The following is a 134,819-nucleotide window of genomic DNA, read 5'->3' on the forward strand; positions in this document are numbered from 1 at the left end:
AAAACCACCCTTTGAAGTAGGTACTATTCTTTCTTCCATTTTACAGATGGGGAAACTGAGTCTGAATCTTTCATTCTCTGCCACTGTACTGTCTCCTGTTTGAGAATATGCAACTTGGGGTGGAAAAATGACTAAGAAAGCAATGCAACACTTCTCAGCCGAATCCATTCATCATACGCCCTTTCTCAGTCACAAGAATATTCCATTGCTAGAACCACTTGCAGCAAGATGTCTGGGAACTGAGGTGGGAGTCAGGAAATGGATTATGTATTTGCAACCACTTCAAGCCATCTCAGGTCAAATTCTTGTAGTCTTCTGGTGAAGGGGGCTGGTGAGAGGAAAATGTCTGTCTGTCTCTCTTCCTCTCCCTGCCCCCAACTGTAAAAAAACACTAAGCAGTCTTCAGTACAGCAGACTGTGGCAACACCAGGCCTGATTAAGGAATGACAATATGGAAGGCAGATGGCAAATGCATGGATGCCACACTTTTGCGCTTCAGTTAAATATTGCTTGGTTTTTTTTTTTTTTTCCTTGTAAACCTCCCAAATAAAATCCTTTGCTTTCCCCAAGTTAGAAGTGTTAGCACGTCTTTTCTTTAAATATCTGTGCATGGCTGTTTTTTTCCCTGCCAATTTGTCACCATCTGTAACCCTCCCTTTATGAGATGATCTGATGACAGCAATTATCTTGGAGAGTAAAAGTGCAGTCTTGAAGCAACATGTAAGAATGGAGTCAGTGGGGGCTGCGTGTGGAGTGCATGCTGCCCTTGCAACTTGACTACGCGCGTGTCCTGTGTACCCAACAACAGCGTACTTTGACTCTGGGTGCCCCCTGCATGTGAGTATGTAGTGTGTAAGCATTCTGCCAATTTCGGTGTGTATGTGTGTGTGGGTGTGTGTGGGGACTGGGTGTTGGGCTCTGTGCCTGCCTGTGTACTTGGGGTCTGTGCTCTGTGTAAACATCCTGTGGACACCTGCATAGGAGCCAACTGCTTGTGTGCTTTGCACAAGCTGTGCAGACTATTGGGGAAAAGTCTTCTTCAGGAGGGCATGATTTCTCCAAGGTGCTAAGGCCTGAAACTTGGAGAACTGGACCATGGAATATTAACGGGGATTGGGCCTGGGTAAAAGGAAAGTAAATTATGGATGGTTTGCAGGAAGACGCTCCTGAGAGGTGGTAGATTATAAAGAGAGAGGGGGAACGGAGGAGGTCTTCTCCAGCGAGGCTGGAGCACAGCGCTGGCGGCCAGCGCGGGCTAAGCGCGGGGCTCAAGCGCCGGGCTCCGGGTGGCTGGCTGGGAGCCGCCGGCGCGCTCCGCCCCTCCCCTTCGCTCCCCACCCCCGGGCGCGGCGCCGCGGGGAAGGGGGGACTCGGGCAGGCGGGGGCCGCTGCGACTACGCGAGGGGCTGCGGCAGCGGCCGTGATGGCGGTCGGTAGCGGGACTAGGCGCGGGTCCTGGGCCGCGGCCCGGGAGAGGGTCAGAGGCCCCGAGCCCTAAAGCGCTGCCCGGCCCAACTCACCATGAACGTCGCGCTTCAGGAGCTGGGCAGCGGCGGCAACGTGAGTGGGGGCCTGGGGTTCCAGTGCAGAGGACCCGGGTGGAGGAAGGGACGAGGCAGAGGGGTCCGCCGCGAGGAAGCAGGCGGCGTCGGGCAATAGGCTCTGGCTGGCCGAGATGAGGCCTCGTGTGGGGGTTGGGGTGGGGGACAGTGTCAAAGGGGACCCCAGGCCCTAGAGCCTGGGTGGTGGGAAGGGGCCCTCACTGCAGGAGGGAAGGGGTCCGCTGGGCGACGGGTGCTGGGCCAGGGACGTGGGCATCAGCTCTCTCTGCCTGCCTGACCTCGTTGGCACCCCTGGACTGTCTGGCAGATGGTGGAGTACAAACGGGCCACTCTTCGGGATGAAGACGCACCGGAGACCCCCGTAGAGGGCGGGGCCTCCCCAGACGCCATGGAGGTGGGCAAGGGGGTTCCCCCTTTCTCACCAGGCCCCAGCTCTGGCATGACGCCTGGCACACCCAGGAGCTCTGGGCTGTTCTGGAGGGTCACCTGCCCCCACCTCCGCTCCATCTCTGGCCTCTGCGTTAGGACTATGGTGAGGTGATTCTAAGCCATGACGTTGCACAAAACAGACTCAGTGCTCCACTCGGCCTGCCTCATTGCCCCTGGGCTCAATGTTCAACCCCTTAGTGTTTTTGCTTCATGGTTCCGGAATTGCTTGTGACTTCACTCTCTGGGAGTACTTCTGTAATCTTGGATCCCTGCACTGCCTTTCATTCCCTTTCTGTCCCCATGTGTTCCCCAGGTGGGATTCCGGAAGGGGACAAAACAACTTTTAGGCTTGCACACCCAGTTGGAGCTGATCTTGGCAGGTGTCTCTTTACTGCTGGCTGCACTGCTTCTGGGCTGCTTGGTGGTCCTGGGGGTCCAGTACCACAGAGGTAGGTGGGCCCACACCTGTCACCAGCCCTCATAGTTGTGAGGGATCTGGAGGCTGAAGGGCCTCTAAGATTTCCTCTGTTTGGAGGCAGCCTTCCCATCCTTCCTATGATCATGGCCCTTGGAAAGAGTTTGCCTCTCCCAGATTATCTGAAAGTCTCCTACTCTCAAACTATGTCTCCTGCCACAGACCCATCCCACAGTACCTGCCTCACAGAGGCCTGCATTCGAGTGGCTGGAAAAATCTTGGAGTCCCTAGACCGTGGGGTGAATCCCTGTGAAGACTTTTACCAGTTCTCCTGTGGGGGCTGGATTCGGAGGAACCCTCTGCCAGATGGGCGTTCTCGCTGGAACACCTTCAATAGCCTCTGGGACCAGAACCAGGCCATACTGAAGCACCTGCTTGGTGAGTGGAGCTGTCAGTGAATTGATGTGCTAAGTATATTTTTAGGGGTGTCCAGCCCAGGGCCTGGCACTTAGTAGATACTCAATAGATGTCCACATGTGAAGAAGTAGATTGCTCTGTGAGGTAGAATGTGCTGAGAGTAGGGGGCTCCAGAGAGGTGGAGACAGGTTAGAGGGAGGCAAAACATTGAGTATAATAAAAGGGCTCCTTCCTGCATTGTTTCAAGATGTGGTAGACACCAGGGACCTTGTAGTGTTTGAATATCTTTGAGGGTCTCCACGAACAGGAGAGAGGAAGGCACCCACATTTGCTGTTTCAGACAGTCTTATTAGGTCCACATTAGGAAGACTCTCATTGGTAGGGCAAGGAGAAGCACAATCAAGGGCCAGGGACTCCCCCTCACCAGTTAACCTAATTGGCACCTGGACTCTGTCTTCACCCCACAGAGAACACCACCTTCAACTCCAGCAGTGAAGCTGAGCGGAAGACACAGCGCTTCTACCTGTCCTGCCTACAGGTGGAGCGCATTGAGGAGCTGGGAGCCCAGCCACTAAGAGACCTCATTGACAAGGCAGGGCTATTGAATGGACTGCGGGCAGCGGGAGCAAGAGGGCCTTGGAAGAGAATGTGCTCAAAGAAAGCTTTGGGGTCCCTGTGCAAGAGGTTCCACTTATGATCTCTATTCAGATCGGTGGTTGGAACATTACGGGGCCCTGGGACCAGGACAACTTCATGGAGGTGCTAAAGGCAGTAGCAGGGACCTACAGGGCCACCCCGTTCTTCACCGTCTACGTCAGTGCCGACTCCAAGAGTTCCAACAGCAATGTCATCCAGGTGCTGGACTTAGAAAGGGTGGGGAGAGACTCTTTGCTGAGCCCAGATTCCTCTACCTGGTGACAGGCAGGTGCACCCTGCACAGGAGTCCAGGTTCTAGGTGTGATAGGGACTCACCTTCTTTCCTTGCTGTTGCAGGTGGACCAGTCTGGGCTCTTTCTGCCCTCTCGAGATTACTACTTAAACAGAACCGCCAATGAGAAAGTAAGGAACATCCTCAGAACCCCCATCCTCACCCCTTGCTGAGCTGGGCTGATCCCTGAATACTTTTCTCTTTGTCCAGGGTCAGAGTGGGGAAGGTGAGCCCATTCTGTCACCTAGTGAGCTGACTGCCCTTCCTTCCTTTTCCTCCTTCCTTCTTTCCTTCCTTCATTTTGTTTTTCCAGAAAAGCATTGCTTTTCTTTTCCTTTCTTTTCTTTGTGATTCTAGGAATCAAACCAAGGGTCTGTGAGTGCTAGACAGGGCTATACCATGGAGCTATACCCTCAGCTCCAGGAAAACATTTTATAAGCACATACTGTGTGCCAGGTACAGTGGGGGAATTCTGAGATGTAAGTTGCAGAGCCATTATCACTGGAAATTTGCACTGTTGGTGTACCTAGATAGCTAAGAAAAGGGCTCAAAAGAGGATCTCTGGAACTCAGGAGAGACTTGGGTGTCCAGAGAAGGTTTCCTGAAGAGACTGTATTTGAGCCAGATCCTGTAGAACATGTAGAAGCATATGAAGGCATACTGGGTAGAGAAAAACAAGTTAAACAAAAGTGTTGAAGAAGGAAAGACAAGGTGTGTTCAGATCATGGGAATGGGTCTAGTTTGGTAAGATGTGGTGATCTAAGTAGAAGTGAGGTTGGAAAGGTAGTCAGGAACTAGTTATGGAGGGGATTGTGAATGTTTCACTAAGGAGTTATTCTATAGCCCCCAGAAAGCTATTGTATGCTCCAGAGCAGGGAGGAAGTGATGCAGTGAGCAGTGCTCTGGGAAGACAATTTGGCTAGGGTGTGAAAAGTAGATGTGAGCCAGGGAGCCTGGAGAGGAGGTAAGAGTCTCTGCTCTGAATTCCAGGCTGTGAGTCAGTAAGGGCCCAAGTGAGAGAGTATAGAGGGAATGTTAGGATGGTGATGGTGAAATGGAGGGGTCCTTAGGGAATCAGGAGAAACCAGCTTTGGGTACACTGGGGAAAAGGAGACAATGTGATGTCATCAGAGAGATTTTGGAGTCAGACCTGGATTTTAATCTCGTCTTTGCTACTTAGTGCAAGAAGATTGATCTTGCTAAGGTTATTTTCTCTTTTGTAAGTAGGGGACCCAGAGCCTCTAGCTCATGTGGGGTGTGGGGTGTGGGAGTGCAAGCTTCTGCTCCTGCTGTGGTAGACACTCAGTGGGTGAGAGCCTCTCCTTTTAGATGTCTGAATACAAGGGGCCTGGATTCCTTGTCTGTGAGAGGTCTGTAGCAGCTGTGAAAGTCAAGTGGAATCCCAGAGAGATGACAGTATGAAGGAAATGTGAGGCTTGAGGGGCATCTTCTTTGAGACCTACACAAAGATTTAGGGAAAGAAAGAGAAAGGAAAAGACTGGACATGGGAAAGGAGGAAATCCTAGTGTTTTAAGTGCAATGAGAAGAAGGAGCATCAGCAAAAGAGACTTATGTGGGGAATGACAACCTGGAGACGTTGTCATTCCTTCACAAACATTTCCTGAGCATTCCTGGGCCAGATTCTCCTCTAAGCACTGGTGAACAGGACATCACCATGGCCCTCTGAATGGAAGAGAAGACATGAAGTAGCTGGTTACACAGTGTCCTGTTCACAGTTGTTGGGACTGAAATAGAGGAGAAGCATGGTTCCTAGTGTGAGCAGGACCAGGAACCAGCCTAGTGCTGGGGTGAGGGTGGACCCCAGCGAGTGGAGAGGTTCTGCAGAGGGAGCAGCTTAGGTGAAAGCTCTGAGGTAGGAAGGCAGATGGCCTGTTGATATACTCAAGGAGAGAGGGACCAGGAGGGGAGAGTTGCTAAGTCCTCTTGGACAGGATATAGACCAGTTTTATGTATGAATATTGTTGGTCAAGTTTAGGATTTATTGCAAAATAAATGATGTGAATAGATGTGTGTTTTTAGCATCATCTAAGTTGTGAGGAGAGAACTTGGAGAATGAAGGAGTGAACCACATCATTCAGCATGTCTGATGGAGTGAGGGAAAGTCTTGGGTTTGATTCTCAGCGTGTCACTGGTTGCCTTGGGCAGAAGCTTCCTGCCAAGGTCTAGAGGAGGGTGCAGCACAAAAGGTTAAGATGGAGTAAAAAAAAAAAAAAAAAAAAAAAAGTAGGAGTTCAGAGGCTTTAGGGAAGTCTCCAAAGTAAGTCTTAAGCCACAGGTAAGGAGCTGGAGCCGTTATTTGGTTGAGCTGACCATCCCAGTTAGGATCCGCGATGATTGGGTTTTGGCACTCCTCTCTCTTCCTCTGGCACCAGCAGCAAGAAAAAGGAGAGTGAGAAAAAGAGACATTTTGTAGTACAGACATTGTGAATATTAAGGGATTGAAAACTTTTCAGTAAAATAGAAAAGGAAATGGACTTTCTTTGTCCATTAAGGGAGTCCAGGATAGGGCTGGGAGTGGTCTCTGGGAAGAAAACCACAGGGATTGGTGCCAAACAGTACTGAGATCTGTTTGTATATTTTCATCCCTTTCTTCAACAAATACATTTTGAGCATCTACTATGTGGCAGACACTGTGCCATGGTGGTGAACAAAGCAAACAGTCCCCACTCTCACAGAGCTTGTATGCCAGCAACATAAGTTTGTGCTGGACCCATGTAGTGCTCAGGCAATGGCATATTCTGATTCTTTTATAGAGTAATTTGAGATAGGAATCAAGTCATGTCACCTTACCAAACTTATTCCCTCTTCTCTGTGTAAAATGGATTAGTACCCACTTTATGAAGTTGCTGTGGGAGCGTGGGGGAATATATATTATATGCAAAGCCCCTAGCAGTCTGATGTGTGTATATAAAATCACTAAGGATTTATTTTCTGTGCTTTTCTCTCCCTTGGAGTTCAGGGGGGGATTGGAAAAAACAGCAAGTGTGAGGTGTGGTAGGATGAAAGAGAGAAAGAATTTGAAGGCTGCAGGGGGCCAGATTTCCAGTAGGGTCCAGTCAGCTGTTCAGTGAAGACCCACAGCCACTGATGGGCTAGGACAACTAGAAGAGCTTTAGGAAATGAGAAGGCAAAGTAGATTTGTCCAGACCATCCACTGGACAAATATTTGCAGAGCACCAATTCTGTGTTTGGTTGGTCCTGTTTGAGGCCCTTGGGATACAGGGGTAAACAGCTGCTGAAACTTGAACAGAGTTCTCCTTGGGGAAATTAGTTGACAAGTGCACAAATAAATAATCAAGATAGAGCAGACAGTGGTCAGGGCTGTGTTGGAAATGAAACAGGGTCAGCCAGAATGGCTTCCCTAAGGATGAGTTGAGCAGAAGAGAGAGTGGGCAGAGGTGGGGCCAGGACAGATCCTTGCCGCCTGAGCCAGCACTTGCTGACTCTGAGGATGTCTTGGTGCTTCACAGGTGCTCACAGCCTACCTGGACTACATGGAGGAGCTGGGGATGCTACTTGGTGGACAGCCAACTTCCACCCGGGAACAAATGAGGCAGGTGCTGGAGCTAGAGACACAACTGGCCAACATCACAGTGCCCCAGGACCAGCGGCGGGATGAGGAGAAGATCTATCACAAGATGAGCATCTCAGAGCTGCAGGTGGGATAGGCAGAGGACTAGAGACATCTGGGATGGGCCGGTCCCTGGTACAGAGCACCTAACTTTCCTTCATGCCATTTTCCTTGAGGCATCTGGTCCTTTCTTCATTTCCTCTCTTTTCTGAGCTTCCCAGCTGCACTGTTCCTATCCTGCAAAGACAAATGGTGACCATTTTAAGCCACCTCTCACAGGATCATCCATTTGTCTCTTTCTTGTGAATGAATGGAGAGATTGTGTTAAAAATTTATAACAACTTGGATGAGATGTTCACACAACAATCAGAATGGATATGGAAGTGTCTCTCGTAGGCTCCTTCTGTGTCAGACAGCAGTCCTTTTGGTGGTGAATTATGGGAAGGCTAGGAAAGGGGAGGTTCTGGAGTAGAGGCCAGGTGTGTGGGAGGTGTCAGGGGAATGGTATTGTATCAACAGTTATGAAAATATTTGACTATCTGTGCTCCAGCTGAATATTACACATTTCCTTGTATAGTAAGTGGTTGAGCTCCCAGACTGAGTGGTTCTTAGGCCTGGAAAAGGGAGGGAGGAAGTCACTAAGCAGCCAGTAGCTGTTGCCATGGCAATGGGAAGGCCTCCCAGGCTACAATGTATCAGTGGGGGAGGGGTCCATTGGAAGCATCAGCAGGCAGTCAACCAAGCCTGAGAATTTTTTTGCTCTCAGGCTCTGGCGCCCTCCATGGACTGGCTTGAGTTCCTGTCTTTCTTGCTGTCACCATTGGAGTTGGGTGACTCTGAGCCTGTGGTGGTGTATGGGACGGATTATTTGCAGCAGGTGTCAGAACTCATCAACCGCACCGAACCAAGGTGGGAGGGAGCCCAAGGTGCAGGGGGTGGGACTCGGGGCTCTGTGGAGATAGTAGGGACTAGACCCAGTGGATGCATACAACCACACAAAGCAGCATTTGATGAGTAAGGACCTGGGTCATTCCAGTCATGAGAATGTCTGTAGGTTCTTCCTCCAAACCAGGGTTTCAGGTTGCCCATTTGTGACCTCCATTCCCAAGTCAGCTTGGAGCTGACCTCTGCAGGCAGGTATGTGGTCTCACGGTGAGAGAGGGACTCTAGGACAGCTTCAACATGTGCTTCTCAGGACTCCTGCTGCCTGCATGTTCTTGGGGATTGGCTGGTGGGAAAGGAAAAAGGTACTCCACTTCCCCTTATTTCCTGGTATGAATGCCAGTGTCCTGAACAATTACCTGATCTGGAACCTGGTGCAAAAGACGACCTCGAGCCTAGATCGGCGCTTTGAGTCTGCACAAGAAAAGCTGCTGGAGACCCTCTATGGCACCAAGAAGGTGGGCTCTCTGACTCTGCCCCCACCTTCTGACTCATCCCAGCTGATGCTGCACACTCACAGTGCATCAGGCACCAGTTGCCTCATGGTGTAGAGTGTGGAGCACAAAATTTAGAATCAAGCTGACCTGGGTTCTAATTCCAACTCCTCCATTTTTTAGCCTGTGGTACTTTGGGCATGTCACCCAGCTTCCTTGATTCTCCATCTCCTAGTCTGTAAAGCAGGAATAACTTGCAGGGTTGTTATGAGGATTAATTGAGTTAATGTCCTAAGTACATGATGTGTACAGACATTGTAACTTTGATGATGAGGATGGGGAAGGCAAATAAATGCTGTCCCTTCATTTTACAATTCCCTTTTCGTGGGTGGGGGTTGGACTTATAAACAAATACATGTATTTTGTGGGGGATAAGAGCTCACACTGAGTGAAAGACTTTCTTTGTGATATAGGATAGAGGTGGAAACAATGGGGGAGGTATAAGGAAAGTTTTCCCTGAGAAGAATGGGTTCACCAAGAAATTAGGGAAGAAGGGCATTCCAGCCAGAAGGAATAGCATGTGAAAATCCCCAGAGAAAAAGGAGGAATTTGGTTCTGATAGGAGCTTGAGAACTAGACAACAGAGAGGATGAGCTTGGTGAGGTGTGCATGGGGCATCCATGAAGGGACCTGGCTCTTGTGTTAAGATGTTTTGCCTTGATTCTTTCATGGAAGACCACGGGAGTAACTGCAGGAGATCAGCACTACAGTTATGTTATGTATTAGATGATCTTTCTGATGTCTAAATGGATGATGGAGGAGAGTGATGAGGGAGGGGGATGAGAATGAAACCAGTGTCTAGTCAGGAGACAACTGCAATCTTCAGGCAAGAGACAATAGTGCCGAAAACAGAGTGGGTAGTCATGTGTTCCTACTGAAGCTTCATTCCTGGTGTTGGCACAATTTGAGATATTGCCTTTATATCCCCTGGAGTCTGGGGGAGAAATGGCACCCAAAATCCAGGGCTTTATTGTCCAGAGCTGAGAAGGGCTAGCTTCAGAGACAGAAAGGCCCTCTTGTTCATTTACAGTCCTGCACGCCACGATGGCAGACCTGCATCTCCAACACGGATGATGCCCTTGGCTTTGCTTTGGGATCCCTCTTTGTGAAGGCCACATTTGACCGACAAAGCAAGGAAATTGTGAGTCTTCAGGCTTCTTGACCCTACCTTAAAATTCACCATTATATGAGTATATATTAAAAAACTGGAGGGAAATTCTTAAATGAATAGTGATTACTTTGGACAGTGGAAACATAGTTTTTTTATTGTTGTTCTTTAAGGTTTTCTTTATTTTCCAAAAAAATTATAATGAGTTTATATTATCTATATAATTAGAAAAAGGTAATATTTTCTTGTTAGGTAGAATTAATGGGTGTGTTTAAAGTATTTTCCACAAGGATGTTTATGACAGTGTTGTTTATAATAGAGGGAATGAAAACAGCTTAAATGACCAACCATAGGAAAAATAAATTGGTTACAATAGATTAGATTATGATGCAACTTTAAATTCAAGATGTACTTTTAAGTGAAAAAAAAAGTTACAAAAAACATATGCCATACAACATAACTCCATATTTTATATTTATATCTGGACAGAGGAAAACACTAGAAATACATATCAAAATGTTAAAAGAAGTTATCTTAGAGTGATTGGATTATAAATACTGTGTTTTCTTCTTCAACTCTTCTCAACTTCCCAGAGTTTCCATTAATTCCTTTCTTTCAGAATTTGATAAAAACAATGTGCTAGATTAAATTATATTATTAATTTATTTAATTGACTTGTTAACATGTTAAAATTTTTGAATTAATTAGAAAAAGAAAGCCATCCTTAATGCCAGTACCTTCATAAATGATCCTTCCTTCTCATCCTTCCCAGATGCTAAACTTTAGGTGAACATTCCCATGGCTCACCTGGGGATGGGGATGGGGATGGGGCTGAAGGGCAAATAGGTGAGCAGGGATACATTAAGTGTGGATGGGAGACTAACTTGTGCCTCTCTTTCCCAGGCAGAGGGGATGATCAGTGAAATTCGTTCTGCTTTTGAGGAGGCTCTGGGACAGCTGGTTTGGATGGATGAGAAGACCCGTCAGGCAGCCAAGGAGAAAGTGAGTAATGGCTAGAGTTGGAGTGCCATCTTGAGGAAGGAATGGAGGATACAGTTTTACTGGGACCTGGGGAGGGAACCCTTTAACCTGTTCTCTTCAGGCAGACGCCATCTATGATATGATTGGTTTCCCGGACTTTATCCTGGAGCCCAAAGAGCTGGATGATGTTTATGATGGGGTGAGTACCCGTGCTCAGAGTACTGACCCACAGCCTCAGGCAGGGAGTGCACTATTCCCTTGCCTCAGTAACTGGGACTCAAGCACTGGGAGGGAAGGAGGTGCTTGTTGGTTTCTTTCAAAGGATACAGGCAACCCACATTGCTTAAGTGCTGGTTCTGTGCCAGGCTGCAGGCCAGATGATAGTAAATATTAGTGAGTGAGTAGGGATTTGGATCAAGACTGAGTCGAATCATGTTTCTACCCATAACTAACTGTATAACCTTGGACAAGACCTTTGTGGTCCTTAGTGTCTTCATTTGCAAAATGAGGGTCCTACTAATACTTCACAGGGTTGTTGTGAGAACAAAATTAGGAAGTATGTAAAAAACATAACAGCACCAGCAGCACAAGTCCATCCTCAATTCTTTTAATTTTTTATTTTGAGCCAGATTCTCCCTAAATAGCTGAGGCTAGTCTTGAACTTCCAGTCTACCTGTCTCAGCCTCCCAAGTTGCATATGCCATGATGCCTGGCAATAAGTTATTTTTTATATATTGGCAATTATTTACCAGATATTTTACTCCTTTTTTTTTAAAAAATGGAACCCAGAGCCTTATGCATACTAATCTAGTACTCTACCACTGAACTACATCCCCAACCTTGTACTCCCATTTTGCAGTTGAGGAAACTGAGGTTTGGAGAGAGGCTAATGAGTAGTCAATCTGGGACTCTTATCTTCTTTATGTTCTCCCCTTCCACCTCCCACCATGCCAATAGTATGAAGTCTCTGAAGATTCTTTCTTCCAAAACATGTTGAATTTGTACAACTTCTCTGCTAAGGTGATGGCTGACCAGCTCCGCAAGCCTCCCAGCCGAGACCAGTGAGAATGGGAGGCCACAGACACTGGGGACATCAGGGGAGGTGGGGGACAAGGGGTAGCACATGGCTCTTGCAGAAGGTAGGGCAGGGCTACTGGACTTGGGGGTGGGTATTTTGAGAGTAGAGAGCCTCAGCCTCTCCCTTTCCCCTCTAGGTGGAGTATGACCCCTCAGACGGTGAATGCTTATTACCTTCCAACCAAGAATGAAATTGTCTTCCCTGCTGGCATCCTGCAGGCCCCCTTCTATGCCCGCAACCACCCCAAGTATATCTGAAGCAGAAGGGGTTGGGTGCTGGGACCTGGGCCTGCATGTGAGCTTGGAGCAGAACTAGAGGAGGGGATTCACAAGTCCCCTATCATGTCCTCACTCAGCATTCCTCATCTACCAGGGCCCTGAACTTTGGAGGTATTGGCGTAGTCATGGGTCATGAGTTGACACATGCTTTTGATGACCAAGGTAGGGACCTGGGGAGTTGTCCCATAGAATTCCTAGTGGCTCCTGCAAGACCTTGGGGTTTGGGGGGCAGGTCCTAGGGGCCCTGGAATCTGTGGATCAGGGATGGCAGGGGTGTTTCTGTTCTCAAGGGGTGAGCTATCATCCTGTGGGGTGCAAAGGTGAGTTCTCCTCAGGTCGTGAGTACGACAAGGAAGGGAATCTGCGACCCTGGTGGCAGAATGAGTCACTGGCAGCCTTCCGCAATCACACGGCCTGCATGGAGGAACAGTATAACCAGTACCAAGTCAATGGGGAGAGGCTCAATGGCCGCCAGACACTGGGGGAGAACATCGCTGACAATGGGGGGCTTAAGGCTGCCTACAATGTGAGTAGTCTGGTGGGCCTCCCGTGGCTGAGGCCTATGGGCCTGGGTGGAAGGGTGCTGAAGGAAGCCTCAGGCCCAGGTGGACTTGCTGCCCACTCTTTCCCCCAGGCTTACAAAGCATGGCTCAGGAAGCATGGGGAGGAGCAGCAGCTGCCAGCCGTGGGGCTCACCAATCACCAGCTCTTCTTTGTGGGATTTGCCCAGGTACTGCCCCCCGGGAGACCTGGGGTTGCCCCCTCTTGATCTCCTCCAGAGAATGTCATTAGAAGAAATGGGGGGCATGCAGAAAAGGGACTGACAAATAGGGCCAAAGTTGAGCTTTGGGAGGTGGGTTGGGAAGGCCTTATGCCTGGAGCCTACAAAAACAACCTGAGGAGGGAAAGTCTCGGATAGGATTTTGCAGATCTCTAAGAGCAGGGCTGCCTTGCTTGAGGGGGTAAGAGGTGGGAGTAGGCATCCATCCTCTTGGTGTTCCTGTGGGGTAGGTATGAAGAAGAAGATTGAAATCTGGGGATATAAAGTAGCTTGTTCAGGGCTACTCAGGAATAAAGTAAGTGAGGCAGTGGGGGAGGATTCAGGTGGGGCCTCCCCCAGGTACTTTGCATCACAGTGGCCAGCCTTGAGGGGCTTTGTTTCCCCAATTCCACTGGGCCATGTCCACACTGGGCAAAACAATGTCCAGGGCAGCTTTAGAAGAGCTTCAAGGAATTGCGGGAGGAGTGGGGGTACATTCTCCTCCCTTGGAATTGAGATGTTGATGGAGACCCCGGCAGTGTTCCTGAGACCTTCTGAACTAAGGGACTGGGGCAATGGTGGTTTTGCCCTGAGATGGTTCTGCTGTGGCCAAGGATATGGCCTAGCCCCAAACTAGACACCATATGTCCCCGTGTCTGTCCTGGCCCGCAGGTGTGGTGCTCGGTCCGCACACCAGAGAGCTCTCACGAGGGGCTGGTGACCGACCCCCATAGCCCTGCCCGCTTCCGCGTGCTGGGCACTCTCTCCAACTCCCGTGACTTCCTGCGGCACTTCGGCTGCCCTGTCGGTTCCTCCATGAACCCAGGGCAGCTGTGTGAGGTGTGGTAGACCTGGGTTGGGGAAAAAGATGGCTGGCCATTGCCAAGGCCTGGGGCTCCCAGGTTAGGAGAAAGCAAATGCAAGCCGGGCTGAGTCCAGCCCCTCCACCCCACAGGTGACATAAGTCTAGTTCCCCTTTGACCACCACATCGTGCCTCTGCTTTGGAGGTGCCCTTTCCTCCAGCAGAGCCCCCACCATTCACTGTGACATTCTTCTGTGTCACCCTACCTTGAGGAGGTCTAGGCAGAGAATCCAGTTCCCACAGAAATGAGTCTTTGGCTCCAAGCTTATTCAGCTTGGGGGATATGGGGCCTGCTGTTTGCCCTATTGTGATCCACAGGGCCTGGGGCTGTGCCTCCCAGGCTTCTCTCCAGGCTTACTCAGTGCCCAGATGGAAGTGGGCTCAGCTCCCTTCCAATCTGCCCTCAGAGGCCACCCCCACCCCGTTCTCCTTGTGCTGCTGCTCCCTATACTGCTGCCCACCCTCACCGAGAGATCTACTATGCTCTCTTCTTAGTGGAAGCCGAGGGCCTTTAAAAGCCTCCCTGCTGCCTCATTTTCCCGGCTGAGAGGGGAAGTGTTCATGTGTAGCAGTGCCAATTTCTGTGTTTTAGGGAGCAAGTCTTAGCGGGTGACTGATTCTCCCTGGACCAAACAGGAAAGCAAGACAGAACAGGGAGAGGGAAGGACAGAGTTTATTTTTACAGGGAAGAGGGTGGGGAGGGTTTGGTGTTGACCCTGTAGGACCCTGTGCCAATAAATAGACTACATCAGTCAGCCTGTCTCTTCCTTAAGTCTTGTTTTCATTTATTCATTTACTCATTCCACCAGTATTTATTGAGAAACTGCTATGTCCCAGGCGTTCTTCAAGAAACTCATTGTACTAACTTTCCAGAGACAAGGGGCTAAGATAGAAGCCCTGAGAAGACAGAGAAAGAGAGGTGAGGTGGAGAAATGGAATGAATGCAGTTGAGTCTGGCCAGGCAGAACACATCCTCTGCTCGATAGCTGGAAAGATTTGCAACTTCTTTCTGCTGATATTTGAAGCTGGCCTGACACTCAGTAACATCTGGATCAGGTCAGCTTGGAAGATGGGTGGCCCTTACCTTGCAGAGGAGGAAAGCCCTGGCCAAGAGAATGTACCATTCCCTGGAATTCAACACACCAGCCTCTGCTTGTGGCTAAGAAGACAAGCATTTCCTCACAGCCTCAAGGGCTCAGAGCTCCTGAGAGTAAGTCATTCCACCTACCCACACTCATTAAGGCTACCAAGTGCCAGGCACAGAGACTGCAAATACGGCCTTAACCTTCCAGAGTGAGGGAGGGAAAGGAAATGTTTATCTAACACCTCTTGTGTTCCAGGCACCTGTACTAGGTGGCTCATTTCTTTATTCATTCATCCATTTATTAATTTATACATTTATAGATTTATTTTTAAAAATATATTGATCACCAACAATGTGTCAGGCACTGGGGATGCAAACATGAATAAGATGGTTTCTTCCCTTATGGGACTCTTGTGTCACTTCTACCTTCACCTAATCCTTATAGCAACTATATTCATTCAGTGCTCAAGTTTCCATTTTATAGATCTAACCCTAGCCACTTCACTGAAGTTAAAGAGATCAGGATTGAAATTGAGACTCTGACAATTGAATGAGCCCGGGCCTATTCCCTAACCTCTGTGAGCCTCAGTTTCTTCATCCATGAAGTGAAAACTATAGCAAAACAATAAAGTCCAATTTCACTTCTGTCTAAAACCAAGTGCTCCTCAAAGTATAAGAAGGGGGTGCATTTGTCAAGTTTGTAAGGGAAATAATAAGGGCTTATCAGTGATTGCTGCTGGGGTATCTGATCCCTTGGTGATGTCATTTGTATGGATCCCACAGTTTGTATCCTGCACCAGTTCTTCAGGGCATCAGACTGACCCTATGAAGAGCTGTATAAGGAGCCATTTCATGTTACCTATAAATACTGGCTACTCACGAAGGGAGAGAAATATTTGTTTTCAGAAAAGAATAAATTGCCCTCTGCTATTCCACCACCAGGGAAAAGCATGGCTTGAGCCTCTAAGGGCACAACTTCAGGGTAGATGGCAAGGTGTATTGGAAAAAGGAGAGCTGTCAGTCTGGAGACTCAAGTCTCAGTATCCTCAGCAGTCTGTAAAATAAGTGGATTGGATGAGATGATCTCTGAGGCCCATTTTATTTTATTTTGTTTTATTTTTTTTAGTTATCGGCGGGCACAACATCTTTGTTTGTATGTGGTGCTGAGGATCGAACCCGGGCCGCACGCATGCCAGGCGAGCGTGCTACCGCTTGAGCCACATCCCCAGCCCTCTGAGGCCCATTTTAGCTTTGATACTTTCAGAAGTGAATTCATGGTCTTAGCAAATCACAAAAACCCAAAGAGATATTAATCAATGACTTGTGAGGTTTAGGTGTTACACAGTGGATCAGACAGAATGTCAGAGAGCATAATGACTGAAGAAAAAGATTTGCCTAGATAAACCCTTGCCCTTCCTGACATCTAATTTCAGAGACCAGCTTAGGATCCTGAGCAGCTGGTCAGTATGGCATTTCATATTTGCAAAAATATCAAAGTGACAAGTAACAATAATAATTACCGGCTGTCATCTACTGAGTCCCTATTTTTCTTTGGTCTGTGCTAAGCACTTTTAAAATATCATCTGCTGGGCACGGTGCACACCTGTAATCCCAGAAACTCAGGAGGCTGAGGTAGGAGGATTATGAGTTCAAAACCAGCCTCAGCAACTCAGCAAGGCTCTAAGCAACTCAGCAAGACCCTGTCGCTCATAAAATATAAAAAAGTTGGCACAGTGGTTAAGTAGTGCTCTGGTACTACTATTACTACTATTACTACTACTAAAATATTATCTTGTTAAATATCCACAACAATTTATCAGGAGGCCTTATTGTTGTCTCTATTTTATAAGTGGGGAAGCTAAGGAAAAATATTACATTACTGCCAATGTCAGATAAGACAGATTTCATTCAAGTCAGGTTTAGAACTGATGCTCTTAATTACCACCAGTTGGTCTTCTAAGTCATGGCAGTTTAGATTCAAACACATCTATCTTCTGGACAAATCCATCATGCTTTTTAGTAGCAGATGCATTTCCATGCAAACAGCTCCCTAGGCCAGGCGTGTGTGACAGTCACGTAGCTGCAGGAAATTGAAGCACACATTGAGCTGAAGTTAAGCCAGGTAGCATGTTTGCTGAGCGCTCTGCGGGTGCTTTTTTCCAGAGGCAAGGTGAGTGAACATCAGATGACGGATGTAATCTTTACGGTCAATAGCCCTGTCAGGCTGATGACTATGCATCTATGATATTTTCTGGTGTACTAAGCCAGAAGGGGAAATAAAGGATTGTGCTCCTGGATAGACACATGATGGCAATTATTGGTAAAGTGTTGGGCCATTTCCTACATTGTCCCATTGGAAAGTCTAATTCACATCCTCAATAAGGTAACATGTCAAGAAATAAGATTGTACCCCTGGTAGCACTCTTGAAATGTCAGGCTAGAGGAGAAGGCATAAAAATAAATATAAACACAATTTCAGCAGGCCTATCATGGTTCATAAATGCAGAATCCTAACAGTTTTCCAATTCCCAGTTCTGGGCTCCAAAGAGAGCCCTGAAGAGTCATTATTATACTTAAAAGATGACCTGAAGATGAATGCACATTCTTTCATTCATTTCTTTGTCAAATATCTGTAAGGAACTTCCACAAGCCAAGCATTTGGTTGGGTTCAAAGGGCATGAAGATGAATAAGACAGTTAATTCCTTTTCCTCTAGGAGGTCAGAGCAGAGGGAGGGAGAGGTATGTGCCACCCATGGTGGGAGCACAGGGAAGAAATAAATAACCTGAAAGGTAGGGTAGGAAAAGAATCCTAGACAGGTAACATTGGGCTGGAGCTCAGAAGACCAGAGAGTCTACTAGCTGAAAACAGTAAAGGGCATTCCATACAGAAGGAATAGCAATATGAAAAGGCTAATCAGCTTGAAGGGGCAGGACATGCTCAGAAATATGAAATGTTTAGAATGATCATAAGAGAGTAAATGAGAGACATAATGGAGAATGAGAGTCTGGAGAAGGGTAGTAGGAATAGTAGGCATGGAAATAGGAAATTTTAACATCTGCTGTCAGTTTTGAGAGTTATCAGGAAGAAGGGCCGCAAAGCAATCTGGCTATTTGATATCACGCAGAGAAAGTGGCAACCTAGTGGAAACAGTGCAATGTTATAAACTTCTAGATGCACTTCTGGTGTATAAATGATGGTTTGAGGTTGAATGGTTCTCAGATAAACAGAGCTCAGTTCATGTTTAGAGGGCAGTATGGCAGGATTATGGGTGCAGTTTTAAGGAAGGAGGTAAGAAGGGGCAGGTAAATGAGTTGGCCTCTGATGGGACTGCAGTTTGGCCATGAAGCTGAGAGCTTTTGCAAAATGATAGGAAGGAATGCTTCTGGGAGAGCAGTTTGGCTGAAATGAAGCTTGAGGCAGGACATCAATGTTATCAAGGGGCTTTAAAAAAAAAAAACTGCCAGATATTCGCATTTGGCTAGAGATGTTTGGAAGCTTGAGTGCTTGAGGTGATAAGGGGAATACACATATTCACTGCAGCAGATTTAAGGTATTTGGAAAATAAGATAACTGCCTCCTTTCTAGTTGCCAGGCATCTAATCAGTCATTTTTAATCACTTTATATATTGTCTCATTTCATTCCAAAGAAATTTGCAAGGGAAATATTTTAATACTCACATTTTACACAGGCAGAAACCATGCTGAGAGGTTAGGTAGCTTCCCCAAGTCTTACAGCTGGTAAATTGCAGAATTCAGTTTTAAACACCAATTTTGTCTTGTCTATAAGTTTGCATTCTCCTATCCTCCCAATTTTTATTTTAAAACATTTTAAACCTACAAAATGTTGAAAAAGCTCAACTCTTCACATCTCTTTACCAGGAATAACCAGCTGATTAACAGGCTGTGCTTGATGCTACAACATCCACATCATCTCCTGCAGGGTTCTGGTTGGGTTGTGACTGGTACACACAAAAAATTCCAAGGGCTGATAGAAGAAAGTCATGGGGGAAAAAAAGAAATTTAGAAGAAATCCCTCTTCAGATGGCTGAAGAAAGCATGAAAATGTAAGGACATCTGGAAGGCAGAGAAAGAATAGGAACACTATGGGCGGTTCAACTTCTGTCCACAGACCAGGCCTGGGAGTCACTGGCAATGGAAATGGAAGGTTAGCTCTAGAATCCAAGCACTGAGAGGAAAAGAGTGACATATTTAAAATGAGCTTCAAAAAAATTTGGTGTGTTGCGGGGGTGGGTAGGAGTACTGGGGATTGAACCCAGAAGCACTTTATCACTGGGTTACATCTCCAGCCCTTCTCATTTTTTATTTTGAGACAGGGTCTCACTAAGTTTACTTAGGGCTTCACTAAGTTATTGAGGTTGACCTTTAATTTGTGATCCTACTGACTCAACCTCCGGAATCACTGGGATTACAGGAAAACTCCATCAGGCCTGGTGGGCTTCAGAATTTTATATCTACATCTGGTGGTGGTGGTACTAGGTCAACCCAGGAGTGCTTAATCATTGAGCCACATCTCCAGCCCTTTTTATTTTTTATTTTAATACAGGGTTTCCCTAAGTTGCTCAAGGCCTTGCTAGGTTGCTTAGTATCTTGCTAAATTGCTTAGGGCATTGCTAAATTTCGAAGGCTGGCCTTGAACTTGCCATCCTCCTACTTCAGACTCCAGAGTCTCTGGGATTACAGGCATGAGACACCACACATGGCTAGATGTTTTTTTTTTTTTTTTTTTTTTTTAACAAACACTTTATGAATTCTTTCCTGTGTCTGAACCCCTAAAATAAGACTTCAGGCCAAATGGTGGATGTTACATCCTTCTCTCTCATCTTCTACACACACACACACACACACACACACACACACCATGCCCAAGGAGAAACTGGTGTTTGCCTGAAAGAGTTAAGGGCTTGGCAGACTAAAAGACTCAGGTTCAAATCCTCAGCATGGTGGTGGTGGCGGGTGGGGCGGGAAGAAACAAACAAACAAAAAGCCCTGACATGAAATACATCAGTCACAACCCCTCCTAAGTCCTTAACAGGGCAAGGAAGATTAAAAGACAGGCTGAGGGTAGAGTTTGGTCTTGTTCTGCTTTTAGCTCCAGAACTTCGCACTGGAACATAGGACTTAATTTATCGATTCCCTTTGGCTCCACCAAAGATTTCGGGTAATAACACATCTCACGAGGGTGGTGGTAGGGGGATGTTAAAGTTAATTAACTATTTCTCAATGGTGAGGGGTTAGATCACACAGATACCACACAGACTACAATGAAGCGTCCCGGATCTCAAGAGTCTCGTGTGTTTGTCGCACCATCCCATGGGGTGTCTCTGTGGGCTCTATTCACAGTTAGGAAATCCACGGTCGGGGAAAACGTCTCGGCTCGAAGCCTCCTCCTCCCCTCCTACCAGCCGGAGCTCACCCAAAGCCCACACGGCTCGGGGGCGGTGCCTGGGGCGCGGAGGAGGCTGGGAATGGTAGTTCCCTTCCGTCCTCCGAGGGCCGGGACCGGGGGCCGGGCTGCCAGGCCGTGACAGAGGGGGACGCGCGCCCGGACTCGCTCGGACGTTTCCGGTCTGAAGGAGGAGGAGCGCCGGGGACGAAGCGCGCGAGGCCGTCTGGGAAAAGGGGCGGTGTAAGACGGTGCGCGCGCAGCGGGCCGGCAGTGGCGGTGGAGATGGAGGAAGGTGGTAGAGACAAGGCGCCGGTGCAACCCCAGCAGCCCCCTGCGACGGCCCCCGGCGGCGCGGACGAAAAGTCCAGCGGCAAAGAGCGGCGGGAGGCCGGGGACAAAGACAAAGAGCAGGAGCTGGTGAGGCACGGCACTGGGAGCCGGCAGAGGAGGCCGTGGGCTGAGTCACGGCAGCCCCGCAGGCCTCGGGCCCGACTTCCAACGGCCCCACCATTGCCCAGGAGAGGGCGGATGGGGCGACCCCCCGGGTTCCCAGCACCTTGCCTCTCTGTCCCCCATTCTCCATCCCGCGCTGTCACTTACGCGGACCCCATCAATCCTCACCAACGTTTCATGAGGTGGGCTTGGACGGGTCATTGTCATTCGCTTTTCCTAGAACGGCATTCAAGCAGAACCTGGCTCAGAAACTGCCTTCCCAACAGGGCTCCCCATTCTCATTCCCCTTCCTTGCCCATCTGGCCCCTCCTAAGGAGGCAGGCACACTCTGCACCTGTCCCAAGGTGGATGGGAGGAGGATGTGATTGAGATTCCTTCTCTTGATGAGCTTCTTCCCTCAACTCTCCAGTCTGAGGAGGACAAACAACTTCAGGATGAGCTGGAGATGCTCGTGGAACGACTGGGGGTGAGTCATGATGTTAACGTGAGCGGGTAAATACCTGCATTTTCCCCAACTTGTTTGTTTTATTCCACTTTGAGGCAATAACTCCTGTGTGAAATGAACTGTATTTTAGGGTCAGTGTAATGATAATGATGTGAAGGAGGAGAATTACAAAGAATATTTTAACTGGGTCATTTTGGTTTTGTGCCTGGTGGGGTGTTGGGGAATCACAGATAAATAAAACATAGTTACTCCTTGGGGGAAATTTTGGTGAAATGTCTCTTTGTTGACTTGGAGGAGTCGTGACTCCTTTGGTCTCAGTCCTTACATCTCCGTGATCAGGAGAAGGACACATCCCTGTATCGGCCAGCCCTGGAGGAACTGAGAAGGCAGATTCGTTCTTCTACAACTTCCATGACTTCAGTGCCCAAGCCTCTTAAATTTCTGCGACCACACTATGGCAAACTGAAGGAAATCTATGAGAATATGGCCCCTGGGGAAAATAAGGTAAAACTATTTCAGAAGCTGGTGGAAGGCTAGTTCATTGGAAACCTGGCAGACATAAGACCTAATTGAGTTGAAGTCCATTGCAGTGAAAAATACCTTGCAAAAGAACTTAAAGACAATCAACTCCTCAGAAAATGTATCTGTCATTTATGTTGGACCTTGGGATTTTTTTAGCATAATCTATTTCTAATTTACATTTATCTGTTTTTTTTTTTTTTGTCCCATGTGCATGCATTTTTCTCTAAAATATACCCCCAGTTCTGTCTCTTGGTATACCCTAATCTAGAAATCTTCATTTCTCACCTTCTTCAGTCAGCATCCTGATTGACCTTTTTGCTTTTGCCTGTGACCACTTATGTAATCTTTCATATAGTAGCTATAGTGATTTTGTTTTTCTAGATTGTGAGTTTTTGCATAAAACCTTTTAATAGCTTATTCCTACAATTAAAGTAAAATTTAAACTGAGTGTTGGTAGCATGCCTATAGTCCCAGTTTCTTAGGAGGCTGAGGCAAGAGAATCTGTTGAGTCTAAGAATTCAGGGCCAACCTGGGCAACATAACAAGATGCCTACCTCTGCCCTCCCTGCCTCTTTGCAGTGCAGTAGGAACACTCTCTTTGAGCTACATCCCAACCCCTTTTTATTTTTTATTTTGAGACAGGGTCTCACTAGGTTGCTGAGGCTGACTTCAAACCTGAAATCCAGATTACAGATGTGCACCACCATGCCCAGCTAAATCCCATATCTTTAAATATATAATAAACAAATAAAATTTAGAGTTTTTTTTCTTTGCTTTTTCTCTCTTGCTTATTACCCTTCAGCTCTGTTGGTTTAAGAGGGAGATAGCAACACCAGCCTTAGGTTATGAGGGTTAGCTTAAATAAGGTGGAAATTTTTAGTACAGAAACTAGGATGTAGTTAATGGTTAATTTTGAGGACAGTAGCAGTAATCTTGATTCCATAATATTACACTGCCCTTACCTTTGACTGTTGAATTTGACTTCAAATTTCTGGTTTCTTTATAGCGTTTTGCTGCTGACATCATCTCTGTTTTGGCCATGACCATGAGTGGGGAGCGTGAATGCCTCAAGTATCGGCTGGTGGGCTCCCAGGAGGAACTGGCATCATGGGGTCATGAGTATGTCAGGTAAGACCCTGGAGCTGGGGAAATAGCTCAGTTGGTAGAGTGCTTGCCTTGCATGCACAAGGCCCTAGGTTCAATTCTCAGCACTGAAAAACAACAACAACAAGACCTTTTGGGAATCTGAATGGGACTCAGGCATAATTCTAAGTTCTGTCTTAAGATATGTATTTTAGACTGTGTGCACATTGAATTTCCTGGGCACTAAATTCCTTGACCCACAGGGAACTGTTTTCCTTAAAACTGTGCTCCCTCAATGTTCTATGCCTATACATAGGCATTTGGCAGGAGAAGTGGCTAAGGAGTGGCAGGAGCTGGATGATGCAGAGAAAGTACAGCGGGAACCACTGCTTACCCTGGTGAAGGAGATTGTTCCGTACAACATGGCCCACAATGCAGAGCATGAGGCCTGTGACCTACTCATGGAAATTGAGCAGGTGGATATGCTGGAGAAAGACATCGATGAGAATGCATATGCAAAGGTCTGCCTCTATCTCACCAGGTAAGAGAGCATGGTAAAGATGGGTGGCAAGTGTGCCCTTTCTAGCATTTCTTTCTTGGTTGTGCCTGTTTTTTTTTTTTTCCTAAACTATATACCTCAAGGTTCTCATTAGGCTGTAGTTAGTTTGTTAATGTTCATGAATTTCTTGAGAACAGAGATTTGGTGTCTCTTCAGTAGTCTCCAGCATCTAGCATAGTGCTTGTATAGTAGGCATTTGGTCTTTATTTTGGGGTAAGTGAAATAAATGGGATAAATGAATGTCTGAGACTTTCTGAATTTTATTATTTTTAAACTTTGTAGTTGCGTGAATTATGTGCCAGAGCCTGAGAACTCTGCCCTACTGCGTTGTGCCTTGGGTGTGTTCCGAAAGTTTAGCCGTTTCCCTGAAGCCCTCCGATTGGCACTGATGCTCAATGACATGGAGCTGGTAGAAGACATCTTTACCTCCTGCAAGGATGTGTATGTAGAAAAGAAATTGGCACAGGAAGACATAAGCTTATGCAAGGGACATTTGCACAAGGAGCTGGGACTTATAGTTCTGGTTAGGGATAAGGGGCTTTCCTGTACCCTTAAGGAATGATAGTGAGCAGTAATGGTGGCTGTCTACCACAGGGTGGTACAGAAGCAAATGGCATTCATGTTAGGACGACATGGGGTATTCCTGGAACTGAGTGAAGATGTAGAGGAGTATGAAGACCTGACAGAGATCATGTCCAATGTACAGCTCAACAGCAACTTCTTGGCCTTAGCTCGGGAGGTGAGACACTTTGCCCTTTCTCATTCAGGCTTTTTGGTTGTAATTCTGTCTCTGCCATTTGATCTCCCTGACTATCCCTCTGACTTGGCTTTCTCTGATTTGAGTTGCCATTCAGTGGGATAACAAAGAGGACAACTGGGGGAAGCAGTTGTGACTCTTTAGCTTCTTTATCTTCAGCTGGACATCATGGAGCCCAAGGTGCCTGATGACATCTATAAAACCCATCTAGAGAATAACAGTGAGTAGCTCTCTCTGTGTGGGGATTAGGAGATTGTTAATGGTTCCCCTAGTATTGGGAGTGATGGCTTGGCCAATTTGCTTATCAAGGGCTTGGACTTCCATGAATCTTTTTTCTAGGTTGCTGTCTAGGGCATAGTTAGAAGATCCTAAGGGGCCAGCTTAGAACCAAAGACAGGTTGCTATGCTATGTTCTTTTTTTTTTTTTCCCCTACTCTAAACCTTTCCTTTCTTTCCTGTGCAGGGTTTGGGGGCAGTGGCTCTCAGGTGGACTCTGCCCGCATGAACCTGGCCTCTTCTTTTGTAAATGGCTTTGTGAATGCAGCTTTTGGCCAGGACAAACTGCTGACTGATGATGGCAATAAATGGCTTTACAAGAACAAAGACCATGGTATAATTCTGTTACTACTTTTATATGTGTGTTGTTTTGGTCACTCTTTTTGTCATGCTAGAGTCATGTTACTTGATATGGGATTCACGGTATAGTTCCTTGGGGAGCCCTTTATAATAGTTTCCTAAGGGCAGGATCCTTTTAAGGCTGCTTGATTCTTCCTTGGTATAGGAATGTTGAGTGCAGCTGCATCCCTTGGTATGATTCTACTGTGGGATGTGGATGGTGGCCTCACCCAGATTGACAAGTACCTGTACTCATCTGAGGATTACATTAAGGTTGGTCTGGGCATTGCCTGCTCACTGGGGACTTCTCCTTATTATGTTCTAGTGTCTTCCAGTTTTTTATTCCCAGTTAAATCAGGTGCTACACTGAGGCCTATGTTGCGTGTTTTTTGGTGAAGAAGATAGAGTAGCCTGAGTAAAGAATCTGTTTGTGCTTTGCAGTCAGGAGCTCTCCTGGCCTGTGGAATTGTGAACTCAGGGGTCCGGAATGAGTGTGACCCTGCCCTGGCATTGCTTTCAGACTATGTTCTCCACAACAGCAACACCATGAGACTTGGTTCCATCTTTGGGTGAGAATTCTCACTTCTGGTAGCGTTCATCTGGGGACAGGAACTGGGCCCATTTCACCTTTGTATTGCCAAGGATTGCCACCATGTCACTGAATATTTGGCTCTTGGTGGTTTTGTTTTGTTTTTGTTGGGGGAGGTGCTGGTGGTGGTTCTGGGGATGGGGATCTAACCCAGGGCCTCACACTAAGTTGGCACTCTTACACTGAGCTACATCCCTAGCCCAATATGGATGTTTGTTGACATGGTGAACGAATGACCAGTCCTCTCTGGTTCTTTATTGTCTTGTCGTTGGGGACTGCCTCTCCCTGGCTTTGCAGGCTAGGCTTGGCCTATGCTGGCTCAAATCGTGAAGATGTTCTAACATTGCTGCTTCCTGTGATGGGAGATTCCAAGTCCAGCATGGAGGTGAGTAGAAGCTGTTGGTCTTTTATAGTACCTAGGAAAGGTACTCTGATTACTCTCTATGATAACTACTGAAAAAGAGGTATGTGTGTGTGTTCATATATGAGCTTGCACATGTTGTGGGGGTGGTCAACCTCAGTGAAATCCCTTAGAACTGGGATTTCAAGCCCAGCTGAAGCTAAAGAGTTAACATTTTGGTATTGAGTTCTAGCCCTTGGGGATCCTTAAGGCTGGAGGATGGAGTAGCTTAATGCAGTTTAGGGTGATGATTGTATCAGTCAGCTTTCTGTTATAACAAGATATCTGAGATAGTCAATTTATAAATGGAAAAACTTGGCTCATAGTTTTGGAGTTGCAGTCCGTGATTGAGCAGACCCATTGCTTTTGGTGAAGTAGCATATCATGGTAGGAGCATGTAGCTGAGCAGAACTGTTCACCTCACCACAAGTCATGGGGCACAGACAGAGGGAAAGAAGAGCCCAGGGTTCCACAGTCCCTTTCACAGCACTCTTCAGTGACCTAAAGACCTCCCGTTAGATCCTGCCTATTAGTTTCTACCACTTGCCAATAGCGCCACCTTGGGGACCAAGCCTTTAATACATGGGCCTTTGAGGGACCTTCCAGATCTTAACTGCAGCAGTGACTGTCTTCAATGAGACAACCTTAAATTTTCTTATCAGTACAGTTGTTTTAGTGATGTGTAAATACAGTATGGTGGTTAAAAGTAGAGGTTTTAGAGTTAAAAAGTCATGAGTTCAAATTGTGCCATCTCTGCTTAGAAGCAGTATGATCGTGGACTCATAAGTTAATCTCTTTAGACCTCATTTTTTTCATCAGTGAAAGAGGGAATAACAACCTGTTTATGGAGTCATTATGAGGATTAAATGTTTAAAAAAAAAAACTGCAAAGCAGTTGGTACAGCGGCAAGCATGTAGTAAGTACTCAGTGAAGAGTCGCAGCTCTTATCTTTTTGACCTATCAGACACCAGTTATTATTTGGTTTGGTTAGGGAGGATGTCTTACAATGGACTGTGGGAGTCAGATATCTTGAATCAAGACAGATAAGTATTTTAAAAGCTTACTATGTGTAATATTGGCTTTCTTATTTCTAGGTGGCAGGAGTGACAGCTTTAGCTTGTGGAATGATAGCAGTGGGATCCTGCAATGGAGATGTCACTTCCACTATTCTTCAGACCATCATGGAGAAGTCGGAAACTGAGCTCAAGGATACTTATGCCCGTTGGCTTCCTCTTGGCCTGGGCCTCAATCACCTGGGTGAGGGGACATCTGTTTGGTCAGAGGGCTGACAGTAAATATGTCAGACTAAGCTGGATGGAAGCAAGTGTTCTCTGACCCCTTGATTTTGTCCTGTAGGGAAGGGTGAGGCCATTGAGGCGATCCTTGCTGCTTTGGAGGTTGTGTCAGAACCATTCCGCAGTTTTGCCAACACACTGGTAGATGTATGTGCCTATGCAGGTCAGTGTCTTTGATACCCTGTCTTATGGTCCACCCCCCCCCATTGTTTCTCCTTTGTTGTTCATTCTGATATGCTTTAGTTTTGTTAGGCTTCTCCCATTTACAAAGTAAGTTTTTCCTTGATGCCTTCTCATTTTTTCTCTTCTCACCCTACCACAGGCTCTGGGAATGTGCTGAAGGTGCAGCAGCTGCTTCACATTTGTAGTGAACACTTTGACTCCAAGGAAAAAGAGGAAGACAAAGACAAGAAGGAAAAGAAAGACAAGGACAAGAAGGAAGCCCCTGCTGATATGGGAGCACATCAGGTTAGGAGGGCAGCTGGGCACTCTCAGAGGGAGGCTTTGAGAAAAGATGAGCATGTAGGAGAACAGCTTTGGCTTTGTTTTAGAGTGTGTTTGGGTATTACCATGTTTTGAAATAGCAAGAGACTGGGTTCTGTCCTTGAGGGGCAAGGGTGTTTTGACTTTTCTTCTCAGATGGGTCTTGAGTCAAGGAAGTCAAGGATGATTATTATTTTTTCTTTCTTTCCTGGAGCTTAGTGGATTCTGCTGTCTCTTCAATTACAGGGAGTAGCTGTTCTGGGTATTGCCCTTATTGCTATGGGAGAGGAGATTGGTGCAGAGATGGCACTACGAACCTTTGGCCATTTGGTGAGTAAAGACAGAAGATTTTTTTTTTTTTTTTTTTTTTTTTTTGTGGTGCTGGGATTGAACCCCCAGGGTCTTGGGCAAGCAGGGCAGTTGCTCTACTACTCAGCTATACCTCCACCCCTAGAATATTACTAATTATGATGACTAGAGGAGACTCTTGAGGGATTTTCTAGGTAGAGATCTTTTGGTGGTGCCCTTTCTACAGAAGTGAAGTCTTCTTTTTACCCATCAGCCCATTCCTATAATTAAATTTCCCTCATTTCTGTCATTGTTTTCTTTAACACCAGCTGAGATATGGGGAGCCTACACTCCGTCGAGCTGTACCTTTAGCACTGGCCCTAATCTCTGTTTCGAATCCACGACTCAACATTCTGGATACTCTAAGCAAATTCTCTCATGATGCTGATCCAGAAGTTTCCTACAATTCCATCTTTGCCATGGGCATGGTGGGCAGTGGTGAGTACAAGGCAGAAAATGATGGTAAGCAGATTGGGAGAAGATTCGATATTCTTTAGCCTCTATCATTGTTAACACTTCCAGGTACCAATAATGCCCGGCTGGCTGCGATGCTGCGCCAGTTAGCTCAATATCATGCTAAGGACCCCAACAATCTCTTCATGGTGCGCTTGGCACAGGTAAAAAACAAACAAACAAAAAAAATAGAACTGTTCTCCTTGAAGTGTGCCAAGGGAAGTATCTGTGGTGGAGTATGGACTGGGAGGGAAGATGTGAGCAACTTGACCAGGTTAGGTGATGTCTCCTCTACTGCTTTTTTTTTTTTTTTTGTAGGGCCTGACACATTTAGGGAAGGGCACGCTTACCCTTTGCCCTTATCACAGTGACCGGCAGCTTATGAGTCAAGTGGCAGTGGCTGGTCTGCTCACAGTGCTTGTCTCTTTCCTGGATGTTCGCAACAGTGAGTTCCTGTCAGAAATATCGTATTGTGGCATGTGACACTCTGTTTCTACCTCTTCCAGGGCCACCTTGGCAATTTAGGATCAAGACCCTAAGTTAACTCTGTAGTATTCTAGGTTCTTTGGGCCTGTAATGGCTCTCATAAAACCTTTTCTCCCATACTTTTGATCTGGCCTAAAAAGGTTTAAGGATGATTAGCCCAGTGTCTGTTGCTAAATGACTAGGAAAAGTGATTCTCAAGTCTGAGGCTGTGGATAAAGGGAGGAAGGGCATCTTGGGTTAGTAGTAAGGAATATGAGGACAGTGTGGGTTCAGCTGAAGATGGCTTAAAGGGTCAAGGCTGGAGTGGGATACCAATGTTCAGGTCAAGTTTACTTTGTTGTCTATAACAGTTTTTCCTGTGTGCTTCCCTCAGTCATTCTAGGTAAATCGCACTATGTATTATATGGGCTGGTGGCTGCCATGCAGCCCCGAATGCTGGTTACCTTCGATGAGGAGCTGCGGCCATTGCCGGTGTCTGTTCGTGTGGGCCAGGTGAGGGGTTGAGGGGAGGGCTCAGTCTGTACTCTAGGACTTGGAGAATGCACATATAATCTTGCTTCTCTGAAACTGGTGTGGGAATTGGGGTGTTGCTTCTCTCCCATTGGCAATCCCGTCATTTTAGTTTTCTCATCCCACAGGCAGTGGATGTGGTGGGCCAGGCTGGCAAGCCTAAGACCATCACAGGGTTCCAGACACACACAACCCCAGTGTTGTTGGCACATGGGGAACGGGCAGAATTGGCCACTGAGGAGTTTCTTCCTGTTACCCCCATTCTGGAAGGTTTTGTTATCCTTCGGAAGAACCCCAACTATGACCTCTAAGTGGCCACCAGGGGTGGACACTGCTCCAGACCGTTGGGGGAATTGTTACCTCCTATTCTTTTGTTACTGAGTGAGATAATTTGTTCAATAAAGACCTTTATCCCCAAGGTCTCTCTCTGTCTATTTTCTGGGGTATCATGGCCCAGGGTTAGACTAGAGTGTGAAATTGATATGAGAGAGCATTGTTTGGAGCAACCCTGAGCCTAGAGTAGTAGGGAGGCTGTCCTGAATCAAAGGAACTAAGCTCTTCTTTTTCCCCACACTTTCTTGATCATCTTGTTTTTATTTTCTTAGAACCCTTGAAAAGCTGATAAATATAATGAATCTTCTTTATAGGAATTACACATGTAAAAGTTTTTTACATTAACTTTTTTTTTTTTTTTTTTGATATTGGAGATATAACCCTTGGTGGTTTATCACTGAGCTGTATCCCCAGCCCTTACTGTTTTTTATTTTGAGATGAGTTTCATGGGGAAGTTGCTTTGGGGCCTGCTAAATTGCTGAGGTTGACCTTGAACTTGTGATCCTTTTGTCTTGGCCTTCCAAGTTGCTGAGATTACAGGCATGTGCCACTTACCTAACTTCACATAAACTTAAGAATTTCTAAGGAACTTTTTGATCCTGTGTTCCCCACCCTATCACACACCCAAGCCTATTATCTCATAACTTGAGCCTAAGGATGCCCAAGAATGAACAGTTCTTCTCTTTACTTGTGCTGCTGAGAGGGACATCTTTATCTCTGTGACCTACCCTCTTTCACTTTAACATCTACTTTTTGGCTGTCCTTGTGTAAACTAGATAAAAAGCCTGACCCTGACCTTCCTCTTAGTGTAGAAATGGGAAAGAGGAGTGGCTTCCTTTCTGGAACATAATCATCCTTGATCTGCCATGCTGCTTTCTAGTGGGGATGGTACAATATTGCTATACCCCTGCTTAGGGCTTGAACCTCTGGAGATGCAGGGTGTATGGAGGGGATCATGTCCTGTAAGATAATCATAGCTAACATTTTATCCAATACTGTAAATTTAATCTTAAAACAGTAGCTAGTACTAAATAGGTTTTTTTATAAATATTAAAAGAATAACTGTTCTTCATGCTTCTGAGACTTTTATAACAATTTTTAGGTAGTTATATCTCCATGTTTTATTGAGAAGGGAAGTTTGGAGAAGTTTAATAAATCATATAAGTGATAGAGATCAGGACTGTTGAATCTTAAGTCCATTTGACTCTAAAGCCCATGCACTTTTTCACTATATTAATCTGTCTTTATTGGAGACTTGAGACACTCATTTTAACTCAAGGCCTTACCCAGAGAAGCAGCAACAACTTTGATTGAATGTCTCCATGTCTTGCTTTTGCTTGGAAGCCTGTAAAATGGTTGAAGTTCTGGGCACAGTGGTGCACGCCTGTAATCCCAGTGACTCAGGAGGCTGAGGCAGGAGGATTGTGCGTTTGAGGCCAGCCTCAGCAACTTAGTGAGACCCTATCTCAAAATTTAAACAACAACAACAACAAAAACCCCACCGGGATATAGCTCAATGGTAAAAGCACTGTTGGGTTCAATTCCAGTACTAAGAAATAGTTGAAACATTGGGCATCATCAGGCCTGTTGTCCCTCTTTAATGTGACTCCTGTTTTGACTCTTTCACATTCAGTCATTTATTCAGTAACATATCTGTAGGGCTTTACTCTGCATTGGACATTAGATGTTTGTGGGAATGCAAAGCTAGTGGGGGAAAAAAGCCTACCTTCAAAAAACTTATAATGGGGAAAAAACCCCATGAAAACAATTGTGATGTCTTATGATCAATACTGAAATGTGAAGTTTCCCTGAGATCATTAAAATAGGGCCCAAGTGCCTGGTTTGGTCAGGGGAAAGTTATTTGAGAAAATAGATTTGGAGAAAGGTGAATTTGTAAGAGGAATAAAAAAGGTTAGATATGGCTTAGGGAGTAGAAATTGCAAGGAGGGAGGAAAAGCTATTTTCAGAAATCATGTATAATTTGGTTTAACTAAGTATATAGATAGGGTCTGGCGGGTGGGGGAAGTATGGAAGGAGATTCTTCTGAGACCTGGATCAAGGCAGGTTTGAAAGAGCTTTGTTAAAAGAATTCAAGAGTATCTTTTAATGGAGACTACTGAGTAAGAGCAGGCAAATGACATGATCTACTGTCTGAGTGAAGAAGCTCACTCTGGAGCTGTGGAGATCAGACAACCAAATGAATGAATGCCTAAAATAGAGCAGTAAAAGTGGGAGATGGAAAAGGGGAGAAGAAAGTTGTTTTTTTTTTTTAATTTATTTTTTAGTTTTCGGTGGACACAACGTCTTTTATTTGTGATGCTGAGGATCAAACCCAGCACCCGGCACATGCCAGGCAAGTGCGCTACCGCTTGAGCCACATCCCCAGCCCCAAGATTTTTTAGTTGTAGTTGGACATAATAACTATTTTTTTATGTGGTGCTGAGGATCGAACCCACTAACTCACACATGGTAGGCAAACACTCTACCACTGAGCCACAACCCCAGCCCTGAGAAGAAAGTTTTTTTAAATAAAATCGATAGGATTTGATTTTGGTCCACAGGACCTGGGGTCTGATTAGATACAATACATTGAATGGGAAGGAATGTAGTATGATTCGTTTACGGCACTATTCATTGCAAGAAACAGCAAAAACGTTGAAGCTGGGGAGGGGGATTTTCATGTAGGGACCCTTGAGAAATTTTTATCTGGCCATTTGCAATCTGAGATGCCTGTAGGGGTGATTAGGTAAAGCTGCCTCAGTACCTTGTTCTGACGAGTTCAAGAAAGTGGTTTCTGATTTAGCAATGGATTGAGGGACGTGTGATGTCATGCCACTCATGTCATTTATTGGGTACACAGTAATTGATTTTTATTTAATAGTTTGCTTAGCAAAAAAAGTAGGGAGAAAAAGTAGAGAAAAAAAGTGGGCATTAGTGTAAGGTCTAGGTGCCCTTCATATACAGTGGAAAGAATAGTAGACTATTTTTTGTAGATCACACAGCTCACTTATATTAAGTGACCAGTTCACCATTGGTGCTGAAAACGGTGGGAAGGATACCCTTTGCTAACTAACTACCAAAGCGCTGTTTTAAGCACTTTCACATGAAATTACAACTCCTTTAATCCTCACAATCCAAGAGTGGATGTTACCATTGTGAGAAAAAGCACAGTGGTTAAAAAGCTTAGGACATGAGCCAGATTAGTTTCAAATCTTTCCATTTTACAACAGATAGTAAGTAGGCAGTAGGCATGCAGCTAGGTAATAAGTAATGGAGCTTGAATTAAAACCCAAGAAAGCTGACTCCCAGTACCGTTTTCCACTCTAGGACTGTCCCTTCTGATCTCCAAGATTTGGCTGTCTGGCAAAGGTCTCGCAGTTGCTGCTTCTGTCCTTATTCTGAATTTTTCATGACTGACTTCTGCCCCTCCGTAGGAGTGGCTGATTTTCGTAAACAACGAGGCTACTCAAGTTACTTCTTTGGTTAGAATGTTTCAATTCTTTTAGGGTAACATTTAATTTCTTTTGTGAAGCCTTTCAATGATCTAATGTACACCATTTTAAAAGCCTGCATAATAAGTATTGTACCATAATTTACTTACCCAGCACCAAGTTTAATTTTAGTATTCTCAACTCCGGGTTGACACCTCGCCTAGCACTTATATGCAGTGAATAAATGCTTGCGCAAAGTATGAATGAACTAAAGAACCGCCAAACAGCCAGAGAAAGGGGTCGGTCTGGGAGTTTCAGAGTTCGGAAGGGGACACGGGGGCGGGTAGTAGCTGTCACGTGATGGGGCGGGGCAAATCCCATGTGCTCCCCGGCGCTGGGCGCCCGGCGCGGCTCCGCCCTCGGCGCCGGTCACGTGGGGGCGCCGGCTGCGCCTGCGGAGAAGCGGTGGCCGCCGAGCGGGATCTGTGCGGGGAGCCGGAAATGGTTGTGGACTACGTCTGTGCGGCTGCGTGGGGCTCGGCCGCGCGGACTGAAGGAGACTGAAGGTAAAGCCGCCATGTCCGGGCTCGACCCGGCCCCCCCACCCCCTCCCCCCGCATCCGCCGCCATCCGGGCCGGGACCGGCCACCCTGCGCCACCGCCCCGGCGCCCTGGCCCCAAGGCCCAAACCCGGACCCCGGCCCGCCGGGGCCCCGATCCCCGGCCCACGTGTGCCCGGCCTGGCCCGGCCTGGCTGCGAGTGGGGGTGGGGGAGCGCGGGGCCGAATCGTGCGGGCCCTGCGGGCTGGGAGGGCGCCCGGCTCGCTGGAAGCGATATGCGGTCTCCACCCGACCCAAGGAGGCCCGGCAGCCTGCGGGCACAAGCACGGCGGCTCCTGGCCTGTCGCCCCCTCCCCCCTTCGCGGCCGGGCCGCCGGGAAGTGACACGTTGTTCTTTGGCACTGGCCGGCACTGCGCAAGGAGGGCGCAGGGGAGGGAGGCGGCGGCGGCGGGCAGGGAGGAGCCCCCAGCCCCGCCCGCCCTTCCAGGCCGACCCTCACTTGCCTGAAACCGGCTTCTCTGTGGCCACCGCCCGCCTGGGCTTTTAGGGCCTGACTCCCGCCCTTCCTGGCCTACACTCCTGGGCGGCGGCAGGCTTCGCCTCTGGCTCCGCGAGGGTGCCCCCGCGGCAGGGATACCTTGTGTGTCCCCGGGTGGTGGGGGGTGGGGACACCACGGCCGAAGCAGCCTGCTCCGTTTGTGATCCGGGAGCCTGGTGCCAGCGAGACCTGGAATTTCCGGTCTGGTTGGTCTTGGGCCCCGCGGAGCCAGGTTGATACCCCTCACCTCCCAACCCCAGGCCCTCGGATGCCCAGAACCTGTAGGCCGCACCGTGGACTTATTCTTTACCGAGGGGGTGAGTGTGGGGGCTGTTTCAGCAGGGCCCGGGTGTGGGGTTGGATGTGATGCGTGTTTGACAACATGTTGGTGGGGACACAGGCTGAATATTTTCTGCTCCTTCACTCCCTTGGCACCTCCTGGGCTCCGTGTTGAACCCAGCCCTTGCTTCAACCCTTACCCCACTCAGTTTGCTTTATGCTTGGGTCTCTTCCTTTTTCCAAGCTCCACTCTTTCCTAACAGGTGCTGGGGGGACCCTGATGTGGCACCAAATGAAATGAACAAAGCTCCACAGCCCACAGGCCCCCCACCCACCCCATCCCCTGGACTCCCACAGGTAATTAGGGAGGAATTAGCAGGACTGGGATGGGGGTGGGGGAGACCAGGCAGTCCGACAGGAGCAGGTTTCAACCTCTGGATTTTCCCAGCCCCATCAGTGTCAGGGCAAAGTGCAGCTGTCTGCTGCCAAACTGAGACAGGGCCCATGGCTGTCCCTGGGGGCTGTCACAGGGAGGGGGTATGTAGACTGCTGAGGCTCTTGCTGCAGATCTGCTCCCCTTATTTCACCAGCTTGGGTTTCAGCCCCAACGGGGCTTCCCCTCTTGCTGAACTCTGGTCTCCCCCCTTCAGCCAGCGTTTCCCCCGGGGCAGACAGCACCGGTGGTGTTCAGTACGCCACAAGCAACACAAATGAACACGCCTTCTCAGCCCCGCCAGGTGAGGGGCTTTGGGAGGGGAGTAGGGGGCCTGGGTGGAAACTGGAAAGCTTCTGCAAATTTGGGCCTAGGATGGAAACTGGAAGCTGTGTACCTGGCCCCAACTTCCTGACAGTTGCTTTGTGTTCTTTCATCTGGCTCTGCACTTTGTGCTATTGATTTTGGTGTCTGGTCCCTTGAGGAAGTATGTAGTCGGTGAGGGTGGCATTATTGGGGTCCTTATGCGTGAGATTGGGGACAGTGCTATGGGCCCTGCTGCCAACTCTTGCTTTCCTATTTCCTTTTCCTGGGAGGTTGCTATTGCTCTGTTCTCCTTTCCTATTTTTCTTTGGACTGTTGAGAAAAACTTTCCAGCTAGTTTTTGCCTTTATCTCTTCCCCAAGTTCTTCCTCACTAAGTAGGATTCTTTCCTACCTCCTTCATTTTGCCCCCATCACCTTGGGGATAATTCTCTTCTTTCCTATCCCCATGTGCTCTCAGGGAGGATTCAGGTCTCTGCAGGTAATACCCCTTTCCTAATCCTGGACTGTCTCCTGATCTCAACCCTGCCCTCTATCTAGTCAGGGGCTAGACACAGATTGGGGGGTCTTTAGGGTGGGGACTTAATTGCTGTTTAGGTCTTGAGTTTGACCTGAGTTATGCATGTAGGGGCTAAATATTGAAGAATGAGTATCTGGAAACTGGGAGACTTGCATGTTAGCAGTTAGCTGCTCAGTGCCTTAGGTGGAACAGTGCATGCTGGGGAGTGTGTTGCCTGAAAGGGCCTTACTTTAGGCATGATGCATCTGTTTGTTAGGAATCCTCTGCAGAGGGGTAGTCTGGAGGTGACATGAGTATGCATGGCAGTGAGTAATTAAATATACACATGGATGCAAGGTGTTCATCTGAATTTGAAGGGTATGAGTGAGTACAAGAGGCCGCTTAACCCTTAGCTGATCAAGTGGGTTTTGGAAGGATTGGTCTCCATGCTCTGAAGCCCACAGTACTTCTCTACAGAGACATTGTAGAGTGCTAATTTTGCTGTTCAAGTTCCTCCCCTTCCTGATGCTAACTGCTTTCTTCCCTCCTGACAGCACTTCTACCCTAGCCGGGCCCAGCCCCCAAGCAGTGCAGCCACCCGAGTGCAGAGTGCAGCCCCCGCCCGCCCTGGCCCAGCTGCCCATGTCTACCCCGCTGGATCCCAAGTAATGATGATCCCGTCCCAGATCTCCTACTCAGCCTCCCAGGGGGCCTACTACATCCCTGGACAGGTGAGGCTGGAATTTTGGTGTCTATAAGCCACAGACCTTGTACCCCAATCCTTACTTCTCCCACCCTGACCCTCTAGTCCCATCTCTTCTCCAGGGGTGGAACTGCTTGTTTTACTTTGTCATTATAGTCTGATATGGTGCTGGTAAGCTCCCCTCAATTCCTCTTCCCTCTTCCTCCCCATCCCCCACTAGGGGCGTTCCACATATGTTGTCCCGACACAGCAGTACCCTGTGCAGCCAGGAGCTCCAGGCTTCTATCCCGGTGCAAGCCCCACTGAGTTTGGGACTTACGGTAAGCGGGGGAAGGAGTCAGGTGAGAATGTCCTAGAAAGCATCCAAATTGATTTGTTGCTTTCTAAAGCATAAGATCCTTCCTAGGCATGGCTTTTGGTCTAAATATAATAGGGCTAATAGGTGGTAGGGATTGGTGCTCAATATTTAACTGGTGTTGGTGGGTGAGGGGAGATTTGATCCTCTGCCAACAGAATTGAAGTCTCCAGGTCAAGAAATGTAGGGTTTGGGGGCTGGGGCTGTAGCTCAGCAGCAGAGCGCTTGCCTAGCATGTGTGAGGCACTGGGTTCCATCCTCAGCACGACATTAAAAAGAAAAGAAAATTAAAGAAAGGCATTCTGTCCAACTACAACTACAAAAAGAAATTAAAAAAAAAAAAATGCAGGGTTTGGTTCCAGCTCCAGAACCTGTTAGTGGACTTTCCTTGTGATACTCCTTCTGTGGTCAGGGGTTGGCATATAGCATGATTTGGGGAGGTTTTTGTAGATGTGTTTTATTTATGTTCTAGGGAAGGATTAGTCTGTTCTTTATGCCAGTGGTTTCTCAAATTTTTTTCTACCAGGAAAAATTTTGAGTATGTATCTTTAGTGCATGTATAGTTGTGTTTGTGTGTATGTATGGCTAATTTAAGTAACACTGTGGCAGTCATTGAAAAAAAAGTGGAAATTATGGATGAGATTACAGATACATCTCATTTTGGAGACCATTGTTTTGAAGACCACTGCTTTGAGGAATTAACTTGTCTTTATCCTGAACCCAGTTCATACTGTTTTTGTGTGTGTTTGTTTCCTTTCCCCCTGCAAAGGGGCAGGATGCTAGAACTGGACTTAGGTTGAGTTGAACACAAGAGTTAGCAAATCTCTTATTTCTCATTCCCAGCCAAAGAGCTGATTCTTTTTCGGCTTCACAGTACATATGTGTGTATTGCTAGGGCTAGAGTGCTTACATGGAGTCCCTTGTGGAATAGAATAGAGACTTCCAGGTAGCTGGTGTGTGGTGGGGAAGGAGTGTCTGCCTACAAGGTTGTGTGTGCGTGCATGCGTGCGTGTTTGCGTGTATGTGTCAGTATCAGGAATTCTTGTAAACGCGGTTCAGACTGGTTCCCCAGCTTTGACAGACACCTAATTCCCTGGGGGAGGAGGGCGGGGCAGGGCAAGGGGCTGGCTTGGGTGATGAGAGGTTCTGGAGGTGGAAAGTCTTCAAGCAGGCATTAGTATATAGTTGGGCCTTGACGCCGCCACCATTCTTTCTTTCTGTCCCCCTCCCCCAAGCTGGCGCCTACTACCCAGCCCAAGGTGTGCAGCAGTTTCCTGCTGGCGTGGCCCCCGCCCCAGTTTTGATGAACCAGCCACCCCAGATTGCTCCAAAGAGGGAGCGTAAAACGGTGAGTAGCTGCAGGGGGCTCTGGGACAGGGAGAACTCTAGCACCACTGGGACATTGTGCCTGTGGGAGCAAGAACTTAGAAAAGGTCTTCAACTGATGGAATGCAGAGAGAGTGGGGGGGTCACAGAATGTTCAGGTTCTTTGTAAGGTACTAAGGTACTTTAGTGTAGACTCAACTCATGGGAAGACTGAAGTGGCTAGCAGGGAAATTCCCATGAGACTTGGGCTCTGGTAGGGGCTTCATAAGAACTATGCTTGGTTTTGGGTTTCTGATGGCTTGTCTTGGAAATGGTGTGTTTTCTGTGGCCCCACCCCCTAGTCCTGGAAGCTCTGGAGGCCTCCGCCTCTGCTTAGTCCTCAAGCCCTGGGCGTGGTGCCCAGAATAGGGTGCCAGGGCTGGGGAAGCCGCTGAGTCACCCTGGCTCCACCCACTGGATCTGGGCCCTGCCCCCAGAGATCAGGCCGACTAGCCACAAGTGAGCCATCTGGGTGCTAGATGGGGGTCCTAGGCCCCAGGGTGTGCAGCCACTGACTTGGGGACTGCTGGCCAGGGCAGAGGTGAGGGAGGGAGGGGCATTGTGATGTACAGGGCTGCTCTGTGAGGTCAAGGGTCTCTTAGGGGTGGGGGTTAGGGCAGGGACTGCAAGAGCAGCTGGATGGGTTGACAGTAGAACTCATGGGGTTTCTGGCACCCACCCACCTACTGCCCAGTAGGGGGTGGGGGGTTGGCCCAGAGTCTTAGGAGTAGGGCAGGGTGGAGAGGTGGGCTCCTCCTGCTTCCCCGCTCATTCCATAGCTTTCTTTTCCCCAGATTCGAATTCGAGATCCAAACCAAGGAGGGAAGGATATCACTGAGGAGATCATGTCAGGGGCCCGGACTGCCTCCACACCCACCCCTCCCCAGGTACTGCCTCCTTTTTTGAGTGATACCTTGACTGGAATGACTTTTCTATCTTGAGCTCCTAAGTACCTTGTGTATTTCCTGAAGGGTTTTGTTTCCCTGCTTTCCTGAATTTCTAGGCAGGGTTAAAGTAGAAATGGCCTAGTAAAGAAGGGTTGTAGGATTGTTCAGTGCAAACTTGGTAACCCTTTGTGTCCTGCAGACGGCGGGAGGTGGTCAGGAGCCTCAAGCTAATGGGGAGACGCCCCAGGTTGCTGTCATTGTCCGGCCAGGTAAGAAAGCCAGTGGGAAGGAGCTTTTATGGGAAATAGAATGTAGCAATTGGAAATTCCAGGAAGGTGGATTGACTTGAACTGGGTACTACAGAAGAATGAGGTTTTGGGTAGTAGATTCAAGGGTGGGTGATATTTTAGATGAGAAGGGGAAATAATTTCAATGTGAAGTTTGAAGGGTGAGATGGAAATGTTCAATTAGGAGTGTTCTGGGTAGGAGGAGAAGTAATAACAGTGAAGGACCTGGCTTCAGATACTCATTCTTCCTTCCTGTGGTGCAGATGACCGGTCGCAGGGAGCAGTCATTGGGGGCCGGTCAGGTCTGCCTGGCCCAGAGCACAGCCCTTCAGAATCCCAGCCTTCATCACCTTCTCCGACCCCATCACCCCCCCCAATCTTGGAACCGGGGTCTGAGCCTAATCTTGGAGTCCTTTCTATTTCTGGGGACACTATGACAACGGGGATGATACAAATGTCTGTAGAAGAATCTACTCCTATCTCCCGTGAAACTGGGGAGCCATACTGCCTCTCTCCAGAACCCACTCCTCTTGCTGAACCTATACTGGAAGTAGAAGTGACACTTAGCAAACCAGTTCCAGAATCTGAGTTCGCTTCCAGTCCTCTCCAGGTTCCCACTCCCCTGGCATCTCACAAGTTGGAAATTCATGAGCCTAATGGCATGGTCCCATCTGAGGATCTGGAACCAGAGGTGGAATCAAGTCCAGAGCTTGTTCCTCCCCCTCTTCCGGCTTGCCCTTCCGAATCTCCTGTGCTTGTTGCTCCAACTGCCCAACCTGAGGAACTGCTCAATGGAGCCCCCTCGCCACCAGCTGTGGACTTAAGCCCAGTTAGTGAGCCAGAAGAGCAGGCCAAGGAGGTTACCGTATCAGTGGCTTCCCCCACCATCCTCTCTGTTACTTCAGCTTCGCCAGCTTCGGCTCCTCCAGCTATTTCCTCTGCTCAGGAGGAGGAAATGGAGGAAGAAGAGGAAGAAGAAGAAGAAGTAGGAGAAGCTGAGAATGAGAAGGGAGGAGAGGAACTCCTCCCTCCAGAGAGTGCCCCTGTCCCAGCCCACTTGTCCCAGAATTTGGAGGCGCCAGCAGTCACTCAAGGTAAGGTGTTTGCTGGATGGTGGAGGTGGGGCAAGCTGCAGGGTGGAGCTCTTGTCTTCATTGATGACCTCCCATTTGGGCAGATTCTCTGGGTTATGGAAGCCCTGTGACTGAACCAACCTAAAAGCTTGAATAAGAACTTTTAAAACTTGTGAGCCTAGAGTGGATGGGTTGGGAAGAGAAAGGATTGTACTGTGATTACTTTGTATTTTTTCCATGGGTTTGGGGTACTCTTTAGTTATTCCCACTTTTTTTTTTTTTTTTAAGTGGCAGTATCCGTGCCAAAGAGGAGACGGAAAATTAAGGAGCTCAATAAGAAGGAGGCTGTGGGAGACCTTCTGGATGCCTTCAAGGAGGTAAGGAAAGCAGCTAATAGGGGAAGGGAGAGGATAGAGTTTGGGTATGAAACAGTGGTTATTTTGCAACCCAAACTGGGTGTTGTATGGTTACAGGTAAACCCAGCAGTACCAGAGGTGGAGAATCAGCCTCCCATAGGCAATAATCCAGGTCCAGAGTCTGAGGGTAGCAGTGTGCCCCCACGACCTGAGGAAACAGATGAGACTTGGGACTCAAAGGAGGACAAAATCCACAATGCTGAGAACATCCAACCTGGGGAACAGAAATATGAATACAGATCAGGTATGCTGAAGGAAGTGTTGAGAATGACTGATAGTTCTTGTCAGGGTCATAGGAGACAGAAATATGATTAATGCATCTTCTGTTGCAGATCAGTGGAAGCCTCTGAATCTTGAGGAGAAAAAGCGCTATGACCGTGAGTTCCTGCTTGGCTTTCAATTCATCTTTGCCAGTATGCAGAAGCCGGAGGGATTGCCCCATATTACTGATGTGGTGCTTGACAAGGTTGGTGGTTTGATGGGGAGGAGGGTAAGTTTGACATGGACTGAAGAGGAGCCTGAGGCTCAGAAAGACTAGTCAATAATCTCTGGTTGCTTTTGAGACCTTCTTTGTCTTCTTCGCAGGCCAATAAAACACCACTGCGGTCGCTGGATCCCTCCAGGCTACCTGGCATAAATTGTGGTCCAGACTTCACTCCATCCTTTGCCAACTTTGGCCGACCAGCCCTTAGCAATCGTGGGCCCCCAAGGGGTGGGCCAGGTGGGGAGCTTCCCCGAGGGCCGGTGAGTGGGGCTAGATAAAGAGGCAGATGGGCAAGGTGTCAGGGTCTCAGGTGTGTTTTGTTGCGGGATGGGGAGAAGTCTACCCTGGAGATGTGTGGTATCGGGGTCATGTGTTGTGCTGCCCTGGAGATGTGTGGTATCAGGGTCATGTGTTGTGCTTCTGGACTTTGTATCTTCACTTGTCCTAATCCCTTGCTTAGCAGGCTGGTCTGGGGCCCAGGCGTTCTCAGCAGGGTCCCCGAAAGGAACCACGCAAAATCATTGCCACCGTGTTGATGACTGAAGATATAAAACTGAACAAAGCAGAGAAGGCCTGGAAACCTAGCAGCAAGCGGACAGCGGCTGATAAGGATCGCGGTGAAGAAGATGCTGATGGCAGCAAAACCCAGGTACTGGCAAGTCCCGCTGTTGGTCTCTATTCCTGCTCAGAGATCTGAGCCCACTTTGCTCTCATACTGACCACTAGTACCAAACTCTGTTCCCCCCATCCTCTCATGTCCTTCCTAGCAGCCTTTGTCTCAGAACCTCACTGGATATGTGACTTCTCTGTCCCCTCTTCCCTATAGGACCTGTTCCGCAGGGTACGCTCCATCCTGAATAAGCTGACACCCCAGATGTTCCAACAGCTTATGAAGCAGGTGACACAGCTGGCCATTGACACGGAGGAACGCCTCAAAGGGGTCATTGACCTTATCTTTGAGAAGGCCATTTCAGAGCCCAACTTCTCTGTGGCCTATGCCAACATGTGCCGTTGCCTCATGGCGGTTAGTTTCCACTGTTTTCTAAATCTCATCATCTTCTAACTTCTTATCAAGGCTTCTAGAGTCTAGCTTCTGGGTTCCCCTCTTGTCTGTGCTGTTAATGGCAGCCAGGAAGGGGCAGAGTCAGGGTCAGAGGTCTTCCGGGTCAGGTGGTTAAAGACTCTTGGTCTTGGGGCTGGGGTTTTGTCTAAGTGGTACAGTGCTCGCGGGTTTGAGCCTCAGCACTACGTAAAAATAAATAAAGGTGTTGTATTCAATTACAACCAAAAAAATATATTAAGAAGAAGACGACTCTTGACCTTCCTTGCCCTGGACAGGTCTGAGTGTGACATTCTCTTTGACATAACAGCTGAAAGTGCCCACTACAGAAAAGCCAACGGTAACTGTGAACTTCCGAAAACTGCTGTTAAATCGATGTCAGAAAGAATTTGAGAAAGACAAAGATGATGACGAAGTGTTTGAAAAAAAACAAAAAGAGATGGATGAAGCTGCTTCGGTGAGAAAACCTACTTTTAAATTAATTACTACCCTCCAGGTGCTAGTAGGTTGTAGAATTTGGGTGGGTATAAGGGGGGTTATTGACATCCTTGGTAGGTGGATCTCTGCCTTTATTGGATATACATATAGTAGAGAAGAGTTTTAGCCAAGTATCTGGTATCTTTGAAATGGATTCCTGTGCTGTGACTGGCAGGCAGAGGAACGGGGACGCCTGAAGGAAGAGTTGGAAGAGGCTCGGGACATAGCACGGCGGCGCTCTTTAGGGAATATAAAGTTTATTGGGGAGTTGTTCAAGCTGAAGATGTTAACGGAGGCTATAATGCATGATTGTGTGGTCAAACTACTCAAGAACCATGATGAAGAGTCCCTGGAATGCCTCTGTCGTTTGCTTACCACCATTGGCAAAGACCTGGACTTTGCAAAAGCCAAGGTAGGGGCACTTCAGTGTGAAAGTGGAAGGTTGAAGCATGTGCGGCCCAGTCCACTTATGACATTCTTGTTAGTCTGGTGGATCTGTGCTGCTGAGCCACAGCATTGGAAGGGGAGGTATTTATTACAAGTTCCTGATCTGATCTCTTTGCTTCTTCCTAGCCCCGAATGGATCAATATTTCAACCAGATGGAAAAAATCATTAAAGAAAAGAAGACATCATCTCGCATCCGCTTCATGCTACAGGATGTGCTAGATCTGCGACAGGTATGAGTGTTCCCTCCTTGCTACCACCAGTCTGCTTCTCCCAGTTCTTAATACTATCATCTGGCCCTTCCTAATAAAATTACAACTGGCTTCCTCTTCACAGAGTAACTGGGTGCCACGCCGAGGGGATCAGGGTCCTAAGACAATTGATCAGATCCACAAGGAGGCTGAGATGGAAGAGCATCGGGAACACATCAAAGTGCAGCAGCTCATGGCCAAGGGCAGCGACAAGCGTCGGGGTGGCCCTCCAGGCCCACCCATTAGTGAGTTGGAGGCTAGGACGAAGGAATGGGCAGGAAGGGACTGAGGGGTTATTCTTTCCGCTGATGACTTCTTGTTAGTGCCACGTGTCTGGGCCACTGAGACCCCATGATGGAACTGAGGATCTGAGGAAGGGAGGCTTAAGGTGGCCCAAGGGGAAGGGGCTACTAGGATTTATTCATTATTCCAGTATGTCCCCCTTTTTGTCCCAGGCCGTGGCCTTCCACTTGTTGATGATGGTGGCTGGAACACAGTTCCTATCAGCAAAGGCAGCCGCCCCATTGACACTTCACGACTCACCAAGATCACAAAGGTATGGGTATGTGCTCGTGGGGTGGAGGGTAAAGAGGGATCAGGCAAGCATCAAGCTCAGGTTTGCATCTTTGTTTGATGGGAGAGGTAGCTGCTGAGTTTTTAGACTCACTATTTAGATTGTTAAAGACAGAACCACTAACTCCTAGGGATTTATTCACATTGGTCTGGGTAAACTGTTAACACATGCCAAATCTGGTCCATTACCTGCTTCTGTATATCCCATGAGACAAGAATAGTTTTTATGTTTTTAAATTGTTGAGAGAAAAAAAAAATAAGTAGTATTTCATGACAGGAATTACATAAAATTTTAATTTCAGTGTCTATAGTATAATTGTGCTGGGAATGGTGGTGCACTCCTGTAATTCCAACTGCTTGGGAGGTTGAGGCAGGAGGATCTCAAGATCAAGGCCAACCTCTGCAGTTTAGCAAGACCCCATCTTAAAAGAAAAAAAAATGAAAAAAAGGGCTGGAGATGTAGTTCAGGTAGAGTGTCCCTGGGTTCAGTCTCCATTTCCTGATGCATGTATAATGTGTATATATACACACACACAAGTTTTGCTGGAATACAGCTGCATTCATTCCTTTTAAATGTCATCCAGGACTGCTTTCATGCTATAGTGGCAGAGTTGAGTAGTTGCAATAGAGACTCTGACTTACAAAGCTAAATTACATAAGTAAATTTTTTTGCTTTCTGGCCTTTTACAGAAAGTTTGCCTGACCCCTGATCTGGGGTATTCACTACTGGTGTGGCTGTGTGTGGTGGTACTGGCCAAGAACTTTGGCCAGGTCAGACCCAAGATTCTCTACTCCCTTTTCTTCTGCAGCCTGGCTCCATTGATTCCAACAACCAGCTCTTTGCACCTGGAGGGCGACTGAGCTGGGGCAAGGGCAGCAGTGGGGGCTCAGGAGCCAAGCCCTCAGATGCAGGTATGGAAGGCCACTATAAGGAGCTGAGTGATTATTAATCTAAGCTCTCTTGATGACAGAGCCTTACCTATACCTATATGAGTGGTTAGGTATGCAGGAGGCATATAGGTGGTGCTAGATGTTTAATTGCTTTCTCAGCCTGGACTTGAGTGTTCTAAACTGGCAAGTTGGAGAGAAAATGCAAGAAAGTGGAGATTTTAATCCAGGTTTTCTGCCTCCCCAGCTTCAGAAGCTGCTCGCCCAGCTACTAGTACATTGAATCGCTTCTCAGCCCTTCAACAAGCAGTACCCACAGAGAGCACAGATAACAGACGTGTGGTGCAGAGGTGAGATTTTCTAGAGGTCTTTGTTCTTGACATTGAGAATACTATGTGTGGGTTTTTCTTGTTTTCCCCAACCTGGGAGTTTCTCACCTGTAATGCTCCAAGCCCTTGGTTAAGTTTAAGGCACATTCCTGATGCCATCAAAGAGGCCCAGCAGTTGCTCAGCATGTTGGGTAATTATATGAGTGAGTTCCTGGCAGTACAGGTAAGAGACAATGTGCCTATCTTTCTTCCAGGAGTAGCTTGAGCCGGGAACGAGGTGAGAAGACTGGGGACCGGGGAGACAGACTAGAGCGGAGTGAACGAGGAGGTGAACGTGGGGACCGACTTGATAGAGCACGGACACCTGCTACTAAGAGAAGTTTCAGCAAAGAAGTGGAGGAGCGGAGTAGAGAGCGGCCCTCCCAGCCTGAGGGACTTCGCAAGGCAGCTAGCCTCACAGAGGATCGGGACCGTGGGCGAGATGCTGGTGAGGGGCTGGGAGAATGGAGAAGAAAGGGTGTTGGCTAGTGTGGGTCTAGCTGGTCCCTATCTCTCAGGAGGTCCAGGCCCTGTTTGCTAAGAAGACTAGAACTAAAGAATCTGGGATCTGTGTTCTCCCCCCACCCTTCAGTGAAGCGGGAAACCACCCTACCACCGGTGAGCCCCCCGAAGGCCTCACTTTCTGAGGAGGAGCTGGAAAAGAAATCTAAGGCCATCATCGAGGAATATCTCCATCTCAATGACATGAAGGTCAGCAGTGGGGGATGGGCTTGAGCTATTGCCAGGTGGGTAGGGTAGGAGCATTTGGGGGTACAGGGTTTGGACCAGGCTTGACTGCTTTCTCCCTGTTCCCCTTAGGAGGCAGTGCAGTGTGTGCAGGAGCTGGCCTCACCCTCTCTGCTGTTCATCTTTGTGCGGCATGGCATTGAGTCCACGCTGGAGCGCAGCACCATTGCTCGTGAGCATATGGGGCGGCTGCTGCACCAGCTGCTCTGTGCTGGGCACCTTTCTACTGCCCAGTACTACCAAGGGTATGACCAACTTCTGTGGGCCTCCCATATTTCATATACCCATAAGTTATTTTCCCTTTGTTGGGACCCCTGGAACTTTGTGTTTAAGGGTGTAGGCCCATTTGGGCATGCATGGTGGTACATGCCTATAATCCCAGCTCCTCTGGAGTTTGAGGCAGGAGATGCAAGTTCGAGGCCAGTCTGGGCAACATAGTAAGACCTTGTCTCAAAACAATGTAGGTTCAACTATCTTGGTCAACATTGCCTAGAGGTTGGTGAGGCATCCAAGGACAAGAAAGTGACCTTAGCTTGAGATAAACTCTCTGTTCCTGGAGGGTACCATAAGTTGAACTTAAGTCATGCTATGTTAACCCAGAAGCAGAGTGGAGGTCTGGGCTATCTTATCCAGGATGGCCTGACTTTGAATTCCCTTTGCAGGCTGTATGAAATCCTGGAATTGGCTGAGGACATGGAAATTGACATCCCCCATGTGTGGCTTTACCTGGCAGAATTGGTAACACCCATTCTGCAGGACGGTGGGATACCTATGGGAGAGCTGTTCAGGTAAGTTCCCCCCTTGGAATTCAGGGACGGTAGAGACTGTAGGAAAGACGGAAGGGAGGGAGCTGTGATAGGTTGGATGGCTATATTTGGAGAGGGATGGAGTGGTGGTGAGAAGGCCATAGAAGCTGTCATCACTGGGGTTTTCTCTTTTTATAGGGAGATTACAAAGCCTCTGAGACCTTTAGGCAAAGCTACTTCCCTGTTGCTAGAGATCCTGGGCCTTCTATGCAAAAGCATGGTGAGTGGGCCTCTTACTGGGTGGTATGCATGATTTCTGTATGGTTTTTGCTACTCCCTGTGGCTGTGAATCCACATGGTCCTTTCTTGGGCTAGAGTTTTGGTGATGGCAGGACCATGTTGGTATCTGAGAGGAAATGCTGAGGTGGGCATTCTCCTTCATATACTTTCTATCATGAGTTCTGGAGAAGGCCAAAGAAAATAGCAGTGTAAGATTCTACACTGTTGTTGATTCATTCATTCATTCAACAAGCATTCCTTTGAATATTTACAACCTAGTGAACACTGGGGATACAGCATTGAGTGAAATGCAGTTATGAAACACTAGTTGGTAGAGAAAAGGTAAGAAATGACAGCTTATTAAAAGACACAGTGTATGGTGGAGAGTGAAACAGTAATTGAAAAAGGAGTATCTAAAGTATTGTGAGGTTGCTAAGTATTTGCCAGTGTTTACTACAGAAGGTTTTCTTTGAAAGGCGCTGAAGCTGCTTTTGAAAGTTAATTGGTGACTGACGAATATAAAGTCGAAAAGATGGAGAAAGGCAAGTTGGGTGTGGTACTTAGTGGTAGTGAGAAGCTGGGATACGCAATTGCAGAGGAGTTCAGCTACCTGGAAACTGGAGGAGTGCGACTAGATTGAAAAGGACTCAGATTGTTCATTTTGTGAGGACTTCTAACATTTTCTGAATTTAGGAAACAAGTAGGCATACTGTGTTACAAGTTATCTTTCTGTAAGCACACATTTGTTACTTGGGATAATGACAAGCTGTATCAAAAAAAAAAAGAAATGTAGGTAAGAATGGAAGACACTAGAGTGAGGCATTTGGATTTTTAAGATTCAGTAATGAGAATCCTGCAAAAGCTGGTTGATGTTTTTTCCTAGGGGCTTAAATCATTTCCCCCACCCTAGCATCATAGCACTGTAGTGATGCATGAGGTTGTTTTTTCTTTCTTTCTTTTTTTTTTTTTTTTTTAAAGTAACTTGCATATTTGAATGACAGTTGTGCTCTGCACTAGACTGAAGGCATCGAAGGACTCTGCCTAAGTGTTACCATTGTGGCATCCTTAGCTCCTGGTAGATACCTAGTGGGCTTTCAGTGAATATTTGTTGGATGTCTGTTTTGGAACTGTTGGATCTTTAAAGAGATACAAGGTTGCTTAGTTGTTCTTATGTTTTTCAGGGTCCCAAAAAGGTAGGGATGCTTTGGCGAGAGGCTGGACTCAGCTGGAAAGAATTTCTACCCGAAGGCCAGGACGTTGGTGCATTTGTCGCTGAACAGGTTTGGGGCTGTTAAAACATTAATTTTAGCATTTGAATTTAGCTAGTCATCTTCTTCCCTCATCTGACCTCTTGACTGGGCATATTTGATTGCAGAAGGTGGAGTATACCCTAGGAGAGGAGTCAGAAAGCCCTGGCCAGAGGGCACTCCCCTTCGAGGAGCTGAGCAGGCAGCTGGAGAAGCTGCTGAAGGAGGGTAGCAGTAACCAGCGGGTGTTCGACTGGATAGACGTATGTTTCTCCGGGATGTTGGGGGAGGGATAGAAGAAAGGCATTACTTGTGGTGGGGTGGAGGATGGCAAGCATGGAGACTGAGGGGCAACAAGTCAGAACTTATGGGCCATTTGTTTTTCCTGCACAGGCCAACCTGAGTGAGCAACAGATAGCATCCAACACATTAGTTCGAGCCCTTATGAAAACTGTCTGCTATTCTGCAATTATCTGTAAGAGAAGCCAGGGAGATGGCAGGGAAAGGGGTGGGCCTCATGGACAAAAGGGAGGGAAAAGGATTTCAGTCTGGCCTCCTGGGGCTGAACCACTCTAAGGCTGCATTGTTCCACTTATCCCTTCTTCTTCCCTATAGTTGAGACTCCTCTCCGAGTGGATGTTGCAGTGCTGAAAGCACGAGCAAGACTGCTACAGAAATACCTATGTGATGAGCAGAAGGAGCTGCAAGCGCTCTATGCCCTCCAAGCCCTTGTAGTGACCTTAGAGCAGCCCGCCAGTAAGAGCCAGACTGCAGGGACAGAGGTGGGGTGGAGGGATTGCCACATAGCAGGGGTGGTTGTGGAAGGGACTCAACCAAGAAAGGTGGGTAATTAAGCGGAGAGCAAAATGCCCTGATGATTTGATTACTTTCCCCTGCATAGTTTTTCCTTGCCTACAAATTTTTTTCAGTTAACCTTGAAGGTTAATTGATTTCTTGCTTTTATAAAGCCTAGCTATCTGTTAGATGCCAATAGTGCAGAGATGATAAATGATAGCATCTTTTGTCCCACTCTGCCTGACACAAGTCTGAAATGCTTTGCTTAACCTTGCCTCCTTTTCATCATCACAACTGTTGTTTAGGGTAGATGGTATTATCCCCATTTTCCAATAAGGAGACTGAGGCTTAGGTTAACATGTCTGAGATTGTGTATTCTGCGAATAGATATGTGTCAGGTTATTGGTAATCATAGGAAGTTTAGCATAGTTCCCGTGGTGGCGTGGAGTCAGTAACAAAAATAAGTTATTGAAAAGAGGGGTCTGAGGAATGGTAAGTGGGAATTAGCTAAGAGACAGATGGAGGGAGGACCTGCGTAACCAAAGGCACTGTGTATATAGATTCTCAAGTAGAAGGAATGTGACGTGAGACAGAGGAGCTGCTGAAGGGAAGGTCAGTGCAGGAGAGCACAGTGACCAATTGGTATGAGGCAGGAGGGGCTGGAGAGATGGACAGGGACTGGGTCCTGCAGGGCTGGGTGAATGGCAAGGTCTTTGGGATTTTACCTAAGGGCCAGGTAAGGCCCAAAGGGCCTGAAGCAAGGGAGAAAAGAATTTTTATTTTTTAGATCATTGACTATACTGGGAAATAATGGTTTGGAGTGGGATGAGAGTGTAGGAGAACCATTTGTGGTTCCATCTTCCTGGTGATAGTGGATAGTGAGGGAAAGGGTGAGCAGATTCAAGAGATACTTAGGAAATGGAGTTGACAGCTGTTAGTCACAGACCTGGGGTGGGGGACATAACTGATTGGAAGTCACAAGTGGCTCTCACAGTAGTTTGAGGTAGGGGAGGTGATAATGTGATGCCATCTGCCACTGGGGTGAGAAACATTGGGTCAAGTTGAGTTCATGGTATTCCGGGGTCAGGGCTCAGAGACGGTAGGTAGGTAGGCGGGAATTTGGATCCATTTGGGGAGAATGTAGCCAGGTTAGGAAGCACATCTGTCAGGTGCTAGCATAGGGTAATAAGTACCTGTGTAAGTCACAAGAAGATGTAGGATTGCCCAATGGGGTTGGGATGACAATGGGCCGGGACTAAAGGAGCACAATGACCTGTGGACAAAGATAATTTTGGATAGGGAAGTAGAAGAAAATGCTACCATGTTTCAGAGAGTTCAGTAAGAGCAGACTTGAAAGGATTTCTGAAATGTAAAAACATGTTATCACCCTGGCAAAAACAGTATTTGGTGGCGCAGGAATTAGGCCCTGGATTGGAAAGGACTGAAATAATGACTCAGATGGGAAAGGGAGATAGCAAGTATAGATAGAATCTTACATTGAGCTTGAATTAGTGGTTCTAAGGGGGCCCTTTGTGTACCTGGAAGAATACTCTGTCGTCCTGTTTTTTAGGAGTGTCATTTGGTTTGGAAAGATAGGCAATGTCATGTGGAAAGTGCTTAAGGAAGCCCTGAAGTGGCCAGTGCTGGAGAAGGGGTTAAAGCATTGGAGGGTACTTAAATCTTGTAGAGAATTTACTAGGAAATTGGTATGAGGCAGGAGGGGCAAAAAAGAAAGGGTCTTCTAGCAAAGGAGATAGCACCCCTCAAAAGTGTTAAAGGTTGGAGAGGGTTCAGGAGATGTATGGGATGTATGGGAAGGAAGAGGAAATGGGGATCGAAGGTCAGGATCTTTGGGGGGGACTGGTGGATGTTCTAGGCTATACCCTTAACATTTGTGGTACACTTGTGAGTCCCTAAATCCAGGAGTATGAATTCTGCATGTAGTTTTCCACATTAAATATATCACAAGTAGAGACCTTTGAAGCTGCAAAGGTGAGGCTGGGCAAGTTTGTAAAGCTTTTTTCGATGGCTGACTCACTTCTGCGCATTGGTCTCTTAGATCATGAGATTAGCATCCTGTCAGGCCTAGTCACTCTGGAATGCTCAAGATACAAATGTCAGGGTGGTAGGTCAGGGCCTTGTTTAACATAGAAATCCCTAGGGACAGAGGAATCCCTAGGGACAGGGTAGCATGGCTGTGGCCAGTCATTTCTAACTGCTGTCCTGATGGCTTGCAGACCTGCTTCGGATGTTCTTTGATGCCCTGTATGATGAGGATGTGGTGAAGGAGGACGCCTTCTACAGCTGGGAGAGCAGCAAGGATCCCGCTGAGCAGCAGGGCAAGGGAGTGGCCCTTAAATCTGTCACAGCTTTCTTCAATTGGCTTCGTGAGGCCGAGGAGGAGGAGTCCGACCACAACTGAGGGCGGGTGGGGCTGGGGACTTGGAGCCCCATGGACACGCGGATGGCCCGGCCAGCCGCCTGGACTGCAGGGGGGCGGCAGCGGCGGCGGCGGTGGCAGTGGGTGCCTGTAGTGCGATGTGTCTGAGCTAATAAAGTGGCTGAAGAGGCAGGATGGCTTGGGGCTGCCTGGGGCCCCCCTCCAGGATGCTGCCAGGTGTCCCTTTCCCCCTGGGGCACAGAGATATATTATATATAAAGTCTTGAAATTTGGTGTGTCTTGGGGGGAGGGCACCACCGCCTGCCCCTGGGGTCCTTTTTTATTTTCTGAAAATCACTCTTGGGACTGCCGTCCTCGCTGCTGGGGGCATATGCCCCAGCCCCTGCACCACCCCTGCTGCTGCCTGGGCAGGGGGAAGGGGGGGGCACGGTGCCTGTAATTATTAAACATGAATTCAATTAAGTTCACTGCCTCTGCTTTGTGGCCTGCTCCCTTTGGAGAAAGGGTATGGATAGGTGGGCGTCTTTCCAGAGCTGGCACCTCTCCTGACCCATGATTTTGGGGATCTGAGAAGCCACTGCCTTTTAGGATCTGGTGTGGATGTGAGGAGTTCACTCTTGGTTATGAGAGGAGAGGGAAGTCTGGTACCTGTGGAATACTTAATAGAAGATAATTGCCGGACTATTGCTCTTACCTGAATGTGATCCATTCCCCTGTATGCCAAGAAGTCTCTGGGTTTCGTCAGATGGCAGAGAAGCCCTTCTGACTTGAGGATGTCCTCTTTTACTGAGGGGACTGGGTTCAGCAAGATTTTCTGCCCTCGAGTAGTGTGGCAGCACTGCCCAGAGAGCACCTCCCCTGCCTTCAAGGTGGCGTGGCAGAGGCTGGCGAAGACAGGACCAGCGGTTTCCGAACTCGGTCCTAAGCTCCCTCAGCGCGGCTGTGACGTCAGCCTTGTCCCGCCCGCTCTAGGTGGAGACGCGGGCGGCCACGCCCCTATGTTTACGTCACCGGCCCGGTTCCCTCTCCCGGGAGCGGCGACGGACGCGCGGCTCCCACCCCCTCCCCTCACGGGCTGTCCCCTCCCTGGTGGCGGCCGCGGCCGTACCCTCTGCGAGGCGATGGCCCGGGCCCCGAGCACGGGCTAGCGTGCTTGGGTGCCCGGCCATGGGCTGTATCGGCTCCCGGAGCCCGGCGGGTCAGGGTAAGAGGCGGAGGACGGGCACCGTTGGGGAGTCGGGCTGCGGCCGCCGGATGCGCGGGCCGCGGGTGGGTGTGGGCCTTGAGGAGGGGGCTGGCGGCAGAAGGAGGAGCCTGCACCGGGGAGGCGGGCCAGGCCAGAGGAGGAAAATGGAATGAGCGAGGAGGGGGCTAGCCAGAGTCCGGTTCGCTCCGGTGGCCTGCCTGCTTCTTGGCTTTGCTAGGCAGACCATGGTTTCGCCGCCGTCCTGTATTCCCCGTACTCCTGAGGGTGGCCAGAGGCACACAGCTTTGGGATGGACTGGGGCAGCTGAGGTCCCCGCCTCTACCGCCCCTGGCGACTGGCCTTGCGTGCCCACACACTCCCCTTTGCCTACACCTCTCCTCTCACTGTCTTGGGAGTGGCCCTGCCGTTCCCAGCTAGGTCGTTATTCTCTTAAGGAGGCAGCCTGCAAACGCGGGCCAAGCACCTCATCACAGAGTTTTGGCCTAACACTGGCTCACCCTTCAGAGTAAGGCCCCATGTAGGGCACCTGTGAGCACCTGATCACCTCTCACCTCTTACAACTTTTAATTTCATTTCTGCACCACCACTAAAACCAAAAACAAGTCACTCTTACACTGTGGAGGAAGGGGATCAAGGCTTCCTTCTCACAACTGTTGACCCCTGCTTGGGCCTTAGTTTCCATGGATGGCTATGCATTCAGGGGCCTGGCCTTAGTCCTATGCATCTAAGGTCTGCCAGGTTACTTTACTTCAGTGTCATGGAATTCACCAAAGCTAAGGCCAGGCAGGGACTTGTGATGTCGAGGGCTGGATTTGGAATGGGTTCTGGGCTTTTAGGGCAGGTGGTCAGTCACACAGGCCTTAGTATGGTTGGTACTTGAGATTCTTCAGAGCTAAACTCTGGCTGAGATTTGTACTTTCCTGGAGGGATTCTGGGATTTGTAGTCCTAAATAAACCTCATGGCTTTTGAAGCTGAGAAGCAGCAGGCTGCTCTGATCCCTCTGGCCTGCTTGGAGTTCAGGAAATCATCCCCTCCTGTAGTCAGGGGAGAGTTTGGCTGACCTCAGGACTGGCCTTGAGAACCCTGATTGGGTACCAGCTGGGGGCCAGGGATGGCCTGTAACCTGTCTTCCTTCTGGTTGGTAGCATTTCTGGGGACCACCAGCTGGCTGAGGCTCAGGGACAGAGACGGCTGCTCCAGCTAAAGGTCAGTTGTGATGTACATGGCCTGTTGGCACTGTCTAGGGGATGGGCCTTAGTTCCCCAAGCCCCAGAGAGCTTGGCTAGGCCCCTGGCACACCCACCTCCTCAAAGCCATGAGGCAGGAGTGTTCTCCTTATGTGACTAGGCACAAGTTCCAAGTGGGGAGGGGACTGGCTCAGCATCCGGAGCCAAAACAGGAATAGAACTGGGAGCTGAGCCTGGAGCAGTTCTGGGCTTTTGGTTCTCTGCATCAACACAGCCAGCATGCCTATGATTTCTGTGCTGGGCAAAATGTTTCTGTGGCAGCGTGAAGGGCCTGGAGGACGATGGACTTGTCAGACAAGTCGCAGAGGTGAGACTGGAGACCCTTGATGTGATCTGGGAGGTGATAAGAAGCTGAGGAGTTAGGTGCTCAGATGGCAAGAGGAAAATTACTCTGGCTTAGATGTTGGGAACCAGGCTGAAGCAAGAACAGAGAATTAGGAAAAGGCTTTAGGATGGGGCAGAAATCAGGGGGAAAAAATCATGTAAAGAGCTGCTGACCAGATAAGGCCGGTGAGGGGAAAGAACCAAGGCAGCGGAGGAGAGAAGGAAGCACAGCCAGCCTGCAAAGGGTCTGGGTAGTGGTGGGGAGGGGGACAGTGATGGTGGGAGAATTCAGTGTGCTTTCCAAGAGGAATGGTTAGGCTGAGAAACTGGAAGATTTAGAAATTATCCATGTTTGGGTTTCACCGCTGACTTTTGATGGCAAAATATTTATAGAGGAGGAGGGTGGCTAGTGGGCTGCCACAAAGGAACCCTGGAGACCCAGCAGTGGGATAGGGGTTTTCGGAGTTGAGGAGACCCAGGTGGTGGCTGATGTTCTGGTTAGTGGGGGAGGGGATGCCAAGAAATGATATGGCAATACTGGATGAAAATCGTGATCTTGGCAAAAGTGGGGGCCCAGCTGAATAGTCTTTCCCAATCTCCTCAGTGTCCTCGGACCCCGCGTGGGCTGTCGAGTGGATTGAACTTCCTCGTGGCATTTCTCTATCCTCCTTGGGATCTGCTCGGACCCTCCGAGGCTGGAGCCGGTCCTCTCGTCCTTCCTCGGTGGACAGCCAGGACTTGCCAGAGGTGCTTGGCCCTGGTGTCGGTGTGTTGCGGGGGAGGGACCGCATTTACATCCAGGGGATCTGTGTTCCCCCACCCCCGCCTCGCCAGCCTGCTTCGGGCCCCCTTTTCCTGCAAGCGGAGGCGCTATCCGGCCGACGGGCAGCAAGGCCGCCCCCGCGCGGGTCTGCTCAGCTCGGCTTTGTGCCAGCGGGCGGGCTTGCTCGCGCCTTCGGCGCTGACGTCAGCGCATCCCGGGCCGTATCCCGGGAGACCCTGTTGCATGGTGATGGGTTGCCAGGGAGACATACACCTTTTCTCTGGGCCTGGGCCGCAGCTGCGCGGAGCGCTGGGCACGGATGGCGGCGGCGCCTAGGGGGAGCGAGAGGAGGGAGGGAGAGCGAGCCTGGAAACACCCCGTAAGTGCTCCTCCCCTTAGGCCTGCCCGAAGGCTACCGGCGCCACCCTGGGGGCCCTATCAGCCAGGTACTGAAGGGGAGGGGCAGAGGGTGGGCTTGAGGGGCAGGTGGAGGTTTCTTTCGTGCAGGGTGGGAATATAGTAGAGGAGAGCGAGGCAACGCTGGGAAGCGGGGGTGTGCCTCCATTCATTGAGGAAAACATTTGTTGGGTTTGCTAAGGAGCACTGAGCCAGGTGCAGAGTGGAGGTAGGAACTCAGATGGGTCAGAATCAGGCCTTGCCATTCAGGGCTCCCCAGGAGCCATACAAGGGCAACGCTGGGGGAAGGGTGTCAAAGAAAAGTCAGTCAGTCTGGACTGAAAGCACCACTAGGAAGTGGCACTTGAGGCAGACCTTACATGGTAGGAAGCATTCTGTCAGTCAAGAAAGGCCTTTCTGGCCCAGAAGAAAGCTGGGTTCCTTTTCCTGCAGGCCTGCAGGCTGTTTACTGACAGGGAAGGCATAGTGGGGTTGTATTGGACCGAGGGAACCAGTGGTGAATTCCAAGGAGGTCTGAAAGGAGGCAGGGGCCTCACAGACGGGTCCTTCAGAGCCTGGGTATGAAGCCTACACTGATGTCACTGAAAAGATTTTAACTTTTATAAAATTTAATAGAGATATGCTGCGACCAGCTGCACTCCAGGAAAATTATTTGCTTACATTTAATACCATGTCTCTCGTTATTCAGCCAATGTATTTTGAGAGAGAGATTACACTTTATTAGGCACTATACTAAAATACTGGGGTGCATCAGTGACCACAACAGACAGAATTCTTCAAGGAGGTAAAGACCATTGAGAGAGACCAACAAGAAAAGGAAACACACGAAATAGACCATAATTACATATTGTGATTGATAGAAGATAGTGATTTCTTGTAGACTACATAGGGAGGACAGACTGGCAGGGTGGCCAGGAGGGTTCTTCTGAGGGGGTGATATTTCAGCCAACACTGGAAGGATGTTCAAAGGAGCCAGCCAGCCATAGGAAGAGAGGGAGGGAAAGAGAATATTCACACATAACATCCTGGGCTGAGAAGATAAGAGTATGAGGAGGTTGGGGAACCCCAGCTTGTGCTAATCTGAGCAGGGATCTTTGAGGGCTGGAGGAAGGGCAGTGGGAGCAGAAAGGACGAGAGTGGTAGTAAAGGCAGTTTGGAGGTAGAATCACGAGGTCTTAACAGATGTGGGCAGGCAAAGAGCTTAGGGAAGAGCCGAGACTAATGTTGAGGTTTGACATCAGGCTGAATGAGAAAATGGTGGGGTGATACAAAATAAGGGAGACAGGAAGCAGAGCCGAATATGGGGAGAAGGTGTTGGTTCATTTTGGTCATGCTGAGTTTGTGGCTCTGGTAGATGGTCTAGAAATAGCTGGAATGTAGATCTGAAAAGAGAGGAGGAAGGAGCAAAGGGGAGAGGAAATTAAGGAAGTCCCTGATATTATAACCTTTTGCCTTTCTCATCTTTCCTCTCCCTGGAGCCCCCACTTCAGGGCTCTTCACTTCCTGACCTGCCTGTTTCCCCTCTGGTAGCTGGGAGGGTGGAGATTAGCTGTACTTCTGTTCCCTTGTGCCTGCCTGATGCTACATTGCTCCCTGGGAGTGCAGTTCACTGGTCCTAGTTTTAAGTTTCCCAGCACCACTGGGCCATATGTGCCGCTCTGGCATTCTTCCCAGCTCCCATGTCACCCTGATACCTTGGGTGGGGTATGGATATATTGGGGTGAAGATCAGTGCTGTCAGAGGGTACTGACCTTCTGATGGTGCCCCTCAAGGTGAATGTTGGAGACACAATCGCGATGCTGCCCAAGTCCCGGAGAGCCCTAACCATCCAGGAGATTGCTGCGCTGGCCAGATCCTCCCTGCATGGTATACACCCACCTCCCATAACCTCTGCCCATTTTGTCCTTTCTCCTCCCTTTCACACATGTCTTTTGGAAGTCTTTCCTTTGGGCCTTGTCTGGGATCCTCCTTTTCCTAAAGAATCCCAGCCCTTCCTCCTACCCACATGCACTTGGATCCTTACTACCACTACCTTCCACTTCCCTTCCAGGTGTTTCTTGAACCATGCTCCTTAAGAGGCTTCTCTCTCCTTCTCCCATCCCCAGGCATTTCCCAGGTGGTGAAGGATCACGTGACCAAGCCTACGGCCATGGCCCAGGGCCGGGTGGCTCACCTCATTGAGTGGAAGGGCTGGAGTAAGCCAAGTGACTCACCTGCTGCCCTGGAATCCGCCTTTTCCTCCTATTCAGACCTCAGTGAGGGTGAACAAGAGGCTCGTTTTGCAGCAGGTGGGTGGCATAAGAAGTCAATCCTATACTGCTGCTTCTGATCTTGGGTCTGGCAGGGGGGTTGAAGTCTTTTCATACCCATCTCTGCTCTCCCATCTGCAAATTGAGCCGTGGTCTTAGCTGAGCTCCTGTTAATGGATTCTGTATCCTCCTGATAGGAGTGGCAGAGCAGTTTGCTATCGCAGAAGCCAAGCTCCGGGCATGGTCTTCAGTGGATGGTGACGACTCCACTGACGACTCCTATGACGAGGACTTTGCTGGAGGAACTGACACAGGTGAGGGGCATTCTGTGCTGATGCTGTGTGCTGGGGTGGACTTGCCTGATAGGCCTTGTGGTTCACTGGGAGCCTTTGGAAGGGGAGGGGAGAGGGACAGAGTGTTCAGGCAGGCCTTGACACCCCAGGGGCAGGAGGGCTAGCCATACTCATGCATTGGGATATCAGTAGTTGGAAATAGAGTGGTTCCTTTCCTGGAGGTGCTGAGCCTTCTGTGCCCTTGTGTGCAGTTGGGCCTCACTGTCCTTAAAAAAAAAAAAAAAAAAAAAAGCCCAGAGACCTCTGGACAACCCAAGTGCAGACGTGTCTCCAGGAGGGTCTGTGGTGCCCTGGCCTTTTCCTCTCAGGCAGCCTTCTGGCTGGCTGTGGCAGGACAGATGAGCCGCAGTGCAGCACCTCACAGGGCACTGGCCCCAGGCAAACAGGAAGGCATGCTGGGTCTGGACTCCCACAGGGCTGTGCTGGCTCTGGCTCAGCATCCTTGCATTCCAGCTTGTGGGTCTTTCTCAGGGCCAGTGCCTGTGGAGGGGACCCTGCAGGGCTGCACAGCTGTGCTTAGCTCTCCTTTCATCTTGTTTCCCTGGAGTTCATGGCTGACTTTCTCTACAGCTTCTGGGCTCAAGCCTTATAGGACCCTGCCCCCAACCCCTAAGCCTTTGAAGATGACCCTCCCAGCCCCCACCCCTCCAGCTAGGTAATAATTCTCCATGGCACCCTCTATATCCGAGCAGACCCAGTGATTGTTGCTACAGTAAAAGGGAGACTGATTTGGATGCTCAGGCCAAGATGGAACCCCAATCCGCAAGCATTTTCCTTTGATTGTATTCCAGGCCTTCTTTGACCCCTGAGATAATAACTAACATTTGTCTGAGGCTGCTACTACCCCATGTGGAATCTTTGAGCAAATTTTAAAAAGGCACCCCTTTCTCTGGTGGGCACAGCCTCAGGCCAGGGCATATTGCTCAGTGAGCTGGAATTCAGCCCACACCCACTGCCTTGTGCAGTGAACAACCTGCATGTGGTGGCTGTACATTTATTATTTGCTTCCTGTGTGCCTGACTCTTGTTCTCTCAACAACCCCACAAGGTAGGTGTTATTAGAATCCCTAATTCACCATGAAGGGAACTTTAAGACATTGAAAGATTGTGTCTACCCCCAGCCCCAACCTCATAGCAAGGATGGAGTGGGGCAGGGGAATGTGGCTTCCAGGTTGGGCAACTGAAATGGGGCCAGCAGACCTGTCTTCTTTTCTTTCCCCCTCGCAGACATGGCCGGGCAGTTGCCTCTGGGGCCCCACTTCCAGGACCTCTTCACCGGCCGACGATTCTCCCGGCCTGTGCGCCAGGGCTCTGTGGAGCCTGAGAGCGACTGCTCGCAGACCGTGTCCCCAGACACCCTGTGCTCTAGTCTGTGCAGCCTGGAGGATGGGTTGCTGGGCTCCCCAGCCCGCCTGACCTCCCAGCTGCTGGGTGACGAGCTGCTCCTCGCCAAACTGCCCCCCAGCCGGGAAAGTGCCTTCCATAGCCTGGGCCCGTTGGAGGCCCAGGACTCGCTCTACAACTCGCCCCTCACGGAGTCCTGCCTTTCCCCTGCCGAGGAGGAGCCAGACCCTTGCAAGGACTGCCAGCCGCTTTGCCCACCACCAGTGGGCAGCTGGGAACGGCAGCGACAAGCCTCTGATGTGGCCTCTTCTGGGGTGGTGTCCTTAGATGAGGATGAGGCAGAGCCAGAGGAACAGTGACCCAAATCATGCCTGGTGGTGGCATGTGTCCCCTGGCTGCTGCTGGGGGCAGAGCCTCCATGCCCAAGTGTTGGGTTCAAGGCTCTCAGCAAGCTCCTCAGCCTAGAGGGCTACTGGGAGTCCTTACTTGTCTGTTGTGTGTTTTGCATGAAAGTGTTTGGAGAGGAGCCAGGGGCCGGGCTGGGGGCGCATGTCCTGCCCCCACTCCTGGGGTTTGCCGGGGGTTGCCCGGGGCCCCTGGGGCATGGCTACAGCTGTGGCAGACAGTGATGTTCATGTTCTCAAATCCAAAATGCCACATTTTCTCCTCGGATGATGTGAACCCCTGAGGGGGTGGTTGTTCTGGGCTGTGGGATGGACTGGGAGGAAGCCTGGCCACCTCCTCTGCCCTCCCCATGCCTCTGCTTCTCTCCTCACCTCCGAGTCCATGTGCAGTGCTTGATAGAATCACCTCCACCTGGGGGGCTGGCTCCTGTGGTTTGAGCCACCCCCTAAGGACCCCTTGCCCATCTGGGCACGTGCTGTGCTTCACCTCTCCATTGTCTCTAAATCTTCTTCTTTTTCCCTAAAGACAGAGGGTTTCTGGTCTGTTTTTTCAGTCGGATCTTCTCTGGGAGGCACTGGAATGATGGAAGCATGTACCCTTTTCCTGCCCCCTCCCCGTGAGGCCTGGGCCCTTTCCCAGTCTTCCAAGGATGTGTGGGCACTTGGAGTTCTCTTGAAGGTGGAGCTGGAAGAAAGGGTTGCTCTGGTTGCTAGAGCTGTGACTTCGATGTTCTTCCAGAGAGGGCCACAAGGGGGCCACAGGGGTGCCAGGAAATTGTCAGCTGATGCCTGCGCAGCCAGCTGGGAATTGTGCCAATGAGAGATGGTCATGAGGGAGTGCCTCTCCTAGGGGAGGAAAGGGTAGTGCCTTTCTTGGCTGAGTGAAAGGCCACAGTTACAGTACCAGGGACCCTGCCCCAGCCAGGGTGTTGATGACCCAGCATGGAGATCTTTGGCAGATCCTGTATTCCAAGGACACTGGAGTCCAGACTTTTATGGCTGTGGGGAGGGTAGGTGACTGCAGAATTAAGAGCCTTATAGGCTTTGGCAGGTAAGAGGACCCAAGGTAAGAACAAGAGCCAATGGGCACAAACATTCTATATATAAGTGGCTCATTAGGTGTTTATTTTGTTCTATTTAAGAATTTGTTTTATTAAATTAATATAAAAATCTTTGTAAATCTCTATATACATCTGGTCATTGGAGGTTCCAGTATAAACCCATCTTAGTTCTACCTTTTTTCCCTTCAAAGGGGAGCAGGGGTCAAGTGACCCATCCTGCCAGGGTGGTGGCCAATCTTCCTGCACTTGGAAATCTTCCTGCAGGTGGGTGCTGGGTGGGATTCCAGGTAGGATAGACTGGGAGAAGCTAGCATCCCAGGTCTGGACAGGGGACTGGAGCTCCAGCTGCCTCCTGCTTTCCCAAGGCAGAAAGTATATGGCTACCACCATCCTGGGCCACCCACAGAAGGGTTCACTGGCACTTGTCGTCGCTGTCAGAAGGGCTGCCTTCCCGGGGAAGGCCGTGGCGGGAGCGGGGCCCCCAGAGTGCATGCACTTCAGTGGTCTCTGTGTCACTGCTGCTGGTGGCACTGTCTCGGAAGCTGGCAAGGGGTGGTCGGACTTTCACACCCTGTGCTGTGACAGAGCCCTCGATGGCCTTCCGAAGCTGGAAAATGAGAGTTGTCAGCTGTCTAGACTTGGAGCTTTCTGCTCAGGCCCCTCCCCAGCACTCATCTGGGGAAGTAAACATAAGCTTCCATGTCATTGGAAGGGATTGTGGCTTTGTTGGTTACTACTATCTCACCTCCTTTAGGGTAACAATTCCAATGAGTCTGCCAATACTGGTAACATAAGCATGATCCACTCCCAGTAGTGAGAAGATGGTGTGAGTCTGCAGGGTGGAGAGAAAACACATTGGATTTGATGTTGGAAGGGGCAGTTCTGAAATCACAGGCCAAAGGGACCCAGGACAGGGTCTGTGGGGGTATCTCAGATAATGGGATGAAGGGGAAAGGTCTACTGGAAGGAAAATAGAATGTTTCTGTGCCTGTAGGCTTCAGAAACTTGATGGCTGAAATCCCTTCTATCATTTTAATTGATGAGGTCACCCTCATGTCCCTATGTTTGTTTTGCTTTGGGCCTTCTCCCAAGTTTTCAAATGTGATCCCCAATAATTCAGAAATTGGGCTGAGTGTGGTGGCACTTGACTGTAATCCCAGCATCTTGGGAGACTGAGGCAGGAGAATCGTGAGTTCAAAGCCAGCCTCAGCAACTTAGGCCCTAAGCAACCCAGCAAGACCCTATCTCTAAATAAAATACGAAAAGGGGCTGGGGGTGTGGCTCAGAGGCTAAGTGCCTCTGGGTTCAATCCCTAGGACCATAAAAAAGAATTCAGAAATTGTCAGTCAGTCCCCCTTGTGCTGTAAGTGGATTTTCTTGGGCCAAATGTCTTGAAAACAGCTCTCCTGACTCAGCAGTTCCTGGAATTTCGGCCTATCAATTATCTCACTGTTCTGAGTTTAATTGTAAGCCTCTTGGCTTAATGGTTGATTCAAGATGGGCAGTAATAACCCTGCTTCTTGAGTACCAATTACTTAGAACTCACTTAAATCGTCTTAACACCTTTTAATTGTTTTCTTATACCCTGAAATTCTATAGAAAAGGATTTCTAGAACTTTCCTTTTTCCATCTAAGGCATGACAGTATTTATAAAAAGAGGCAAGAAGTTCAGTTTTGGAAAAAGCTCTTCTGTGTCCCTTAAGTACTTACAAAATTGTCATGTTGTTAGCAAGTCCTTCCTCATATCTAACTTGAATCCTACATGCTACAAGTCAGCCTTAATTTCCTTGTATGACTCCAGTGGGAAACATCTTTATTATAAGGTTTCTTGTTTTAATAATCCCTTAGCCTTGTCGTCTTATAGTCAAATAATCCCTCTCATCTTCTCCCAAGAAGCCTATTAAATAGTTCCCTTGGATTTTCCTAATCAGAGTGGGCTCTGGCAGGCAATATGCTTTTCAGGTTTGTAAAATCACTTGTCTGTGGCAATGACCAAGCCTTACCAATCTACTTCCTAAACATCCTAGCTATTCTCCCCAACTATTAGCCTCACTATCTTCACCAGGACTAGGGCCACAATCGTAGAATGGGTTTTCTCTCTGGCTTGGCTCTGCTGTCCTATTTTCTTAGACTTGCTCAGTGCCTAGCTTCCTAGAATGGTCCATGAGATCCTTCCCAAGCCATCCCCAGCTTGTCTTACTGGCCAATTCCATGGTGCATTTCAGCTTCCAGACTCAATAATCACTCGGCTCTTTTCTAAAAATATTCATTTCTTCCACACTTCAGACCTTCTCTCATTGTAACATCTTTAAAAATCTCCCACTGTTCATTCTTCAGTATAAATAGCAGTAGTAATTCCTAACACATTTTAAATACTCTGTGTGAGGCACTGTTTTAAGTGCTTCCAGGGTCTTATCTCCTTTAATCTTCAGAAAGCCAAATGAGGCAGGTCCCCCACTTTACAGATAAGTGAAGTGAAGCGCAGAGAGGCTAAGAAATTTGTCAAAGTTGCACAGCTAACTCACATGTGGCAGTGAGCACTGATCTGGCCCTCACAACTCCCGCTGTTTCTCTGTAGGTGACCCCTCAATGAATGAGGTACCTGGCTGGCACATGATCAACAACACAGGTTCCAAAGTATTCTTTCTCCTCTTGGAATGTTTCCTTCTGAACTTGACTGGGCTACTACTTACTGATTCCTCGGGCCTGCAGAGACATTTTGAATTCTAATCTTTTATTATGTCCTTATCATCTAGTTCTTTGTATTTTTGTTGATTGGTTGCTTTTAAAGGCTTTTCTTCCTCTGATTTTTACATTTGTAACAAACATCTGCTTTGTCCCTTTTAATTTAATTAGACATCAGGGAGCCCATTGGAGGGTCCAACTTTCTTGGGCTTGAGAACAGTGAACTGACAGGAAGAGACAATGTGGTCTTCTGAAAGAATCCTGGGAGCAGGACCAAGAGCTCTGAGTTCTGGCCTGACTCTGCTAAACTGACTCAGGCAATGACCTCCTCGTCATGGGCCTCAGTTTTCCTATGTACTAGAATGGCTTAGATGACAGGCCTTTTATTTTTAAAAATATTTTTCAGTTGTCATTGATGGACCTTATTTTATTCATCTATTTAATACAGTGCTGAGAATCAAATCCAGTGCCTCACACATGCTAGGCAAGTTCACTACTGCTGGGCCACAACCCCAGCCCAGCCACAGGCTTTTTGAGTCAGACCATCTTGTATTCCAGGTTCCACTCCTAACTAGCTGTGTGACCTTGAAAAACTTGCTTACCTCCCAGAATCTCAATTTGTTCTATAAAAACCGGAATATCACAATATCTATCTTATAGTGTGGTTGTGAGGATTAGATTACACATGTGACCACCTTAGCACAATGTCTGGCATATAGCAATACTCAAAAATATCATCATCATCATTGTGGATGTCTGAAGATTAAGATGATTAATCATTGTGGAAAAGCTTTAGCAGTCTTAGGGACAAAGGCTTTAAATAAAAGCCTAATATATTATCTTCAGGCCTATCTCCTTTTTTTTTGGCAACTGTATTACAATTCCCCATTCACTTTAATCTGAGGTCTTTATCTAAATGCTGGCAAGTTCCTTTATTGCTGTTTGCTTTTTTGTTTCTCTTTTGTCCCCTGTCCTTCCTGCCTCCACCTCTGCTTGTAGCATGCAACGCTGACTCTTGTGCCTAAACCAGCCACCCACCCAAGCGTTGGGCCTTGGGAGTTTTACCTGAAGCCTGTCCCCTCAACCCACATCTTCCAACAGAGGTTTGTACATTAAGTCTGTCAAAGATTTAGCTTTTGTGGGGTGTGTCTGCACTCCCTGCCTTTACTTGGAAGCCTGTAGGTGCCCATTGGCACCAGCTACCTCTTGGGAGCCCTGAAGCCATACTCCCCAGAAGGCCCCCACCTTCCTCAGGTGTCTGCCTCACCCCCTACTCACCTATCTGTACTGAATCTCCCCATTTCTGCAGCAGGGTTGACTTTCTGCTGAGCTATTTTCCTGAGTCTCTACCAGTTTTCCTTTGGCCCATATTAAACCAGACTTTCTGGGGTCTGACATTCCAAACCCCCCACTGAGTGTTTCTCATCTTTGTTTATTTCTTTTCTGCAGTCTCTCCACCCCTACTTGGCTATTTGTTAGCTTGTTTATTAGATTTTCTTATCCTGCCTGTTTCTCACCCGATCTTTTCAGTGTGGGTGTATCAGCCTTGTTGGGCTCTGGCAGCCTCCTGCCTAGCTCTGACCCTGGCCTGGCCTTTTGGCTTACAACCAGCTCAAGCTCTGTCTTTGTTGCTGCTTTGCTCAATGTTCCTGGGGGTGAGGCTAAGCAGAGGAAAAATGATGCCTGGCTCCACTATGGAGCAGGGCAAGGCTAAGGGGCCTTGGCTTCCAGCCTCCCATTGCCCTCAGTAACATATCTGAAAAACATCTCAACAGAGTCTACTCTCTCGCCTCTTTCCTTTCCCACTGGCCTGACTCTAAACTTGTTGATGTGTGTGGGGCGGGTGGTGGTGGGGGCAGACCCAGATCCCTATTTTGTTCCACACCAGGCCACTGGCCCTACCTTGTGCAAAGAGGTGCGCTCCACCAGCTGGAATGGGGCAGGATCAATTTTGCAGTCACTGAAGTTGACAGGTTCATCTAGTTGTTGTTCTTCCCACTCCAGAATCTGAGAGGAAGAGACTGAAGGTTAGGGAGAAGGTGTCAAAAGCTGCTCTCACCTTCCTAAAGGTTGACTTGCCCTTTATTCTACCCCATGGTCTTTCCCATCGGAAAGACTGAACACACCCAGGAAGAAACAGGGTCCAGAGTCCAGTGGTGCCTTACCTCCTCAGGGCTCATCTCGCCTTCCAGGTCCGAGTCACTCTAGAAAGGAGGGAGGGAGGTGAGTGGAACTCCAGCTCTGGGAGGTTTACCCAGCCTAGACTTTCAAACCTCCCTGCCCAGTGCTCCTGAGCTGCAGGAAGAGAGGCTGAACATACCGCCAGGGAGATTCGGACCCGCTTCAGCTTGCGCTTGTCACAGGATTCTGGCTTCTCCAACTTTGTCAGAGCCAAACCAGAGAGGAAAGGTGTTGAGGTTATAGGGAGAGGGGAGGTGAAGGGTGTGGTAGAGCTCAGTGGGAAGGGCACCCTGCAGGACCAGAGCTGACAGCTGGGAGGGCAGAGGGCAGGTAGAATGGGGCAGGCACTGACTGGTTAATGGAGAGGGGGGTCTCAGCCTTAGAGGGAACTGGGGATAAAGTAAACCAGGAGGGGCGGCTCCAACCACTCACCTCTGAAGCCGCCTCAGGAGGTGGACTGCCACAGAAAAGGCTCCTGAGGGCAATGCCTGCTGACTCCACATTGCCTGTGTTCCCAAACACAAGGCCCCAGGGGAAATATCATCTTGGGGGAAGAGGACCAGAAGAGGTGGAGAAAGCAAGAGAGAGAGGTGTCTCATTTCTACCCCTGGCCCATCTGGGGGGTCTCTTTTAGCTGATAGGGTAAGTAGGAATCCTATGGATCCCAGTGGCCTGGCTCAGGCTGTGTATGGGATGGAGGAGAGATGAGCTCACCTGTAGGACTCTCCCTGAGGTTGGTGGCATTGCTGGGTCCCCTCTTTAAAGCAGGCTTCAGGGGCTTGTGAGTCTCCCCACGGGAGGCAGGGAAGCCTGAGTCGTCTGTGTTCACCTGCATGGTAGGAAAGGGCTGGAGAGGCTGTGGCTCCAGACCACCTTCTAAATCATCTTCCCCATCTTGTCTATACAACAATACTTTGGAAATGTGTGTGGCTGTGGGGCTTTCCCCCTCACCTGGAAGCGGACAGATGTCCCTGGGCTAGGAGGACTCTCCTGATCAGAGGGTGGAGATGTCTGGGCCTTTCTACGCTCCTGCATGTACTGTCGCCGGCGGGTGGGGCTCAGTTGAGCTGCCAGTAGGGCCACCACCTGTGAGCGTTCAATGGACCCCAGCAGGATCATGGACTCTGGATAGAGCAAGTGGGAAGACTCAGTTGCTTGGGGGTGACCCTCCCACCCCTTGGACCTTCTCTCACACCCAGAGTGGGGCGTTGGATATAGGCTGCACACCACAGGGCAAGTGCTAATCCATTCCCTTTGGAACCAAGGAGACTAGTCCTGAGCTCCCTGCCCCTTCCTGAGCTACAACCCTGGGAGGTGCTCACAGCACCTGGGAACCCTCCTAGCCTCACCAGGGGACTCCACCAGGGCCAACATTCGACCCTTGGTCCTGTGCAGTGCCAATCGCAGATCCCGGAAGGTGCAGCTGAGGGCCACGTGGGGAACATCCCGCACCATGATGTCCTCCACTCGCACCCGGTACTGCCTAGGGGCAGAGTGGGGTACTCAGTTTGTCATCAGCATAAGGAGAATAGCCCAGAGCACTACCACCCCAGTGTCACAGGGAAGGCCCCAGAGCCCCAGAGGACAAGGGACAAAGGCTCAAGTGTCCACAAGTATACCTACCCACCACTATTTTTTGTACTGGGGATTTAACCCAGGGGCACTCTACTACTGAGCTACATCCCCAGCCCTTTTTACTTTTTGAGACAGGGGGTCACTAAGTTGCTTAAAGCCTTGCTAAGCTGCTGAGACTGGTCTTGAACTTGTGATTTTCCTCTCTCAGCCTCCTGAGTCACTGGGATTATAGATGTGTGCCACTGTGCCTGGCCTCACCCTTCTTTTTGGTCAGTTAGGGCCACCTACAGGGAACCCCAGGGATAAGGCAGCCTGAAGGGAGGGAAGGAGCAAGGTGGCCAGTGCCCCAGCTTAAGGCCTTGCTGGAGGTGGGTGAGAGGGCTCCTAGGAAGCCTTCTGCCCCTCACCCACACCCTTTGCACCCTGTCCTCCATACTGGTGGCGGCCCCAGCCCAGCTCAGGCAGGTAGGGCAGTTTCTTGATCCTGATGATGCTGTCATAGAGTGAGGGCTGTAGGCTCTGGGCAACAGCATTGGCCAGGATGACGGCAATCATGACAGGCAGGATATGGGCGATCTGGCCCGTGAGCTCGAACACAATCACGGCTGTGGATACTGTGTGTGTCACTGCTCCTGCCAGTGCAGCCGCCCCTGGGGAGAGCCATTCTCAGTCTCAGGATGCCCAGGCCCCAGAAGACCCTCCCTTCCCTGGGAAGGGCCTATGGTGGTCCCTCAGGGCAGTCCCAAATAGTCCTTAGGACTGGACCTCTGCATCTGCCAGCAGGGGGCACCAGAGACTCAGACTCTGTGGCTGGGGCAGTGGTCTTCCAAGGCAGACACGGACAGTGAGGGTCAGGGGTTACACTGCTGGGGGCATGTTTGCCTAGCATGTAAGACCCTGGGTTTGATCTCCAGCACTGCAAAGCAAGAGACCTAGAGCACTTACCAACCACTGCATAGCCCCCAGGCACAATCCGGTAGGTACTGCTGTCTGTGTGAATCCCATCTGGGAACCAGGCAGCCATGCTTTCACCCACCAGACGTCCAAATGCTGCTCCTTCAGGGAGGGGGGTGGGAAGAGAAAAAGGTAGTGGAGGGGGAGGGCAGGGGCACTAGGAAGAGAAAGGGTCAGAGGGTGGGGGAGGGGCCAGTGGGTCATTCAGTGCAGGGGGCAACCCTGCAGGGTTGGGGGTCTGGGCAAGGGGCTGGACTAAAACCCACTCCTGGGCAGAGAGGGGATGGCCAGGGATTGCCAGAGTATGGGGAGGGTGCAGGCCAGGAGGACAGGCAGTTGCAAACTCACCGATGACAAAGACAGGCATGAAGGCCCCGCAAGGCACAGGGATGGTTGTGGCCAGTGCAGACATCCAGAACTGCAGACAAGAGGCAGTTCAAACAAGCAGAGGTGCCCCCCAGGGAAGCCTGTCTTGCTTATCAGCGGGAATGATCTCCCCAGGTATCCCAGAATCCCAGGAGGTGAAAGGAAGGGAAAGGAGTCTGGAACCAGATGGCTTGGGTTCAAATCCTCACACACCGAATAACTGTGTGACTGTGGGCCAATTACTTAACCTCTTTGTGTTTCAACTCCGTATCTTTAAAACAAGGACAAGAGCATTTCTCTTATAGGGTTGCTATGAAGTTTAAAGGAGTTAACACAAAGCAAGTGCTTGGGACAGCGCCCGCACCCCGTAAACCTATGTAACGTTAGTGATATGTATGTAGGAAGCCCCACCTTCATCAGAATGAAGATGACCAGGGTGAGGAAGACGTTGGCACGGGGTGGGCTCCAGGCCTGTGAGGTGCTGGATGGCTCTAGCTCTTCTACTAGGCCCTGGCGGACCCATGTCCGATTGTCAAACAAGGTGACCAATGTCTCCTTCTGTGAAAGCTAAGGTAAACAGGGTGCCTCAGGCTAGGGAACAGACAAGCTGCTGGGAAAGAGCCAAAGGAACCCACAAGAACAGGGATCCCAGAGTCATGCTGGGCTGTTACTTTAGAAGTAATGTGTCTGAGGGAGGAGTGCACGTGTCAGTTTTGCCTGGGGTTACCTGTCCAGCCATGAACTGCCCAAAGCCAGGGGGGAAGGTCAGAGTGGAGATGAGCAGGGTCACCAGAGCCGGAAAGAGCAGGCGTCTAGAGATATAGGTTTCACAGCATCAGGCATGGGGAGTGTGACCTCCTATGGATGGCAATGAGCTGAGTGCCCTCACATACCTCAGGGCTGAGGTCAGAGCAGAGTCTTGGCTCTTATGAGTAGCAGCAGCAGAAAATCCATCCCTAATGCTTTTTTGGACACCTCTGAGCGGTGACTCTGCCCTCCACCCGCAGAAGGCCCAACTGAAGGGCACATTGTGTGAGGGTATAGAGACATTTCTGCTTCTGTCTCTCTGTGGCGTCTTAGGGTGAAGATTAGTGTACAGGAAGCTGGGGTCACTCATGAAGTGGACCAAAGGTGCTGTAGGGAGCAGGTTCAGTTGGCTGCCCTCTCCCTTAAGGACGTAATTTCAACAAAAGTCACTTCTCAGGCCTCTCCACTCCTAATCATCAGGGTCACAACTGAGAGCTGTGTTCCAGAGATAAAAAATCTCATCCATTCCCATGGGTCACAGGGGGTAAACCAAGGCAAACAAACACTTTCCAGGGAACACTGCCATCTAGGCCAGGCCACAGGACGAAAGAAAGCTTCAGTCTTGGATCCCAAATATCCTTTGTCACTACTAAAATTTCAACTTTCCAGTAATTCATATGATCGTCAGAATGTTTAGTCAGCCTGGAAATGCCATTGGCTCATTTCTCAGTGCAGTGCCTAGGCCACAGTCACATTCTCTCACGTCCCCCTGCCCCGTCTGGCCCTCATACAACCCAAAGCTTCCTGGAGAAGTCTATGGTCAACTCACTTCCTCATGAGGAAGCGATTGATGGTTTTCTGCTTCCGCATCACCTGGACAATCTTCCGGTTCAGGTAGACAAAGAGGGCTCCCCCAAAGCCACTAGCAATGCTGGAGAGGGAAGAAGCACTAGTGTTGAAGAGGGTCTTCTTGTGGAAGCCTCCCTCCTGTCCGCCCCCACCTCCCACCCCTCAGTTCCTCACCCAATGACAGCAAAGGCTGGCAACTCCTGCAGGTCAAAGGGAAAGTCGAGCCGGAACCGGGTTTTGAAGAGAGCAGTAATGGTCTCTGAAGGAGTAGCAGGGAGGCAGGTCTAGCTTCAGCGATCCCCCACCTAAATCATCTTGGGCTCCCTCATCCCCCAGGTGCCACCCACCTTCATCACGGTTCCAGACTGCCAAGACCCGGAAGATGAAGGCACTGAAGGTTGCAGCAAAAAAGCCCCGCCAGTAGTTTCGCACAGCGAAGAAGGTGGAGGTGACCTCGATACTGAACAGGACACCTGCCAGGGGAAGGCAAGAGCATTATTTGGGGCTGGGCGTGGTCTAAGGACTCAGATCCAGAGGAAAGGGGCAGAGGAGGAGAGGCCAAGGCAGGGTTGGGTTGCTGTGCTCATGGAGGAGTCCCACCTACCTCCAATAGGTGCTGCAAAGCAGCAGCCCACACCCACAGCACAGGCAGCAGCCAGCATCTCTGTGTTCCGAGATTCATTCTGGCAAGAGTGGTGCAAGGGGGCATTAGCCTGGGCTCAGCACCTACCCACCCCCTTTTCCCCAGGGATCCCCTTACCTCGTAGATACCCCCAAAGAGAGAAAGGAACTTGCTGAGAAGGGCAGCACACATGCTCGCAATATGCACAAAAGGGCCCTGCAGGGTGAGGGCCTGTGATGAGTGGGGAGGGGACCTGCCCTGACCTTGGCCTGGTCTCTTCCTCCACTGGGAAGGACTCCATTCCCCAACCTGCAATTACCTCTTTGCCAAGGGGCATTCCACTGCCCAAGGCACAGGTCAGCCCAATGACCTTAGCCACAAAGGTCTTGAGAGTGAGGTATTCTTTCAGCACCACTCCCCGCAAGATGGTCTTCATCTCGGGGATGCCAGACCCTGGAGGGGGTTCATGCCCATAAAAGTCACTTGATGTTCACACTTCAGGAGGCCTGACCTCTGCCCTCTCCTCTCTCCTATCATACCAACAGCCTGAGGGGCCAGGATCTGTGTGAATCCGGCTGAGAAAGTGATGAGAACAACAGGGTAGGTAACCCAGGCCAGGTACTGGAGTAAGATGCTGGTGTTTAAGCCCCGAGACATCCACTGCTGGGCTGTGGAAAGAGGACATGCTGCTGGACCCCAATGCACACACCTGCTCCTGGCCACTGGGACACACTAATATGATGTTTTCCCAGGGAATACTGCACAGAGCCTGGGCACAGATGGAAGGAAAGGGGCCCTAGGGCATACACTAGGACAAAGCCCACTGTAGGTAAAAGGGTCAGTTGGAAAAAGGCAAGAAATTTGCTGGGTGTGGTGGCGCACACCTATAATCCCAGTGGTTTAGAAGGCTGAGGCAGGAGAGTCGCAAGTTCAAAGTCAGCCTCAGCAACTTAACGAGACCCTGTCTCTAAATAAAGTATTTAAAAAATGGGCTGGAGAAGTGGCTCAGTGGTTAAGTGCCCTGGGTTTAATCCCCCATACCAAACCAAACCAAACCAAACCAAAACAACAACAAAAAACCATCACGAAGTTATGACCTATGGGAGTGGCAGTATTTGTGCCGGAAGGCAGTTAGGCCGTATGGGGAAAGTGATCAGTGGCCAAGAAACCTCAACAACTTTTGCACATTGGAAGTAGGTTGGTTTCCCCCAGTCCTCCCCCTGCCAGCCTTTGCTCTCACCCTGTAGACAAACAGCAATGGCATAATCCATGGCCCAGCTGACCAGTGCCATGAGGAGCCCCAGGAGGACCAGGAAGATCCAGTCTTCACCAACCCTGGATACTAGGAACTTGTGGCAGCGTACTGAACAGACTGGGAGCAGGGAAGGTAAGATCAACAGGGAGTCTGGCACCAAAGTACTCCTATCCTGGTTACTGCTTCTCCCCTTCCTCCACTGGTAGCTCCAATGGCTTCTTCCCCCATCAGCACATCACAACCCCACCAGGTCCCCTGCCCCAACCCAGGTCTCACTGCGGCATCTGGCACATCGGCTCTGTCCATATTCCAAGAGCTCTGGGGGAGCCCGAGGGGAAGGGGGCCCCTTCCAGGGCTCAGGGCCTCCCAGGCGAATCCGAGCAGCTTCCTCTTTGGCAAAGGCCCCGAGTTCCTGAGTATACCGGCCATACATCTGGAGCAATGGGGAAGATGGGGCATTAGTGTGCATGGGCTCAGTGGGGATACAGGGAGAGCGCCTGGGGCCTTGACTCCCCTTCTCCCAGCCTCCATATTGTATACCCCCCTCGAACCCACAGTTCCCACTCTGGCTTGGCGTGTGGGAACAATGTACATTGCTGAGTGTGGGGGCTGCCCTGGCTACAGTGACAGGGACAGCCAAGGTACAGGGACACAGATCTGGGGGTGGCAGAATAATTGGTCCTCTTCTCACAGGCCAGAGGTGGGAGCACTGAAGAGGAGTGGGAGGGAAGGCTCCAGAAGAGGGAAAAGATGGAAAAGCCTAAGGCACAGTCTGAAAGTGGGAGGAAGGAAGGTCAGAGAATAAGGGATGGTCAAGGGCATATGGGCAACAATAAGAGCCTGGCGGAGCTGAGGGCAGCTGAGTAGGGCCTGGAAGCAGGCGCGGCCCCAATCCTTATCACGTTCCTGCTGGGCCTCTGGCCTGTTACCAAATCAGCTGCACCCCTCCCACCCACCCTAATCCCCTTGTCCCCATTCTCCACCCCCACCCCCGACGACTAGCCAACCCGCCAGCTGGGAATGGAAAGCTTCTCCAGGAGGGTGGAGAGTGCTTGGTGGCCTCAGCCCCACTCTAGAGCTGCCCAGAGTCCAGTAGCAGGTCGGGGACAGCAGAGGCGGCGGATGGCAAAGCTGTGACAGTGGATGCTGGGTGATGGAACGGGAGAGTAGCCGAGCTATGGACCTGCCAAGCTGGGCGTGTGTTGGGGGGTGGGGAGGAGTAGATTCCGGCTGCCACCCGCAGAGCTTCAGGACACAAAGGGCTCCTGTTGGGGCTGGGGATGGAGGGGGGAGAGGGAGGGACAGATAGAGACACAGACAGAGAGTGAAAGATAGTGAGAAAAGGGAGAAGCTCAGAGAGGAGAAGTAGAGAGAGGCCAGAGAAAACACAGGAGAGATGAGGGGGGAAAGAAGCAGGGAGGAGGAAAAGAGGGTAGAATATAGAGATACAGTGTAGGAGGGGGGAGGTGAGAGACAGACAAAGGGTAGGAAGGACAAGGAGAGGCTGGAGCAGAGAGTGCCGGGGGAGAGCTTGACCCTGAGAGCTCATTCCTGAGATAGAGACACAAGGGAAGGAGATGGAGATGTGGCTGGTGCAACAGAGACACCGTTTGGGAGGTCAGGTGCCTGGCTCCATGATCAGTGCCCCCTCTTTGGCCTCTGCAGACTACAGATATCTCAAGTCCCAAGGGCTTGTTCTGCTCCCTTTGCTCTGCTCCCATACCTACCACCTCCCCTGGTCATCCTGTTTCATCCAGTCTCCCTTTTTCTCTCTCTCTTTTGTAATTGGGCACCTCCCAGACTCAGTTATAGCCCAGGCCCTCTTCACCTGGAGAGGTTACCTCCCTGCCACCCTCCTGGGCAAATTCCAGCCCAAGCTGATAAAAAGGAGCCATGGGCCATTCCTTTACCTAGGGCTTAGGTCTTCCACTCAAGTGATATAAAAAGGGTCAAATGGCTTCTCAAATACTAAGTAAAGGTTGAATCAGCTGAGAACCCAGGACCCCTCCTCATTAGAAAATGAGGTCAAGGAACACCCAGGGTTGGGTGGGGGCTGTATACCTAGGGACAGCATGGACAGAGGTCCCAATTCCCACACCCATATCTGCTTCACCCATCCTCCCTAAAGCTCCTATCCTCCAGGGTGGCAGGCCATTCCCCCTAGCCAGGATTGACTGAGAGGTTCCTGCCAATGCTGGTTTTGAGTTCACAAAGGCAGAGGTTTGAGTCTGATCACCTGTCTACACACTCTAGATTCTATGCCTAGCAGAATGTCATTCATGTACATTGTAGGGACACAGGGAATGTCTTGGATGGTGGAGATAGAAGGGGTGTGGAGAAAGTTCAAGGGTGTGGATGGTACTGGGGAGGGGTATTAGCGCGCTGAGACTTGGGCTCAAACGGTGAGGAAAGGGGCAAAGAAAACGAGTGTGTTGGAGTGGGGGTAAAGGGAAGCACACCGCAGATAAACGCTTGGTGTCATTGTCCTCTGCAGGCCCCCAGGCTCAGCCAGAAGCCAGCAAGCAGCTTTCCAACCTTTTGGCGCTGCAGCCTCTCGGACTCCTCAGCCTCAGTTTCCCCAGCTCAGAGGACTGAGGCGGAGGTAGGGTAGGCCCCCAACCCTTGCGCTTCCTAGGGTAATCTGGAACAGCTGTGCCGAAGTGCAACCCTTCGAGCTCGGCTCGGCTTGGCTTCACTTACCAGGGTCTGCTCGTATTGCAGCGCTCGCGGCTCCATCCCCTCCTCGGCCGCCACGGCCGCCGAGGCCGCCATCTCCGTGTACTGCCCTCTGGCTTCCCTGTGCCGCTCGGGCTCCGGCCTGGTCTCTGCTCCCAGCCCGCAAAGCCCGAGCAGGCACCCGTCCGGTCCCCGCAGCCCGAGCGGCCGAGTGCAGAGTGTGGCGGGTCCCGGGCGGGCGCCGCAGGCGCAGCCTCCCGCTCGCGTCCCCTCCTCGGCGGGCGGGCCGAGGGCGGTGCCCTCTGCGCCGCTCCGCCCGCCGGCCCATCCGGAGGGGCCGGCCCATCCCGCCTGGGGTCTGCGGTGGAGCCGCCTCTCAGGCTCAAAAGAGGCGGCAGGGGGCGCTTTGCGTGAGAGCACGCGCCCCCTCCCTTGGAGGCTGGGGGCTGACTGGGGCACCCACGGCTGGGGCGAGGGCGGGTCCGCCGGCACGTGGAGGGGCTGGGCCCGGTCCACAGCTCTCTGGGCGGGGCAGGAGGACTTGGAGACGTTGGGGTTCAGTAGGGCTTGGGGCTTGGAGCTCCAAAACCGTCTAAATTGGACTCCTGAGACTCGATCCGTTAGGAGCAGCCCCTTCTCTGCTCCTAGAGAGGAACAGGTGGTTCAGGAGAGTCCGGGTAATCCCCTCTGCCCCATCCAGGGTGAAAAGCAACTGGGAGCGAGTCAGAGGGGAATTCTAGGCCGCCTTCCTCATTCCCTCCCTTTCTTCTTTCTTTCCTCGGGGCTCCCTCAAGGAGGTGCACCTGGAGCTGCCAGGCCTGCGGGGTGTGCCGGGGTGGAGGTGGAGAGGGTACGGGAAGAGGTGAGGCCTGAGGGAAGGGAGTTGTAGGTGCTGGGGAGGGCACTCCTGGGAGGCGGGTGTGGGGGAGCAGAGGTCGCTTCTCCCAGGCAGGGCCCAACCAGAAACCCGAGTAGCTGCTGACGTCTCGCCGTGTTGGGGGAACGGCCTGCTGGGGCTCCGCATTCTCTATCGGGATCCTTGAAAGGATAGAACAGGGTGGAGTGAGCACAGGATGGATAGGCATTGTTAGAGCTAGAGCCACGGGAGAGCGCGGGCCCCAGAAACAGTTGGTAGGAGGGTGCAGTCCCAGGATGAGGGGCATTTGGGGGGACAGCGGCAGTGCTCTAGGGGAGGGGTTGGTGCCCAGTGAGGAGGCAGTATAAGAGAGGAGCTACCAGGAAGAAGGGGCAGTTTGAGAGAAGACCTCTTCTCTCCAATAGGGGGACAATCCAAGACTAAGGGGTATGTGTGCAGGAGAGGGCAGTGGTAGGGGAAAGGCAGTACCAAAGTTGAAGGGGCAATGCTTTTGGGGAGCGCAGTGTGAGGGGATTAATGTCAGACCGAAGGGGAGGTGGTGGGAGAAGAGCAGGACCCAGGGAAAGAGGGCAGTGATGGGGAGGGTGCAGCACCAGGGGAGGGGACAGTGCAGACTTTTCTTTTCTCCATAGTGACATCAAGGCAAATTCCTAAACCGGACGGACCCGGTCGGGTGACGTCCAGCAGGGCCGAGCCGGCCCGGGCCAGCCCCTGGGGCCTTGGTGCCAGCTGGAGGGGCTGGGCACTATGCCCTGCCCGGCCAGCTTTCTGGGGGCGGGGTTCTGTTCCACCCGCCCCCGGTGCGGACTGTGCCCGGCCGGGCTTGCGGACCAGCAGGGCAGGGTTAGGGCCGGGCTTCTCTGGGCCAAGGATCAAGGTCCTTGCCTGGGTTAGGCCCCCACGCATTCCAGTCTTCGGGTCCCGGACCCTGAAGAGGGCGCAGTAGAGCAGCAGCGGAGCACGAGAACCCGCGCCACCTCCGCGGAGGTGGGACCTATTGTGTCTCCGCCCTGGGCGTGTCACCTGAACTTAGAGACACGCCCTCAACGTCCAAGCCTCTCTACAGCAATCTTTCCGGGCGGAAGTGTAGAAGCCCCGAGAGGGACTCGGCGGAAGTGGCTGCCTTACTGCAAGTCGGTGCGCATGCGTTATTCTGCCCCGGTGAAGCTCTTCAGCCTGAACATTTTTCCTGTCTCCTTTTCTCCACGCGAGGGGGTGCGCGAACCCCCAGTCGTGGCTGCGTGGTCAGTACTTCTTCTGGTCTCTTGGCCCCCTCACGATGGCGGGCATCCTGTTTGAGGATATTTTCGATGTGAAAGACATTGACCCGGAGGGTAAAAAGTTTGACCGAGGTAAGTTAAGGTACGCAGGAGCGGTACAAAAAAAGAGGCCTGTCTCATTGCCACGTCCCTGGGCCCCCTCTCCACCCTGCTCACGTGGCCAGCCTCTAGCGGCAGATTCTGATGAAGCGACGTCCCTCAGGAAACATTTTATGAATGAGAAACTTGAGACTCTGAGCTTTCCCTGGCTTCACCCATGCAGTGCCTGCTGCTTGGGTGGCTTTCAGCCATGATGCTGACAAACTCCTGGGCAATTATAAACTCTTTATAATCGCGACCTACTCTCTGTGTTAGAGATTATACTGTGCTCCCCTCTCACACACTTTGACTTGTTCATTCTCAAAAGCCCCCATGAAGTAGGAGGTGTTTTTGCATTTTGTTCTGACAGGTTAAGTAACCCACCCAAGACCACAGAGTGAGTTATTTGACTTCCTAACTTGTATTCTTATATTGGCCCCAGAATCTTTAGCTGTTTGTGAAGTCCTCTCTGAGTTAGAGCTAATTGCTTGGCATACAACTCTGTATTCTGCAATCCATCGACAGTTTTTTCTCCTTGGTGATACTTTATTTGCCTACAGACTGAGATGTTTATCAAGTTCTTATACATCCTGTTAATCCTCTCAGCATAATGTATAGCACAGAAAGAGAAAACCTTTGGATAAGTAATAACTTGCCCAGTGTCATGTTCTCAATCATTCAGCGGGCCTAGAGCCTAGATATTTGCTGCCAGAGGATCTTTGATTCTTTCTGGGGTTTCTGTTTACTGCCATAGTTTCTTCTTGCACGGGTTCTGATTGAACCTGCACTTCCTTGAATGCAGTGGAGAGGTTAATGGATGTATACCAGGTTACATTAAAATTCTTTTGCAGTTAACCACCAAACTGGGATCTGTATGTTCTGCCCTGGGCTTAATAAAGTATGCCTGTCACTTACTTTGTTTTTCCCCAGTATCTCGACTGCATTGTGAGAGTGAATCTTTCAAGATGGACCTCATTTTAGATGTAAACATTCAAATTTACCCTGTAGACTTGGGTGAGTATTGAACACACACAATAGTAAGAGTTTTTTCCCTTTTTCTTAATTTCATCTATTCTTCATCCTCAGATATTGCATTTATTTCTAGGTGACAAGTTCCGATTGGTTATAGCTAGTACCTTGTATGAAGATGGTACCCTGGATGATGGTGAATACAACCCCACAGATGACAGGCCTTCCAGGTGAGGGAGTAGAGAAGGGAGCACTTTAAATATTGAAATATGCCCTGAGGACTAAGTGGTATAGAACCACCTCTGCAAGTGGGGGTTGAACTGGACCTTGGCCTCATACCTGGTAGGCAAGTACTCTATCACTGAGCTCCATCACTAGCCTTTTTTAAGTTTATTTTGAGACAGGATCTTGCTGAGTTGCCCAGGCTGGTTTCAAACTTGCAAACCTTCTGTCTGAGCTCCCCTGAGTAGCTGGGATTACAGGTATGTGCTATTGTGTCTGATTTAGAAAGACCTTTATTTAGTCCCTGGAATAAATGATTGCCAGCAGAATCTGAGTAACCTTAAGGAAATTGCTGCACTTAAGAATTCAAACAACCAGGGCTGGGGTTGTGGCTCAGTGAAGAGCGTTTGCCTAGCATGTGCGAGGCCCTGGGTTTGATCTTCAGCACCACATAAAAATAATAAATAAAAATAAAGGTATTGTGTCCAACTACAACTAAAAACCAAATATTAAAAAAAAAAAAAAAGAATTCAAACAACTATCTGGGTGTGGTGGCTCACGCCAATAATCTCAGCTGCTCGGGAGGCAGATGCAGGAGAATCGCATATTCAAAGCCAGTCTCAGCAACTTAGAGAGCCCCTAATTAACTTAGTGGGGCCCTGTCTTAAAATAAAAAAGCAAAAAAAGCTGGGGGATGTGGTTCAGTGGCAAGCGCCCCTGGGTTCAATACCTAGTACCAAAAAAAAAAAAAAAAGAATTCAAACAACCAGGTATTTACTGAGAGCAATGATACCATGGATATCATGCTTGTGAGGTGTAGCTTTTTGAAGATGGAGGAAATGACCATTGAGTGACCTAGGCTATGTGGGAGGAGTTTCGTGTGATATAGAGGTATTGGAGCACCACTGAGTTTAGTTCTTAGCTTTAGTACTTATTTGTTGAATACCCTAATCTTTTTTTTTTTTTTTCTTTAAAGAGAGAGTGAGAGGGGGAGAGAGAGAAAGAGAGAATTTTTTTTTAATATTTATTTTTTAGTTTTCGGTGGACACAACATCTTTGTTTGTATGTGGTGCTGAGGATCGAACCCGGGCCGCACACATGCCAGGCAAGCGCTACCACTTGAGCCATATCCCCAGCCCTACCCTAATCTCTTTTATTCTTAGTTTCCTCATCAGTAAAATAGAGATGTCATACTTGGTTCAAAGGATTATGGTGGGGAAGGACTAAATGACATCATATTTCTAAGGTGGCTCTTTTTATAATGCTGGCACTTAATTACCAGTTACCATTTTATTCTTATTTTTAATGTTTTTGTGATGGTGTCTCACTATGTTCTCCAGGCTGGCCTCATGCTTCTGAGGTTCAAGTGATCCTCCTGTCTCCGCCTCCCAGTTAGCTAGGACTACAGGTGTAGCCATTATACCTGGCTATTAGTTACCATTTTAAAAGGATTTTTTTTTTTGGTACCTGGGATTGAATTCAGGGATGTTAACCACTGAGTCACATCCCTGGCCCCTTTTTATGTTTTATTTTGAGACAGGGTCTCGCTAAATTGCTTAGGGCCTCACTAAGTTGTTGTGGCTGTCTTGAGATCCTCCTACCTCAGCCTCCCAAGCCATGGGATTGCAGGTGTGTGCCACTGTGCCCAGTTGAAAAGGATTGTTTGTAATTATTATGAAGAATAACTTTGTCACTATTGTTCTGCAGGGCTGACCAGTTTGAGTATGTAATGTATGGGAAGGTATACAGGATTGAGGGGGATGAAACGTCTACTGAAGCAGCAACACGCCTGTAAGTTCCGAAGTCTGGTGGGAATCCTTTTCCTTCCTCCCTGACTAAGAAGTTGGGCCATGCTCTTGCTTCCTGTGTTGGGCCCCTCTCCTCAAAACGCCTCAAACTTACTTAGAACCTAAGTATAGCTGTTCCTGGTACAGTTTCCAGTCTGAAGTATTGGCTGCCCACTTTGCCCTTTGTCAGGATCTCAAGGCCCAGTGGTTCCAAAACTTAATCCTGCTGTGTGAAGTGCCAAGAAGAGTGGCTTCCCCAGGAACAACATGCAGTATTAAGGATTAAACTGCTAGGCTTTTTTGTTGTTGTTTATTTGTGCATGTGTGCTTTGCTACTTTGTAACCCAATCCCTGATTCTTTGGTTTCCCTGCTTATTTTTTTCTTTAAAATTGTATTAAAACAATATGTGATCTTTGTAAGCTATTTGAAGCAGAGAAGTAATGTAAAGGGGGAAAAGTTACCTATAATTTTATACCCAGGAGGAACCTTTTACATAAACATTTTTTGAATGGTCTTTTTTTAAGTCTATTTTTTTCTTTGAGATCAAGTTGTTTATTCCAATGTTTTCTTCTCTTTTTGTTTAACATATGTACACCATGTTTCCCCATGTTAGTGTAAAGCTTTTCCTAAACACTTTCAATGGCTGTATAACATTCTGGATTCATCTTATTCATTTGGCCATTCCCCTAATTTTGTGCATGTTGGTGTTTTCCTCCTTTGCTAGTATAAACAACAGTGCTTTGCATGTATCTGTGCATTTTTCTTTGTCTGAATTTTTGGTTCCTTAATGACAGAACACTGGTTTTTTTTTTTTTTGTATGCTGGGATGGAGCTCAGACTCATGGGATGGGGATCCTTCTATTTCAGCTCTGCATATGTGTCCTACGGGGGCCTGCTCATGAGGCTGCAGGGTGATGCCAACAACCTGCATGGATTTGAGGTAGATTCCAGAGTTTATCTGCTGATGAAGAAATTGGCCTTCTGAACCTCGAAGGATGCCAGCCTGCTCTTGGTCACTCAGGTTGTGGACATTGTTCAAACCTGAGTAGAAGTTGTTGTTGTTCACCTGTTAAGGAGGAACTGGTTTTCTGCCCACTGTTGGTGCATCTTTAGCTAGTCTGAACTCAATGGGAAACTGGCTTGCCTATGAAAGACCCAATGGGAAAGCTTGAAGTGAATCAGGAGTTATTTTGTGAATATATGACTTTTTAATTAAACTTTACTTTTTCAGACTCTCCTCCCCCTTCTTTAACACATTTTCATTTAAAAAAAATTGTTTTTCTTTTAGTTGTAGATGAACAAATACCTTTATTTTGTTCATTTATTTTTATGTGGTGCTGAGGATTGAATCCAGTGCTTCACACATATCAGGCAAGTGCTCAACTGTTGGGTCTCAACCCCAGCCCCATTTCCATTTTCTTTAAAATTGTTTTTTTTCCAATTTGTAGTATATTTCTGTCCCACAGCCAGATGACCATGTATCAACCTAGGGCTGTCCCAGTCTCAGCCTTTTGGTTTTTGGGTTTAGGGTCATCTCCATCTACTGGCTGACTGACTATTTCTAGCATATATCCTCTGGTGTGATTTTCTATCTGGAGGGAGGGTTGTGCTTTGTCTCCTGAGAGTAATATCCCATGCCCGGAAGATACCACCCATTTGGCATAGAATTTTGAATTGGCAAGGTGCCATGCTCATGTCCTTCCAACACTTAGTCTCCAGGAAGTCAGTTCACATTAATTTGAATGAGTTACTTGCATAGCCTGGAAAAGTTCTTTTTTTAATGGAAGCTTTGGGTGGAGACTTTTTGACATGGACTTGGGGTGTGACTAATGAGAGGAGGAAGAGAGGACTTGGCTATAGCAGCAGGTGGACTTGGTTCTCTGCTCCATGTTCCAGTGGTGACCCAGGAGGGAGGGTAAGTGGTAATGGTTCTTATGAGTGACACTGAACAGGGACACCAGTGCAGTGGACAGGACAGTAATACCAAGAGGTTGGCAGTTCAGTGCCCAGGACAACACAGCAGCCTGACTGCACTCACTAACTTATAAGTGGAAGAAGAAAAAAGTTAAGGAAATGGTGGTGATGACAAGGGCTCCAGCCTGTGAACTGGTTCTACAACCAGGCATTAGAGGACCTGAGAAAGCATATGGGACTCTTTTCCCCTGGGAAATTCAGGGTAATAATTCAGAAAGATTGGGTATTAAGCAATTGTCTTCTGATATCCTGGTTTTGCCATAGGAGCTGGTCCCCTGCTGGTATGCCTGGGGTGTTTGCTTTCCCATCATTTGGGTCTCTACGTGAGGCATTAGAAATAGTATTTAGGGAAATGGGTTGAAGTGAATGACCTCAGCAGTGAGGAGAGAAGGTGTTTTTTGTTGTTATTTTACCATTGGTGGTATGGGGAAGGAAGTAGCAGATGCCCTAGGGGTTGGGGTGTATTTTTATGGAATCTTAGAACCTTTCAATGGGGTCAGATTCTCTTGAATGGTTGGAGAAGATGGATTTAGGTTAGAGAGGGAGAACCTAACTACTGAGAATCATAGGATATAAACTGTCCTGGGGTAGCAAAAGAAAGAGAACTAGTGTAAAGTAAAATGGGGATAAGAGCATTATGGTTTTAAAGTGTGTATGTATGAGAGAGAGAGAGAGAGAAGGGATGGAATCAGCCAGAAGGAGTGATTTGGAAGTCTTTTCTTTTGGTTCTGGGGGTTGACTTCAGGGGCTTCATATATGCCAAGCATGTATGAAGTGCTACACCTGTTGCTCCATGTTAGATTAGTTACCTTTTATGGTGCTGAGATCAAATCCAGGATGTCACACATGCTAGACAATCTAGGATAGATTTATTTATTTATTTATTTTTGGTACTGGAGATTGAACTTGGGTGTGCTTAACCACTGAGCCACATCAATAGCCTTTTTTTACATTTTATTTTGAGACAGGGTCTATGTTAAGTTGCTTAGGGCCTCACTAAGTTGCTGAGGCTGGCTTTGAACTTGCTATCTGCCTGCCTCAGCCTTCCCAGCTGCTGGGATTACAGGTGTATACCACTGTGCCTGGCTAGGATAGATTCTTAATAGGTGCAAATTCATTCACACTGGAGAAAACTATGAGCTTTCTTTTTTGCCTGCACTAGAGTAAGTCAAATGTGAATATTAGATGCCTGGAACTTTCTGGCTATATTTACATTTTTGCCATCCTTATTTCTCCTATGAGTGGGCTGAGAATCCATAATTCTTTGGTCCCTTTGGCATATCTTATCCTGGGTTCTGGCTTTTTCATATGCCATAAAGTTTCATTTGATCATTATATATATTTTTGATCATTAAATTTAACATGCTTTGTTTTGATATTTAAGTAAATTTATAACTTCCAGTAACCATTTCATTAACTGCACCCTGAAAATTTGTAGTATGGTTGAACTAATTCTTTCTCATGCAGAACTGATGGCACCTGAGATTTGGACAATATATTTGAGCTGTGTGCACTTTTTGTTTTTTGCTGTGCTGGAGATGGAACCCAGGGCCTTGACCATGCTAGGCAAACACATTACTACTAAGCAGCATCCCAGCTTTGTACATTTGTTAATTCCTTCTCCATGTTAACTCTTCTGCCCAGGAAAGAAAGATACTTGGAGATCTAAATTGGTCACCCCCGCAAGAGCTTAGGTTTTCCACTTAGATTTGTTAATAAGAGCTGAGGATGTAGCTAGGACTTAGGACTCAGTGACTTAGGAAGCTGAGGCAGGATATCACTAATTCAAGGCCAGCCTCAGCAACTTATTGAGACCCTGTCTCAAAAAGAAAAGGACTGGGGATTAGCTCAGTGGTAAAGTACCTCATTAATAGTTGATGTATTTACTCCATAAGGACTTGGAAATCTTTCCCAGTAAATAGAACTACTGAATGATTATATTGGACAGCGCACCATACTGAGGAGACTCTGGGATTTAGAGTCAATCAGATTGGGCTGTTTCTATTCCTGCTAACAGTCTCTGTTACCATTGGTAATTTACCTGACTTCTCTGAGCCTTAGTTTCCTCATCTTTAAAATGTAGGTGGTAATATACATTTTACTGAATTGTATGAACATTAAAAAAGGGAATATAAGATGGGTGTGGTACTGCATGCCTATAATCCCAGGGACTCCTGAGGTTGAGGGAGGAGAATCTCAAGTTCAAGGTCAGTCTCAGCAATTTAATCAAACGCTGTCTTTAAAGGAAAAAAAAAAAAAGAAAAAGAAAAGAAAGAAAAAGGAACATATATATGATTCCCGACTTTCACCCTAGTGTTTTGGAATGCCTTTGGGGATTCTCAGGTATCTGTGGCAGTGTTTGGAATCCTGATTTCCTGGTAGACTTTCCTTTTCTTTGAGGTGGGAGAGAGGGAAAAGTTCCTACTAGTTTTCCTACAGGAACCTCAGAATGTAGTAAGTTGATCTTTGTACACAAGGTAAACCTCCCCTTCCTGAGCACCAAGACAGCAAGACTTATTTGCAAAGCCTCTGAAGTCTACCCACCCCCCACCTTTCCCTGTGGTACAGGAGATTGAACCAGGGGCATTCTACCACTGAGCCACATCCCCTGCCCTTTTTGGGGTGTTGGGGAAAGCAGGGAGAGGTTCTTGCTAAATTGTTGAGGCTGACTTTGAACTGTGATCCTCCTGCTTTGGCCTCCTGAGTAATTTGATTACAGGTGTGTGCTACCTGTGCCCTGCAACCCTACCTTCTTTTTAGGGATCCCATGGTTGGCTTTATGGTAATCACACTGGGCTGCTATTTAGATGCACTTGTAGGGTTTGAGAAGGGAGCCTTCAACTTGTTCTTGTTTGTCCTGCTCTTCCAGCTTAAGGAGCTCATGCCACTTCTTGCACTTCCCCCTGACCTCCACAGGAGGGAGGCAAGAGCCCAGGCCTAGCAAAGCCTCCTGCTGAGCTGCTGAAGAGCTAGCTATTTGCTCAGCTGTCACATTCAGGTCTTGTCTTTACGGAACTGTCTGCATAGCCTTACCTGGGGCGGGGGTGAGTGTTAGCTTTCTTGGGAGGTGGGGTTGTGTGTGGGGGGGAGTACCCCCTGTGAAGAACATCTTTCCTTTGCTTTTTAGTTAGCTTTTGGGTGCTCTCATTTATCTTTTACAGCCTTAGTTTTGTCAATTTTATAGGGACAGTGTTTCTGAGAGACACCTGTTACTCATTTATCAAAAGTAAGAATCTCTTAAGAATAGAGGACCAAACAGTCCCACAGAGAATGACAGTAAAGGGAACAGGGCACTGGAGGGCCTTAAACTTGAAGCGGAGGAAACTACCCTTTCTGTTTTCTGACACAAAGATAGTCTCTATCTCTGTTCAAAGGTGAGGCCAGAACAGGCCTTTGCAGAATTATTACATGAATAAAAAGCATATAGAGAATTAATGATTTTTAAATTTATGCAGAAAATAGACCAAAGATAACTAGCTGCTCTGTTGAATATTGTTGATAGCTTAAAAAAATAACTTTTGAAGTTTTATAATGTACAGTGAAAAAAAACAGTCCCTTTTTCTTTCCTGTGTATTCACCTTTACCAGGGTATTGGCTTTCAGGTGGAAACAGGATGTCTGGTATAGCTGCAGTTGTCTTCCAGAGCCTCTCCAGGGAAGGGAACTGCACATGAGAGACACTGCAAATGTTATCAGTGTCAGCATTCCTTACCCTTCCTGAGACAGATTTGGAGAGTTAGGATGGGCTCTGGTTAGAAGAGGGTTAGCAGGGTTGGCAGAAGGGTCAGGAGGCAGGGGGTGGAACTGGACCATGGGGGTGGGCAAGGTGGGTAAAGGGGAGAAGAGTGTGTACTGGTCAGTAGGAGGATGGGTTGGGGAAGGAGAAGATCCAGTCTGGAGGTTGTGTGACAGGGAGCCTGTGCCCAAAGTTCCTAATGGAATGTCTGGGGCTTCTAGGGTCCCCGGTGAGGCTCCAGGAAAGAGTCCATGAGTTCCATTCAAAGGTCTGTGTGTCCTGTTCAGGTATCCAGTGATTTGGTCTGGGGACCTGGTGGTTTGATTCAGCAGAGCAGGAATCTTGGCTCTGAATCCCCGCAGCTTGCTCAGAAGTCCAGAGCCAGTAGTTCTGGCTGAGACGCTGAAGTTCGCCTCCAACAATCCAGAAGTCCTGTTTGGGAGCTTGTTCAGTGTGAGGAATAGAGAAGTACTGCTTGGGACAGCTGTGGTGGGCAGGGACCGCCTGACACAGAGGGCAGGTCCTCCTACAACCAGAAGAAAACGCACCTTTCCTCGGAGCAGTTGTTGGAAGCTCAGAAAGATGGCATTGGGATCCTTGTGAGCTGTGGTCCTGCTCTGTGGAGGAAGCTGAGGGCAGAGGATGGGCCTGAAGTCAGAGACCAGGCCTAAGATATCAGGTCTCCCTTGACTAGGTAGGACAGATAGGGTGTCTGCACCCAGGCATTATGACTAGGAAGGAACACTCCTTGGCAGACCAGTTCTACCCTCCAGATTCCTTGAATCCCCATTCTTCCTCCAGGTCGCTTAGGGAGACTGAGTCAGAGGACAATTTCTTTGGATTCCTCAGCTTGGGATTTACCTGGGTTCCAAGGAGGCCCTGCAGGGCACCAAGGAGGAGTCGGACCTGTCCAGAAAGCTGTCCCAGGAGAGCTGAGAGGCAGGTGGGACCCAACTGTCCCCGTGCTGCCATCACTCCCTCCAGTAGAAGGGTCACTGCTCCCAGAATGTCCTGTGCCTTGGTCTGCTCCTGGGAAAGAGATGGAAGAAAGAAGCGGACTGCTTCAAAGGGCATGCTAATAGCGGGTGGGGAGCCTGTAGGAGTAGCCAGGAGAATGAATCATAGGAGCTGAGAATTGGACAGGACCAGGGTCCCACCCAGCACAGGAATTCTTTCACAGTCTCCCGACAATTGGTCATCGGCCTCTGCTTCAATAACTCCACTGTCCGCCAACCCTGTCTGGTCTTACACCAACTTTCAGTCAGAAAGTTCTGCACTGTTATAACTTTTAGCTCTTGAAAACTAGTGCCGTAAGTCTACTCTTTTTGCTACAAAATATTAGGACCATAGCATTTTTAAACTAAATGAAGAATTGAGGCTCCAAAATAATGGAAGGGAAGGGACTTAATAAATGGCAGAGCTTGAACTATAGGTGATCCATAGGGACCAACTGTCCTTCTCTTCTGACCCAGTGATCCGAGCAGACCTGAGGAAAGGAGGGGGACTCTAGAGATCTTGGGGTAGAAGAGTTGACCTGCCAATGAGTCCTGCATCCCAAGTAGGTTTCCTGAGTCATAAATGGGAACATTTCTTGCTGTACCATAAGACTACTACTTTTCTTCAAGCTAATCAGACAGGTTTGTGTCTTTGTTTTTTTAACTATGTCTCACATAACATTTTTTTCTAGGCTCTCACTATGCAGGTTTTTCTTTCTGGACAGTTTAATATGGTCCCTTTTAATAAATTAGCATGTGTCCTGAAGGGGATGTTCAGTACTCAGACCAGTGCTTTTAAGTACAATCCACTCAAAATAGAGTTCTAAGAATATTTCCATAATATGGTTACGAAACATCTAAAGCAGTCTAGAATTGCTAGCTTTAAAACCAATTGCTTCTGATTTGGGGTTGTAACTCAGTGGTAGAGTGCTGGCCTAGCATGCACAAGGCCCTGGGTTCAATGCCTAGCTCTACAAAAAAGGAATAAATAAATAAACAAACAAACAAATAAATAGTTGCTTTAATAGTGCCATTACTTGCTAAGTTTTTTTTTTGTTTTTTTTGTTTTTTTTTTTTAACACTTCCAAATCTTTTTCATAGGAAGTGCTAGGGCCAGAAGCTTAAATGAGGGAAGCAGGGCTTCAGGGTCTTAAGCTGGAATAGGACTTAATTCATTTTACACATAGAATTACACACGTGTCTATTAAATTTTATCTTGTTTATGATGTAAGTTTTTAGTGATTGGAATCTTGATTCTGACTTCAGTTAGTGGTGCTTCCCAGCATTGTGACATCTGTGGATTCAGATTAATCTTACTTCTCTGTGCCAACTTAAGAAGGTTGAACAGTCTTAAAGGCATGATCATGATAGACTTCTATCCAGCTTTTTTGTGTGTGTATGTATGGTGCTGGGGATTGAAACCAGGGCCTTGTGCATTCGAGGCAAGCACTCTACCAACTGAGCTATATCCCCAGCCCTCTCTCCAGCTTTTCATGATGTTTAACTTTGAATCTATTTGACATATTGGGCCTGAAATCCATCATCTTGTCCACAGGATACACATAGATGAATGTATATTAGGTTAGGGTGGCCAAGCTGAAGATGAGATTATTTTTAGTGACCTTAAGAATTATGAAGGACGGGCTGAGGATATAGCTCAGTTGGTAGGGTGCTTGCCTCGCATGCACAAGGTCCTGGGTTCAATCCCCAGCACCACAAAAAAAAAATGGAGGATCCATGGGAAGCAGTAGGGAGCTGATAATGAGCTGATAATGACAGGAATTTGGGGAGCCAAAGTAAGGGATGGAGTTCCGTGTGTGTGTGTGTGTGTGTGTGTGTGTGTGTGTGTGTGTGTTTTGCTGGTGATCAAAGCCAGGGTCACATATGCTGGGCAAGTACTCTACCACTGAGCCATGCCCCCAGCCCAGACATCCCAGGGATGACTTTCTTACCGTCTGGGTTTTCCATTCTCCCAAGCTAAAATCCACAGCAGGTAGCAGGACAGGGGTGGACAAAGGATTGATGTCTGGGCACTGGCTCTGTTGAAAAAAAAAAATGTGTGGGGGAGAAAAGAGATGAAATAGGGTATGGTTGCCCAGTGACTGGGCTAGCCTTCCATGAGCACTATGTTCAGTCCAGAGCTTCTAAAAGAGGCTCTAGTGCAAATCACAATTCTTGACAGGGAGTGGTGATCAGTAGGCCAAAGGCAATGTTGAAAGAATAGTTATTGGTCCGGGAGTGAGAGGAAGTTATGGGGTTGAGGGTACCTTACCAGTTAAGTGAATAGAGAAGCTAGTGCTTGGGAATTCTCACCAGTCTGCTGTGAAGGACGTGGGAGTCACGAAGCAGTTTATTTAGGAGTCGGGGGTCACAGGCAGGAGGAGCCGGGCTGGACAGAGTTAGTCTTGCAGTAAGGAGAAGCATGACCACAAGGAGCAATTCTTAGATGAGGAGAAGTGAGGTTGAACGGGGTGGATAAGGAAGAAATCATTGTTGGGTGATGGTCCAGGAAATCCCATTTAGGACCCAGACCTGAAATCCAGGGAATCTTCTACTTGGATATACCTTATTCCTGGGAGACTGGGTTCCCTAATTCCCCACCCCTGCAGCATGCCTATTTATTCTCTCTCCCTGCCATGCTCCAGCCTGGGCCTAGCCCCTCAAGTGTGGTCTTACCAGTCAGCTCCATTCTGGCTGGGGTGTCTGGCTGGAGTGGCTCCCTGTATGGGGCCTCTCCCCTGAATCCTTCCTGGGGCCATGGAGGCGGCTTGGGCTCTTTGCACTTCTGGGCAGAGTGGGGTGGGGCACAGGTGGGCCGAGGAAGACAGTCTGGAAACTATCCTGAAAGTTAGAAAAGTGGTGAATATTTTATCAAGTTTCAAGAAAAAGACTGCCTGGCAGGGGGAACAAATGCTGGGAGAGCTTGAGCTGCTGACCAACTCTGAGCTACTAAAGTTCTGATGGCTCCCAGGTTTTCTTGTGATCACAGCATATGGTGTCTCCTGACTTTGTCAGGGCTCCTCAGTGACTCTGGTACTGGTTTGGTCCCCCCACCCACATACACGCTGAGGGCAGCAGAACATGATATGCACTCTTGTGTGCATACACACACACACACACGCACACAAACCCCTTTATTAGCCTCAAATTCTGAGTAACCTTGGTTGTTATGTTGGAAGAAATCTGGGATCGGGTTAGAGAAGGGAGCCTGAAGAGTGGAAAACAGGATCCAGAGCAAGGATCAGGAAGTTGAAAATTTGCATGATGTGTTGCAGTGTGGCTTCCGTGTTGGGCAGAAATATAACTGGGACCACAGGAGGACATGGATTAAAAGGGGGTACCATAGTCATTGACCTCTCATTCTTTCTCTATTTACCCTACCCATATAGTCTCCTGGAGTTTTTCTTTGCATTCCAAGTTCTGATATATCCTATTATCCAAGTTAAAGAGATGGACTAATAGTCCTGGGATTTCCTTCCTGAGGCAAGTGGCCCAGGAATGAGCACCAACTTAGTGAGGTGATGCCCACCTTACATGGCTTACCTTACTTTAGACACTGACTGGCCAAGTTATCTGTCTCATGGCTACACCTGCTTCCCTGCCCCCTCTGCAGACCCCTTCTGATTCCTTCACAAGACCCCCCACATGGTTTCCTCCTCCCTTCACAAGTTGTGCAAAGAGGCCTGCACCTGATTCAATATTGGGATTTCCTGTAGGTCTGTCAACATGCATGAGCCCTCCTCCCTTTATGTTCTCCTTGTGCCCTGGCTTGCCTGACCCAGCTTCCCCAGTCCCAGGATTCAGAACTTTAAGCTAACAAAAAATGAGCCGGTAAGACTGGGGATTGGACCGCGTCTATTTTAGTGCTGTGTTTCCTAACCCTACATGTACCTCCTTTCTTATTTTCTCCCTGGGCCTGTGTCCCCTTTCCCTAGATCTGGGGAGGCCTGTGCTATATTCCACTAAGTCTGTGATCAGTCCTTCAGAAACCAGCACCCCACCCCCTACCCCTGCCCTGTCCTGCTCCTCCCATTCTGGGAAGGCTCCACTCTTCTCGACAAAGGTCAGTGCCTGTAGGTTCCAGTTTGCTTGCCCCTCCCCCAGCTTAGAGCCCAATTCTTCTTTCCTGTCTTTCATACCCTTACTTAACCCCAAACCCTATTTGCCACTCACCAGGTAGAGAAGGGCTTAAGGACCCAGGTGCACAGCAGGCAGCACTCTGGGGAGCAGATGAGTAGAAAGACATGTGGCGTTGGGGCACAGCCCCTCCACTGCAGTGGGGTCACAGGCTTGACCGGGCCACTTTTGCCCAATCAGAGAGCAGAGAGCCACCAGACACTGGCAAAGGCCCCGGAAGTGACGCCTTCTCCTCCTATCCAAGCTGGACCTGGAGCCCCTGCCTGGACCATGATCCACTAATGGAGCCCAGCTCCTCCACCCACACACACCACAGGGAGGATTTGCATAGGGGGATCCATCTTTTCCTAGAAGATGGAAACCTGGGAGCTGGCTGGGAGAGAGATGGGAAAGGAATAGAGGTTTTGTCCAGGAGATAGCTGACAGGACATGTTTGTCCCGAAGGAAAAGGCATGGAAGTCTTGCTTCAGATTGATGAGGTTTTCAGTTCTTAGCTATTCAAATTTCTTCTCTCTGAACACCATACCAGCTGTCAAAATCCAGGTTTCTCCTACAACTCCCTAGGGAGTCTCATCTTGTAATTCCCCTTTCCCAAATGGAATCTGGGCATCTTTGAAGAAAGATCTTATTAGGGGTCACGGTATGGAGAAAGGGTGTGGACAGTTTGAAGGGACTGGAGGGTGAGGGGTGTGTGCTGGGTTAAGCCTGGGTCCAGGTGCTCTTCTGCTAGGGCCCAAGGGCTTGGACAACTAAACCCACTTACCTCTGTGTCCATGCCCTGAGCTTGCCCTGTCTTTTGCCCTCTTCCATCTCTTACCACTCCACATGTGACAAGAGAAATAACCAGGCCCATGTGTCCCTGTCTTAGGAAAGACAGCTGCTGAGCCTCCCCCGCAAATACCTCCCTGCTGCCACCCGCCTCTTTCCTTTGGCCCTGGCTCTAACTACTTTGCTTTCCCCTCAGTTCCAGTCTCCCTACAGTCTCTTTCCTCAGGGGCCTCTTGGCTTGACCTTGTTCCCACCCCCTACCCCTAGTTCTTCCTCAGGCTCTCTCTTGTTCCTCTTCCTAAGGATGGGGCTGTCTGCTAGGAGTATGGCCTAGATCCCGGAATTCTCCAGTTCAGCCAGACGAGATGCCTCCCAAGATTAGGAAGGAGGGTGCTGGGATAGCTGGGAGGATGGTGGGGATGTGGGGGTGGGAGGGGACAGGGAGACATGACCAGAAAACCAAGACAAAGGAGATTGGGGGTGGGCTGGAGAGGAAGAGAGTCCCTTGGGTGAAGGAAGAGGTTGAGAGAGCAAGAGGGTGATGGTTGAATGGGCTTAAGGACAGGTTACAGTGGGAAACAATGACATTCTACCCGAGGGGTAACACTGCCTGTTACTGCATAAGTCTCTGTCCTGGGAATCTCTAGAAGGAGGACAGACCTCAGAGGGGGAAGTAGGGCCTAGAGTCAAGAAGAGATCAGTTGTCATCCTTAAAGGCAAGTCTTCATCCTTCAAGCCGGAAGGTCCTTGCCCAGTGACCCGTCCAGGCCTCAGGCCCAGCCTTGGCCCCTCCCTGGCCCTGAGAATCTGTTCCTGGGCTGGACACCCATCTCCCGGTCCAGTCGTTCTGTGGCCGCCGGCAGCTGGGGGCTCCAGGCCCGCCTCTCCTCCCCTCTTCGCGCCCCCTGGTCCCTCCCCTCCCCCTACCCCCTTGCTCCCCCTTTCCCTCCAGCCCCTCCCTCCCTCCCCTGCCCGGTCCCAGCCCCTCCCTCCCCTCCCCCACTAGCGATCCGGGCCGCTGCCGCTGGGCCGGACCCCCCGGGCTCAGCCCGGCCCCTCGCCGAGCCGCCGCCGCCGCCCCGTTTGCTGAGGAGGAGGCCCCCGGCCGGGGCGTCGGGCGCCGGGCATAAAACGGGCCGGAGCCGGCGCCCGGGGCACTAGAGCCGAGTACGGCCCGGGTCAGCGCCCGCCCGCCCGCGCTCCTCCTGGCCGCTCCTCCCGCCCCACCCGGCCCGGCGCCGACTCTGCGGCAGCCTGACGAGCCCCTTGCCGCACTGCCCCGGCCCTGGCCCCGGCCCCCTCCCGCCGGACCGCCCCCGACCCGGCCCTCTTCCCTCCTCCCGTCCTGCTCCCTCCTCCCGCCCGCCTCCCCAGCTGTCCCGTTCGCGTCATGCCGAGCCTCCCGGCCCCGCCGGCCCCTCTGCTGCTCCTTGGGCTGCTGTTGCTCGGCTCCCGGCCGGCCCGCGGCGCCGGCCCGGAGCCTCCCGCGCTGCCCATTCGTTCTGAGAAAGAGCCGCTGCCCGTTCGGGGAGCGACAGGTAGGTGGGCGCCGGAGGTGGGGGGGGGGGAGGCGCGGGCGGTGAGTCCAGCTTTGGGCAAGTTCGCACCCTCCGGGAGGGGACCCCGGGCGCAGGTGGCTCCGCGCAGCGGGCGGGCTGGAGCCGCCAGGCGCGTTGTGCCAGGGGACCCAGGGCCGGGCGGGCAGCCCCCAAGGCGGGCATACTGCACGAGCGGGACAGCGGCCGCTAGCCAAGCCCGTCCCCGCAGGCTGTTCCTTCGGCGGGAAGGTCTATGCCTTGGACGAGACGTGGCACCCGGACCTGGGGGAGCCCTTTGGGGTGATGCGCTGCGTTCTGTGCGCCTGTGAGGCGGTGAGTGAACCCTACAGCCGCCGCTCGGGGATCTCTGGGGTTCTGAGACGTCGGAGTGCACTCTAGTTGCTCAGGAGGAAGAGACTGGTCCACAGATACTTGGGATGAGTTTTCTGGCGAAGGAAGCTGGGATCGCCCCCTTTAAGTCTCAGGTGTTGACTACTATTGATCGCTCACTCTGTGCCTTCCGTGTCTCTCTCTCTCTCTCTCTCTCTCTCTCTCTCTCTCTCTCTCTCTCAACTACCATTACAACTTTTCTAGATAGATAACACTATTATCCCCATTTTCTAGAGGGGGACCCTAAGGCCCAAAGAAGTTAAGCGACTTGTCTAGGGTCTTTCCACCTGTAAATGCCAGAGCTTTCGGACTCTGCCGGTGGACTTTGCACTGGTCCTTAGACTCTCCCTCTTTGCCCTGTAGTCTAACGGTCTGACATCTTGCACCCACTTGATTTTTCCCTGTTCTCTGAGATCAGCCACAGTGGGGTCGCCGTGGGAGGGGCCCTGGCAGGGTCAGCTGCAAAAACATCAAACCTGAGTGCCCAACGCTGGCCTGTGGGCAGCCGCGCCAGCTACCAGGACACTGTTGCCAGACCTGCCCCCAAGGTAAGAGCAGCTCTGTGGTAAGGGGAGGGCAAAAGGGTGCAATAGTAGGTCCTGGGCTACTTGGATTGCGGTGGCCTGCTGTAGCCGGTGTCTCTTACCCCTGGCACAGAGCGCAGCAATTCGGAACAGCAGCGGCCGGGCCTGTCCTTTGAATATCCCAGGGATCCGGAGCATCGCAGTTACAGTGATCGTGGGGAGCCGGGTGCTGAGGAGAGGGCACGCGCAGACGGCCACACGGGTAAGAGGGGATGGGTGTGTTAGAGGTAGTCCTGGGGGCGGCGGTCAGCGATGGTTGACAGTGCTCATAACGTCTTCCTCCCTTGGCAGACTTCGTGGCGCTGCTGACTGGGCCGAGGTCGCAGGCAGTGGCACGTGCCCGAGTCTCACTGCTACGCTCCAGCCTACGCTTCTCCATCTCCTACCGGAGGTGAGAAAGGGGAAGAAGGGAGGAGCGGGTCAGCTGGGGGAACTGCAGAGGGGAAGAAGAACTGAGAAAGCTGGGTAGGGGTGTGTGTGTGTGTGTGCTGCTTTTGGCCCAGGCTCCCTGTCCAGCCTTACTGGACTTTTCATTTCCAGGCTGGATCGTCCCAGCAGGGTCCGCTTCTCAGATTCCACCGGCAGCATCCTCTTTGAACACCCTGCATCCCCCACCCAAGATGGCCTGGTGAGATGATGCCATTTATGAGCGCTTATCCAGTCTGGGCACTGTGCTGAGAGCATGCTCTGCATTGCCTCCTTTGGTCCTCAGAACAACCCAGTGGGAGGAAGGCACTGACATTATGATGCCCATTTTACAGATGAGGGAACTGAGGCTCAGTAGCAGAATGTGATTTGTTCAAGGTCACACAGCTAGTAAGTGGTGGAGCCAGGATTTGAACCCAAGCATCTGGCTCCTGGGCACCTTCTTAAGCTTCCTAGGAGGGCCTGGGGGCTCCCTTCCATATTCCTTCCTCATCAGGCCTGGGCCTCTTAGCTGGCCTGTCCGGCATACTGTCTGAGTGTGGGCCCTTCTTGTCTCTCTGTTACAGGTCTGTGGGGTGTGGCGGGCAGTGCCTAGGTTGTCTTTGAGGCTCCTTAGGGCAGAACAGCTGCATGTGGCCCTTGTGACACCTACTCACCCTTCAGGGGAGGTCTGGGGGCCTCTCATTCGGCACCGGGCCCTAGCTGCAGGTAAGGGGAACATGCAGCTGCTGAATATGAAGAAAACTCTTTATATTCTCAGGGTGGGCTGAGAAGGGGATTTTCTGATGGGCTGTCACCATCCTCCCTCCTTCAGAGACCTTCAGTGCCATCCTGACTCTAGAAGGCTTACAACAGCAGGGTGTGGGGGGTATCACCCTGCTCACCCTCAGTGATACAGAGGACTCCTTGCATTTTTTGCTGCTCTTCCGGGGCCTGCTGGAACCTAAGAGTGTGGGTAAGTGTGGTGGGGAAAGTGTGAGAGAGGGCAGAGAGGGTACCTATCTCTTAGAAATGTCCACATGTATGCCCATTACAGGAGCACCCCAGGTTCCCTTAAGGCTCCAGATTCTACATCAGGGTCAGCTACTGCGGGAGCTCCAGGCCAATGCCTCAGCCCAGGTGAGGGAGGGGAGGCTCTGATTCTTGTTGCCACCTGCCCTGGCCTCTTGCTAGTGCCCATCATACCCTGGTCTGTTCCCAGGAGCCAGGTTTTGCTGAGGTGCTGCCCAATCTGACAGCCCAGGAGATGGACTGGCTGGTGTTGGGGGAACTGCAGATGGCCCTGGAGAGGGCAGGTGGGCCAGAAATGCGCATCAGTGGACACATTGCTGCCAGGCAGAGCTGCGATGGTGAGGCAGGATGGGGCCTGGCACCTGAGGTACACCCATCCAAGAGGCACAAACAAGTGCCAGGGAAGAGGCCAGGGTGGATGGGGGAGACTCCTGGGGACTCAAGCTATGAGTGGCCATGTAGCAAGCCTGTCTTGCCCCTCTACAGTTCTGCAGAGTGTCCTTTGTGGGGCTGATGCCCTAATCCCAGTCCAGACAGGTGCTGCCGGCTCAGCCAGCCTCACACTGCTAGGAAATGGCTCCCTGATCTACCAGGTAAGAGTCAGGGACTGCAGAAGGTGGTAAGGGCTGTCACCATTCTCCTTTGACGGCTGCTGAAGGGATTCTTGACCTGTAATGGTTCAAGCTTCAGGCCTTTGCTGCCTATTCAATTTGTCTTCCCCCCACCCTGCCCACCAGGTGCAAGTGGTAGGTACAGGAAGTGAGGTGGTGGCCATGACACTGGAGACCAAGCCTCAGCGGAGGAATCAGCGCACTGTCTTGTGCCACATGGCTGGATTCCAGCTGGGACGACACATGGTGAGGCACCAGGCAGAGCCACAGTGCCAGGGTCACCAGTGGGACGCCTGGTGGATGTGCAGGGTTATACAGTATCCTTCACTTACTCACAGACTCTCTCATTGATTCATTGACTCATTTGACATATTTTTAGTGATCCCCAGGCTAGGGTCTAGAGTACAAAGAATATAAGGTGTGGGGGCTGGGGTTGGTGGTGCACACCTGTAATGTCAGTGACTCAGGGGACAGGAGGATCTCTATATAGTTGAAGGCCAGCCTCAGCAACTTAGCAAGGCCTTAAGCAACTTAATGAGGCCTAAGCAACTTAGCGAGAACCTGTCTCAAAATAAAAATTAAAAAGGGCTGGGGATGTGGCTCAGTAGTTAAGCACCTCAGGGGTGCTTAACTTGGTACTAAAAAAAAGGAAAGAAAATCAGATGTGGCCCTTGTCTTCAGCAAGCTCACAGTCAAATCAAATTGAAGTAGTTAAGAAGTACTGTGCAATACACTGTAGAATAACTATGATAATATGGTTGCTACTATTGGACATTTCTACTGCTGGCTCCTGCACTGGTTATCTTATTTATATATATATTTTACTTTTACAGTACCCATTTGTAGATGAGGAATTGAAGGCTTGGAAATGTTAAGTAACTCTTCAAGGTTGTTACACGTAGTTAAGAAGTAACAGAGGAGAGACTTGAAACTGGGCTTGCAAAGTTCTTATCCAGTGTTACTGGTGTGTAGAAATACATCTTGTTGTAGTTGGGGCACAAAACATGGAAAGGCCTCAGCCTCTGGGCTTGTGTGAAAGCTGAGGGGGCTCATCCTTTCTTGCCCCCCAGGCTGTGGGTGTCTGCCCTGGGCTGGGTGCCCGAGGCACTCATATGCTGCTACAGAATGAGCTGTTCCTGAATGTGGGCACCAAGGACTTCCCAGATGGAGAGCTGCGGGGGCATGTGGCCACCCTGCCTTACAGTGGGCACAGTGCCCGCCATGATAGTGAGTGTTCCAGGGTTTGCTTGCCTTTCTGTATCCTTGGACTTGTGACTAATGCACGTGAGGGATGGTGCCAGAGGGCCAGAGCCTAGGGAGTGTCTTTCTCTGCCTGAGATTCAGATTGACATCTGGAGAAGGTGGGAATGTAAGGGGATGGGGGGGTCCTACTGGCAGACTCTCTCCCTGTTGCCATGGTGTAGGAGTCTAAAACTTGCTGCTCCCAGGCCTGGACCCATTGATGGTGCCTTTCAGCTTGCAGAGTCTATGTTGGGGGAGATGGGAATGCTGGGAGTAAGGGGTTGCTCAAGGCCACCTTCTCATCTAATCTGTCTCTGGACCCAGCATTGCCTGTGCCCCTGGCGGGAGCCCTGGTGCTGCCTCCTGTGCAGAGCCAGGCAGCTGGGCATGCCTGGCTTTCCCTGGATACACACTGTCACCTGCACTATGAAGTGCTGCTGGCTGGGCTTGGTGGCTCAGAACAGGGCACTGTCACTGCCCACCTCCTTGGGCCTCCTGGAATTCCAGGGCCCCGGCGGCTGCTGAAGGGATTCTACGGCTCAGAGGTGAGGACACGATGGTGGGAGACAGCTTGGGAAATCTTGCCTGTGTGTGTGTGTGTGTGTGTGTGTGTGTGTGTGTATGTGTGTGTGTGTGTATGTGTGTGTGTGTTGCTGGGGATCAAACCCAGGGCCTTGTGCATGTGAGGCAAGCACTCTACCAACTGAGCCATATCCCCAGCCTGGGAAATCTTGCTTTTTAGCTTGAAGGGATGTGTGGACCTGTGGTTGGGAAAGCAGAAAGCAGGCAGCCTGGTATTACAGAGGGGTATGGGCTTAGGAGTTAGGCAGGTCTTGATGTGAATCTGACTCAGCCTTTTATTATGCATTCTCCTTTCTAAGGACATCCCTTGTGTAGTATGTAATATTCTGGGACTCCAGAGGGGTAGTGGGATGGCCAAGCCACTGAAGTAGTTTGGGCTGCTGTGCACTTGGAGTCAGAGAGACCTGGTTTCCAAGTTCTGCACCATTGCCTTCTCCCTGTGTCTCAGTTTCTTCATCTGCAAATTGAGGGGCAGTAGTAGGCTCAGCCCTAAAGTGCCTTGTACCCATCCCTCATTCTGTCTCCCTGTAGGCCCAGGGTGTGGTGAAGGACCTGGAGCCCGAGCTGCTGCGGCACCTGGCACAGGGCACCACCTCCCTGTTGATCACCACTAAGGGTAGCCCCAGAGGGGAGCTGCGAGGGCAGGTTGGTGGGCATTGTGGGCATTGGGGATGGTGTAGTGGGGCTGGCCCTGTGTTCCTGTGCTTTCTCTGAGCCCCCAGTGGGTGGGGTGAAGGGGATAGTATCAAAGTGTGGCTGGTGGAGAGGATGAAGCCACACAAAGCCCCGGAAGGAGGGTGGCAGAGCACCGTCCTGTCCCTGCAGCTGGGATGATTGCTGAGGCTAATAACCTCCTCCTGGGCGCCCTGGTGCTGAGGGGCGGACCAGCGAAGGTGGAGACTGGAGCGGGGGCCTAGATTCTGTCTCAGTTGGCCTCTTCTCCCAGGTGCACGTCCGTAACCAATGCGAGGTGGGCGGCCTGCGCCTGGCTGCTGCCGGGGCCGAGGGGGCGGGGGCTCCTGGCGTTTCGGTTGCAGCGGCTGCGGCGCTGCCAGCGCTGCCTGGGCAGGCGGTCCCCGGCCCAGAAGCCCCAGCGCCGGTCAAACCTGGAGGCCCTGGGCGGCCCCGAGACCCCAACACGTGCTTCTTCGAGGGGCAACAGCGCCCGCACGGGGCTCGCTGGGCGCCCAACTACGATCCTCTCTGCTCACTCTGCACCTGCCAGGTAGGAGGCCCTGAAAGGGCGCAGCTGGAGCCCGGGGTCTGGGACTAGGAGTCCAGCACCCCGTCAATGCTCCCCTTCTCTCTGCAGAGACGAACGGTGATCTGTGATCCGGTGGTGTGTCCACCCCCCAGCTGTCCACACCCGGTGCAGGCACCTGACCAGTGCTGCCCCGTGTGCCCGGGTGAGTTCCCTGCAGGGGAGCAGAGGTAGTGCAGGGGCGGCCCTTGGGGTTGCTTCCTTTAGGGAGGGATGGTCATCCTCTGCCTCACCATTTCTTTGGCTCCACAGAGAAACAAGATGCTAGAGACCTTCCAGGGCTGCCAAGGAGCCGGGACCCGGGAGAGGGTGAGCTGGAAGAGTGCCTGCAGGGTTGGAGCATCAGAGGAGCCTTGGGTTGGACCAGGAGGGGGAAAGGAGGGAGAGAATCTACGTGTGTGGGGGTGAAGGGTACAGATTCCAAGTGACACCCGACAGACCTCATTAGTGTTACCAGTCACCCAGTAGGCCCTTGGGTTAGCTAGTGTGGGGCTGCCCTGAAGCTCAAGCCTTGGTTGTGGGCCCAGCTGATGAGCTCAGTACTAATGACAGCTGGGCACTGTCCCCTACCAGGCTGCTATTTTGATGGTGACCGGAGCTGGCGGGCAGCGGGTACCCGGTGGCACCCCGTCGTGCCCCCCTTTGGCTTAATTAAGTGTGCTGTCTGCACCTGCAAGGTATGGCTGCCCAATCTTCTCTGGTGCCATAACCCAGCGGGGTCTGCAGAGATGGGGAGGGGGCTGCCGTCCTTGGTGAGGAAGGTTCAAGGATGAAAACACCATGAGAAAAATCCCTTGGGCTTTGAGAGCTGGCTTCCAGCTTCCTGTAGCAGAAGGGAAATGGCTGACCTGGGTGTGAATTCTGTCTCTGCTCCCTGACTGGCTCCATGTGACCCTGGGCATTTTCTGAACCTCCCTGAGCTTCGCCTTTTCCTCTCGTGTAAGCAAATGTAGTACCTACTTTGCAGGGCACAATGATGAGGATCTGAGTCTAGGAATATAAAGCAAGCCCAGGCCTCTGAATAGAAGGCCACACACGTGTTTTATTTGAAGTGGTAAAAGGAGAGGGAGGTTTATGTGTCCTCCCTTCTTCCTGACCCTTCACTCAATGGATCTCTACAGGGGGGCACTGGAGAGGTTCACTGTGAGAAGGTGCAGTGTCCCCGCCTGGCATGTGCCCAGCCCATCCGCGCCAACCCCACCGACTGCTGCAAACAGTGTCCAGGTGAGGGATTTGGGCACTGGGGCCTCACTTTTAGGACTGGGGCAGGCCTTGACCTGGGTGAGGAGGGGCATGATGAAGGTGAGGGGAAGGGGCTTCTCAGCTACTTCAGCACTGACTGTGTCTGACTGTGAGGGTGGAGCAGAGATCTAAATGCAGTGGGAAGAATGTGCATGTGCTACTGGGGTGTGATGAGCTTCAGTTCTTGCCCCGTCTGTCCATCTATCCATTAACTACTAAGTGCCAGAAACTGCTAGGTCTTGGGAATTCAAAGAGGAATAAAATCTCGTTGGCTCTCAAGGGTTGAGCCTTGCCTCTTTCTGCCAACAGTGGGGCCAGGGGCCCACCCCCAGCTGGGGGATCCCATGCAGGCCGACGGGCCCCGGGGCTGCCGTTTTGCGGGACAGTGGTTTCCAGAGAGCCAGAGCTGGCACCCATCTGTGCCCCCCTTTGGGGAGATGAGCTGTATCACCTGCAGGTGTGGGGTAAGTGGGAGCCTGTGTGAAGTGGGTAATGGGGGCCTGGTGGGGGGATAGCTTTCCAGGGAGGGCAGACTCCTGGAGGTGGGCCCTGGTGACCCTCAGCTACTCTCTGTCCTATACCAGGCAGGGGTGCCCCACTGTGAGCGCGATGACTGTTCACTGTCATTATCCTGCAGTTCAGGAAAGGAGAGTCGATGCTGCTCCCACTGCACACCCCGGCGGCGTAAGTGAGGGTGGCCAGGGCAGCAGCTATGGGCTGGCTGCAGGGAGCCCAGGGAGGGAAGAGAGCCCCTGTGATGCCAGAGCCATGCAGTCTGCATCACAGGTGCCTTCCTAGCCTACCTTCACAGAGTGGTCTTGGGGTGTGGGCTGTTATTTATTATAATTTCTATTTAAATGAGATTTCTGAAGCTCAGAGGAATTAAGCAACTACACTTGGGGCAAACAGTTGGTATGCATGGACTTGCTTGGAAAATTCTGGCGTTTCTAGGCCCAGAGCAGAGATATTCTGCTTGGCCCCTATATGACTTTCTCCATGTCACTCTGTTCCCACTCTCCTCCTCCAACATCTACCCACTCTGTCTGCAGCAGCCCCGGAGACCAGGACTGTTCCAGAGCTTGAGAAAGAAGCTGAAGGCTCCTAGGGAGCAGCCCCAAGGCCATATGACCAAGAGGATGGGGCCTGAGCTGGGGGGAGGGGTGGTGCTGAGGACCCTGTATTCTCCTATGGGGAAGCCCAGTGCCTTTGGCTCCTCGGTTCTGCCTCTTCTCCTTCCCCCACTACCTCTGGGAACCACAGCTCCACAAGGGGGAGAGGCAGCTGGGCAGACCAAGGCCGTATCCACTCCAACTCCTGCCTTGTTACTGTCTGGCCTCTGGCCTAGAAGCCTACCCCCTTCCTTCTGTATATAATGTCACTGGCTTGTTGGGATTTTTAATTTATCCTCACTCAGCACGAAGGGTCCCCCCACTCCACTCCTGCTGCCCCTGAGCTGAGCAGAGTCATTATTGGAGATTTTTGTATTTATTAAAACGTGTTTTTTTTTTTTCAGTCTTTGGGCTTGTGGTGGATTCTTTGTAGCCAGGGACCTGAGTGGGCCCCAGTGGAGAAGAGTCTGAGAGTAGGAGGCAAGTAGGATTTCTGGCTCCAAGGCCTTTCTTCTGACCCTCTGGAACTGGAGGAGTACTGGAGAGGGAACAGGATGGTGCAGTGGTTGGCTGTCATGCCTGGATTCTGCAGAGGGACTTGAGATGATCCTTGAGATACACTGGAACCTCCAGAACCCAGGCAATCTGAAGCAAGATTTAGACTCAAGTTTAGTCACCCATGGCTGGTTTTTGCTGACTCCATTTTGATGTTGCTCCAAAGAGAGAAAAATGTCACTCACCTTTACTCTCCTTGTCTAAAGCAAGAAACACACTTTTATGTTTTTCTTTCCTGAAAATGAACTGTGTTCTGAACCCACTCTGGGGCAAGTCCAGATCTAAGTAGATTGGGATCCACTCCAGTCTGGTTTTTGGCTGAGTTTATTTTGAGATCAAGTGATGTGATGTGCAGCACAAAACACCCCTGTCCTTTTCCACCTTTCTCCCCTTACCCCTTATTCCTACAGCTCCACAGGCTCTAGGGACATAAGCATATCAGCACAAAAATCTAACATGTATGTACCTGCAGATCTGTTTCGTATAGGGTTAAATCTGGGATTTTACGATCTGATAGAGCAGAGCAAGAGGGAGATGATAGCCTTTTATTTAGTGTCAGACATGTCATATGTGGATAAGCAGTTACTGTCTTAGCCCATCAAAACTTCAAGTTCCAGTTCTGCTGTTAACTAGATGAATTACTTCTCGTCCACAAACCCTTTTCCTTTCTGTAAAGCAGATACCTCCCCACAGGATACCATCAGAAAAAGTGCTTGTATAGTTCAGTGTCTGGCACATACTCTAGCTGTAGTGGGATTTTTTGGAGTTTCTCTGGGTAAGGGAGAAATGTGGGGAGGCGAGTGGCATCGGGCTTCCATTATATCTGGCATGATGTTTGTGGAGGAGCTAAGCTGAGGATGAAGGGATGATAAGGACAGAGATAACTGAACTTGGGCCTTGACCTGTCATAGTAGGAGGATTATGAGGGCCAGGTAGGGGTGAAAGAGCACCAGGATTCAGCATGGGGTTAAATGCAGAGAACTAAGCATAGCACCAGCCATGGTATGGTGGAGGATTTGGTCTGAAAATGGATGCTGACAGTATTGTCTTTCTTGAAGGCATCACTGAGTTGGATCACCCACAGGGTGGATCAGTGGGCTCCATGAGGCAGAATCTCATCCTATGGATCCTGAATTGCAGGCACTTAGCAGGGATTTAGAGCAGGCCTCTAGATGTCAGCTGAGCGAATGAATGAACAGCTGATGGATCAGGCAGAGTAGAATCCTCTTCACACAAGTCTTTGAAATAACTTTCCCATCCTACCCTGCACTCCAACAAAGCTGGCTAGTCCCAGGCCCTGCCCAAGCCCCAAGGAGGTTGTGTAGTGACCCAGGAATTCCAGTCCTTTGCATTTTGTAATGGACTTGATGTCAGGCCCCTTGGAGACCTGGTGTGCAGATACCTCAAGAGGGGCGCCCCATTCATTTCTCTTTAGACAACTAACTGCACATAATGAGAGAGTCCTTTCTAAAGAAACCAAACCATACTCTAAAACAACCTAAGGAGGGTCAGTTTTCCTGGTTAGAACATTTTAGGGTCTCAAATTAGTAACTGGTAGAGTTTAAAATTTGGTATCTAATGCTGGGGACAATGAGGTCTTCTACATTGTAGAGGGTTTTGACCAGCCTTCTCCAGCAGAAAGGCAGAGGTCATACATAGATGCTCTGAGTGACTGGACGAATGGGATAGTTCTGATACATCTATTTTTCAAAAAAGAAATTTTTCATGTTTAGTCTTCTACTTTGACATGTTCTACTGGTGGAACCACCTTTTATGAATTCCCAGTGACACCCTTTATTCATTATTTTATATGCAAATCCAGGATTGAGCTGTCAGGTGATGGACAGTCATTAGCTTGGAGCTATAGCCTCATGGGGCTGCTGGCAAACATCAGCTCACTTTTGGCCAAGTCATCAGAGCAGTGTCTGTGTGTTTGAATAATTTATGACAGTGACTTATGAAAGGTAGTTTTCAAACTGTGATCATAGACTTCTGAAAATGCCTCCAGGAAGAGGGAGAAATGAGGGGGTACCCGGGCATCTACTGGGACTGGGGATCCAGGGCCCCCATTTTCATGAGAGATGTTCAACTACTAGCAAAGATTGCATTCTAAAGACCAGTGGGTTGCTTTAAAAAATTTTTTCAGAACGACAGTTTTTTTTGTTTTGTTTTGTTTTTTGGCATTTCACCCCTATGTCTTTTATAAGAATAATGGAAAATAGAAAAAGCAAAAGTGACACTCTGACATAACAAAAGTGACAGGACAGTTTTCACAGAATTGGGGCAAGGAACGATTTCACTGAGCATGCTGGGAGAGACATTTTAGCTGGTCACATTTTAAGGTAGTCAGGGATGTGTGAAGAAGACATCTATGTATGAAATGCATGGAGATGAGATATGTAGTGTCTATGTATGTGGTCAGTGTCATACCATTGTTACAGATGACAAAAAGAGAGGGCTTCTTGGGCATTCTGGAGTGATTTTAGCCCTCTGAGAATGAAACCGCCTCTTGTACCATTGTTTGGCTTTTAAAAAAATAATAATTATTATTATCTTGGTACTGGGGATTGAACCCAAGGATGCTTAACCACTGAGCCACATTCCCAGCCTTAAACGTTGTAGGTAGACAGAATGCCCTTACTTTGTTTTCTCTTACATGGTGTGAAGGATCCCAACCCAGTGCCTCACTAGGCAAAGTGCTCTGCCACTGAGCTCCAGCCCCAGCCCCAGTGTTTGGCTTTGACACTGGTTTCATGTATAAAGAGAGCTGTCAGAATTGTTTTTGCTCCTCATAAAAGTAAATTTTGTGAATAATTGTGGTAATATGAAAATAGGTAAAGAAAGAATAATTAATTCACTTGGTACTCCAACTCCAGATAACAGACTTAAAAAAAAAAAAAAAACAACAACCCCCTGAGTGGTTTTCTGAGGTGTAGTTAGTTAAAACATTTACTTGCCCAGATCCAGTCCCATTCTGGGTCTTGCCCCTGCAGTGCTTGGGTCCTCACTGTGAAGTGGCTGTGATGTCCCAATTTGGGGTATTCTTGTGGCAGCCGCTGGAGCTGGAGTACATGTACAAACAGGGACAGCAGTGGAACACATGTGTGGGTATCTGTCCTTTGGCATGGAAAATGTCTAGGGAGGCTCAAAAAGAGAAAAAAAAAATCCTCAACAGCTCAGAGAATCTGGCAAATTGACACTCAGTGATTTGATTTTCAGCAAACTGACTAGAGGCCACCAGTGGGGTCCCAGCTCCTCCACTGATGGGTGTAGAGTGGGCTTGGAGTTTGTTCTATCTGCACTCAGCAACAGAGGTCCTCCAGAGGAAATGGCTCTTGGCAGCTAGGGGCTCTACTCTTTGGGAGGTGTCATTCCCAGTTTCTTCTTGTCTTTTTTCCTTTGTGGGTCTGGCTCATGGCAGAGCCAGTCTTTTTGTGAGACTTCTTCTCTTTTGGAACCTCCTGCATCCTGCTGAGGTCCCTGGTCTCTGGGACAGAGACTCGCTCTCTCTCGTGTGTGGTGGGACTGGCACGGTACCCATGGAGGTAGCAGGTGCCAGTTGAAGGAGAACAGCTTGATGAGCAATGCACTGGTCTTTCTCCATTCAGGGGCAGAAAGACTGCTGCCTAGGTTTGGGGAAGACAACCCGCCAAGTACATGTTCTTTCAGCCTAGCCAGCTGGTGCACCTCATGAATCTGACGTGGCTGGCAAAGAAGCACATGAAACTGGAGCAGGTGGCCATGGCTGTGACTTTCCACAGGCATGGCAAGAACACCCTGGAGATGACATATGCAGCCTGCTGCTGCTGCTGCCCACATTCCTGGTGACCCTGGGGCTTTGAACATGGAAATCTGGGTCCTGAGAAGCTCTGGCTTTGAGGGAAAGTGAGGAAGACCGGGACATTCTCTCTAATAAGACTATTAAAAAAGTAAAGAACTAGTTCTTTAAAACACAAAACATCTGTTGTTTTTCTTCTGCTTTTTGATTGCAGTAGTAGAGACATTCTTTATAGTGAGGGGAGAGTTGGGGTAGGGGCTAAGAAGCAGTGAGACAGGAGGCTGCAGAGAAAGGCGGCCAGGGAGACACATTCCATGGAAAAGTGGCTGAAGGGATTTTACTAGGCACTATTTATCTTGTAAATTATTAACAGGTAATAATTGCATGACAAAAGCACAAAATAATATGTAGGGCATAGTCTCTTCCTCCCACTCCATCCCAGGCATCTAGGTCCATCCCTTGGAGAGACCCATTACTGCTATTTTTTTTTTTTTTTTTTTTTTGCATACAAGGAAAGCCTTTGAGAACTGGGGTGTCAAAGTTTTACTCTTCATTGTGATATAGACCTGGAGCTCCCAGCTTTGCAAACTTTATTGTGCACTTGAATCATCTGGGAATTTGTTAAAATGCAAATGCTGATTATGAAGGTCTGGGGTGGGGCCTGAGATTCTACATTGCTGTCAAGTTCCCAGAGGCTGCTGCTGCTGCTGCTGCTGGACCAGGGATCCATATGAATAGCAGGGCTGTAGACAGTTCTTCACTCAAACTTTCAGCAAAATTTGCCATATCATCAAGATTTCACCTAAGTTTATTCACTCGACTAAGATGTATTGAGTATCTTCTTTGGGCCAGGCACTGTCCTAGGTGCTGGGGAGTCAGCAGTGAATCAAACGGACAAAAAGTTCTGTCCATGTGGGATTTATGATTTAGTGGGAGAAGACTGTCAATAAAGGTCTTAGCTTTCTCTAACTGTAACAAAGTACCCAAGGTAATCAAGTTAAAAGGATGAAAGGTTTCTTTGGGCTGACAATGTCAGAGGTTTTGGTGCGTGGTCATTGGCCCTGTTGCTTTGGGCCTGTGGTAGCACAATATGTGGCGCTGGGAGTCCACAGTGGGGGAAGACTGTTCACCTCATGGTGACTGGGGAGCAAAGAGAGAGAAGCGGAGGGATTGGGGTCCCAATATCCCCTTCAAGGGCATATACCTCTGATGACCTAACTTTCTGTCACTAGGCCCCAACTTCTGAAGATTCCAGCACCTCCCAATAGAGCCTCAGACTGGGGACCAAATCTTCAACCTATGGGCCTTTGAGGGATTATTCACATCCAAATGACAGCAGTAAATATAATAAATAAATAAGTTATAGAAATAAATACATAAAATGTAAAGAAGATGGTGCTTTGGAAGACACAGCTGGAGAAGGGGAACTGGGTTCTTCAGGGTAAAGGGAGCTGGATGAGAAACTCCAGTGAGGTGAGATTTAAATAAAGACTTGAAGGAGAGGGAATGAACCATGGGAATAGGCAATGATTTTATTTTAAATTACAAATGTGGCTAAGTTCCTTGTCAGGAGAGATGAAGGGAAGACACCTGCCATAATTATGAGATCCATGTGAAATCAATAGATTAGTAGATATCAGAGCTCAGAGTCAGAGAGAACGCTGAGAAAATCGGCCCCTTGGGGTATTCATAATTGAGCAGGAAGTCTTGACTCAATCGTATGCAAATCTAAAGGAATTGTGCCTCATCTAACTTTTAAATTATATACTATATAAAGATGAAATATGAACAGAGGAAGAGTTAAAGAAATAGCTATTACCAGGTACAGTTAGGTCACATACATTAATGTGTCAATCTGCTTGTATGAGTTTGCTCATAAGATACAGCTCACCCAGACATTTGGAAGTTAGGAGAAGGAGAAAGAAGGGAGGAGGATTTATATAGAACTAGGAAAGGGACTTATCACACAATCTCTAATAAGGAAGAATTGTAACTTGAGCACATATTTTGTGGTTAGAAATGTTAGAGGCCAAGCTGGGTATGGTGGCACCCATGTGTAATCCCAGTGACTCAGGAGGCTGAGGCAGGAGGAACCTAAATTTGAGGCTGGCTTCAGCAATTTAGGGAGGGCCTAAGCAAATTAGTGAGAACTTATCTCAAAATTAAGAAACTAAAAAGGCTTGAGGTGTGGTTCAATGGTAGAATGCCCCTGGGTTCAATCCCCAGTACTGCAAGAAAAATCAAAACAAAACAAAAAAAATTAGAGGCCAAAATGTCACAAGAAGCAGAAAGAGTCATGCTGGTTGACAGACAAGGTAGGCTGCAGTTTGAAAATTTCACTGAAGGTTACCTATGGAAGCACTATATTAGAAGTTCCTGGAACGTTCCTTTCCTGAGGAAAGGGGTTCATGTGGGGAAAAAAAGGGAGCACAGGAAAGAGGATGAGGGGAAATACCTGGTAGACATCATGGAAGGGCAGACCCCAGATGTGGAAGGACAAAAGATGCTTCATTTTCCCCCAGCAACTCTGCAGCTGGAACCAGTCCAGCCCATTGGTTCTCCCGGAGCCCCCCTGAAGAGAGGCCCAGCACCCTCCTCCTAAGCCCCGCCCACCCCAGGTCCCCGGAAATCTAAGTCAGATTAACTGTCAGGACCCACCCCCTGTCCTTTTGGCAAAAGCATTACTGCACCTGCTGGCTGATGCCAGGGGATTCTAGGAGAGTTGTTTTTTTTTTTTTTTTTTCCCTTGTGAAACAGGAAGATGGGAGTCTTAAAATGCTAATGACTGGTTAGATACTAGGTCATCTGCTAAAGTACAATCTGTCAGTCAACAAGTGCAAGTGATTATTGTCAGATCCTGTTACTTTTTGACAAGGGGGAGGGTTAGAGAAAGGAATAAATGACTGAGGAGCGAGAAGAGGTAGGGAAATGGGGACTTCACAGCTATGCTTCCAGGAAGGGACAAGAGCCAGCCTATTTACCTTCAACAGTTCCAAGGGGAATAGTCACTGTGTGGAGAGGAATTTCTGTCCTGCACATCTGTGCACTTGCCCAACTTAGTGGGAACTCTGCCACTCAGACATATGATTCACATCAACTGTGTTTTTCATGAGTTTTGGAGACCTTTTTTTTTTTTTTTTTTTAAAAAAAAAAGCAAGGCTGATGTCATTACTAAGGAACTTTTTTCTCATCGGTTCCGAACGAGGTACCACTGACAGTGGCATCAGGAAAACCTTCAGAAGTAGCTCCCTTTCCCCCTTATTCCAGAGATAGGCAAGGGGACTTCCTAACAGGTACAAAAGAAATAGTGTTTTATTTTTATCTGATCATAAATGTAATGATTCCTCATTATAAAAGTTCTGGAAAACAGACCCATATAAAATGAAGAATATCTTAAAACTCTAATAAAATTAAAACTCTAACCCAGAATGATCCAACCTCATTTACCTTTGATTTATCTGGTGCTTCTCCCCCATCCCTACCCCCTTACATTAATATACCAAGATTTATTTTAAAATTTTAGATGATATTTTTAGTGAATTAGTCTCAAAATTAAAAAAAAAAAGTTCGTTCAAAGTAGAAAATTCAGTTAAAAAAATCGAATGAATAATAAAATGAAAGAAAACAAACCAAGAAAAACTATTTGTGGAGAATTTTTTTTGGGGAAATGTTTTCTTTCTGTGTACTTTTTGGTTATTGTTTGGTGTTTACAGCCCTCTTTTCCTTGCTCTGCCTTATTATCAGAATATCCTAGGCTTTTGCCAGGAGTTGTTGGAGTTTTAAGAGAGAGAGAATGCCTGCCTGGCATGCACAAGGCCCTGGGTTCCATCCCCAACCCCCGAAACCAACCAACAAACAGCAACCCCCAAAACCACTACAAGAAGAGACCACGCTGCTGCTGTTTTTGCTGGTCTGGATGAAGCCAGAGGCAGACAGCTGCGCCATCTTGGTGGGTAGACCACCCTTGGCACTGGCTTGATGGCAGAGCAAACTCTTGGGGACAGCACCTCAGATGGAGAAATGAGTTTGGACACCTCCAAAAAAAAAAAAGAAGAAAGAAAGAAACCCACAGTCAGGAGCAGCAGGGAGCCATCAGGCAGCAGCCAAGTATTGGTTTTCCAGGAGGTGGCTGCAGCCAGAGGGAGTGTGAGATGCCACTCTTGGGGAGGAGGGGCTGCCCTGAAATCTCCCAAAAGCCGCCCTGAAGCTGGACGCGCTCTCTCCCCACATAGCTGTGGTTACCTTAATATTTTGCAATGTGTGTCTTCATGTCAGTTGCCAAGAAGACACAGCTGAGGCCAAGAGCACTGGGTCTCTTTGGAATCCCAGTGACTCAGGAGGCTGAGGCAGGAGGATCACAAATTCAAGGCCAGCCTTGGCAATTTAGCAAGACCCTGTCTCAAAATAAATAAAAAGGGCTGGGGATATAGGTCAGTGGTTGCATGTCCCTGGGTTGTGATGAGAAGGGAGGCATTTTCAGGTAGGGGAGCCTCCTGAAGAGAAAGAAAATCTTGCTTTAATAGTGGCCCTTTTGGTCCCATGACCACCATGTATCACCTCAGTTTACCTCCTTGTGAATACTTCCCAGAAATATGGCAAGTCTTGAACTGGCAGCAGTTGAGTGGAGTGGTTTGAATCCAAGGACCAAAATTTGCTGGCTTTGTGATTTTGGGCTAGTCTTTTGCCGTATCTGAACCTCAGTGTCCTACAAAATGATGATGATAATGGTTGCCTGCATGATTGCTATATGGACCGTGGAAATGTCTGTAATGTGCCTGGCATATAGTTGGCACTCAATAACATCACTGTAATTGGGTCTGATAATGGGTGTGAGGATCGTTATGGAGGTGTGAAGTATTCTGCATGCCCATGAAACGGTGAGGTCATTCTGGGGTGGAGGGAATGAAGACTCAGGCTTCCATTATGTGATGGGATAAGAATTACCACCGAGGGTGTGACCGCAACCTTTCTACCTTTGGCAGCCTGCCAAAGAGAATGCTCTGTAGCCAGTCTAATCCTCAGCCTCCTTTCTAACTTCAGAGAGGAAGCATTTTCTTTCTGGGAGTGAGGCTAAGTGAATCTACATGACCCAATGACAACAGAGGCAGGTGCAGGGTGGGGGCTCTAGTGCTAGAGGTGGGGGGCCTTGGAGCTGTGTGCAGAAGTCTATGTGGGCTGAGAGAGAAGTCGATATGAGAGCAAAGAGATTCTAACATTTCTGTGGACTGTGTTGAAGGGTGTTCCTTAATATCGTTCAAGAGATGAATAAAAAATGGGACTGCTTTTTTGTGATAAAATATATATGCATAAAATTAAATATATACATCCATAAAATTAAAATGGGCTCGGTGGTGCATGCCTATAATCCTAGCAATTTAGGAGGCTGAGGCAGGAGGATTGCAAGTTCAAAGCTAGTCTCAGCAACTTAGTTAGACACTGTCTCAAGGCAAAAAAAATAAATAAAAAAGGCTGGGGATGTGACGCAGTGGTTAAGCCCCTCTGAATTCATTCCCCAATACTAAAAACAAACAAATAAACAAAAAAATAAGCTTAAATAAAAATTTAAAATGTACCTTTTTAACCATATTTAGGTATATAATTCAATGGCATTAAGCATATTCACAATGTTGTATTCATCACAACCACCCAATTTCAGAACTTTTTCATCATCCCAAACAGAAACTATTATCAAACATTAACTTCCTGGGTGGGGGTGTGGCTCAGGGTAGAACACTTGCCTAGCATTCTCTAGGTCCTTGGTTGGATCCTCAGATATTAAAAAAATAAAACAAAATAAATGATAACACCTCATTCCATCCAATCCTAAATCCCTGGTAACATCTATTCTACTTGCTGTCTCTATAAATTTACTTCTTCTATACTCTAGTTACCTTATATAAATAGAATCATATAATGTTTGTCTTTTTAAATTTTTTAAAAAATAACTTATTTTATTTGCTTATTTATTTTATTTTATTTTTTTACATGGTGCTGAGTATCTAACGCCGGGTCTCCCACATGCTAGGCAAGCACTCTACCACTGAGCCACAATCCCAGTCCCATAATATTTGTCTTTTATGTTGAGCTTATTTCACTTAGCATAATATTTTCAAGTTTTGTCCATGTAGTAGCATGTGCATCTGAATTTCATTACTTTATGAGGCTAAATAGTATTCCATTCTATGTATATGCCACATTTCTTCCATTCATCTATTGATGGCCACTTGGGTGTTTTTCACCTTTTGGATATTATGAATAATGCTGCACTGAATATTGGTGTACAAGTGTTTGAGTCTCTGCTTTTGATTCTTTGGGTGTATCTCTAGAAGGGAAATTGTTGGAAATTGTGTTTCTACGCTTAGCTTTGGAATTCCTCTCTAAGTGACTTTGGCTGTCAAACTGCATCTTTTGTTCTTGTTTCTGAAATTGTTTCATTCTGTTATAGTTCCTCTTTCTCTTTATTTCATCCCAATAATCTATTGGGGAAATCTGGATTATTTGTCTCTGGAGAATGATTCATAGTCACTGCTTGTAGTGCCATTTAATTTGTCCCTTCATTCCCCATATTTTCTGTAATCTGAAAGTTAAACAAAGTCTTGATTGGATTCTAGTTCAAGTTTTTGACAGGAATATGCCATAGAGGTGCTCTGTATTTCACATCTCCTGACCACACCCCTAAGACCTGCTTTTGTCCTCTTCCCTCACCTGCATCATCAGAATCCCCCCAGGGAAATTCTTAAAACTGTTGGTATATATTGAAGACACCGAATGTACTTCTAAATATAAACATAAATTTATGAGAATAGGTTTCTGAGAATGAACCACCTAGGTACGTGGGCTAAAGCCTCTTTTTTTTTCTGTGACATGCATTTTTTAAAATAATTTCTTTAAAAAAATTTTTAATTTATTCTTTTTAGTTACACATGACAGTAGAATGTATTTTGCATGTTATACATACATACATGGCTGTGACTTGCATTCTTAATTTCATCCACAATGTCCTGGAGTAGGTACTATGATTCCTACTTTATAGAAGAGGAAACAGGCTTAGAAGATTAGGGAAGGTGTGCACAGACATTGTTAGTAAGGCTGAGTAATGGTGTGGATGCAGGTCTGACTCAGGACCTGGACTCGAGGGAACATTTCAGCTTTAAGGGAGAGTCCAGCCCATCCAAAGTCCACAGACCCAGAATTCAGGCCCCCTTGAGGAGAGATTCATGGGGTCTCATCCTGTGCACGGTGTTCTCTACAAATCATAGCTATTTCATGGTAGGCCTTTGGAAGATTCTGCAAGGCACAGATTATGCCAAGGAACAGTTCTGGCTTGGAGATTGACAAGACATTTATACCTGCTCCTAAATCATAATTGCTTGGGATGAGGTTCTGGCACCAACAGTTTTAAGAATTTCCCTGGGGGATTCTGATGCAGGTGAGAGAAGAGGAGAAAAGTGGGTCTTAGGGGAATGGTCAGGAGATGTGACCTCCAGCACCCAGAGCAGCCAGCCTGGGAAGGGGGCAATGACCTTGGCAGACCTTGCTTAAGAGCTATGGTCGTAATCGGTTATCTGTGACCAGGAAAAGAAAGATCATTCTGCAGTGATATCAGACTCTCAGGAATCTCTCCCAGAAGACCCCTACCCACTACTCACTGCAGTTAGGTCAAGGTTACTTGTTGGTCCTTGGAGTATGCTGGGTTCCTTACTACCTACTGCCAAAAATAAGTCAAACCTTTCCCTTATTGTGTTTCTCTAGGTGTCCTGGGGCCAAGGATGAGGATGGAGATAGGAAAGGGGGTTCTCACCCCTAATTTAGAGATCCTCAACTCCCTTCCATAGGCCTCTCTCCCTGCTGTTTGTAGGTTGTCTCTGATCATCAGTCTTTGGTTACTTCCTGTGGCCAAGCATCTGTCAGCCAGACACTTGGTACTGCCTGTTCATGTAGAAATGATGTCCTGTCCTCATCCTTAGGCCCTAGGTCATGAGACAATGCTCCCTCTTTTGTCCATACCTAGAGCTCCTTATCACCTATTCCCTGATTTTTGGAGCTCACGGTCCTATTTTGATTTAGCTTTTCTAGGGAGAAGTGTTTGTAAGTGTTCCATAACAGAGTCACTTGAGTAGTTGTTGTAGTTGTTCTTCTTTTTAGAATATTTTTAGTTGTAGATGGACGCAATACATTTATTTTGTTTACTTAGTTTTAAGTAGTGCTGGGGACAGAACTCAGGGCCTCATACATATTAGGCAAGCACCCTATCACTGAGCAACAACCCCAGCCCCTTGAGTTCTTAACAGTGGTTCTCCCTACCCTGCAGCCTTCAGGATGAGGCATGCCTCTTTCTCCTTCATCATCACCATCATGACTATTTATTCAATATTTGTCGTGAACCCAGCACTAGGTCAAGAGCGTAGCATAACCCATGGTCCTCAAAACAGCCGCAAGGGATGGTTAGCATTGACATCCCTTTCCTATTTTGCAGATAAGGAAAACAAAAAGCATAGCAGTAAAGTAATTTTCTAAGGTTGTGTAGACAGGTAGGTATCTCCCACTATCCTGCTCCTCTTGCCCCTCCTGCCCCTTTAACTTCAGAGCTTTGCATTCTGGGAAGGAGATGAATTTGGAGTTTTCAGGAGCACCCTCACCTTGATCAAGGACACCTTGATCTCTCTGTTGGCCCTGACCTTTACACCATGGTGATGAGTTAGGCCCACTTCCTCACTCACTGTGATTTCTTTCTTGGGGCTCCAGATGGGGCCTGTGGTATGAGCCTCCACTGAACCTCTCAGATCTTCATCACCACACCCACTGGATAATGAGTTGTTACTGTCTGTCCCTGTGAATCTCAAATAGGATTAGGGGGATTTTTTTTTTCTTCCTCATGAATAAAAAAACACATCTTTTAATGTTTCCAAACATTTTATAACAAAATGTTGTAATTGGTGTAAGGGTCCTACAAGGTGGTGTCACTCAATTCCAAAGGCCACACTGTGTATGAATGTATGTGTGTGTGAGGTAGGAAGTCAAAATGTTAAGAATCATGATCTCTGAGTGCTGGATTCTTGCCAGAAAACTAGTTTTTCTTCACAATTTTTGCTCTATCAAATATTTAGTATGTGCGTAATAAAAGTCAAATAAATATAATCTGGGAGAAAGATTTAAAAGCATATAACAAAGGTAACTAAAATCACCTAAATCTTAACACCCAGAAATAACTGCTATTACGGTCTTGTTGTAACTGTGCTGTTGTAGCTATGCATGATTGTGGTTGTCTTACTCTTTTGGTCAAAATAACCCATCATCCCCCATAAGATTAGCCAAAAAGGAAAACTTATTTGGAGCACAGAGGGATTTGTTGAACAGGAGTCTGGAGCCAGGAGGGAGGAAGCTGTCTGGAGCTGGCCTTGTGTCTCTGTTCTGAACAGAACTGAGGCAGAGGTACCTGTGGACTGCCTGTCATGCTTTCCCAGCTCCACCTGCTTCTTCTAGTACCTGGGGACTTCTCTCTCTGTCCATGTGGCACTGGGGACTGTCAATCACACAGTTTCTGTTCCCATCACTACCAGACATATAACATACAACATTCTTTTTTAATTTTTAAAATATATTTTAGTTATTGATGGACCTTTATTTTATTCATTTATTTGTACGTGTTGCTGAGAATCGAACCCAGTGCCTCACACATGCTAGGCAAGTGCTCTACCTCTGAGCTACAACCCCAGCCCAACATACAGCATTCTTTGACCCACTTATTAACTCAAGGTGAGAGTGTGGTCTAGGGAGTTTCAGCCAGAGACTTTTCTGTGACAGATCCATGGACTTAAGGGCAGTTTTCATTTCCCTGGGGTTAATATTAAGCTGGAGGAGATGAAGCCTGGCGCTTCTAGAGGTCTTTATACTTATTATGGGGAAAGAACTAAATCCAAGTAGAATCAAGAAGTGGAGAGAGGGAAAAAGCTGTGTTGCCCAAGGACAGCTGGGCGTGAGGCAGTACCACTCTTAGCAGTTGGTGAGTCCAAATGGTCTCTTTTGGCTCAAACTGCTTTAATCTGAGTTTCCATCACTTGTTTCTGAATAAGCCCTGACCAATATCACTTCTTTTTGCCTCATCTGCTAGAATTCCCTCTTTTGGATGCAGGTCTTTGCTGCTTTTCTAAGTGCAGAATGTGGGCCCACAGTCTGACAGTTGGTAGACACTCAGTTCCTGGCTGTGTTTGAATCCAAATCCCTGGAGGTGGGATTTGGTCAGAGAGTGGAGTCACACAGCAGAGATGGTGACTGCTAGAGACCTCTAGACCTCTGGGGAGGGGGTACTATGGGCATGTAGGTGGGACAGGGAGGGGAGAGAGGGAGAGGACGAGGGAGAGGGAGAGGGAGAGGGAGAGGGAGAGGGAGAGAGAGAGAGAGAGAGAGAGAGAGAGAGAGAGAGATCCAGAGAGAATGAGAACTGCTGTGAATCAGCAGACAGGCACCCTGGGGATATACTCTAGGGCTATTTTCTAGGGCTTACAATGCATTTTTGTGTGGACAGCAGTAGTATAAATCCCACCGATACCTTGGTTTTTCTCTTACTCTGAAGACACCAGGACCTGTCTTTCACTCTGGGACCCTGCTTCCTGTCTCCTCTGTGCTTTTCTGCTGCTCCTGGATTTCCCCTCACCCCTCACCCCCTCACTCCACACTAGTCAAGGCCCTACCCAATATATACCTTGCATTTTAGGTTCTTATTATCTAGTAAAATATACTGTGCATAGAATCCTAGTGGCACCAAGCTGAGTATGAGGACATGTGGGACAAGTGGAGGCCAGGGAGGGAGGCACACTTCTAACTGGGAAAATAAGGGCGGACCTCATTGAGGAAGTGGCTTCTGAGTTGATTTGTGGAGCCCTGCTAAGTTTTAGACATTGCAAGTGGAGGGAAGGACCCAGGGCTCTAGGGTGGGAAGTAGAGGAGAGCGTGGATTCAATAAGGTTGAAGAAGAAATTTGGGGTGGAAAGATAAGGCTGGACAGGCAGAACTGGGCAGGCTGAGGAGGGTCTTGAATGTCATGCATATCTGCACAGAGGACCCTAAAGCTCAGGGTAGAAAGGATGGATGGGAGGTAAACTGTGTCCATGAGCTAGTACCACCTTTAGATGTCTGTAAGCAGGTCTCTGCCCCGGACCAGGCCCCAGAGAGCCCAGTGCTTTGCAGGGTCTTCCTTTGAATGGTCTAAACCCTCATTGACTGTCAGGGATGGGTTGGGCTGGCAGTACTAGCCTAGACTGGGTGAGTGGGGGTCATGGTCTCCAGAAGCCCATTTCTCAAAAATTTCTTTAATGATAAATACCAGCCAGAGCTACCCTCCAAGCACACCTCTGAGTCAGGATCAGGACTGACATGAAACCAAGTCCCTACTATGCTGCTTTGTCGTGTTCTTTGACCCTCTGCTCCAGGTGTGGGGTAAACCAGCTTCCAGAAAGAGCTCTGGAAGTCAGACCTATGGTGTGGTCCTGGATTCTGTGCATGGGCACCCCCTCTAGGAGGGTGGCCTGGGGAGTGGATTGCTCCCACTGTTGAACATGGTATTTATTATGTGGGATCACAAGAGTTTGTGTTACTCTGGTTAGTCAAGCAAAGGGCAAGTTCAAGGCTTGGGCTATAGATGGTCTACCACCGACTCTTAGGCTTGGCTGTGTGAATGGCCACATGTCAGTTCTCACCCGTTGGTGCTCCAACACCATGTTGCCTTAGGACTACAGCTTCTAAGACCAGTGCGGGTGAAAGCAAGTGTACTCTGAGGCCTTCCCTTCCTGTCAGTGGTGCTGGGCATTCTGCCAAACCTCTCTGTAGTCTCCATACCATGTGTCAGGCAGGCCTCTGAAGATGGTCCAGCTATTTCCTCTCAGGCCTCTTAGCACCAGCTCCACAGCACCAAAGGATGTTCACCATGAATGTCCTCACTTGCCTGGAGTATAAATGAGTCTGTTCTTCTTACTGTCCCTGGGCCCCCTGGCCAATATATTTGGTCTCCATAATCATGTGAGACAATTCCCATAATAAGCCAACTTCCACAAAACCAGACAATACATATGTATGTGTGCATGTATATATGTATGTGTCTCTGGATATTTCTGCTGATATTGTGTACAAAGCCGGGGGATGGTCAACAGCGAAAGAGATCACATTCTGGTGTTTCAGTGACTATGTCCTAAAGAGTTCTAGAGTAATGTGCTCTTCTATGTTTATGCTGTAACATTCTCAATGATAAGCTTAACATAATCTTAAACCAAATAATGACTCATATTTGTTTTCTTACTCTGCGTTGCATTTGTGATCATTATCAAGAAAGGACTGTCACAACCTCAGAGAAAGTTCCTGGAAACCAGTACTCATGACTGTGCTATGGATGATGCAGTATCATGAGTAATGGTAGAACCAGCATGAAATAAATAGTATCAGAGAATTGCAGGGGCAAGAGGGTCTATATTGTTTCAATATAAACAGGTTCTGAAGAGCCCTTGTGTGACTTGCTATTGGAGACTTATGAAGTTAGGTAAGAATAACCAATTGACCATAATAACATGAAGAGATGGGTCCTGGGCTGAACAGGAGAGATGGTGCCTGAACATCATGGAATACATATTCAGTTACACTGACTAGGCAATAAACAAATATGTAAGTATCTCTTTAATCATCAGTGTAGTTCATGTGGATCCATAACTTTTTGTAATATATTATAAAATCGCATTGTTTATATTGACAGGGGCTCCACAACATATATTGACCCAGGGCCTGAATACCAAGGGGGTGATCTTGCCTTGGGTAGTGTTTGAGATCCAACCCCTCACAAGCTCCTACCCCTCACCTTTGTAAGAAGCCTCATCTGTCATGTAGAGAGAATGGTCACTTGGGACCCAAGGCTCTGCACCCTTTTTGCAGCTACCTGGCCCTCTGCATCAGGACTCCTGGGGGACAAGGCATGTGTGATGAAAGAAGAGACCTATAGTTGGGGATGAAAAAGTCACCAATTAGGTGGAAGAAGAAATTGATAGGGAAAGGCATACTAGATACCTGATCCATAAACAGGGGCATGTCCTGGGCTTTTCCTGCTCCTCACCTTTGTTCCCCAAGTTAGTCACCATTTCAGCCAGCTTGTATGATCAGGGTTCTCCAGAGACACATATATATATATATATATGCATATACACATATGTATTGTCTGTTTTTGTGGAAGTTGGCTTATTATGGGAATTGTCTCACATGATTATGGAGACCAAGAAGTCCTGCCTTCTGCTATCTGCAAGCTGGAAACACAGGAAAGCCAATAGTGTAACTAAATCTAAGTCCAAAGGCCTGAGAACCAGGACTTCCAATGTCTGAGGGCAAGAATTAACCTCGCTCAAGAGAGAGAATTTGCCTTTTTTCCACCTTTTTGATCTATTTGGGCTCTCAAAGGATTAGATGACGTCCACTTACATTGGTGAAGGTGGATCTTCTTTACTCAGTCTACTGAATCAACTGCTAATGTATTCTGGAAACATTCTCACAGACACACTTAGAAATAATGTTTTATCAGCCATTTGGGCATCCCTTAGCCCAGTGAGCTTGATACACACAGTTAACCATCACAGAGCTAGTCCAACTTTCCTCTTCATCCCACTGCCCCTGCCTCAGGGGGCGTCTCATTTCTCTCTTGGACATTGCAATAGTTTCCTCCCCACTCTTTCTCTGCTCTCTCTTTGTCCCTCTACCCTGCTCCTCTAGTTTTCTCTAATTTGGACTCCCCCCTACCCCACCCAGGGTACTGAGGATTGAACCCAAGGGTGCTTAACCACTGAGCCACATCTACAGCCTTTTAAAATATTTAATTTAGAGACAGGGTCTTGCTGAGTTGCTAAGTGCTTCACTAAGTTGCTGAGGCTGGCTTTGAACTCACAATCCTCCTACTTCAGCCTCCTGAGCCACTGGGATTACAGATGCACCATCACGCCTGGCTCAGCATTTATTTTTATGATGGCTTTATGTGCATCTAGATTAAAGAGTCAAATAACTCAAGAAGATTTTTGGCTCTAAACAATACCGTATGCCCACCTTCCTCACCATCTTTCTTTCCCTGCATTTTCTGCTTCTTAGGGGTGACAGCTTTTCAGTGTGTGTGCATACCGTGTATGCACGTCACGTGTGCATGTATTGGAGGAATGTGCTTTGTTTCAAGCTTTGTCGCTGGTTGATCTAGGCCAGGCTGCTTGATGGGAAGTGTAGACTTCAGAATCTGTAAGACTTTCTCCTTGGGCTGGTCACAGTCCTTCAGATGGCTCTTCTGGTGTCCTGGATGGGTGTCAAGAACCAGCGTAACCTGACTGCCAGTGTTGCAGAAAAGACAGGTGATGAAGCTGGGGACGGGGCATGTCTTTGTGTTCAAAACCCCGTTTGATCTCATTTTCCGAGTGTGCCCTTAATTGGCCTGGTGTGCTAGTTCAGAGACCCTTAACTTTATCCTTTTAGAAGAAGAAAAACATCCCTAGTCTCTGGCAGAATGAGAGAGCGAGTGGACAGGGTGGGGAAATCAATCTTTAATCTTCTTGTTTTTGTCTCCGTCTTCACCAGGCTCTTCCTGCCCGCTTTCCAAGGTGCCTGGTGCCAGCATTCCTGAACCATTTGTCTGTTCTGGGGTATAAATAGAATTTGTTCCTCACTCCCTCTTTGGTTCGGGATCGGGCTTTCTTGGTTCTGATACACTGGTTGCCATTTGTCTAGCTGCCTTCCCGCGTCCAAATTGTTGTTATTGGTGCCACCTCTGTCCTTTTACCTTGTAGAATTTTGTATCTTAAAAAAAAAAAAAAAAAGACTTCAGGAGGAACAGGGATGAATGCCTGTCCCTAATCCACCATTGTTAGCTACCAGAATGATCTTTCTAGCATTTAAACCTCTCCATGTCCCCATCCTGTGCAAAATATTCCTGTGACTCCTACTGTCAGCAGGGTGCAAGATAGAAGTCTAGTGTGTGATGTTTTTAGGTTCTGCCCCAAATCAAGGTTTACTGCCCTCACGGACAAGACTACTTGATTTTATTAATTTTAATGGGCCAGAAATTTCAGGACATCTAGAGATAGAAAGAGTCAAAAGTTTGCTTTTGTTCTCTATTAAGTGCCAATTCAAAAATAATTCTTAGCTATAGCCTGTATTGCTTTTAGCCCTTTCTTACTGGGAAACTTGAATTGCTTGGTCTCAGGAGCCCTGATAGGACTGAGGTTGGAACTGAGGCTCAGTGATGGTGGGGAGGGGTCTGTGTGTGTGTGTGTGTGTGTGTGTGTGTGGTGTTCACACCTGCAGTCTACAGCTTGAGCTGCTGCAGGGAATTTCCAGTTTATGTTGCCAGCAACTAAAAGGCAGACTCTTTTTTTGTATTCTTTCCGGGGCATGAATTGCAGCTGGTGATGAATTCATTCACTCTCTCTGAATCACCTTGGACCACACAAATGCTTGTCCTCATCCTGGGTTATCCTCCTGGACCTAAACCACAGGGATGGGCTTTACCCTAGATGGATTAGGGACATGTACATTCATAGAGTGGGCTGACAGAATCATCCAAAAGGCAGAGGGCTTGGCACATCTGTTCTCTCTTCTTCCTTAATGATAAATGAAGGAATTGTCATGGGCAAGTAGAATTCCTTCCAGGAGACCTTACTCCAAAAGAGGATGTATTGATCTTCTTCCTCTGTTACCATAGCAAAGAAGAATGCCCTCAGAGGTGGCTCCAACAGAGCACCAGGACCCATGGTGAGTTTGCTCACAACCTCCGAGGAAAGGCAGAGGTTCTTATTCTTGCGTGCTTGCTGTACATACATACTTTCTGCTTCCCGGGACAAATCACATTGGCTTTCTATTTCAACCATACAGCCCTACTCAGACTTTCCAGCAATGGCCTCTTTTCCACGAGGTTTTCACAGTGGGTCCCCTCTGTCTGGAATACCAGCTCCGCCTCTTCTGCTCTTCTAGGTTGGCCTGCTTATTGTTTTTCAAACATGCCAGTCATAATTCCCTCTCTGGAGCCTTTGCACCCCTGTCCTGTCTGCCTGGAATGTTCTTCCCTCACATGTCCACATGACTTGCTTCTCATTTTATTCAGACTCCCACTTCTAGGCCATCATCCATACCCTCCACCCAGAGACCATCAGGAACCCACCTGTGGTGGAGCACATTAGGTTTATTGCTTGTTGCAATGAAGGGGAACGTGCAGCCTGAGGCACTGTGGGCGTCTTAGTAAGAGGGTGTCACAAAGGACACAGAGGGTTTAAGCGTGTTTTTGTCTAGACCCAGCACAGCCACAGAGGGGTCTTGTCTGAGATTGATGTCCTGTGAAGTTGTTTATGTTCAACAGGAGAGCACCTCAGTCTCACCGTGAGTGCCCACCAAGACCTGGACGGCAGGGATGGCTTCCCTTTTTTTGTCAGGGAGTCCCTAGTGCAGAGAGCAGAAGCTGGAGAGAAAGTGGTGGGTGAAGAAGAAAAGTATATTGAATGAACTGATGAAGTTTCAGGGGCCCAGCCAACAGTCCCTCTCGTGGAAAGCGGGGCCTGACTATCCCTGGCTGACCCTGATCTGTGCTTCTCTGAAGTCTGCACAGACTCATGGAGTCATGCCATGAAGGTCCGCAGTCAGTCTCCCCACTGTTCTGTGATTGCCCCGAGAGCAGAGATGTGTCCTTTCTCCCCAAGGAGAAACACAGAGCAGGTGTCTAATAACTTTAGTATGACTGACAGGCCAGCTGAAAGTACAGTTAAGCCTTGCTTGGGTTGTGCCTCTAGTATAGACTCCAGAAATTTGTCTGTGTTCTCTAGAATAAGGGGCATGGGTGGGAATGAGTTAAACAGAGAAGCCCAGGCGCCAGCAGTCAGAGGGTATGTTTGTGAGTTTGTGATTCTCAGGGACTTTAAGGCCTGAGGACTTTGGCTCCCATGTGGTGTTCTTGCAGTGTACACTTCATCTAGGCCTGGCTCTTCCTCAAAAAATCCTCCCATCTCTGCTGCCCATCACCAAGGGGTGGCTGGTAGAAGCCTGCAGGTTCTAAGAGGGGCTAAGAAGGGGTCATAAGAGCCCCAAACAGGGCTGGGGTTGTGGCTCAGCGGGAGAGCGCTCATCTAGCACGTGCGGGGCCCTGGGTTCGATCCTCAGTACCACATAAAAATAAATAAATTAAATAAAGATATTGTGTCCAACCACACACACATACACACACACACACACACACACACACACACACACACACATTTTTAAAAAGCCCCAAATAATTCAAACAGGCAATGTAGAGGACTTATCTGTATACTGGCTCTATCTGGTTCTAATCTCATAGGAACCCATTAAGGTATGTGCAATTATTATCCTTGTTTTAAAGATGAAGACCAGAGGCCAGAGATTTTAAACAACTTGCCCAGAGATACACTGGTAATAAGCGACGGAGGGTGGATTCAGTCGCAGATCTGTCAGCTCCAAACCTGAGTTCTGTACCCCAGACTTCCTTCCCACAGTCCTCTTGTGACCTCAAGTGGAGTTTGGACACACACACATACTCCAGTGGATGTGGGACCTGTGGAAATGGCAAAGGCTGCCTGAAGGTCCTACTTACAAGGAGCTCAGAAAACTCACTGGACCAAAGAGCTCTACAGGGCTGGGCAGGAATATCTGCCTTCGAATAACAGGCCCTAGTCGTGTAGACTCTTCTGGCACAGCAAGAGAGGCAGGAGAGAGAATTTCACCCTAAGCTCCTTGTAAGTAGGACCTTCAGGCAGCCTTTGCCATTTCCACAGGTCCCACATCCACTGGAGTATGTGTGTGTGTGTGGCACCAGCAAGCAAAATCTTAACTCCTTGTTGGTCATTTCCTGGACAGAGGACATTGCAGCTTCCTCTTGTGACCACCAGGGGGAGGTGCTCCCCTGGGAACTGTCTGCAGAGGAGGAGCACCTTCCCAGTCCCCTTCAATGGCAAGCACAGTCCCTGGGCCACTCCTGCTGTTATCCTCAGGGTCAGCTCTGCTGCATCCTGTGACCTCTCCTTTCAAGGAGGAATTCACTCTCTCTCTCTCTCTCTCTCTCTCTCTCTCTCTCTCTCACATACACACACACACACTCTACCTCTATTATCTCCAGAGGAAGCATGTTCTATCGGGAGCCACCTGCCCTGACCTAGTATTCCTGTGCTAAAGCCCACTGAAGTTTTATAAAATGATCTCTCCTCTTTTACAAATAGTAAAAGAAGCCTGAGACTTCCCTACTGGTATAACAGCCATCCAATTCAGTCCTTGACTTCCAGTCAGCTGGCATAGTGAGTTCATGCTGTGGCTCCCCTCTCTGTTCCAAACACACAGCAAACTAAACAAAATACAAAAAATGATAAACAAAAGAACATAGCTGGGCCCAGACCAAAAGGGACATTTCTGCACACTAGAAGCAGCCCAGAAATGTAAAGTGGTGAGTGGGGCTCAGGCCTGCTGGCTTCGAATCTAGAACAGCAGTAGCTGTCAGCAGCATAGCTCTTGGTAACTGCAGCTAATTAGCTCCAGGCAAGACAGGGGACAAGAACCAGAACCCTTGAAGCCAGGGTGGGGTAAGGCTGCTTCTGCTCATGAAAGGAGGTGGTTGTGGTGGTGCATCAAGCCACCTGTCCACAGACAGCCTGGGGCTGGAGATGCTGGAAGATGAAGATGCTTTCTTGACTACAAGCTGAGCCAGGTCACCCTCTGGCTACGTGCCTGAATCAATGATATCTTTAGGGAGCCCTGAAATGCTGTGACAGACCTGATTCTCTATTGGGCCTGGGCTCAGGACATTTGGACAGAGTAAAAAACAGATGTAAAAATAAGGTTTTTTTTTTTTTTTTTTTTTTTTTTTTTTTTTAAAAAAGTCCTTAACTCATTGTGAAGTTGTAAATCAAAATAAATGAAAAATACATTGTGGTAAAAAAAAAAAAAAGTAAAAAAATTTAACATTTGGAATATAAATTCACTTCAGATTAAATTAATTTTATGAAAGTCTCGAAAGAATATAAAGCATGTTTAAGTGCTCAAAAAGGCAAATGAAGACTTAATATTCATTGGAAATTAATAAAAACTGAATGAAAGCAGATAGAAATGAAAGGAGAACAAATTGATATGAAAACAATCATGTAGAACTCTTAGAAACAAAAGTTTGGTAACTAAAAATAATAATAAAAATAACAATAGAGTAGATAGAATATATTGTAGACCAGAAACAAAGAATTAGTGAGTTAGAAAATATAACTTACTGAAGAAAATATAACTGTTAGAAAGTATAACTTAACTATAATATGATATACAGAGACAGAAATTCAAATACATAACATCAGTTATGAGACATGAGTGACAGTTTGTAGTAAGGACAATGTATGTTCAGTAGGAGTTTTTGAGGAAGGGAACGAATGGAGGTAGCTGAGAAATTTCCTTGGGGAAATTGCAGAACGCCAAACACTTTATAATAGAATTAAAAACCCCACAGATTACTTCAAAAGTAGTTTCTGGCTTCAGTAAAGAGTGAGGCTAGGGATGATGGAATAGTATCTTCAAAGTGCCTACTACACTTTTATACCCAGCCAACTTGGTCAAAATATAAGATAAAAAGGGCATCTCATACAAAATATGCCTATAGAGACTCTCATTGAAAGAATTATTATAGATTATTATAGTACATCAAGAAGAGAAATGAACACACAAAAAAATCATACAAAATACAATGTTAAGAATAGAAATTGGTAAAATGTTGATAATCTAAATAAGCATTGACTATTACCAAAAACTCTTTTTTTCTTCATATTCTTATTGGTGCATTATAGTTGCAAATAATGATGGGATTCATTGTTATATATTTGTACAAGCACACAATATAATTTGGTCAATATAATTTTCCAGGACTTCCCTCCTATCTCCCCACTTCTTTTACTGTACTGATCCCCCTTTGATTTTCATGAGATCTCCCCCTCCCACCTTTCTTTTCCTCCAATTTCTACACAGGAGAGAAAATATACAACTCTTTTCTTTCTGAGTTTAATTTATTTCACTTAACATATGTTCTCAAGTTTCATTCATTTTCCTGCAAATGACATAATTTCATTCTTCTTTATGGCTGAATAAAACTCCATTATGTATATGTGACAAAACTCTTTTTAAAATTCTCTCTTATTTTTTTGTCATGGTGGGAAATCAAATCCAGGACCTCTTACATGCTAAGCTAATGCTCTGCCATTGAGCTACACACCCAGCCCTAAAATCCTTGGTTTTACTAAAGGTATACATATCTTAAAAAGTCAAATAGTTCTACAAGGTTAATGTGGTAGCCAGCTTGCTGTGGGCCCCCTGCAATGACCTTCAACTCCTAGAACTCATGCCCCTGTGTGATACCCTCCCATATCAAATAGAGCTGATCTGCATAACCAGTACAATGCTGCAGAAGATAATGGTATGTGGCATCTGAGGTTAAGGGATAAAAGGCATTGCAGTTTCTGCCAAGTTTTCTCTGGGGTCACTCACTCTAGAAGAAGACAATGGCCTTGTGGTGAGGGTACTCAGGCTGCCCTAAAGAGGGATCCATGTGGCAAGGAATTGAGGCCTCTTGGTGCCATTAGCTAGCACAAATTGCCAGGCTTGGTAGTAAACCTCTTTGGAAGTGGATTCTCTAGTTTCAGTTAAGAATTCATCCCAATTAGAGTATGATCAACTCCATGTATGTATAATATGTCAAAATATACTCTGTCATGTATGTCTAAAAAAAAAAAAAAAAGACTTCAGTAGATTACAGCCCTCACCAGGATCTTGACAGTAATCCAGGAAGGTTCTGAGTCAGATCCTCCAGCTAAACTGCTCCCAAATTCCTGACTCACAGAGACTGTGAGATAACAAGTGTTTGTTGTTATGTTAAGCTGATAAATTTGTGGAGTGATTTGTTGCATCAGAGATAATATAGCCACTTTACCCCACCCCAGTGCCCAATACCCAAAGGCAAATACTTTCAACACTTTTCCTTTTAGCTGCTATTTTTTGTTGTTGCTTTTATAATGGGCCTTTATATTTCTATCTGTCTTGTTTCTCTTTTTAGTTTTAATTTTAAGTATTACATATTAACTTCCTTTTGTGGTAGATAATATTATTTTTCTCCCTCTTAAATTCTTCTCACCTTCAAGGTAGTTATAGCCTGACTATTTTGCTATTCAGTGCTTCTATCAGTATTCACCATGATGACATTTACTTTCTTGTCCTCCCACCCTACTCCCTCCTGATAGTAATGCTTTACTATTTTGTTTGTTTGGATTTCTCTTCCTGTGAGTAATTTGTCTTCTCTAAGTATGTCTGAACTTATCAGATATTCTATTAATTTCATCTTTTTCTTGGGGACGTTCTATCTCCTAGGAGCTTGCTGCTCCTTAGACCTTCTGTACAGCTGTCTTTCTGGGAGGGCATTCTCTGTCACCTGGGGATCTCCTTGCTGACCTTTTGTGTCCTGTGTCTTCCTCTTTGCTTATTCCCTTGTTTCATGCAGTTTATTCTCCAGCGGTTTCCTGAGCAGGGTGCTTAAGACCTTTTTTTGTCCTTCCATACTTTTTTGGGGAAACAGATACATAAGCCCTTCCAAACTGGAAGGTTTTATAGTGTAAAATCGCATTAAAATAACATTTTCTACATAGGCCTTATGTCAAAGATGTGCCTTTAGTCATCTGTCTTCTTTTTAACACAAGTGTATTCTAAGTACATTTTTTGGAAACCATTCATCTTTGAAAATGTCTAAGGTACTATTATACTTACGTTATGCTTTGGCTGTACTCTGGGTTGGAAGTAATTTTCTCTCAGAATTTGAGGATATTGTCCTTTTGTTATCTTTTATCTTCTGGTGTTACTATTTAGAGGCCCACAGCTATTTTGATTCCAGATTCCAAATGTGGAATTTCTTTCTTTTTTTTTTCCTCCTGGAAAACTTTTGAGCATTCACTTTCTTTTTCTTTTTTTTTTTAAATATTTTTTTGGTTGTTGATGTACCTTTATTTTTTATTTATTTACATGTGGTGCTGAGGATTGAACCCAGTGCCTCACACATGCCAGGCAAGCGCCCTGCTGCTGAGCCACAGACACATCCCTGAGCTCTTTCTTTTATCCCTGTTATTGTGATATTATATTATGCCTTTGTAGGGGTTTTTTGAAATTCATTGTCCTGGGAATGCGGAGACCCTTTTAACTAGAAAGTCATGTTCTTTCTTCTAAGAAGTTTTCTTGAATTATTTCTTTGGTACTTTCCCCCTGCCATTTCCTCTTGTTAAATTTCCCTTTCTTTGGATATTAGACTTTCTGGATCAATCATCTAAAGGTCTTATCTTTTCTTTCCTGTTTTCAACCTCTCTTTCCATCTCTAGGGAGATTCCTTGACTTTATTTCAAGGCTTTCTTCTAAGTTTTTTTTTTTTTTTTAATTTATTCTCCTACATTTTATTATCCACCTATCTCTGCTTATGTCTCTAAGAATATTAATTATAGATTTTAAAAAATAGTTACTTCTTTCTTTTCCCAATTGTCTTAATTTCCTCAGAACTCCTTTTCTGTTTTGTTCGTTTTATCTCTTTTACATGGAATGATATCTGGTAATCCTTTGCTATAGTCTAAATATTTCCCTCTCCCTAAAATTTATATGTTGAAATCCTCAAACCCAAGGGGATGGTATTAGGAGGTGGGGTCCTTATGAAGCCATTCGGTCATGGGAGTTGCACCTCATATGTGAGATTAGTGCTTTTATAAAAGAGGCCCAAAGGCCGGGTGCTGTGGCACATGCCTGTAATCCCAGAGGCTTATGAGGCTGAGGCAGGAGGATTTAGAGTTCAAAGCCAGCCTCAGCAACTTAGTAAGGCCCTAAGCAACTCAGTGAGACCCTGTCTTTAAATGAAATACAAAAAGAGTTGGGGATGTGACTTGTTGGTTGAGTGCCATTGAGTTCAATCCCTGGTACAAAAAAAAAAAAAAAGAAAGGCCCAAGAGAGAGCCCTTACTTTTTTACCATGTGAGGACGCAGCGAGATGTTGTCTATGAGCCAGAAAGTGGACTCTCACCAGATGTTGAATCTGTCTTGATCTTGGACTTTTCAGCTTTCAGAACTGTGAGGAATAAATTCTGTGTGTTTATGGTCTTTGTTACAGCTGCCTGAGCAGATTGAGACATCCTTGCCCATCCTTGGTGTTCAGGATAAAGCCCTGAGGAGCTGCCTGAAGTATGAGGCTGGGCTTTGTCCTAGGTGAATTTCTCTGTAAGCTCCTCTGCCTATACTCTTTTCCTAGGGATCCACAAATGTCAATATGTAGGTCTTTTCCCCAGGTTTCAGTCTTCCAAGTGGGGATAGTCCTTCTCATTCAGATTCAACTCAGTCATTCTGTGTTAATCCCACCCACATTGCTATTCTGGTACCCTCAGTTTCTGTGACTTCTCAGGACTGTGCACCCTCTATTAGTTTGCTCCTGCGTTTCCTGGATGGTTGGCTTAGGGGTGAGTTTTTTCTGGTATATGGAGTCACTTATTTTTCATTCCATCTGCTTTTCAGTTTCCAGAATTTGTGGGTGTCCTTTTGTCTCCCATTCTTTTGAAGTGTCTTGCTTAAATCATTTCAGACAGTTCTAAAGTGGAGATTTGGGAGGGAGTTGGGGTAATGAAATCTACAACTATTTTTTTTTTTCTAAATAATAAGTGAAACTAAAACTCTAGATCATCACTGTTCAATAGCTACTAGCCACAGATGGTCATTGAGCAATCAAAATGTGCTTAGTTGAAGATAAGATGTATTTTATACTTCATTGTGATACACAATGGATTTCTGAGACTTAATATGAGTTAGAGTGTAAAATATCTTATTTGTATTTTAAAATATTGAATATGTGTCAAAATGATAATATTTTAGCTATTTTGAGTTAAAAATATATTATTAACATTAACTTCACTTTTTTTTTCCTACTTCTTAAATTGTGACTACCAGAAAATGTAAATCACCTATGTGGATCATGTTTTATTTCTATAGGGCAGAAATAAATATGTTAGATGACAAAAGATTAAGGATTGTTTAAGTGAAGAGTAATGACCTTGTTATGTAAGAAAAAAAGGAGAAATGGATGAACTTTACATTTTTTAGATTAAACTACAATTATATTCAGGAGTTAAGAATTAAGGACAAGGTGAAGAATCAAAATACAATATTTAGCTTCCAAACCAACAGGGGAAAAATAATACAATTTAGAAAAAAGTTTAAGTTCTCCTAGAAAACAGCAAATATTTTGCAAAAAGAAAGAAGGAAAAAGGTTATGAAACAAAAACAAAATAAAATGTTACTAATAAGTAAAAAATAAGTAAATATTATTTAAATGAGTAGATCAAATTGACCAGTTAAATGCAGAGATGACCAAAATGGATAATAGGACACGAGCTAATTCATATGCTGCTTATAAGACACATGCTTAGAACAAAACCAAACACAAAGGCTGAGGATGGTCTGGTGAACAAAAATGTAAGGTGCAAATAGTATTCAAAAGCAAGTTCATATGACAATGTTAATATCATACAAAATCAAGACAAAGAATATTAATAGTGAAGGAATAAAAGATCTTAAATAGTAATAAAAAGAGCAGTTCACTAAGCAGATATGATAATCATGAACCTCTCTGCTTCTACCAAACAAAACTGGTAGAATTACAAAGGAAAATAAAGAAATTTTATACCAGGAGATTTTAACACATTTTTGACACCAACATATTTAGTAGGTAAAAATATAATAAGTATATCGCTGGGCACCATGGCACACTCCTTTAATCTCAGAGGCTTGGGAGGCTGAGGCAGGAAGATCACAGGTTCAAAGCCAGCCTCAGCAATTTAGCAAGGCCCTAAGCAACTCAGCAAGACCCTGTCTCTACATAAAATTTAAAATAGGGCTGGGGATGTGGCTCAATGGTTAAGCACCTTTGGGTTCAATCCCCAGTACTAAAACAAAACAAAATAACAACAGATATATATCTGTTTTATATTTTATGTATCTATTTTACCACAGTGTTGTAAAGCTTAGTTTAATATGCTCACTATATTCCAAACACATTTATTAATTTAAAAAAAATTTTGTAGTTGTAGATGGACAGAATGCCTTTATTTTATTTGTTTTATTTTTATGTGGTGCTAAGTATTGAACCCAGTGCCTCACACATGCTAGGCAAAGCACTCTGCGGCTGAGCTATAGCCCCAGCCCCAAACATATATTTATTTTAAAGTATGCAACAAATGATTAATTATAAATATTAACTATAGAACAGGTAAAAGAGGATGTTAGTCAATATCATGTAAATGATATCCTCTAACACAAAACAAACAAATTAGAAGTTTTTAATAAAAATTATATTAAATCCCCTACACATACAGACCTGTTTGGAGTTGCTCCTAAATAAAAAAGATATCAATGGAAATCACCAAATGTTTAAAAATAAATAACAACAAAACCACCATATTAAAACCTGTACAGTGAAACAAAGCAATTCTAATTTTAAACAAGAAAAAGTTAAAATTAATTATTTATTCAATACAAGAGACTAAAGTAAACCTAAGTAGAGGGAAACTATTTGTAAAATATGAAAGGTAGTGAAACAGAAAACAAAAGAAAGAAAATTAAGAGATGATTCATTAAAAAAAAGAGAAAAGAAAAAAACACTTAACAAAACGTGATGAATGAAACTCATCTAGGAAAAAAAGGGGAAAAGTTACTGAGAAGCAATATTAGAAATAAAAAATAGGAATAACTAGTAATGTAGTAGAAAATTTTTAAAATAATGAAGAATGATAGACAACTTCATATTAATGAAATTAAAAACATATAGGAAATGCATACTTTTCTAGAAGATATAAATCATCAAACTTGACCAAGAAGACATAGAAAATTTACATTAACTAATAATAATTGTGTAATCAATCAAACATCCCCTCCTTCAAAAACAACAGCAAAAAAACCCCAAAAAACCAAAAAACAGGTTTTAGAGGAAGATTTTTACTGAAATTTCAAGGAACTCTTTCAGAGAATTGAGGAGCAGGGAAATTTATTTTTATTTTAATTTTATTTTTTAAAAAGATTTTTTTGTTGTTGTATTTTTCTTTATACCTTTATTTTATTTATTTATATGTGGTGCTGAGGTTCAAACCCAGTGTCTCACACATGCAAGGCAAGCACTCTACCACTGAGCTACAGCCCCAGCCCAGGGAAATTTATTTTTGAGGTTTATGTGTTCCTGATACTAATCATACTAGGTTCATTCAAGAAAAGAAAACTATAAATCAATCTCACTTTTGTAGCCGTATCCACGATGGCTCCCAATGAGCCTTACCTGCTGAATGTCAGACCCTTGATTCATGGCTGGTTTTAGTGTTCATTAGGATATGGCAGAAGTGAGAGTATGCCTTTGGAGGCTAGTTGATAAAAGACATTGCCATTTCTGTCTTACCCTTTTGGATTTCTTGCTCTGCAGGAAGCCAGCTGCCATGTCATGTCATGAACACATTCCAACATCCCTATAGAGAGGTCCACAGGTGAGAAACCGCCTTTTGCCAACAGCCAGCACCAATTTGTCAGTCATATGAGCGTGTCGTTTCAGAATTGGATCCTCCAGCCATAGTCGGGTCTTTAGGTGACTGCAACAGTGGCTAACAACTTGGCTGCAACCTCATGAGACACCTCAAGACAGAACCAGGCAGCTAAGTTGCTCTCATATTCCTGACCCCCAGAAAAGGTGAGATGATAAATATTTATCTATTTAAGTAGTTCTAATCCACTACTTTGGGATAATTATGCAACAATAGAGAACTGCTGCACTCACTTATGAAGTGAGATACAGAATTCATAAATAAAATACTAGAAAATTGAATTAAGTAGTCTGTGATTAGAGTTTATCCCAGAATGTAAAAATATTGAACTTAGGAAAATGTATTTATGTGACTTATCATATTAAAAAATTAAAGGAGAGACCTGAGGATTTAGCTCAGTGGTAGGGTGCATGTCTAGCATGCTCAAGGCCCTGGGTTCCATCCCCAGCTATTTGGGAGGCTGAGGCAGAAGAATCATAATTTTGAGGCTAGCCTCAGCAAATTAGGGAGACTCTGTCCAAAATTATATGAAGATATATATATATATATATATATATATATATATATATATAGAGAGAGAGAGAGAGAGAGAGAGAGAGAGAGAGAGAGAAATAAACAGGCTGAATGTGGAGGTGCATGCCTGTAATCCCAGTGGCTAGGGAGGCTGAGGCAGGAGGATTGTGAGTTCAAAGCCAGCCTTAGCAACTCAGTGGGATCCTGTTTCTAAATAAAATATAAAAAAGGACCAGGGATATAGCTCAGTGGTTAAGTGTCCCTGGGTTCAATTGCTAGTACAAAGAAGAAGAAGAAGAAGAAGAGGAGGAGGAGGATGAGGAGGAGGAGAAATATAAAGGGCTGGGGTTGTATCTCAGTGGTACAGAACTACTGGGTTCAATCCCCAGTACAATAAATACATAAATAAATAAATAGCTGCAGAAAATACATTTGACAAAATTTTAACATCCATTCATGGTAAAATTTGTCAAATTTTGAATAGAGGGAAAAATTTGGACATGATAAAGTTTATTCACCAATAAGCATGAACAAACATATTCAGATGACACAATTTTAGAAGCATTCTTTTTAAAAAAATATTTTTAGTTGTAGTTGGACATAATAACTTTATCTTATTTATTTTTTATGTGGTGCTGAGGATCGAACCCAGGGCTTTGCACATGCTAGGTGAGTACTCTACTGCTGAGCCACAACCCAAGCCCCTAGAAGCTTTCTTTTAAACTCAGGAATAAGACAAGGCTACCTCTTCTCTTAATTTCTATTCCACTTTGGAGAAACCAACCTATGCAGTAATATAAGGGGGAAAAAAGAGGCATAAGTATTGGAAAGGAAGAGATCCAAGTGTTATTTTCTGCAGACTATCATTTTCTATACAATTCCAAAGAATTAAAAATGAAATACTAGATATATTCAATGAATTCAGCAATATTGCTGGACACGAGGTCAACAGAAAAATCCCTACTCTTTCTTCTCATCAATGATGAACAATTAGAAAACGAAATAGAAGATACAAATATCCCATTCATAATGATATGATAAAATATGAGTTACTCAGTGATTCATCTTCTTTTTGGGGGGTGTTGGTACCAGGGATTGAACTCAGGGGCACTTGACTGAACCACATCCCCAGTCCTATTTTGTATTTTATTTAGAGGCAGAGTCTCCATGAGTTGCTTAGCACCTCGCTTTTGTTGAGTCTGGCTTTGAACTCGTCATCCTCCTGCTGCAGCCTCCCTAGCAGCTGGTATTATAGGCGTGCACCACCATGTCTGGGCCCAGTGATTAATCTAACAGAAGATCTGAATTTTTAATGGAAGAAATTACAAAGCATTGTGGAAAGAATGAAAAGAACTGAAAATAAATGAAGAGACATATGTGTTTGTGTATCAGAAAAGCTGATATCCTAAATATGTCAATTTTCCCATATAATACATAAATTTAATTAAATTGAAATAAAAATTCCAGGGAAGTTTTTTTTAAGGGGGGATGGGGGAGGAACTTGATGAGCTAATCTTAAAATTCACATGGAAGATGAAGAGCTGGATAATTTTGGAAAAGAACACAAGGCAGTAGGGTGGAAGGAAGACTTAATCTACAAAATAACAAGACTTAGTGGTATTATAAAGGAATAGTAATTAGAGAGTGGGGTGGTGATGCAGAACAGAGAGC

General features: G+C 47.8%; 8 protein-coding genes and 1 non-coding gene across 22 annotated transcripts; 7 read left to right on the top strand and 2 right to left on the bottom strand.

Moving 5' to 3' along the window:
* Positions 1-1,495: 1,495 nt before the first annotated feature.
* On the top strand, positions 1,496-14,584 carry Ece2 (endothelin converting enzyme 2). 4 transcript variants are annotated; one of them, XM_076867819.1, is made up of 19 exons: positions 1,496-1,560; positions 1,870-2,094; positions 2,305-2,440; positions 2,629-2,844; positions 3,291-3,415; positions 3,532-3,678; positions 3,817-3,882; positions 7,243-7,431; positions 8,110-8,252; positions 8,629-8,743; positions 9,810-9,920; positions 10,791-10,889; positions 10,990-11,067; positions 11,826-11,929; positions 12,083-12,193; positions 12,319-12,386; positions 12,560-12,750; positions 12,859-12,954; positions 13,657-14,584. In XM_076867819.1, exons 1-19 carry the CDS (start codon positions 1,522-1,524, stop codon positions 13,831-13,833), a joined length of 2,436 nt encoding a protein of 811 aa, XP_076723934.1. In that variant the 5' UTR covers positions 1,496-1,521; the 3' UTR covers positions 13,834-14,584. The 4 variants fall into 4 exon arrangements, with proteins under 4 accessions (XP_076723934.1, XP_076723935.1, XP_076723936.1 ...); XM_076867820.1 differs by having other exon boundaries at positions 1,870-1,956; XM_076867821.1 differs by lacking the exons at positions 8,110-8,252; positions 8,629-8,743.
* Positions 14,585-20,571: 5,987 nt separating this feature from the next.
* Positions 20,572-29,756, top strand: Psmd2 (proteasome 26S subunit ubiquitin receptor, non-ATPase 2). Its single transcript, XM_076867656.1, has 21 exons — positions 20,572-20,757; positions 21,203-21,259; positions 21,578-21,742; positions 22,767-22,888; positions 23,160-23,384; positions 23,685-23,843; positions 23,997-24,141; positions 24,319-24,379; positions 24,623-24,769; positions 24,941-25,047; positions 25,216-25,343; positions 25,661-25,748; positions 26,858-27,020; positions 27,120-27,221; positions 27,381-27,526; positions 27,788-27,871; positions 28,159-28,327; positions 28,412-28,506; positions 28,661-28,787; positions 29,202-29,320; positions 29,467-29,756. The coding sequence occupies exons 1-21, from the start codon at positions 20,623-20,625 to the stop codon at positions 29,647-29,649; spliced, it is 2,727 nt and encodes a 908-aa protein (XP_076723771.1). The 5' UTR covers positions 20,572-20,622; the 3' UTR covers positions 29,650-29,756.
* A 3,776-nt stretch (positions 29,757-33,532) lies between these two features.
* On the top strand, positions 33,533-52,045 carry Eif4g1 (eukaryotic translation initiation factor 4 gamma 1). 5 transcript variants are annotated; one of them, XM_076868160.1, is made up of 33 exons: positions 33,533-33,668; positions 34,463-34,519; positions 34,745-34,838; positions 35,132-35,218; positions 36,291-36,467; positions 36,660-36,759; positions 38,030-38,142; positions 38,954-39,046; positions 39,246-39,315; positions 39,597-40,427; positions 40,695-40,783; positions 40,880-41,066; positions 41,155-41,288; positions 41,408-41,566; positions 41,767-41,955; positions 42,133-42,330; positions 42,677-42,823; positions 43,019-43,255; positions 43,417-43,521; positions 43,625-43,784; positions 43,995-44,095; positions 44,922-45,024; positions 45,248-45,350; positions 45,584-45,816; positions 45,961-46,079; positions 46,188-46,360; positions 46,778-46,903; positions 47,060-47,141; positions 48,322-48,420; positions 48,516-48,650; positions 48,781-48,862; positions 49,003-49,143; positions 51,420-52,045. In XM_076868160.1, exons 3-33 carry the CDS (start codon positions 34,779-34,781, stop codon positions 51,602-51,604), a joined length of 4,818 nt encoding a protein of 1,605 aa, XP_076724275.1. In that variant the 5' UTR covers positions 33,533-33,668; positions 34,463-34,519; positions 34,745-34,778; the 3' UTR covers positions 51,605-52,045. The 5 variants fall into 5 exon arrangements, with proteins under 5 accessions (XP_076724275.1, XP_076724276.1, XP_076724277.1 ...); XM_076868161.1 differs by having other exon boundaries at positions 41,770-41,955; XM_076868162.1 differs by lacking the exon at positions 35,132-35,218.
* On the top strand, positions 43,840-43,915 carry LOC143409060 (small nucleolar RNA SNORD66). Its single transcript, XR_013092572.1, has one exon. It is a non-coding gene; the product is annotated as a small nucleolar RNA SNORD66 (small nucleolar RNA).
* A 578-nt stretch (positions 52,046-52,623) lies between the features above and the next one.
* On the top strand, positions 52,624-61,077 carry Fam131a (family with sequence similarity 131 member A). 3 transcript variants are annotated; one of them, XM_076868816.1, is made up of 7 exons: positions 52,624-52,787; positions 53,937-53,997; positions 54,967-55,109; positions 57,315-57,408; positions 57,648-57,830; positions 57,989-58,105; positions 59,371-61,077. In XM_076868816.1, exons 4-7 carry the CDS (start codon positions 57,339-57,341, stop codon positions 59,844-59,846), a joined length of 846 nt encoding a protein of 281 aa, XP_076724931.1. In that variant the 5' UTR covers positions 52,624-52,787; positions 53,937-53,997; positions 54,967-55,109; positions 57,315-57,338; the 3' UTR covers positions 59,847-61,077. The 3 variants fall into 3 exon arrangements, with proteins under 3 accessions (XP_076724931.1, XP_076724930.1, XP_076724929.1); XM_076868815.1 differs by lacking the exon at positions 53,937-53,997; XM_076868814.1 differs by lacking the exons at positions 52,624-52,787; positions 53,937-53,997 and adding an exon at positions 54,258-54,345.
* Positions 61,006-75,082, bottom strand: Clcn2 (chloride voltage-gated channel 2). Its single transcript, XM_076868818.1, has 24 exons — positions 74,887-75,082; positions 72,463-72,619; positions 72,172-72,303; positions 71,471-71,599; positions 71,251-71,384; positions 71,070-71,147; positions 70,914-70,992; positions 70,657-70,782; positions 70,484-70,568; positions 70,290-70,391; positions 69,441-69,525; positions 69,125-69,280; positions 68,696-68,765; positions 68,339-68,449; positions 67,830-68,043; positions 67,168-67,301; positions 66,770-66,942; positions 66,533-66,647; positions 66,251-66,324; positions 65,958-66,017; positions 65,803-65,841; positions 65,540-65,644; positions 61,698-61,784; positions 61,006-61,559 (listed from the first exon to the last, which is right to left on the bottom strand). The coding sequence occupies exons 1-24, from the start codon at positions 74,956-74,958 to the stop codon at positions 61,365-61,367; spliced, it is 2,712 nt and encodes a 903-aa protein (XP_076724933.1). The 5' UTR covers positions 74,959-75,082; the 3' UTR covers positions 61,006-61,364.
* A 297-nt stretch (positions 75,083-75,379) lies between these two features.
* On the top strand, positions 75,380-81,308 carry Polr2h (RNA polymerase II, I and III subunit H). 2 transcript variants are annotated; one of them, XM_076868817.2, is made up of 5 exons: positions 75,380-77,091; positions 78,028-78,111; positions 78,203-78,296; positions 79,996-80,079; positions 80,944-81,308. In XM_076868817.2, exons 1-5 carry the CDS (start codon positions 77,019-77,021, stop codon positions 81,059-81,061), a joined length of 453 nt encoding a protein of 150 aa, XP_076724932.1. In that variant the 5' UTR covers positions 75,380-77,018; the 3' UTR covers positions 81,062-81,308. The 2 variants fall into 2 exon arrangements, with proteins under 2 accessions (XP_076724932.1, XP_076966562.1); XM_077110447.1 differs by having other exon boundaries at positions 77,067-77,101.
* Positions 81,309-85,535: 4,227 nt separating this feature from the next.
* Positions 85,536-91,042, bottom strand: Thpo (thrombopoietin). 2 transcript variants are annotated; one of them, XM_076868337.1, is made up of 7 exons: positions 90,954-91,042; positions 89,457-89,621; positions 89,094-89,221; positions 88,733-88,819; positions 86,647-86,814; positions 86,334-86,414; positions 85,855-86,217 (listed from the first exon to the last, which is right to left on the bottom strand). In XM_076868337.1, exons 2-7 carry the CDS (start codon positions 89,467-89,469, stop codon positions 85,906-85,908), a joined length of 789 nt encoding a protein of 262 aa, XP_076724452.1. In that variant the 5' UTR covers positions 89,470-89,621; positions 90,954-91,042; the 3' UTR covers positions 85,855-85,905. The 2 variants fall into 2 exon arrangements, with proteins under 2 accessions (XP_076724451.1, XP_076724452.1); XM_076868336.1 differs by having other exon boundaries at positions 85,536-86,414.
* A 1,725-nt stretch (positions 91,043-92,767) lies between these two features.
* On the top strand, positions 92,768-102,081 carry Chrd (chordin). Of its 3 annotated transcripts, none has more exons than XM_076867592.2 (23): positions 92,768-93,223; positions 93,453-93,556; positions 94,032-94,161; positions 94,271-94,399; positions 94,489-94,588; positions 94,738-94,825; positions 95,190-95,331; positions 95,438-95,578; positions 95,660-95,742; positions 95,825-95,972; positions 96,121-96,227; positions 96,372-96,491; positions 97,316-97,472; positions 97,812-98,032; positions 98,601-98,714; positions 99,016-99,294; positions 99,382-99,475; positions 99,583-99,639; positions 99,904-100,007; positions 100,452-100,554; positions 100,882-101,036; positions 101,157-101,256; positions 101,622-102,081. In XM_076867592.2, exons 1-23 carry the CDS (start codon positions 93,076-93,078, stop codon positions 101,675-101,677), a joined length of 2,880 nt encoding a protein of 959 aa, XP_076723707.2. In that variant the 5' UTR covers positions 92,768-93,075; the 3' UTR covers positions 101,678-102,081. The 3 variants fall into 3 exon arrangements, with proteins under 3 accessions (XP_076723707.2, XP_076723708.2, XP_076723709.2); XM_076867593.2 differs by having other exon boundaries at positions 101,625-102,081; XM_076867594.2 differs by lacking the exons at positions 97,316-97,472; positions 97,812-98,032.
* Positions 102,082-134,819: the final 32,738 nt, after the last annotated feature.

This window comes from Callospermophilus lateralis, chromosome 10, assembly GCF_048772815.1.
Source record: "Callospermophilus lateralis isolate mCalLat2 chromosome 10, mCalLat2.hap1, whole genome shotgun sequence".
In the NCBI taxonomy this organism is placed as follows: Eukaryota; Metazoa; Chordata; class Mammalia; order Rodentia; family Sciuridae; genus Callospermophilus; species Callospermophilus lateralis.

What these genes read in the sequence shown, in the direction of transcription:
- Ece2 (XM_076867819.1), top strand. Translation starts at nt 1,522, where the DNA reads ATGAACGTCGCGCTTCAGGAGCTGGGCAGCGGCGGCAAC. An exon ending in CCCTCTATGGCACCAAGAAG is followed by an intron (nt 8,744 to 9,809) that starts GTGGGCTCTCTG and finishes GTTCATTTACAG; the next exon opens with TCCTGCACGCCACGATGGCA. An exon ending in TATGCCCGCAACCACCCCAA is followed by an intron (nt 12,194 to 12,318) that starts GTATATCTGAAG and finishes CTCATCTACCAG; the next exon opens with GGCCCTGAACTTTGGAGGTA.
- Psmd2 (XM_076867656.1), top strand. Translation starts at nt 20,623, where the DNA reads ATGGAGGAAGGTGGTAGAGACAAGGCGCCGGTGCAACCCCAGCAGCCC. An exon ending in TGGCCCCTGGGGAAAATAAG is followed by an intron (nt 21,743 to 22,766) that starts GTAAAACTATTT and finishes GTTTCTTTATAG; the next exon opens with CGTTTTGCTGCTGACATCAT. An exon ending in TACGAACCTTTGGCCATTTG is followed by an intron (nt 27,872 to 28,158) that starts GTGAGTAAAGAC and finishes CTTTAACACCAG; the next exon opens with CTGAGATATGGGGAGCCTAC.
- Eif4g1 (XM_076868160.1), top strand. Translation starts at nt 34,779, where the DNA reads ATGAACAAAGCTCCACAGCCCACAGGCCCCCCACCCACCCCATCCCCT. An exon ending in CACTGAGTTTGGGACTTACG is followed by an intron (nt 36,760 to 38,029) that starts GTAAGCGGGGGA and finishes CCCTCCCCCAAG; the next exon opens with CTGGCGCCTACTACCCAGCC. An exon ending in CCACACCCACCCCTCCCCAG is followed by an intron (nt 39,047 to 39,245) that starts GTACTGCCTCCT and finishes TGTGTCCTGCAG; the next exon opens with ACGGCGGGAGGTGGTCAGGA.
- Fam131a (XM_076868814.1), top strand. Translation starts at nt 54,258, where the DNA reads ATGCCTATGATTTCTGTGCTGGGCAAAATGTTTCTGTGGCAGCGTGAA. An exon ending in TTGTCAGACAAGTCGCAGAG is followed by an intron (nt 54,346 to 54,966) that starts GTGAGACTGGAG and finishes CAATCTCCTCAG; the next exon opens with TGTCCTCGGACCCCGCGTGG. An exon ending in AGAGGCTCGTTTTGCAGCAG is followed by an intron (nt 57,831 to 57,988) that starts GTGGGTGGCATA and finishes TCCTCCTGATAG; the next exon opens with GAGTGGCAGAGCAGTTTGCT.
- Clcn2 (XM_076868818.1), bottom strand. Translation starts at nt 74,958, where the DNA reads ATGGCGGCCTCGGCGGCCGTGGCGGCCGAGGAGGGGATGGAGCCGCGA. An exon ending in TCATCTTCATTCTGATGAAG is followed by an intron (nt 68,766 to 69,124) that starts GTGGGGCTTCCT and finishes TCTTGTCTGCAG; the next exon opens with TTCTGGATGTCTGCACTGGC. An exon ending in GGGTCCGAATCTCCCTGGCG is followed by an intron (nt 65,842 to 65,957) that starts GTATGTTCAGCC and finishes CCTCCTTTCTAG; the next exon opens with AGTGACTCGGACCTGGAAGG.
- Polr2h (XM_076868817.2), top strand. Translation starts at nt 77,019, where the DNA reads ATGGCGGGCATCCTGTTTGAGGATATTTTCGATGTGAAAGACATTGAC. An exon ending in ACAGATGACAGGCCTTCCAG is followed by an intron (nt 78,297 to 79,995) that starts GTGAGGGAGTAG and finishes ATTGTTCTGCAG; the next exon opens with GGCTGACCAGTTTGAGTATG. An exon ending in ACTGAAGCAGCAACACGCCT is followed by an intron (nt 80,080 to 80,943) that starts GTAAGTTCCGAA and finishes CTTCTATTTCAG; the next exon opens with CTCTGCATATGTGTCCTACG.
- Thpo (XM_076868336.1), bottom strand. An exon ending in ACGTCCTTCACAGCAGACTG is followed by an intron (nt 88,820 to 89,093) that starts GTGAGAATTCCC and finishes TTTTTTCAACAG; the next exon opens with AGCCAGTGCCCAGACATCAA. An exon ending in GAGAATGGAAAACCCAGACG is followed by an intron (nt 86,815 to 88,732) that starts GTAAGAAAGTCA and finishes TCTCTTTCCCAG; the next exon opens with GAGCAGACCAAGGCACAGGA.
- Chrd (XM_076867592.2), top strand. Translation starts at nt 93,076, where the DNA reads ATGCCGAGCCTCCCGGCCCCGCCGGCCCCTCTGCTGCTCCTTGGGCTG. An exon ending in TCCAGCTGGGACGACACATG is followed by an intron (nt 96,492 to 97,315) that starts GTGAGGCACCAG and finishes CTTGCCCCCCAG; the next exon opens with GCTGTGGGTGTCTGCCCTGG. An exon ending in GCACAGTGCCCGCCATGATA is followed by an intron (nt 97,473 to 97,811) that starts GTGAGTGTTCCA and finishes CTCTGGACCCAG; the next exon opens with CATTGCCTGTGCCCCTGGCG.